Genomic DNA, 144,179 nt, shown 5'->3' on the forward strand with positions numbered 1-144,179 from the left:
ATTTTTCCAGAGATTTCTTAAAGTCAGTTCTGTTTTAATGGCCCTTGTCCACAGCCTATTTTTGCCATGGCAATGAGGAACTCCTGGGAGCTGGACCATGGAGATTCTGAAAACTCAGGCCTTGTTCACACACCCATGTGCAGGCACACAGTCAATCTACCACAACAGATTTAATTGAAAAGCAGCTTTATTGCCATCTTCCTCTGATTAATTTGGAAATGTGAAACTAAACACATGGATGTTGGGCCTGATTTCCATTTACACTAATAGTTTTGATACTGCTTTCTTCCGAAAAGGAAGTCTTAAAAAGTGTGTAAAGAGAATTTGTTGTCTTTTTATATTGACAAAGTGGAAGAAATTTGCCATAATGTGAATAGGAATTGAGATTATTGAGTACTTTGACTAGGTTCTTATTTTCACATTAATGCTTTTCCACTGCTTTGGTGCTATAAGGGACTTTAAGGTGAGTATTAATGAAGTGTAATTGCACTTTGCAACACTCTGCCCACACAAAGAGGTCTTAAAGGAATTTCAGTGTAAATGAGAATCTTGCCAATTATAGCTAACTGTGTTGGCTTAATTGTAATGTGGTTATTCAGAAACATTTTAATCTTTTAAAAAATACAGAAGAATTTATAGCTAAAATAGGATTTTAAACCATTCTTAGCAGTAGGGTAGAAACAGCGTTGAATGAAAAGTCCCTATGCTGGAAGCCTCCATTTCCTGGGATTTGAAGCCCACCGGTGAGCAGCTATTTCTGAATCTTTTCCCTCCTCCATGTTCAGCCTTTAGGAAAGAAAGATGATTTTAGCACTAGCTACTAAGCTTTGACTGAAATTGCTGCAACCTGTTCCTTGTGGTCTCCCGTTTGATCCCAGGGCACACTGGTAGTTCTCACACTTCTTGTGCTTCAAATCTGCCACTCAGAGGCCAAGTTGGAAAATTATTAATATGATTTTCATTTAAGGAAAAGACTCACCTGCTGTGCCCAGACTGGAGGGGAAGCAGCCTGCTTATCAAGGCTGTAGAGAAGCACTGAATCCTAAGGAATGAGAGAAATGCTGGTTTGTGTCATCATAGATAACCTGGAATCAGTTGTTCTCTCTGAATCTGCAAGCCAATGCACTACTACTCCCTTATTTTTATATCCCCATGCTTTCTTATCCAGGCTGTACTGAGCCCAAAATTTGAATTATACAGCACTAGTAGAATTTCTGGGAATTCACTTCCACAAGAGAAATAAATTTTGTCCTATTTTCCTTCAGAAGTGAATATCTCTGGATTCAAATGAGAGCACCATCTCCTCGTTTGGAAATTCTTACTTCTCTAGCTGCTTGGACTCTCTGTAACGTAACATTACTCTAAGAGATCTAGAGCTATGACAGGATGACATGGGACACAAAGTGGCTTTGGTATCTGCTGGAAATGGATGTGGGGAATGAAATGAACTTAAAAGAAAACAACTGAAATGCAAATAGGCTGAAGTCTGAGATCTGATATTAATTTCTTTATATAGGAGACTTCCATTAACACTTCTAGCATCATTACTTAGGGATGGACATTTGTTAGCATGGATATGCAACTGCAGTTATGAATGGATACTGCTCTTTATATCATGAAATGGTGAATTATATAAAAAGTACTGACTGATAATGGAAGAGGAGATAAATCATGTGCCAGCATCCAAACACAAGAACAGTTCTTTGCTTCAAATCTGAAAATCCTAATTAGGTTTGACTTTTTTCTTATGTGGGTACATACCCACCAACTCAACTGGACTTCTGGATTTGGTCTCAAAGAAAAAAAAACAGAGCAAAGCATTTATTGGCTAGCCTTAAAGAAAGTTCATCCTGGGAAGTCAAAAGAAACTCTAATTGTACATCTGATCTTGGTGATTCTTGAAAGTGCTTTACAATCTAAAAAGCATGGGGGACATGTTCAAAGGCATAAACACTAATCAGGCACCCAGCTCCCATTAAGAGTAATCAAGAGTCAGATATCTGGCTACCATTTGTGCCTTTGAAAATCTCTTCCTGCATCAATTACACTTACTCCCACTTCAGAGCTGCAGCACACAGCCAGAGTGGCATAAAATATCCTAAAGAAAATGAGTACCAGCCTGAGTAGGAAAAAGGAGACCAAGCAGTGATCTACAGAGCTCACAAAGCCAGAAAGTGCCTAGCTAACTAGGGTGCAGTCTGGGAACCAGCAGTAGATAAATGGTCAGGAGAAAGCAATGTGCAGAAATGGAATGAAGGTAATGAAGAGATAACTGAACCAGAAAGCCTTTTGAGCTGGAAATGAGTCTAAGTACCTAATGAGTGACAGAAAGGAAGAGAAAAGAGAAGCTGGCAGTGCGCAGAATGGATGGATCCTTCCAAATGGCTGTGAGCATGGCAGGGAGAATCACAAAGGCCTTGCTGGAAGAGAGGCACAGCAGGAAGGACTTGGTTGTAGATGCACATTGTGATAACTGGGCGTTGAACCCAAGCCCTGTGTAAACAAGACCAGAAGCAGTAACCCTGATCTCCATATCCTACTACTCCTCCCATTAAGGGAATGAGGAGACCTGGCTATCATTTCTGTGAGAAACATCTGCTAGAGACAGAGCATAGTGCTGGGTGGGGAAATTCTCCCCATATGAAGCAACCTTTCTTCCGAGCAAGGAAATGCTGATCCATGCAAAGCATTCTTTCCAAGTTCATTCCCCATACACTGTACTTCTACCTCAACACCTTAGCCACACCTTTCTTTTTCTTTCATTTATTATAATGTCTTTTTTTGTGTGTGTTGCAACAGTAACAGAAGACACAGTAATTGGGCATCTTTTGTTTCAGAGAGTTTGACAAGCCTTCCTATTGTGCCAGAGCCATTCTATTAAGTATGGTGCCTTATCCAACTGTTAGAATGTTTAACTTAAACATATATATATGTGTGTGTAAGAAAACAGCAGTGAAAAAAGTCTGAGTTTACAGGAAGAGAGAATGGAGGGTGAAAAAGAGGAAGACTGGCAAGAGAAGAACGGAGATCCCATCACTGTGAATTCCCAGAGTCAGTATTTTACCTGCAACTCCATGCACACAGCATCTTAATCTCCTGCTCTTATTTGGCAATTCCAAAGCCATTTTAGGTTTACTATATTCTCAGACAAAAAAGGCATTTTCCAGAGATGTCAGTCCCATGGATTCTGTAGAAAGTCAAAAAGGACAGTTCCTAAAAACGCTGAGGCTGCAAGAAGCAAACTAAACAACAAAGGTTTATTGCAAAGGAGGAGGAGCTCATAAGGTGGATCCTTTATATGCAGGGGATTTCTGTCATTCATGAAGCTTCTTTTCAAATGAAAAGCTTGATATATCAATGGTGTTTTTACCCAGGAATCCATATGCACAGCACAGCCCCCAAAGCAATCTATTTTCCATAAGGCTAATGTAAAACTGGAATGATTCAGACAATCAATCAAATTAAAACCACAAATCTCCTTGAACTAAAGGCTGGCAAAATAGTTGTGACATATTTCCCTTCTGGAGATACTTTCTCTTTCAACATAATGATGCCCTAATTGTGTAGTAATGCTTACTGTATCACAATAACGCATTCCTGTGGTAGCATTCCAGCTGGGATCAGAGACCAGTACAGAGAATGAGGCAGCCTCTGTATTTAGACTGGGTCTGAATACATCAAAGTAGATGAAAGATAATGTAGGATTCTGTGTAATTTTTCCCTATATGTTTTTGCCTACACACAGAGAACTTTTATGATTTTACCTTCTTTGTATTTCTCCTATGAGCGCTGCATCCTCAACCATGTTATAGGATAATCGTACATAACAGAGGAAATGTGTCTAAATCATGGCAGAATTGCAAAACATTTTCTGCTGAGATTTGGGGGGAAAAAATCTGAGGGTTAGCAGTCCACATATTTGTTACAAGATTCAGAAATGTGTTGTTGAAATAGCAAGTAAGGGATGCTGAGTAACAGGAAGTCTGTGTCAAAAAGGAGGCAGCACTCATACTGTCAGCACTCAGGCTGTGAGAAGAGAGGAGTGAGATAAGCAGTGACCAACTAACAACTTGTTATAGACTTAGTAGAACAACTGGTCCTGCCAGCAAGATATCAGACCAAAGCCACCACTCCAAAATATGTCTACATATTCTACATACAGTTATTTTGCAAGCAAGGCAAACAAATGTAGAAATTAAGGTCTAACCAGATGAGCAATTCGTATATTGCAGTGGAACAAAGTCTTCATTGAACCTTTTTTTCTGTGTACTTTTGGAGAAACAGTTGAATTCCACTCAAAGTAAGTTCTCCTGTCTTTCACAAGAGAAGGGATTTATCAGATAAAATATCTGGAATGAATTTCTGAACTACCAGTCACAATAAGGAATCTAAAAGGACTTCCCAAGTCTTTTGAGTGTTGTAGAGGTGATAATACAGCTGGTTACTGCAGCAGGACCCTGCATCCCTCTGTAAAATTAGAAGAAATAGAGGATGTAATTAAAAAAATCTTCAAATATTATAAATGAAGTGTTCAAACTGTAATGATGTCTGTAACAAGGGCTGTCTATCTAACTGACGTGCAGCAGTTTGCCTCAGCAATGCTTTGAGAAACACATTTGCTCATTTGTTAAGCCAGCTATTTGCTCAGATACCCTAAAATGCCCTTCTATTTTCTTCCAGCACTGACTAAACCTTAGCTCATGTCTCACCACTTACAACAAACCTAGAGGACACTACAGATTTTCTGGGGGCCTTATATCTGAAGTACTTGAAACCACTCATTTCACACCTTTCTTACGCAAAGCCATATATAATCTCCTTTTTAATTTAAAACCCTATCTCAAATCTAATCAAAGCTTGCAACAACAGACGGCAAAAGCAAGTGAACTACCCAAAATGTAGACACTGTACTAGACAGAATAAAAGGTCCTTTCATCTTTATAGGTACTGTTTAAATCTTTAAATAAATAACTAGTATGAATTCTCATCTCTCTTCCTCACTGTAGGTTGAAGATTTCAGGAAAGCGCATGCATTTTATTCTCATAGTTTCTAAACAGACATTTGCACATAGTTATTAAGGATTTGCAACAACTGTTAATGCAAGGCAGTGGTCCAGAAATATTTTAGAAGTAGCAGTCACAAATTAAACCCACTGCAATACAACAGTGTAAACTTCTGAGGTTATGGTTCCAAGCATAAAAGCGCTTTGGAAACTAGCATTACATTATAAATCAATTCTATGGGTACTTCTAATAATACAAAGACTGGAAACAAAGAAAGGGGGACATATTTCAGAAAGACCTTAATCTGGTTTTACATCACAAGTACAAGAATAGAAAATGAATAACCATCTATATCAACCCCAGAAACTGTAGCACATTGTTTACCATGCTAGAAGACATAAGCCTGACATGAACCTTGTTGTTAAAAGGGTCACATCATTTGTTTATTTGTTTGTTTATAGTGATAAAGTTAATAGATGTTGTTAAGTTACAGCTGAAAAAGTCTGGAAATCACTGTTAAAGACTGATGTCATACAACAGAGGCTCTTGATATATTTAACTAAGATCTCTTTTTCACTCCCCCACCTGTCCCAACAATTTTTTGGTACCAATTAAACAGTGTAATTTGCTGGAAATTAGCTGCATTCCCTCAGGTTCCTCAGGAGCTGCTCTTAGGCAGCATTTAAGAAATAAGAATGACACAGTGACCAGTGGGTTTTCAAATGTATGCAAACAGCTATTTCCCCAGAGTGGCTGTGCTGGCTGATATAGGTCCTCCATCACAGAAAGTGAACTGGTCAGGGCTGGAAGGGATCCCACTTCTTTCATTTCATCTGGCAGCCCTCACTGTTATCAGCTTTGACATAAGACCCTCATATCTCTTTGAAAGGGAGTGATACCAACTGAGGGTACACACAAAGATATTCCTTTATGTATGTAAACACAGGTCCCAGAATTCACCTACACCTGCCTGGATGGTGTAGACTCCTACTCCTTTTGCCTACGGCTAAGTTACTCCCTCCCTTCCCGGACTGGCTTCAAAGGTCTGAGTTGTTATGACAAAACTAATCACCCAATAAAACTTGATGTTTTAGAAAGGCACGCTCAGGGGGAATCCATCCTCTACGTAAATTCCATCTTGACTGCTTTCCCAGACAAGTTACTCTAATTATCTGGGGGTATGGAAACAATAGATTGTCTCCACAATTAAATCAGTCTGATCAGCAAAGGCTTCTCTTACCAGTAAGTGACTGTAGTTATCTCTGACTTGAGGAATCATCATATGAGAGATGTTTCATATGGCAAGATGATAGCAACCCTGTGGCTAAGCTGATGAGACCCATCAGAACCCGAGTACTCAGTGGAAGGTGGAATTTGGTGCACTTTTGCAGCAAACAGAGAAATAATCTTGAGGCCCTGGGTGAACACTGCCATCCCAAGGATAAAAGAACTCACTCAGAGTAGCTGTGTCATCTGAAACCTTTTATAAGTAAATCTCAAATATCCACTTTATTGACTCAGACACAGACCTTCTCTGTATCTCTTCTCATGTATCATGTAGGGATGAGAAAACAAGATCAAACCAGATTTAAGTGTGAGCTACATTTACAATATCTTAAACTGCCCTTTTCAGTTACTCACATGAAACATTTCAGAACCTGCCCAGAGCTCCTGGGATCCAGGTATGTGAGGGAGACTAATTATGCTTAACAGAGAATGGGGAGAAAGCCGAAGAGGGACAAAGGTATAGAATCACAGAATCACTTAAGTCAGAAGAGACCTTTAAGATCACTGAGTCCAACCACAGCCTAACCCTGCCTAGTCTACCTATAGATCACAACCTCAAGCACAACACCTACACGTCTTTTAAATATCTCCAGGGATGGTGACTCCACCACTTCCCTGGGCAGTCTGTTCCAGTACTTAACTACCCTTTCAGTAAAGAAATTCTGCCTGATATCTAACCCAAATCTCCCCTGGTACAGTCTGAAACCATTCCCTCTTGTCCTATCACTTGTTGCCTGAGAGAAGAGAAGGACCCCCACCTCTCTACACGCTCCTTGCAGGTACTTGTAGAGAGTGATAAGGTGTCCCCTCAGCCTCCTTTTCTTCAGACTAAAAAGCCCCAGTTCCCTCAGCCGGTCTTCACAAGACTTGTGCTCCAGGACCCTTCACCATCTTTGTTGCCCTTCTCTGAACATGCACCAGCACCTCAATGTCCTTCTTGTAGTGAGAGGCCCAAAACTGGACACAGTACTCAAGCTGTGGCCTTACCAGAACAGAGTATAATGGAACAATCATTTCCTTACTCCTACTAGTCGCACTATTCCTGATACAGGCTAGGATACTGTTGGCCTTCTTGGCCACCTGGGCACCATGCCAGCTCATGTTCAGCCTCCACATCCTTATCCTCCAGGGAGCTCTCCAGCCACTCTGCCTCAAGCCTGTAGTGTTGCCTGGGGTTATTGTGACCAAAGTGTAGGACCCAGCACTGGGCTTTGCTGAACCCCATAAAGTTGGCCTCTGCTCATTGATCCAGCCTGTCCAGGACCCTCTGCAGAGCCTTCCTGCCTTCCAGCAGATCAACACTCACACGCAATTTGGTGTCGTCTGCAAACTTACTAAGGGTGCACTCAATCACTTTGTCCAGATCATTAATAAGGATGTTAAAGAGGACTGGCCCCAGCACTGAGCCCTTGGGAACACCACTTGTGACCTGCCACCAGCTGGATTTAATTCCATTCACCACAACACTTTGGTACAGCCATCCAGCCAGTTTTTAACCCAGTGAAGAGTATACCCATGCAGTGGAAGGATAAGGGGTAATGGATTTAAGCTCAAGGAGGGTGGATTAGATATAAGGAAAAAATTCTTTACTGTGGCAGAGGTAGGGCAGTGGCACAGGTTGCCCAGAGAAGCTGTGGCTGCCCCCTCCCTGGCTGTGTTCAAGGCCAGGTTGGATGGGGCTTTGGGTGACCTGGGCTAGTGGAGGGTATCCCTGCCCATGGCAGGGGGGTTGGAACTTGATAGACTTTAAGGTCTCTTCCAATCCAGGCCAGTCTATGATTCTATGATTTTGCTAGGAACTTTACAGAAAACATGGCAAAGCCATTTCTGTGCTATTTAATTTTGTTTTTATGGAAAGCCTGACCACTGCTTTGTTCCATGGGGGTTTATAGGAGTTGATGAATATGAAGACTAGCTGTTCAAATATTTTTTGATATATTTGGCAGGATATTTATCAGATATCCCTACATTTCAGCATTTACCCATGTTACAGTAGGAAACAGAGACTCTGCACATGTAGATAATTTGATAAAAATTAACTGACTCTCATGCATTTTAGAGATTATTTAAAATTCTTTTTTCACCATTTTTCGTCATTTGATGTTTTTTCCTTTCCATACAGGTCCATCATCTGTCTAATTCTTTTTGATATTACAGATCTTACTCACCCAGCTGCCACCTCTCGTCCTTTGTAAGGTATACCAGCTGTGAAGTAGGGGAACCTCTAGCCACCACTACAGTAAATCTGAATGACCTCCTTTCTATTCAGGTTACTATGACCTATTTCCAAGTGGGTCGAACAGAATTTTAGCCCAGATTTCCTCTTCAAGATGAAGACAGCTTCTTCCCCCCCCTCCTTCTCCCAAGTTTCTTGCCTTAACTGCTAAACTATTGCTATAATGTTCCAAATAGTACCCTCATTATAATAAACAGGCTGCACAAAGAGGTAAGATCTGTATAGTCTGAAAAGCATCAGTAGACCTTTTGTGAATTTAGTATTTGTGACATTTTTTTATTTTCTAGGTAGCTTGTTACTGCAAGGACTCTGTCCTGATAATTCTTCTGAATATGTTTAACTTTAGAGTTCCCTAAAAGACTGGAAAAGGAGTATGTAAATAGGAAAAAAATTCTTGCTAATTCTTTTTCTGAAAACATAAAAAGCTGAAATTCCTATCCCTTCAAGGGCTTGTCAATGTAGGAAAGCTATAACAACACAGGTTTACACTGTAACTGTCTTTATAAAGACCTAGACAATATGCTAATTTTCTCCTTTCCTCCTTTCCACCTTTCCTTCTTCTTTGGAAGTGGTGTAATCCAAAGCAAGAAAAGGAAACTGAAACTAATCTTTAATTCTGGAGTGGAAATGTACCTGTAACCATTTTATATATAATTTTCTCTGCTATAGCTCACACCTGGATGATGACCTAAGGCAAAAAGTACATTCCCTTATCTACTTTTTCAGGATCTGTATTGGTTGTTGTGTGTATCCTTTTAGCTTCTTCCTACATCTGCTTATTCCATCTGTGCTTCGGATGTAGCCTTACCCAACCAGTAGGAAAATCTAGAGACACCGGATATAGCCCATTCTCTTAGGTAAAACTGTTTTGAGGGAAAACAGATTTTATTTATGAGGCTTTATTTATTTATAAAGTAGCTATGTGCAAAATAAAACCAGGCAGAGGTGGCTGGAGTAAGATGTGAGTGGCCCATCTTAACCCCTTACTCAGCATTGCAGTAGTGCCTTTTCCTTGAAGCAACAGCTCATGTACTTCAGCCAGGGTGGCTTGAGAGCTGCCTTAGAAACCAAAGCAGCACCATTTCAGCTAAATATGTGCTGGAATTTCCTCTTGTCTGAGGGTAATCAAGGTTTCACTGACTGCTTCCCCCAGGAGGTTCTGGCAACATCCAGCCTCCCTTTACTTGAGAGGAAAATGTGACCATTTAGATGCTGTGTTTGCCTGACAGGACTTACCTTCACCAAGAAGAAAACAAGTGAGCTGCTTGCTTGGCTGAATGAGTAAGCCCAGTTTGGACAGAAGTATATGCAAGGAAAACCTACAAAAATATCCATACCCATGACCAGTAACTAACCAAACTGAGGCATTTTCTCTGAAATAAATTTCCATGCCCCAGTTATCCCATCACCAGTGGTACAGGTTGCTATAGCACGTCTGTGCGCTATATTGAGTTTCTACTTCTTGCACTTCACACATTAGGAGAGATGCACTGAAATGCACTTCTGATTAAAGTACCTGTGGTGCTTGTGGGGCAGACCAAAATTTACTTCTCACTTTGGCAGTCTATGAGACTTCTCTGACAGCTCTCAAAAACATCTCATTCCTGGCGTATTAGCAGAGCCAAAAGTAGCAATCAGATATCATCACCTACAGCTGACTTCATAGCAAAGGAATTGTGTTCAATCTTTAAACATGATTCAACAATCTATATAAAAATGTATTTATTATTTCCAAAGGATGGTCCAGTGTTTATAGGGGAATTTCCTCTTCATCCCTTTCACTTTACATTATTTGCCCATTTATTTCAGACCTGTTGCTCGCATTTTTTTTCTTTCTGTGAAATTCCAGCCCTGTCCTCTGCTGCTGCTGCTTCTCAGCCATGTATCTGCGCATATCATTAGCATACAAGCTTATTACAAAACTACTAATGAATGAGTGGTCACAAGATCAGTTCCATGGGAATCCCAGCGCTGCCTGCCTCCAGCTGGATGCTTCCTCATCCAGCACAGCTTATTTTCACAGCAGAACATTGGCTTACATATGCATTTTAATGGTATAGTATATTCCAACAGTCAAATCTCCCATGTGGTCACAGTACTTTGGACCTCTCAGACACCAAGCACTTCTTTATAAGCTACAACACACCACCCAGCACTTTCAGAAGACAGTGAAAGATGTAGGCTGTAGAGCATCTCTTGGAAAAACACCATTATTCAGTCTGTACCTGTAAGCATAGTAATATTCATAATAATTTGTATTTGCACATAGCAGGGATACTTCTGATGCAGCTTCATCTCTCCGGGCCTGATCCTGACCCTCACCACAGGGTGACATCCAGCCTGTCCTTGACCAATGCCCATTCCCAAGGAGGTGTCTGATGCCCAGGACTTGTGCTGCCTCTATTTCCCCCAGCTGCCCTGCTCCCTGATTGGGATGGTGTGATGGGCCCTGGATGGTAAAGTCCTGCTCTATCATCCCAGGGGAGTCCCCACATCTCCTGGCCTCTCATCCTCAGGGAACTGCTGCTCCACACAGTGTCCTAGCAATTACTGGACTTAAGATGAAGCTCTTTTGTGCCAACTACTTTGCCCATGTCTGTCACAACATGTTGTACTCAGCCACATGTGTTTTCCATGGGTCTGATATCGCATAATGAGTTTTATTGCCCACATTTCTGTATACCACTTAAGACAAGGTTATGAATGGAACCATCTGCATTTCTACATGCTACATTTCATGCCAGCTGGGGTTTGGAAGTGAAAAATTGTATTTTGTTGGAACCATTTCTTTTACTCATTTTATCTGTTCTACATTCTTACGCATATGAATATGAATATGTGATCAGATTTTCCCATTAGTATCTGAGTATCTTGAGCTATTTTGTTTGAAGTTCTACAGTAAGGGAACTGTGAAATCTCGGCAGGGAAGAAATTGATGATAAAAAGCCCCCCAACAAATGGAATTGTTTCAATTGTTTTGGATGCAAATCTGGTAAATTATCACCATGGTTCAGGTGGTGCAGCTGAAGGCATCGGAATACTTTCAGTTTAAGGCCAGACAAGACACCTTGTACACGGAGAGTGATGTGGTTTCCAGGTTCCCACGCTGGTATATTATTCAGGTCTGTCCAGCAGATAGTTACTGCTAAGAAAGATGATCATTGTGTGCTCATCCTGCTTCTGAGAAAAAAAAAACAAATTGCTGGGTCTAGGATACGTGGCCAACACTGAGGGCAAATATAAAGGTAAAGGAGTGAGACAGTCTGGGTGTAGGATTTACATTCATTTGCATTGCAGGGAGCAGATACTGACACATTTTTAAAGAGCATGATTGAATTGTAACATCAGGTCCTGTCTCATTTGCATTGTGCAAGTAGAAAGAAAAAAATTAGATTATAGCTAGTCTTGGCTCCATCAGACATGGCTGCTGAGTATCCAGGTTCTCCATCCAAGTCTAGGACAGAGGAGTCACAAATGCCCATTTCTCATTTCTCAAAGGTGAAATCAGAGAATTCCAGGTCAGAGAATAGAGCAATACCACTTCACTAGGTTGTTCCAGCCATGAGGGGAGTGCCTTGGCACCCAGACCCACACCAGCAAATATTATGAGGGGGAGAAGTTGGAGGGGCAGGAGTCAGGGATGCTCAGCCCACCCACTGCATATGCTGGCAAGGCAAGAAAGAATAAAACACTCTGCATGTATGTATGTTCTTTCTCTGTTTCAGTTCTACAGGGCTGGCCAGCCAGCATACTTTGCAAGTACGGACCTCCTTCCAATTTGGTACTTGTTTTCTTCTTTTAAGGAGGGAGTTAAAAAAATGTAAGTATTTGCAAATACAAGCTAAAAGCCCACTGCTAGCATGTTCAACAGCACTTTAGACATCTACTTCAAGTGCCATCCATTCATTAACCAGCAGGAGGGGCACAAAAAAACCCAGAAAATGTTTTGTCATTATCTGACAGACTAAATGTATGGCAATCAGTGTAAAAGCCTTTTTTGCATATGATGCAGCAAATGCAAGAGGAGTTGGTGGATTTCATGTCAGAACACTCACCTGTGGCTCTAAAAATCTCTTTTTTTCTATACCACATATTACATATGGTAACCTTGGCAAATGTCTGGTCAGCAAGTGTACAAATGCACTTTTGTGGTAATGCAGGGGGACACTGTTAAATCTCATCTCTAACTTGTTAATTAGAATGGGCAATTCCCCTCCCCACAGGCTGCTTTGCAGGAACACAGGGAATCTATCCTGTCTTGTATGGCAGTTGACTTTATGTTCCAACGAAAAGCCCAGTATGCATCTCGCCCCTTCTCCGCCCTTCAGAGGCCAGATTCTTTAGGCTTTGCAATGCCCTGCCAAAGAGGGAAAATAAGTTTAAAGTGCCACTGATGGTGTCCTGACTGGCACAGAGATATGACTCCATCACAGTTCACATTACTAATTTCCCAGAGATCTAAAGGTTTAAGGGTGAAATCAAAGCTGCTGCAGTGCTGAATGCAGCAGCAGACAATTTCACAAAAATGAGAGTGCTCACACAATTGCTCAGATCTTTTGCTTCTCAGTCACATGAACAAAAACCTAGACTACTTCAACCCTTTTTCTTTCCCCTTGCTTTTTATTTACTTTCCCCCTGCCTCCTCCTCCAGTACAGATACAGAAGTTCTGGATATAGACTGTGGGCTGGTTACCTAATTATGAATGGGGAAGCTAGTGTTATGCTAATATAGTAAAAAACTATGACACTTAGTGTCACCATCAAACTACTGCAGTAAATAAGGTACTATCGTACCTTTCTATGGACCTCTTAATCTTAGGTGTTTTTTTTTTCCATCCTCATATTATCTATACTGTCATAGAGAGAATAGCTGCTTACTATGAAAGAATTCATAAGGCTGTAGCTTTTATCATCATTTAAATTCCCAGAAAGATTAGGACATCATTCGTGACAACTGTAACAACTAGCCAAAGCAGGAGGGAAGTAGTATTTTTCCATTATCTGTTTCTTTTCATTTAAATTTTCTATCTGTCTTGAAATGAGAAAAGAACAGCTCTATTCTATCTTGAAAACATTTCACAATATTCACTCTTTAGCCTTGCTCCAAGACTTATTTAAGGGTGAAATTATGAAAATACTCCTTAATCCTATATATTTGCTCATATAAGTAGACCTTCATTGAAATATGTGGAATAATATAATTGTACAAAATTAATCTACCTATCTGTATTCAGAATGGAATACTAAGTGAAAAATCTTATTACAGTTGAGTTAGTCAGTCCTAGGAAAAAACGTTTCTGATTTATTTTGCTATTTTTTCTTGCCTGAGCACTGGGCAGCCCATTCCTCAAGTTTATTGTTGCCTGATGCAGAATACAACCAGTGAACAAATCCTGAAAGCCAATTCTGTAGCTATTTAACTTTACACTTTTTGAGTGGGTTGCTGACAGCTTGCTAAGTGCAGCGTAAGAATAAGACTTTAGAGTCCTAGTCTGGATCTGCTGCTAGGTGAATCTTTAAGAATATTTAACAGGCAGAATTTAGACTGTTCTTCGCATTGGATTTTATAAATTATATGATTTTTTTTTCAGCAAAAGAACAGTATTCCTAACTTTAAAACTCATAATGGTGAATATAAACCTTTCTTTCTGAATACTTTACATTTTGAGCAAACCTGACACAATTCACCTGAAGATCTTTCTCTGGAAAGTGATTGTGGACTGGCCAGAAGCCAAAGATTTAGACAAAAATTTCATCAGATACAACCTGCTTGATATGGAAATCCTTGTCCAGCTCTAGAACAGTGTCTGTGGGAATAATATCAGAGGAATGGATGACCTTATGCTGTAATTGCCAAGAAGAATCATGGTGATTCAGTGTAAGTTTAATATCATCTCACTGAAAAGATAATATTTAATTTAGGACTGACATATTGTGACTCAGAAAAGTCTAAATCTCATTTTTTACTTTTCAGATTTGCACTGTTTCTAAGTATTAGTTTTTGAAATTATTTGCCTGAGCACTAGAATGGCAGAAGAAATTGAGATGTTGAAGAAATGCAGAGTAATACCCAAGGGGAACTTGCCATATAAGCAGGCATAAATGATGATGGTTTCTAAATTAGCTATCACCATTCAGAAAATATTTGAATGGTTCTCTGAAAACACTAGCACAATGTTCTGCAATGATCATGAAGGCAAATCTAATGTTCAACGTTATTAGGAATTGTACAGGGAACAAACCCGAAAATATCTCTGCACTGCTTCATAAATCCAGGACATGCTCACATCTTGAACACAAACCAATTCGATCAATTTAGAAACAAGTACAGTGTAGTTTTAAAGTCATGGTAAGAGTGACTAGAAATACAGAACAGATTCCATGTGAATACAGCCTGCAGGTCTTGATTTTGGAAAACTCAAGGCTAAAGGAAGTCAGCGAACAGGTCTATACAACCTTAACTAGCAGACAAGCAGTAATCACAAGCTATTTGGAGTGAATATGGGAACTAGAGGTGCTCCAATACTTTATTAGAAAGAGCAAACAAATAAATCTACTTTTTTTTTGCAACAAATAAATTCAAAAATCATTATTGCAAAGTGTAGGATAAATGAAAGTGTAAACTTATTCAAAACTGGCCTAGGCAGCTCCAGAAGATAGGTCTGTTGGTGTGGTGTTCAATGTGACAGAAGTGATGCAACATCTAGCATCTGTCACTTCTAAAGAATTCAGCATAGGGCAACAAGGAAGAAATGCCCTCTCTATCCCCTGTTTCTTACATTCATCCTAAGTCTTTGCAGCTGATTCCTATAGTAAAGAACATTTGGGTCTAGATAAACTTCTGATGTGACCCAGAATGACATTTCATAGAGCCTTAAGAAATATAGGTATATTCATTGGATTTTTAATTTTTTTTTAATTTTACTTTTTAGAGCCTCACTGAATGAATTTCTTTACTATTAATATACTCATTAATCTAATTCAGTTTTGTGATCTCTATTCTAACAACAGCAAAATAACAACTGGTCAAAGTATTTCCTATTGCCAAGCTTTAAAAGCATTGCAGTTGTAAAACCAATAATGTAAAACTGCAACATCCTTGTTGAACACTAGGTGCTTAAAACCGCTAGAACAGGCTAAATAGTTACCATGTGTGTTTTGCAAGAGTTGGGTCCCGGGGCCAAGCTCACTATAGATCATTGCACAGGACATTTTTAATAAATTCAATAGTCTTTGCAGAGTGGGCTTGCATTCTTCAAACATGTTTGGAGTCTGAAAATGGGCAGAATTCCCTGGTTTGTGTAACTGCAGATTTAAGCAATTTGCTTTCTGTTAACTCTTTTTGTAAGCCAAATTGCTGAAATCAACTATCTCTGAATACTCTAGTGTACTATGAGATGCGTTTTACCTCTTTTCCTTCACTCAGTGCCTGTGAATCAGATCTTTGGATGGAGCAAACAAAACTTCGATATCTGTGATGTTGTACCAGTTTACACCAGCAGAGAATCTGACCCTTCAGAACTGGGACTGGAGAGGGAGAGGATGGAGAGAGCCGTTGTCCTTTATGCATTCACAACGGGGATGTGAAACACTAACGTTACTATTAACAGAATTTACAGTAAGCTTGGTAAAGATGAGATGCAGTCACATCAGGTTTGCTGAGACAGCTTCCCTGTGCAAACTTCATTCAGGCAGGGGCCAGTGAAGTGCAAGCATAAACCGATTATGACACTTTTCTGCTTCAGGTTGCTTCTGTTGCTGTCATACTGAAAAGAAGCAAAGATTGGAAGAATCTCATACAAGATTTTTGGCAGGCTTTTGTTACGATCTTTGTTTGCTTGAGTTTCTTTGGATAAAAGGTTTCTTTGGAACAGGTTAGATGAGACAGAAAGTGTTGTGAAAGCTGGGATCTAAATCCTTCATTTAATGCACTGGTATGAGTATTTCACCCCATGTGCACCCTGCAATCCCTGGTTTCATAACAGATTCAAAATCCATTGTACTTTTACCACAGGAGTTTTATGGGCTTTTGCTGCTCTCCTATACATGAATCATCTGCAAGTCACCAAAACACACAAGAAAAACAGAAGCAAACTGCCCCCTCCTTTACCCCTGCCCTCTCCTCGCAACCCCCCCCCCCCCCCCCAAAACCAAACCTAAACCAAAATAAAAGCCCCACAAAACAACTCCAACCCAGAAACCATGTCCTTCCAAAATACACTGACCAGTAGGTCTGCAGGTTGGAAGTCTGTATGTTCAAACCTTCTCCCAGTGGGAATCATTTTTGCCAAATGTTGCAAGCCAAGTCAAATCAAATCCTACCCATATGATGTGCCCTCTTACTCCTGAAAAGCATGGCTAAACGGTTGGAGCAGTCTTCTGGAGAGATGGAAACTGCCAGACTCCAAGACTCCTCCTAGAAGAAGGACGTGTTACTCATTTGAGGATTTTTCCAGTGCTTTCACACTGAATTAAACATGGTGGGAGCTAAGGGCAGCCAAAAACCCTCTGAAGCAAACCGCAGTGGTTAGGAGCTGTGGGCTACATTTACAAAGGTCTCTGGTTGTCTTAAAATGCCAGTAGATGCCTGGCTAGAAGCGAGTAGGCACTCAGCTCCTCAGGACATGCAGGAAACTCCTCACGACATGCAAGAAACTCCTCACAGGGTGCCTGTGTGTAAATTAAACACTAAAGCTAGGAATCTATTCCCTGCCATAGCAACATCTTAATTTACATTTCCCTATGACACAGGGATATTTTTCCCAGACGGTGAGGGAATGATTGAAGGACTCCCCCTGTAAAGTGCTGGGTCTTCCCACCAGAAGTCTCGGATGCCAGGGAGAAGAAAACTCCAAAGACCAGGCATCTCATTAGAAAATGCCAAATTCTGAGAGCAACTGTAGTCAGTGGGAGTTTTCCTGGAAGAAAAGATTCTGCACTAGCTGATTTGTAGATTCAAAGCACTATTTAATACAAGCTCTATTCATGGTTGATAGTGAGCAAACATTAGTGGGTAGAAGAACAGTCTTCTGGCAGCAGTTTTTATCTTTCCCAGGTCTTTTTCACACAGATACTGCCAAAATAACCAGTCCTTTTCCTTGATTGTTATTGTTTGCAAAGTAATAGTCAGGTATTTCATTCCATTCACAAGTCTTTTTTTAATTATTATTTTTTTTATTTTTACACATTTTCATCTTCTAATAATTTTATGCTCTGCATTGTGAGAACTTGACCACATTGCTTTTTCTCAGATTTGTTCCTTTCTTTTTCCAGACATCAGCATGTTCTTGTCCTCATGGAAAAAGCTAAGACTCTCTCTCCTCCAACATTTTACGTGTCTTTTGAGCTGGTATAAGTAATGTCAGGAAGAGCAGAGGAAAGGGAAACTCTCTGATGCCTGCTGCACCTAGTGGTACCACAAATGATCTATAAATATCCTTACCAGTCCTTACTCAAGAAGTGTGTGTGTGAAGTGGTGAAGACTGCAAGTCCTTCCTGACTGCACTGCATCCCCCTGACTTTCAGCAACTGGAGGACATGTCCAGGATTTCACCATCCTTTCTGGGAGAGGGATCCCAGATGCACTGCAGCAAGGGCACCACAGGTTGCAAGCCCTATAGAGAGCTGTGCTTGGGTTGGGAAATGTTCCTTCAGTCTCTGCCCCTGCTCGAGATCATGCAGTCTGTCCCATCAGGGAGCAGAGCCAAGTGTGAACATGCACGGAGGAGATGGGCACAGTTAAACAGAACTTCTTTCTTTAAACTCTTCTGTCTTCTACAGTGCTGAGACTCACACAAAACCATTGTGTGCAAAATGCCCCTTGGAATGAATTTCTTCAAATTCATTGAAATGAATTTGAATGACAGAAAATAACTTGACACATGTCCAGCTGGAATGAAATAGAAACAAAACAGCAATAGTTACAGAGAAAAATACACGTCCAATATATTCGTTCAGCAGAATAATCATTGGCAGTGTGGAAAAAGAAAAGGAATTTATTGTAACTGCCATTGTCAGGGATTTCCAATGATGAAATTGTCAGGTAAGGACCCAACTCTTATTGTTAGACAATAGGCAACATGTATCTTTCACAATCCTCTCTTCCACTCATTGTTATTTTTATCCAGACAATGCTTGTTTCAAATGAAAACAGTATTTAATTTCATATTTACAGATCATAGTCATCCTCTTGTTTGCAAATGAGGTGCTAAGACCAAGGGAACAAGCCAAGAACGGTCCAGACTACTGCATGACCACTGTGTTGCAGGCAGCAGTGGAAAAGATCAGTTCTGGCTGGCTGGTTTCAGTCCCAACAAATCTTTTTTCTCTCCCTCCTGATCCCTCTAAACGATGCAAAGAAAGGGTATCTTAGATACAATCCCTGAAACCTGAGGCAGTCAAAGTAAAGCTAAGATATGTCAAATATGAAGGGAATTTAAAAGACATGCTAGGAAAAAGGTACAGGAACCACTGAAAAATCTGTTTGCTGCATTCTTGTTTTTGTAAAAGTAATATCTTAAAAACATGTGTTTTCTAGGCTTTTCACATGCACTTACTGCAATTCTGTATTCTATTCAAAGTCCTCTTTTCACATTATATAGGACCTGCACATCATATAACACACATATATTACATACACACACACACACAAAGATTTTGAGGTCAAAAAAACCCAAATACCAGAAAATACTGGTTGGTGTTGCCTGCACATTTTTAACATGGAGCACTTGAGTATATGGATTAGGACATAATTCCAATACATTTCCATACATTATCCACAGTTTTACTCATCCAGTTTCTATCTTATGTTCCTTGCTTTCCTTTACCACTTCTACTTTTCATTTTTCCATTTCTTCATAACATACATTTGATATTTACATCACCTGTAATTTGCTTTACAAGTCCCATTAGAACCTTTGTCACTCCTTTCTCATTCTGCCTTTATCTTCCAAAGAACATGCATGTTTTCTTGTTTCTCAGTTATCTGAACATGCCTGTAGCTAATCCATCCATGTACTTGATCATAAAAACACAAAACCTGAAGAAAAAAGAAAAAACCCAGAATAGGGATTTTCCTGCATTTTTCCTAAAACTGAGAATTATTTTATTCAATTGAGGAAAAAATGTAAAAAGATAAATAATGTTACTGGTAGTCTAAAATGAATTTCAGGGAAGCTTTGGTTTGAACAACAAGAGATATAAGGTTGGAAACTACTCAGAGACATTAGTTTCAGTATTTTTGACCATCATTTCCTTTATCAGACACTCAGCTCACATCTCAAGCTGATTTGGATATAAACTAGAGATCATCAATTGGATTAAGATGTTTTGGAAGTGAATTTAAAATAAGATATTTTGGGCATATCTATACTGCATTTAGACACATTAATAATACAGTGTCGCTGTCTTGGGAACATACCTTGCCATAGTGTTATATAAAGACTCCTAACCCTCATAATATTGTATTTTATTTCAAAGGTAAATCCTCCCACCCCTTTTGAAGTAGGCTGGTTTTGAGATGCAGGCTGTGGTAGTCCCTCTCCATGAAGTAGATACAGGTACCATAAAGGCTGTATAGGTGCTAATATTAAGAAATATGCTTCAGATGGGATAGTATCAACACAAGTTCAAAACAACACCCTGCCTTGGAAGGGTAAGTGTTTATGACAGGAATATGAAGGAAATAATAATATTCCTATCTCATGGGTGAGGAGCAGGGCCAAAACCATTCCAAATTCTAAGGGTTCTTTGACATCTAAAGCACAAAAATATTGTAAAAATTTGATGGGTCATCAAAATCACTTAGATCATCTGTGTGTCTAGGTGCCTGCATACCTTTACAATTTATGTGCACAAATTTGGATTAATCTCCACTAATTTTGCCCATCTAGAAATGAGATGTGCAGAACATGCTTTTGCTTAGATAGGCTGTAGGGGCACACAGGTATCTTCAGCAGTTCATTCAGCCAGTGGTGTGGTGTTCAGGTGAACGTGACTCATGCTTTCCATTAGCTAGTAAAGTCTGTCAAACACAAACCAACAGATCACACTTGTATCCCACAAATTCCAAAGTATTGACTCATTTCATAAAGAAAAATTAGTAGTAGCCTTCCTAGGGACACAGTAGCATGGTGACTCTGCTGTAAACCATACAGATGCGAAAAAAAAAAAAAAAAAGATAAATTGGTTATACAAACTCAGGCTCCAAACCTTATAAATCACTAGGCTCAAGGGATAAGAAATTTGTGGTGTCCAAGCTCATGTAGAGACAAAAACACGAATAAGGCAGAGGTCACATGAACCCTTTAGCCACATGTGAGTCGAAAACAATTGCTGGTACTGTAAAGCATTTGGCTTTAATCCCAGTAGTGATGCTGCCATGCACTTAGTTAATAATTACATCTCTCTGCAGTCACATACTCCTGGCATGAGGGTTGGAGGGCTCCTGAATCATCTTTTCTGAACTTCATCTGTGATCCCTTTGAAAAACATGTATTTTCTCCATGGGTCATAATCAAACTTTAATCCACATGTAGTTGCTCAATCACTTCTGCTTGAGTTTGGGTTCAGCTCCCAGTCCAGGTACTGGGTTCTTCAACGACATGGCTCCATCAGTAGCCACCCCCAGCAGAAACAGCAGCTGATTTTCATTGCCATTTCTTCTGTATATTTATTTCCTGTAAAGAAGGAGCCATTTGTTTTAACTCAGTTGGAAAACAGGCAGCACTTAATTGCAGTTGAAAGCACTTCATGCAAAGAGGCTGGAATTCTTTGTCTGTGTCACAGAAAGAGCACCTCTCCTTAAAGATAACTTAAGGCGTATCACCAATAACCAGGTTAAAACCCTCTTAAAAGGAAGTTCACCACTATCCTTATTGGACAGAGCAAATTACTAGAGTGCTTTTTTCTTTCAGCAACAATTTTGCACACTGACCTTTGGAAAGTATGGTCAAATAGCCTTTAGCAGCAGTTGTAAAGCATAAGATCATTGCATGGACACTGATTTCATTAGGCAGCCCTGTATAAATTAGCATTACTTACTAGGGGGTATGCAGCTAATGGCAGTGAAAAGAGGTGGGACTTGTTCGTTCTATATGCTATGCCTGTAAGCAGAGAGAAGCTTTCCTGCTTCTTTGCAGACAGCTGCCCTTCTGTGCTTTGCTGCAGATGTGAGATGCTACACAGAGTGAGTCCCTGGGCAAGATATTTTTTCTTTTCTAGTGGAGATTATGCAAGGGATTGAGTAACAGCCATGAACTCTTATGAAGCTACTACAATTTAGTCCAGATAAAGATCTCATTCATCGTCAGATTTTACACCTTCAAGTAAAAAATCCTCAGGTCAGTTTTGACCCTCCCTGGTGCCTGAGCACCTTCCAGGAAAATGGAACAAGCAATACTGAAGTACCATGTGAACTCCTAGGAGCCTCTTGGATCTCTCCATCAGAGGTAAAATCTGCCTGGCCTTTGGCCCTTCTGGATGGTTTTGCTTTTTTTCAGCTTGCTAGGTTTAGGCATGGGAAGGATTTCTATTCTGTCAAGTGCCATCCTCATGATGGCAACAATTTTTGAAGCAGAAGGCTTTTTAGGCACACCCTAAAGATTTTGAGATCTTATATTTACCTGATGTTTTCTAAGATTATTCCCCATCCACTAAGAGTGCAGGTGCTGTGCTGGCAAAAATGTCTTCTACATAACTGAGCTACCACAATTTAAATATCCCTAAATCTTTAAATGCCCTACAACTGCCTACTGTTTTCAGATTAGAAGAGATGGATTAGCATTCAAGGTCACTTTTCGTTTTTATGGACCAGTTTCTTAATCTCCTGTGAGAAAAGTTAGCTCTGTCTGAACCTCAGGGAAGGAGAAAGAGAATGAAGGATTAACAATAAGAATAAAATTAATGAGAGAAAAGCTTAGTTAATTAATTGCAAACAACTTGCTAGTTGAGGCATTTGTAGAATAGTTACTAAAATTACAGAAGAGAAAAAAATACAGTTCTGATACAAGCATTAAAAATTCCCATTTCAGTCACAATCCTGACAGTCAAACTTGTCTAACTCCTCCAAGCGATCCTCTAAATGTGTCCCTTTCTGTACTTCAAGAAAACAATAGGAACTAGCAGATGGGAGAGGCGTACTCTGCTACGCAGTCCCTTCCCTTGATCGCATTCAAGAAGCCGATGGCTGTCAGGCCCTACAAAGAAAGTTTGAAAGGCTCGGGAGCTTTGTTATCCATGCATGTAAAAATGATATCTCAAAAGGTAGCTTGACATATTTTCTGCTACTAAAGAAGAGGCAATTTTCACTCTCTGCTTTGCTTCCCCAATGTCAAACTTGATCCATGATTTAAAGTAGTGTCATGGCAGCAGAATTATCTTCCTTACATATTTATGCTTGCTTTTAGGAAGAATTTAAAAATGCTGGGTGCTGTACTTACTCTTGCTCTTTCAATTCAATTTTGCTGTGGTGATGACAGGTGGAGCAGGGTACTCTAACACAAAAACCTGGGCACGTACATACTTCAGACTGTGATTTCACTTAAGCTCCAAAACATGCCTGAGGAAGAAGTCGCTCTTCTTCCCCCCTTCTGTGGATGAGGAGGCAGGAACAGCTGGGGCTGAAATGAGGACAAATGATGAAGTTTGCTGGGTCCTGGTCTCTGCATTTAGACGAGAGGATGACTGAGCAGTTCCGGCTGCAACAAATGCTACCATCTCCTTACCTCTACATCCCGTAGTTTACCTTGGTCTGGGATGGACTTTTGCCAGTATCTCCTTGCATTTCCAGAGTCAAGCTAAAGAAATGCAGTCTCTACTGTACTATTATAAGAAGGGAATTAAATTAATGCAAGTTTCAGGACTTTAAATTTAATTCCCATTTTAGACCCACAAGCTGCCCAGAACAGTTAAAGTTCACTTCCTCTTCAGAAAAAAAGAAATCAACATTTTGAATCAGTTTTGTTCGAGGGTAATCAATGACTTTTTAACAATAGTTTTGGTTCAATTTGAGAAATGAATCGTATTTCAGAATTTCCTCAAGAGGTGGGTTTACCATGTATTCTGACTACTAAGCAATGCTCATGCATTATTACAGATTTGTCCTAGAAAATTCTGATTAATAGTCCTCTGCCATACTGGAGGATGTCTCAAGTGTGGTTTCAGAGAGTCTGGTACTGTCCTGCTGTCGGTACTTCCATTCACAGACCCGGTGATGGAATAGAGTGCACTTACTAAATTTGCAGACGACATAAGCTGAGGGGGGGCTGCAGCACTCCAGAAAACACTGACAGAATACAAAGTGATCTTTGCAAAAAGGAAGATCAGTCTGGAATTAAAAAGGTATCATTCAATAAGCTCAAATTCAAGTTCAGGCAGTAATACTCCACACAGGACAGAGCACAGCTGGACAAGTCTTCACTCTGCAAGAAACTTTCTTAAGACTGCAGTGGGTCACAATATGAATTTTAATAAATCGTGACATATTATAGAAATCCAATAAATTTCCAGACTCTAATGTCACCCTTAGGTATATGAACAAGGATATGATCTATGACACTGAAAGTAAGCCTTACATTCATAAGACCTAAGATGGGATACTGAGTCTGCTTTCAGATGTGGGATTTCATGAGAAGTATGGATCATTGGGTCTGAAAAGACTGATGAGAATCAGAAGACCATAGATCTAAAAATGTGACCAAACCAGAGGAAAAAAAAAAAAAAAAGGAAAAATAATGGATAAAAAGAATTACCCATCTCACAGAAAAGATATCAGGAAAACATACCATGGAATACAATAACGTCCTGCAAAGATTAAGGAATTAATCTGTCTGTGCATCAGGTGTATAAGACAGGAGGTAATGCATTAAAAAGTAGGGCAAATTTGCTAACAGTAAGGTTAGTGAAGAGATGGAGTTTTCCATAGGAAGCAGTTTATATCTTTTCACTGAAGTTCTTGAAGAACAGATAAAACAAATGCCTGTCAGGGATGCTTTGGGTATAGCTGATTCTGCTTTGGAGTAAAAAGATGGGCTAAGATGACCTCTTGAGATGGCTTCCAGCTCCCTTTTAGCTCCAGTCTCTGTTCTTTCCACCATTTCTATGTACCTACAGCAATATATCTGAAGGTAGTTAAAACATTATAAAGCACATTTCATTTTTTTTGCCTCCTAAAACTAGCAAATTAACGATACTAATAAAAATGGTTTGCTCACTGTGCTCCCTTAGTGTGCTCTAATTGCAACACTCTGAAATATTTGTGCTTCATATGGGAGCTCTGCTTACCATTGAGATCTGAATTTGTGTCATCTTTTTCATAGCTCAATCTGCAGGCAACTGTAGGCACAGAACCCAGCCCAATCTTGGTGAGACCGACAGCAAAGGAAATGTGAGCCCAGCCATTAGTTATCTTGGCATAAATAAGTATATACCTTTCCCAGACTAGCAAAGACAATTGTGGATACATGAAACGCCATCACAGCTATTAGTCTACCTACCCTTATCCTACATTGCCCTTTACCAAGTGTCACTGAGCACATTAGCCAAAACTCATTTTTCTTGACATTTCCCAGCTGTAGCAGGTAATGCCCATGTTAAATCAGGTTCTTTCACTGGAAATGTCTGCTGGGCACCTGAATTACAGTAGTCACAGAGTATCCCCAAGCCTGCTTGCAGGGACTCCAGCCCCCGCAAGGACTCAGCCAGCCCAAGCTGTTTGGCTGCTGAAAGCAGGTTTTTTTCATCTCAGCTATGCAACAACTGCTCCCACATTGGCAGGATCCAACCTTGGCACATATTCACAGGCTTTTCCTGGTTATACTTGCAAACAGGTCCCCCCATGGTGCCTAGGCAGAGTCAGGTAATTAATGCAGAGTACAAGTTGATGCAGAGTACAGTATCGATGTCAGGACAGACCTCAAGATACTCATGCCATGAGTAGCATCCCTGACCAGAGGCAAAGCCTTGTTCCCTCTTCCCTGACCTGTTCTGTGTGCAAGGGACCATTTCTAGCTCCTTGTCTTCCGCTCACACATCAGATTCATGCTGCTGAATATCCTTGTGCACAAGTCTACATTTGTCCTCTCTTAGATGATGACCTTCCCAGAAAAGCAGCTGTTACATCACCCTCAGCGTGTCATGGCGAGACAGGTATTAGTTGCTTCATTGTCAGAGTGGAAGAAGGAGATGAGGGTCTGTCCTGGCAGGCTTCCTCCCCCCTTCTTCTTCACTAACCTTAGTGTCTGCAGAATTTCTTACATCTTCTCTCTCCCTTCTCTGATTGCAAAAAGCAGCCACTTGTGGGTTTTTTCCTCTGAAATGCGATTCCCAGAGGGGCTGTGACCATCACTGATGTGCTCAGCCATGGTCAGCAGCATGTGCATCCTTAAGCCACCTGGTATATTTTCTGTTGGGCCTAGGGGAAGCTTCTAGCTGCTTCTTGCAGAAGCCACCCTTGCAGCCCACCACCCTCCCTCCGCCAGAACCTTGCGACGCAAAACCACTACAGGGTCTGACATGATCAGGTCAATGAATGGTTCTATTTCTGTGGCTACCTCTCAGGGTCCTGCTCCTGGCACCCAGACCACTGTCCTTCTGATGTAGACATTGTTTTGACCCATTTACTGAGGCTAGCAGCAAAAATTTTCCAGCCCAAATGAAGCCAATGCCTGTAGCGTACTCACAATGCTGAATACTCCCAGCATCTAGTGTGGGACCATATCACAGCAGTCTTCCTGAACCTCTTACAGTTAACTGCTCACACACTTTCAGGAAAGAAAATACCTTTCTGGACTATTACCCTACAGTTTTACTCTATATCCAGTACTCTGCCTGGCCAAGAATAACAAATAAAAAGAGAGAATGTACCAATCTTTTATATCTGGAGGGAGAAAGAGAAGAAATAAAAAGAAAAAAAAAGGAACTGTTAACTATTCCAACACTTCTGGCAGCCAAAATGCGGAGTAAATGTTGGGAGGGCATGCCTCAGAAGTTTTGTCTTTTATATGGAAATATATAACATGTTGTTAAGACTAGATTAACGGGCCTGAATTAATAAAATACAAAACCTGAACGTTTATTCAAAATTCAGGCCAGACTTCAAGCTGCTTTGAGCTTCAAAACAAAACCAAAGGATTTGTACCAGCTCCCTTTCGCAATATATTTTGGGTTCTCCCAGCACTAAAATACTTCAGTGCCTAGGCTCTGTCTAAACAACAGGCAGTCACAATGGAATGCCACCAGAAAACCCTCATGCATCCATATAAATTTTTCACTCTTGGGAGATTCGGGTAAATGGGATAAGCTTGCAGATTCTTTCACCTTTCAAAAGCTTTCTTGTCTTCAGTAATTTTTCATTTTCTGAATATTTCCCTACTTGGGCACAGAGAGCAAATGCTAAGGTTGTGCCATACATATTAACCACTAGTGAAACTAGGTTGAAAGAGAAAGCTTTTCTTGATGCAAGGGGCATTAAGTAAATACAGTTCCTTTTGATCAGGGGAAGGAAGGAAGATTGTTCTTCCTTTCTGAACATCAGTACTTTAGAACCAATAGTAAACCTCTCAAGATCACTGATAATTATTAGCCTATAGCACTCATCAGCCAAAAGTGCCTGTTTTGGTCTAAGAAAGCAAAACAGGTTCCCAGTATTATCTTTTTCCAGTGTCTTATGAGGAACTCATCAAGTTATCGACTACCTATTTATAAAGACTTCTCTTGCAACATCCTTTCTTTTTCTACATGCACTCTCCCATGTGAATAGAAAGTAAACTCATTTTTGACAGAGAGTCCCTGCCAGAATCATCATCAGAAGAAATGCACTGGAGGTGCTGGTTGTGGAATATTGTATCAGAAGGAAAAAATCACAGAGAATTTACTTCTATATTTAAATATGATACTACTATTATACTAATATGCATGTTTTCCAACATGAATCACAATTAAAACACTTGTTTTAGATAATAAATGATCCTATTTACTATTTTTACTCTTTTAAAAAAGTATAATACATGTGAGTTTTGAGATAAATTGAAAGCCAAAGACTGAGAACTTTAAATAATGTGTTTGGTTTTATAACTGAGACTGACAGTGGCTCACAAAAGTGAGATTTGTTACAAGAACTGACTGTGGAGGGAAGCTTCTGACTGCAGGATGGGAAAACTTAAGTATTATCCATTAAGTGACAATTTACACTCAATTTTAAAAGATATGAGGAGATGAAGTAAACTAAAACGTAAAACAACAGATACTGTATATTTTTTTGATGTGGCAAAGAAAACAAATGTTTCATTTTGAGAGTGTTGCTAAGGATTTCCAGCAATAAACAGTTTTATCTAAGGTTTTGTCACCTCCTTCACCCTTTCACCCTACAGAATATCCTAATACCTCTCTTAACAACACAGGTGCTATTGCATGTTGCTACCATAAGCATGTCCATGAAGACTGTATGAATCATCAGCCATTTACACTGGCTACAATTAAACTACAGGAGTGGCAGGAAGTCTCACAAGCACTTCCAGTGATAACTCTCCTGAATATCTGTCATACCCCATCCTCAAAAGTTTCAGAGCCTTTACGGGCTGTATAAGTTTAATATCATTACAGAGACAGGGACTAGTGACTTGCCTATGGTAAAGCAGAATATCTTTAGCAGCTGGACTAGAATTCCAGCATCTCACCAACATATTTATCTTTAATCCAAAAATCACCTCATTTTTATGAAACTAAGAATGACCATTTTATATGGGCCAAATTAACCATCACTGAAAATTTGAAAATTGATGGCTCTTGGTGCAGATCTATTGTTTTTTGTCCTCTAAAACGTCACCACAACTTTGATGATCAGGACAGGGAAGTCAGAGCTGAAAGTTATGGGAACTGTGTTGTACCAGCAACAAGGTTGAATCACTCCAGAGGGATACTCAGTGCTATAGATAACACATTAGCCCTACCATAACGCCCAGTTTTGAAGCATGCCAATGCAAAATGTGTCATCCCTATTTACAGAAAGTGGTGTAATGTCCATAATAAGATGTGCTAACGTATGGATGCAGATAGCTAATCCTGATTTCTAGTGCTGCTAAAAACCAACAAAATAAGGAGCTGCGGGATGCTATGGTTCACAAAAAGGGAGTGATGTCTGTGCAGATGGCCCACCCTCACCTGGGCCATGGTTAGCAAGGCAGCATGTCTAAAAACAGAGGACACTATATGCAACAGTTGGGAGGTGCAATTGTAATTGTCAGAATTTATATCCAAAATAAGAATTACTAAGGCAGCCCTATCATAAATACTAATTAAAGGTATATATAGTCAACAAAACCAGTCCCAGAGGGGAAATGGTAACCAGGATAATCCTTCTTTGGAGAAGGAATAAAGGAAAAGAATTGTTGGTGAGCAAATGGAGAAGAAAGGAATATAAAGTTGAACAACCCAAATGACTGTGGCTGACCTGCTGCTTTGTTCAGTGCATAGGATGTACTCACTCTGGTATGTGCCAGGGAATCTCCAGAAGTCATGGGCAAAACATCCTGCCTTGTCAGTTTGCTCCTTCATTTATTTTGCTGTTGTCAGTGCACTGGTATTTGAATGTATACAGAAAGCAACAGTAGATGCCATGTGTTAGAAAACCAAGGATGTTACACCAAAGAGACTGTGATAAATCAATGCATGGTTTGCCCACTCTAAGAACACTGTATAAAGTCACAAGCATCTTAGAGCCTGAAAGATGCTGGCAAATTGGAAAGGACTCAGAGAAATGCAACAACAAATGATTAAGAGACAGATGGACTCCTGAAAAAAAAATTCAAAGAACTGAATAGTTGGGATGAAAGGAGGTCATGCAAGGCAAAGACTGTAAACAAGGATAAAATAAATTATTTAAGACTGTAAAAGGAAATATAATCCACTGTCACTGAATAATACTGAGCAGAAGAAAATTCAGTCAGCAAATCTAGAAAAAAATGTTTCTTTTCTGGTCCAATGGGTTGAAGAATAGCCTCCCAAAGGACATGACCAATACTGTATGGCCTGGAGAAATTCAAACTTAGGATCAAAAAGAATAGATGGCACCTGGAGTGAAAAATCAGTCTGGAAAGTGTGAGTGAATTATCTGTGCTAACACACTTCCCTATTTCTCATTTCTTTTTCGCATCTTTATTGTGGCAACAGTGAAGAGGATCGTATATGTATATTTTATTGCTATTATTTGGTGCATATGTTGAGGAGAACTTCCTCAATCTACTGGCTAAACATTCATCATGAAATTATGTTTCCCTCAGAAATATTTATATTGTAATGGTACTGCTACAGATGTTTTCAAGTCAGGGATTGATCACAAATATTTTGAAGTTCAACACGAATATCTTAGAAAGTTTAATGATTCATTTTCCTTGATTGGATCATCACTTGCAATGAAAATATTAGTATGTGAGGGTTTAAATTTCTGAATTTTTGAAAAATGTATGCATGCAGCTCTGAAATTTGCCTTTTAAGTTTGTGCTAGTTGCACAACAATCAGGTGGTGACACCAAGTGAATACACAAGAGAGATGCACATAATCTTAATAGAAATAAACTGATTAACCATATTTATTCACAGAAACTTTCTTGCAGTGTTTGCCTTCCTCTAATTTAGTAATACAGCACTCTCGTTCCTGCAGAATGATAAAGATTGCAGCAATTTTTCAATAGACATACAATGAGGCAGGATGTTCAGCAGCGATTTGGTGGGGGCATTCTGGAGTAGGTCTTGTGACCACAGCTGAAGAAAAAAAAAAATAAATCCATGTCTTTTCAAGGCAGCAAATATCTAATATTTTCTCAGAGAGACACTTTTAATTGCCTCCTCAACAAAGGACTTAGGACTGCAGTTGTTAAGTGTGGGCAAATGGGCCCTATGAATGCCTGACCGCACCTTCATACCTCAATATAATAATTATATAATTCAAAATAATGGTATAATAGCAATGACATGCTGTTAAACCTTTCTTTGTGGCAAAGGCACTTGAGGAAAACGCCTCTACGGAGGAAGGAGAATAAGACGTTGTTGCTGTAGACTTTGTGCACAATGCTTTGGGGGATGGCAGCAGAAGGTAATACTACACAGAACTGCTTCTCGTCCTCATAACCAGAAAGATGGTCCCTGAAATCTCTCATCTGTAAACCACAATTCCAAATAACATGTCTGCTTACCTGAACCAGATGCGTGCCTGCACTGGGGAGCAGCACGCTCAACAGCAAGTTTTCTGTAAGAATTCCAAAGGTATATTTATGCTGTACCTTCTACATCAGCTAAAATGAGATGGAAAGCCTGATGCTGGTAATTTTAACCAAAAAGAATTTAAACGGTAATATTAAAATCTTATTTAAAAGAATTATTTTCTCAGCTTGGGCCTGGAGTCCATTGTTCAGTTGTCACCTCTAAGATTATTATATCCCACATGGCCAAGTGGTTCCACTGTTTTGGGATCATATGTTTCATTTTTAGTGTAAAGCATATTACTCGGTGTAATATAGAAATGAGCTGTCAGCGTTAGCCTCCCTTTTCCCTTAAATTAGCCTGTTTAAAGTATTCTTTAACTTTCCACTTAGGCAGCAAAAAGCCTCTTTCTCTTCTCATTTGCCTTGGGGTAGTCAGAATTGCTCCAGCAACTTTAACAATTACTCCTGATTTCCGTCAGTCAAACTGGAGGCAAGATTTGGTCCTTGAGATTCAGATACTGTTTGCATACAAAGGAGTCTACTACGTCTACAAAACTAAGGTAGAAGAGAAAGAATTTATTCTATAAATAATAGCAATAACTCAATAATGAAGCCTCTATAGCTGGATTTGGAGTAAAGATCTTTCAATAAGAGTACCTTAAACACTCACAGACTTAGGTAATGCCTCTTCATCATTGCTAGAACAGGTAAACAGAAAGAAGTAAATTTGAAACGAAATGGCCTGGGTTTTGTTTTCTCTTTTCAGGTGAATGACCACAGGTGAAGTCAATGAGACACAAGATTGCACATGATCTCTACAAATCAGCCCAGATATTTGAAACTGTAATTTATATTGTTTCAGAATTTGGGATACATTACTTGCCTAAGGAAGTAGAAAGGACAAAAACCCCAGTCAAGGAAGTTTCGTTTGGGGCATACACTGATTAGCTCTGCATAAACTATTGTGTCTACAGAGCCTTGAGCTTCACAGCCCATGTTAGTCCCGTCCTGGAAGCAGTACAGTCTTTTCAGCATCACCTTCCATGAACACTAGATCAGTCCAGCTTTTCTAATTGCTTCAAGCACGGCTGACAACACAGTCAAGGCAGCACTGTGCTCAAGGTCCACACTGGCTCATTTAGAGACAGATCAAAACCCCATGCACAGCATCATTTTGCTCAGCATAACCCATGTAGAGTGCCTTATCTTGGGAACTGAGAAGCTGGTAACTGAACTCAGCTGCCCTCAGTCATAGACCAATAGTTTGGGAGTGGACAGCTTAGTTATTTCCCTCTATTCTGTCAATTATTTTGAACAGCTAGCTGCTCTTTGCAAAGCTAGAAGTGGGGATGGGTAATTTTAGCACTGCGATGCTGAAATGCCTGTAGCCCGGTTTGCAGCGTGCTCTCTGTGTGTTTGTGTGACTGTATGCAAAGGCAGGGAAACGAGAGATGTATTCTGCAGGAGCTATTTAATGGCCAAAGCAACATCATGTTCAAACAACACAAAACCTCAGTTTTTTTTCTCTACTGTGCCATGATATTAGGGTAGGGTCTGACTGACAAGGAAGAGAGCATCTGACTGAGTAATGAGCAGTGCTCTCTGCATGAGTCTCACGAAAGCTGGGCTTCCAAAGACTGAGCAGCGCCTGTGTCATTCATCTCAATCATGACTGTGACAGCTCTTCCCTTCATTGATTATTGTTAACGATGGCTGAGCAAACCAGAGGAAGAGAATAACTGGTTCACAGCAGGCAGAAGATTGACCTTGTTTGGAAGGGTAATAGCAAAACTGGTGGCCGCAGAAAAAGGCACCTGAAAACCACTGTGTCTCCTTTAATAAGGCAAATTCTATGCACAGGAAGAGGGCTTTCCAAAGGAAAATGGCACATGCCTGTCTCAAGCCTCCCCCCCACCTCCATCAACCTGAATCATCCATCCTATGAACAAACTTGCATACACCTGCATTTGCTGCTAATATTTTATGGGTGGCAGAATGGATTCTCGAAATGTTCACCTTCCCAGAGCCTGATAGATGATGAACTGAGAGGGCACAGCCTTGATTATCCCACCCATATTTGGGACACCAGTATAGTCATGTTAAAACCTTCAGGAATGAGAAGCCAAGTGGATGAACAGATGAGATTAAATGAGATGAGATTGTTGTAAAAGATCTGTCCACTGCTTGCTATTTGCTGCTTCTGGGTAGGATAAAAGGTGTGAAACAAGAGGGTTAGCTTTTCTTCCCAGTAATGGACTATGTTGCCTATCTAAGAGTTACACCAGCATGCCATGTAAAGATGCCTTTGGGATTATTAGCTCGTTTTAATCACTGATAAAGGGCTCTTTTATTTATTTATTTTTTTCAATGAAGACTTCTGTGGTCCATTGCTATCCTTGTTTCTCTGCATGTCCAGACATATCTAGAGCCATCTGGAACAACGAGAGAGACGGCCATTTTCAGGAAAACATCCTGTGCCCTGTGATTCTAGATGCCAATTCGCAGCCCTGTTAGTGACCTGTCCAAAAGAACTAGCTCCACTTTGTACTGCAGACCAGAACAGTGTTGCAAGAAGAAGCCCTCACCTACACAGCAAAGGAGATGTTATGCTGGGATGGCAAGAAAAGTGACACAAAGCTATGAATGGCTGCATCTGGACTGCAGTCATTAGGGAAGCTCCTGTTGCCTCCAGCTTGGCTAGGCTTTCATCTGGTTGATAACAGAATAGCTCCACACTTTACTGCCTTACTTGTTCAGTCCCTCCTTGATGTATTTCCTAATGGGAAGATGAGATTGGTTTGGCACTGAGCCACAGAAGTTAGAGCCACCTCTGATGCACAGATGGTTTGATGAAGGTGTCAATCAAGCTGGAAAGCTCAGCCTCATATAGAAATCTAGCTTGAAAGTTCACATGAAGTTAAGTAATGCCTCTAAAATCTAAGGATAAAACTACAAACAAAACCTATGCTTTGGAGGGAGAAGGAGAAGCAGAGAGGAAAGAATCTAAAAATCTCTTCCCTGTTAACATTATTTTAGGAGAAACTTCAAAAATAGCACTCACTCACAAGGAAGGAGTAAAAGAAGACCTAGCTTTCTGTATCTTTGAGAACTAATGGACTAAGAGAAGTGACAGGCAGAGTATAGTTTAGAAAGCTGTGTTTTGCTTGATATTTTATTTAAAAATTTTTTTTGAGTGTGAAACGTCTATCTATAGAATGCCCTTTTGTATAAGGGCATGCCTGTCTGCCAGATAAAGAAGCATTCAGGACAGAGAAAAATGCTTTGAAGCCTCCTAGGAGAAAACAGCTCTACCTTAATGAAGTCCATTATGGAGCTCAGCTTTCAGGATGGGAAGGCACTTTCAAAAAATATCTAGCAATGAAAATGAGACTCTCTCATGAAGTGTAAAAGTTGTGACAACCCAGCTACGGATGGAAATGACAAGGTTTTGCCTGCCATGGACAGCTCAGAAAACATCCCAAAGTGTACTGGAGCCAAAAGAAGTTACTGGATTTCAATCAGGGCTCAGTGAAATCAAGTGCAACAGAAAATGCATTAGCTGCATCATGCATTTACAAGGTAAGAAATACATGAGGATGCTGTTTTCTTGGCATTATCCCTTCAAATGTAAGGGATGCAAGTATCTGACTGAGGCTGGAAGGTTATTTATACAGTTATGACACAGGTATAAGACTCAAAATCAGGTTTACTTTGCAACCTTATGCTGCCCAATTCCTGCTTGACCTTTTGTACTTCTTTTTCTTTGGGTGTGTTTCAGACCCCTTTCTAAAGTGAAGACAATACTGGCTTGTTTATTTATTTATGTGCTTATTCTTGTATAACAAGGGGTTTGTTCTTAACACAATGGAAAATTTGCTTTATCACAAGGTTTCCAGATTAATAAAATGGAAAGAATAAAAAAAATGTAATAATCTTCTAAGTTACTTCAAGATGGTGGCTCCTGCTGACTTTATTAGCTCTGCTGTTGCCTTAAACACAGTGAAATCACCTTCACTTGAAAGTTTTACTTTTGACGTTTTGAAGACACAATTGTTGAAACCTGTTATAAATAAAGGAAAGCCAAGTTGACCTAGTTTAATCAAGGCACCCATAAAATTGAATCTTTAGGCAATAATAGAGCTCACTAGGTTTCCAAAACTACCCATCACATCTTGTAATGCACATAACATTCCAAATTGTCAGTTGTCTTGGGTTTTGGTTAGGGTAGAATTAATTTGCACAAGAAGCTGAGAGGGGACATAACCAGGACAGGTGACCCAAACTAGCCAAAGGGTATGGTATCCATACCATATGGCTGCATGGCATGCTCAGCACATAAAGGGAATGGCTGAGGAGGAGCAGAGGCTCAGGAACAGGCTGGGTGTCTGGTCGTTGAGTGAGCAAATCACAATATCACCCCCTTTATATATTCTAAGTACTGTTGTTGTTATTTTCCTCTTCCTTTGTTAGTCCTAGTAAGCTGTCCTTATCCCAACCCATGTGTTTTAACTTCTGATTCTCCTCCCCATCACACCACAGGCTGGGGAGGAGTGAGCAAGTGGTGCTTAGCTGCTGGCTGGGTTTAAACCACAGCATCAATGGGACCACAAGACAAAGAACTGAAATGCCTCATGGAAAAACTTCCAGTCAGGTGCATGGAAGGCTGTCACTGTCTCACCTGAAAGGCCATACTGAGGAGGTTTCAAATGCATTGCTGTGTGCTTTATAGATTTTGGGAGGTTACAAATAACCAAACCCAAATTCCAGCTAAATTTTTCCATCATGATGGAACCTGAGTGTGAACCTGCCATGGAAGGGGACGATCCTCAGATTCTTGCACTTGTCCAGTATAGTGCTGCACATATGGTTTGCACTCATTTTCCCTTCTGTCAAAAAGGTGGTGAGAGCTTTCTATTGGGTTCCTGTGCATCTTAAATTACTGTTTTGAGATTTCTTCTACCATCACAAGCTACCAATGCATTGCCTCCAGAAAAATTAAGTATGGTCTGTAAATCTGCTCTGAAGTTCATATTGACCTCAGATACCAATGCACAAAATCACTGTAGCTTTTTTCTGTGGCAAAGATCCTAACACAAGGGTTCCCCTGAGAGCCACTTCTGTCTCTGAAAACCAAAGGAAAACAGAAAAAAAGTCATCTTTCTGGCTGCTGCAGACCGGTCTCCTCAGTTTAATCATAAACTCTAACCCTGACAGTGGTGAGACTGACTGATTTGGGACATTAGAATAGCAGTTCTATGCTTCAAGAAATCCTTTACATGGTAATTTATCTTAGTTCAAGCTGTCTTTGCAAGCAAAACTTAGCCTCATAATTTCTATGAATTCTCTCCTTCCCTCTCCTACACATTATCTCCATCTTCCAGACCTCTAAACCCAAGCCATTTTATTATTGATGAACAGCATCTGTATAATGTTTGTCAAGAGATTTGATCTGAAGGATCGTAAACTTCATGTCACAATTTTTTCAGCCAATACTGAAATGCAGTTCTCTCCAGTGTGAAACAGAGGGGTGGCCTGAAGATGCCTTGGAGATTAGGGGTGAAAGAGAACATTGCAACTGAAAGTGACCTTAAAAATCACACAAAAATGTTAATATTTATTCAGAGCTGAGTTTTCATAACGTCCCAAGGACTTTCATCCAATTATAAAAGTTGTTGAACACTTATTCTGCAGACCACATGGCAGAACATTCACACAGCACCAAAGTGGCACCCAGCACAGGGACACCAACCTGGACGAGGAAGGGGAACTCTCCTCATCAAGGCTCATGGCAAGCCTGCAAGGTTTCCCTCCACAGTGTCATTCCCACAGCTTCAGTGGGAGGTTTGAATTGAGACAAATGCCTGAAAATGTCTGAACTTCGTGTCACTGTTGCCAGTTGACACTGAAAAGATGATAGGGAATTTAACTGGGATAGGAAGAGGACACAGTTCCTAAAGAGTAATTTTTTTGAGCTCACATCATTCATTTCCTTCACCTAGATCTCCTTGCCTGTCAAACCAACCAGCTATTGCACTTATCAGTGAGCTCTGAGCAGATCATCCTATTGAGTAGAAGACCCCAGACTGTTTTGGAGGTAGCATGCATGCAAGAACTGACAAGACATACTCTTCCTGATCTTCCCTAAATCCCTACGGCTAAATACAGGGTGGCTAGGGAGAATGTGCAGCCATTAGACTGCCATGAAATCACCCTCTGGAAGTAGTAGCATGGTGCCCTGAGATGGGTTTGGCCCACTCGCACTCTCCAAAGTGATGAGTATGTGGGTCAGTGATTAAAACAAAGACCAGGAGAGAATTCAGGTGACAAAGTGTACCATGGACTAATGCTGTACTCAGTATAGACAGTTATGGCCCCCACCTACCTACGGATTCTTCTGGCACTATCACAGTTAGCTTTGTCCATTCAAAAACTTGCCTCCAGCTAGAGCCAAAGGCTATGAAGTTCAAATGATGCAGTTTGTACCATTGTCCTTCAGGCCAAAAAATAGTCTGTGCAGATTTTATTCAGCAGCAAAAATGTAGATTCTGAATTACAGCAAGTTCACAGTCCATCTGGCATAGTAGTAGAGGGACTGATAACACTTTTACATTAGACTTCTTTGAATCAAGCAAGTAGAGACAGAATTAATTTTTCTCCAACACTGTCATGTTTGACAGATGATCTCAACTGATGGTGGATTTTCAGCTGGATTTAGGAGATTTACTTTTCTTCTGATAAAGGGATAATCTCACTTAAAGATTCCCTCTCCTCATTTGCTGCTCATTCACTTTGCACAGCAAAGAGAAAAAATAGAGACTAAACTTAGGAGAATATGACAGTAGTAATAATAATAACAGCCCCCACCCCCTAAAAACCTGAGGAGAAGGAGGGAAGTAAAATGACTCATGTTTAGCTAAGATCTTCACATCAATAAGGAACAAAACAAACAAGAAACAGTGGAGTAATCTTAAACCACGCCTCCATGTGCAGCAGAAGGGAAAAGTCACTCTGAAATCTGGGTTAACCAGAAATATATTGTGTCAGAAAATATTGGATCTAAGACTTAGGGCTCATGTCAATCAATTTAATTTTTTTCACATACATTGGAAAATACATCTTTCTCAGTGTGCAATATTTAATTAGACCTTCATGAGATTTTAAAGCAGGCTCCAAGGATTTTCATAACTCCATCATCTTGCAAGTTCACATGCGAAATTTACATAAATGGAGACAAAGAGATTAAAAAAGCAGGGAATGTAATGAAAAATGCTGTCATCTAAGACCTTAGGAGGAACAAAAGGGATAAGAGGAAAAGATCCTTAAGAAAAAATTATGAAAAAAGACAATTCATAAAAGAAACGTGCATGAAAAAGATATTTAAAGAAGAACCTGTACCTTATGAATGGCTAGCAAAAATAATAGATCTTTTAATCTGTGGATCTTGTACTTCAAAGTGTAAAGGGAAGTTCATTATTGTAATTTTAATAAAAGGAGGAAGCTGTGGTATCAATTTTGGTTGGCCCAATGAGGTCTGTGATTTACTCAGTGACAAAACCCAGCATGTCTGCTATACATAAAGAATGGTCTCTCTGATCTCCCAAGTGTCACATCTATTTCCTGCTGCCTGCACATCCCTGTTGTCTACAGACTTCTGTCTCACTGAAATCCTTTTCTTAGTGATTGATTGCGAAAGACTCCAGAAAATATACCTTACATAAATATATATAAATACATGTGCTATCCAGAAATGGTTTACCTCATATTCTTTTAATCCTAAATTTAGTTTTGAGATTTCTCAGAGTTAAAATCCTTCTCAAGCCAACGCTGGGCTTACCAAGAGACATCTTCATATTTCCAAACTGGGCAGGTTGCTTGCAAGTGAATGATCCTGTTTAATCTTCAATGCAGAGCCTCACAGAAGCTGGAAATACCTTTCCTTCTACAGGGTCTGTTGCCCCACCTGTACATAAGCCCTGAATAGCTTTAGGTAGACAATAAAGCCAAAAATCAGTCACAAAAAAAGACTTGAAGAGTCAGCTAGTCAGGAGCAGTCAGGGACATAGTTTTGGACCAAAGATGACACTGTTGTAGATGCATGATCTTACTCCACTACACCCCACAGCCACCCCACAGCACAGTACTGTGGTGACTGCTCCTCTCCTTTCTCTCTACAGCTTTTAATCCCTTTTCATTCTGAGTCAGCATTCCCACACCTCATAAGGACATCAAAGCAGACTACATCTTCTTATGAGTTCAGTGAAAAGCAGCAGTAAAATTGGACAAAACCCCCGTGTGTTGATATTAACAGAGATGCTGTTCTAACCTGGTGCTGCAACAGCAGAAAACATATTTGCCTCACCGAATAATCCTTCCTCTTCCTGTCACCAGTTGGTTCTCTCACCCTCTTGCTTCTCTTCACAAAAAACAAGTTCTAATCACCAGCTTCTTTCAACATTGTCTCCAGAGAAGACATCATAGTTAAAAACTAATGTTCGGTTGATGGCATTCCCCACTGTCTCCAACAAGGAATTTGCTTCAGGTCTACAGCTCAGCTCACTTTTGGCATACAGCTCATACAAAAAGCACATTAGAGTCAAACCACCTCCACATTCTTCTCAGTCCCCAGAAAAGATTTTAGACCTTTTGCTCACTCCCCTCTAAACATAAAGGAGGCATACAAGGTGACTATAAAGCATGACATGACATCCTCATGTTTTCCCTGCCACATAGAGGTTTGTCCTCCGCTTGAACAAAGAGGTTTTCTATGGATTTCTAAGTTCAAGAACAGGAAAGAAACGTGCTTCATTTGGTTCTCTCCTCCCACTGGCTCATGCTGGGATCAAATACGTATAAAGCCAAAACCAGGTCTTTTCAGAACGCTCTCACCAGTCTGAGCTCTTGAAAGTCATTTTATGGATCTCGTCAGGCTGCTCTCAGCAACTGAGTCATCACCGAGGAAAAAGATGGGGGAAGAAGCAAAGAGAGAAACCTGCAAAGATATTGCAGAACATCTCACAAAAGATTTGGTTTTAAAAAAAATATATTTGAGAGGTAGTCATTGTCATTCTGTACCCTGGAGGACAGAGACTGAGTTCATGAAAGAAGGTATGAAGCACCAAGTAAATAGTAGAGTTCAAGCAACAAGAGGAGTGAATGAGAGCTGGCATTTGAGCAGGACCATAGTCTGGAGAGTCAGAAGGCAGAATCTGAGTGTGTCGCAACTCAAAATACTCTGCCACATTCCTGGTCCCCTTATCTCAATCGTTACCGAACTGTTACCGAACAACATACCACTGAACAACATGAAGAAGTTGTTCATGCAGCAGTATCAAGGAACAATGAAGATCATTTTCACAGCAGCATGTTGTATTGCCTGATATAGACCAAGAGAAAAGTGACAACAAATATAACATAGAATCATAGAACACTAGGAGTTGGAAGGGACCTTGAAAGATCATCTAGTCCAACCTCCCTGACAGAGCAGATTCACCTAGATTAAATAATACAGGAATGCATCCAGGTGGGTTTTGAATATCTCCAGAGAAGGAGGCTCCACAACCTCTCTGGGCAGTCTGTTCCAGTGCTCCGTCACACTCATAGTGAAAAAGTTTCTCCTTACATTCACATGGAACTTCCCATGCTCCAGCTTTCACCCATTGTCCCGTGTCCTATCGCTGACATCACTGAGAAGAGCCTGGCTCCGTCCTTCTGACGCTTACACTTTGCATATTTATAAACAATAATAAGGTTACCCCTCAGTCTCTTCTTCTCCAAGCTAAAGAGGCCCAGCTCCCTCAGCCTTTCCAGTCAAGGTGAGAAGCAGTAAGACCTGAGAAGCCTGTTAATAGGTTTCCATTCTGTAAGATATTGAAAAGCCATGGTCCTGAGCAGCCTGCTGTAGGGGGTCTGGACCAGATGACCTCCAGAGGTCCCTTCCAACCTCAGCCACTCTGTCATTCTGTGATTGTGTGAAAAAAGTTCATGAATGTACACAGATTTTTTATTTATGTGCCAACTTTTCTTATGTCTCATTCTGAGTTTCGGCAAGTCATTTCACCCCTTAATGCTTCCCTTTCCATGTCTGCAGATGGGGTTTAATTATACCTACTTCCCAGGGAAGGTACACTTCATTAGGAGTGCAATCCACCCACATGTAAAAAACCTATGCAACGTTTAAACCCCTAAATGGAATGTGAATCGTGTCCAGACCTTGTGGCTAGTCCAAGGAGCTGGGATAAATGTCATTCTCCATTCACAAAGCCCCTGAGATCCTGAAATTGGAAGAAATATTAACAGTGCAAAACATTCCCCTTGTTCTCTGTGTGGGCTGGGGAATGCCACAGCTACCAACACTTAATGATTCCGAGACATTAAAATTTGTCTGTTGTCATAATCCGTACGCTTGGGTTGTTATTTTGTGGTGTTAAAATCCGAACATGCTTCTCCGCTGCAGCTAATTAGTAATATGCACATGGGAGATGTTACAACTCGTAGGCTAGTCTTTGCTGTGACACAGTTGACAGTGATGACAATAAAGTCAGCTCCAAAGAGGGGGAGGGGAGCAGCATTATATGGAATTGATTTGTGTCTTCATTAGAGTCTATGCTTATTCACTGTTTTCTGTTAAGCATACCTACCTTTATGTGAAAATATAACATTAACTTTTCACCAGTTCAGTTTGTGTGTGTGTGTGTGTGTGTACATATGTATTTTACTATGCTCACTACTCAAATTGAAGCCTTTGTGAATGCTAATTCTTTTGCTGCTGACAGTTAAATCATATACAAGTAGTTTAATGCTTACTTCTGGATGCCAAAGGGTTACCTATTTTGAAAGATTTTTGGGTATCAGTATCCAGAATATTTGGGTGATAGCAGTTTATGAGGACAGTTAAATCAGAAAGTTGTAGAAGTAATAGGTTCAGTATTCAGTGGAAAGGGGGAGTAAAGGTGTGGTTAAGGTTTATTGTGATTATGAGGATGCCATTATGCTGTTAAAGAGTCTGGTCCAGCCTTCCAGTCCAGTCCCATCTCTTTTCTCCTTCTTTCTGAACTATCAAAACCATCGTCCCATTTACATTTTTCTTGAAGAATACAGTAGTGAAACTTCAAGTTCTGCTCTTGACACTGTAAGAGAACTACAGAAGAGTTACATGATTTCATGGAGAATACCTTTTTTATTCCTGGACTGTTCCTGGATTTTCCATTGTCTGGGAGGAAAAATCATGAATTAAAATTAAATTATGAAATGTTCAATGCACCAAACAATTAAGATCCTGGATGTATTTTTACTTTTGTAGGTCAAGGAAGTTGAGATTTGCATTGTATGAAGTTTGATATCCATTATAAAAATGTCATACACATTTAGCCAGAGAAGAATATCTTAATGGTCCATTCATAAGCATTTTATGCCCAGCCTATCAAGCCCATTTTATCACTTTGGTCTGGTAAGTCCATTAGTGATGACATTTAGAAACAAGATAATAAACCTGATATTCCTCTCAAGTGATTGATTAAGCAACCTTGAGTATTCTCATCCACAAAGCAAATTGCCTAATTTTTACCCATTCAAAACAACTATCCCTTATAACACGGAAGGTCTGTAAACACTGCCCTACCTGATGTTCTTCTCTGCGTGGTGGTACCTACAAAGAGAAGGCTTCCCTCTCCCGGTCCACCAGATCCATCAAGGTTCTGATACCTTGCAGTATGCCGTGTACTGCGCTCTGAGAATTAATGGACCCTTCTGTCCTCACTGCTTCCCCTTAGAAGTCAGGACAGTTTTGCTTTACTGCCAGCATAACCCACTTCCCACTTTCTAGAAGGATTAATCCCTGTATTTGCAGGCAAAAATAACATTTCCCTTAAAACCCCAGCTTGAGGTCTTAGGACATTTGACCACTGACATTCAGAGTCTTAACACTACATGTTACACAGCTGTAGTCATGGGTCAGCTCTAGTTCATAGTTTAGAAGATGTGTCAATGACTTCAAAGAGAGGCACCTTCCTCCTCATCTCTTTCCTCAGTTTTGTTGCCCAGTTTTATATGTACTCGAAGTATTCTGGCTAATTTTTATTCCATCTCCAACTATAAGTCCATTGACTCCTATTCAAAACTGACTCAGATACACTATCTACTTGTAAAAAAACATTTTCCATGCTCCATGAGGTCTTGGATAAATGATCAAAACCACAATCACTCATTCTTATTTTGCCAGTATAGCTATCAGTGGAAGATAGCAGAGAAAATGAGAAACTGCTGCCCTCTTAAGCTTCACAAAGTAGTAACTGAAGCAATACTCTGTCACACAGGAACACCACCAGTGATGACCAGCAATGATATAACTAACTGAAAAAAAAGGAAAAAAAAAATCCAAGGCATGTAACTACTAGCAGAAGAAATGATACATTTTTTGTGCATGTATTAATTGCAAATATTAGCCTCTGAGACTTCAGAACTAATTGCTAGAAGCAGTAAGACACATTGATAGAGGTGTAATAGCTGTGCAGACTCCTTTTCCTTCTCAACAGGATTAGCTGAGCTGAGCATAGCATTGTACAGGGTACCACAGTACAGCATCAGTGCTACCACTAGAAAACCACCTCTTACGTTGAAAAGTTTGACAAAACTCATGGTAAGATGTATGATGTAAGCACAAATTCGGGGGACTCAAGGACTGACAGTAACTTTTGGAACTCCATGGCTTGGTCTATGTAGACATAGGCAGCAGGGTTGATTAAAAACGGCACAGAACTAATACATTATTTGTCTTTCAATTCAAAGTTTCTGACCACAGATCCTACCTGTGGATGTTGAGAGATTGTACGTTTCTGTAACCATTCTTTAGAATGGTTTTGAGGAAAAAAAAAACAAAACCCTTTCCTTTTAGAGAGAAGAAAAAAAAAAAAAAGAAGCCATCCTGAAGAGCCCAGGACATGTATTTTGGGAAAGACCTAGTACTAGGAGAGAGCAAGAGAAAAAAGGAGAGGAAAGAAGAAGAAGTCAAAGAACACGAGCAGAAAACCATAAAACAAATATGCAGATTTATAAAGATGCATAGGGAGAGGAAATAGTTTTTTGTAAGGTTCATGCTCATCTTTTAATTTAAACAAAGATGTATCATCACAATCAGGCTTTTACTATTGTGCGTACTGTTTTTCAAGGGCCAAGGGTGGGGGGGACTCAAGTGATTTCCTGGCAGTGAGGATTCTTTTCTCCTTTTTTTGGGCAGGAATGGCATTAGACCTGTTCAAAACAGCAGCTCATGTGCAAAAGTGCAGACAATTGTGTTGGACAGACAGAATTTCAACCCACACCCAGATAAAATTGTAACTCCCAGAGTCATGAAATGAAGAAATAATATTTTTTGTTTGTGGGGGGAAGGAATAGGAAAATAAGGGCAGAACACAAAAACGGGAGCAAAGTTTTCTGGTTTTTGAAGTCAGGCAGAAAGTCTGAGCTGGTTTCAAACGAAGCAAAAATCCCTGTCCTGGAATTACGGGGAAAGAAGATGCTTCCCATCTCCCTTTACATTTCCTTTTGAAGCTGGTTCATACCAGTACAGTCAAAACCATTGCAAACACAGAGCCAGGGGACAGACACGAAGCAGATTTATAGAGAAACAAGGTAGAAAGCAGGTGAGGATGGCTTTTTCACTAGCTCTTCCCAGCTTTGTAATGAAAGGTTTTCAGAGCTCTAATTATAAATCAAAGCTCAAGTTCTTCGGTGAATCAGCCTTTGAAGGAGCTGCAATTTTGCCCTTTAAAGCATTTCCTCAGCCAGACGGTTGGATGGGGGAAGGGTGATTTTCCATGTTTTATGAGGTGGGCAGAGGAGGACAGCCAGCTGCAGAGAATAATGCAGCACAGATGCCCCGCATTAAAGAGGGGCACGAACAAGCTTTTGAATAGCTCAGGCAGGTGGATTTATTTTTCTCCTCATCCAACAGCTGTGACAGAACACCAAAAGCAAAAAATAAGTTTCACTGTAGGGGAAAGAGAAAAAAAATGGGGGCTGTTTGAGTGCAGTCCATGACACAAAAATGTTGTGCAGGGAAAGGACGGGTATATGTAGGGTGTCATTCACCTGGCTTAATGGAAGGAATATAAATCAGTCAGTCAGTTGCCAGGTGATGTGATGCACATTGCCCAGCCTTACTTTAGTTTTGCTTTTCTAGAGAGTCGGTAGTGGAGACAGTAACAAGACCTAACGCTGGGGTGCAGTGAAGAGAAGGTCCGTGAAGGGTTGAAAAGCATTCGGATATTGAAGAACTGCAAACAGAAACTTCTAACTCTATAGAAAAGGAAGAGGATCAGCTACTGTCATTTACCACAGGACGCAAAAATTTGCTTGAAAAACCTGCCGTGATGACTCCATCTCCTCTGTGAAACTTGATAACAACTGGGCAAAAGCTGTCACAGTTACATGGACTTTTTACAGCTGTGTCACTGTGTTTACAGAGCCCACTCACTGTGTTCCCATAATCCTGTCTTTTTCTCATTTTTGTAAGGACCCAAACTTTCAGGTCATTAATTACAAAACAATCACCACTTTAATGATATTGGGAGCAAAGCTTCCTTGTCATTCAGCTGTTTTTCTGTCGCCTGCTTACCAGGGGACACCGTCATCTCACCATCATCTCTCTGGAAAGAGAACAGAGCACCCCTGAGATCACATTTCCCTGTGCCCCAGACTGGATGTCAGTCATGAATAACTTTACAAAAATCAAGAAAGAAGAAAACCAGTGCATGCAAGACAAGAAATCAAATTATACTTCACAAAAACTCAACTACAGTTTATAGTAATTCACATGTGCAGCCCTATATCAGCTATGACGGCTTGGATCCATATATACTTCAAGGGATGCTTCTAAGTCAGCACATCTGAGAACCGTTATAAGAAATAGCAGCAGCGATCTATGTCTCTGCTTTATGTGGCAATTTCACATTTTTTCTCTAATTGTTTTCCTAGACTGTTCAAGCTCTCCTTATCCCTGGGGCCTTGGGAAGAACTGTCCCACAGAGGCAGGTTTCTGCCCTTGCGATTGTGTGACTGTCTGGTCTCTCAGCTCTGCCCAACGGTATGTAGTATTTCCTTATAACAAGAAAAAAAAAAGAAAAAAAGAAGCAGAAAAAAAAAAGCAAAAAGCAAAAAAAAAAAAAGCATCCTCATATACATCATCCATAAGGACCCCCAAGGAAAATTCTTAGAGGAAAAAAAAACACTACACATTGTCATTAGTACAATTTGAGGAGCAGAATGATTGCATGAAAATCACTCTCAGTCTTGCCATGGAGACAAGTTTTGGCAGACTTAACAGCCTCGATTCTCATGTCTCTCATCTGAAAATGATAATTTCATTCAAGAGGATAAGCCAATAAAAAAAATAAATTAAATTGATTAGAGGAAGGGCAATTCATGTCTCTGCTTTTGCAGGGCTTATTTTTCTCTCAAAAAATTAAATTAATAGCAGAGCCTTTTTTTTAGACTGAATTTTAAAGAGAGGGAAATTAAAGATGTGATGCAACAGTTCGAAAAGCTAAACAGGAAAATTACTTGATGTGCACTGCATATTGAATGTTCAAATTTCTACTGTGAGGAGTCACTCCCACAAGCAACAGAAAATGGTTCAGTTCAAATGGCTTCAGGTGTAAGTTTCCAGCTGGCAGAGCAGTTCCCTGTTTACCTGGAGGCATAAACTACGTTTTCCAACATATTAGGGTCAAATCAGTACCACTGGATCACAAGGAATGTCATCCCATTGTGCTGAAGAATACAAGCAAGTAGTCTTCATAACAACTAGAGATGGTAAAATCACTCTTAGTGGAATTTTCTTCTGATTCAAAAGTGTTGCTCAGACTATTTATTTGCGCTTATTTAATATGCGACTTATGTGCACTTACTCAACCTTATGGACAGCATGCCCTTTTGTTTGGTAGGAGGTCTCCTGACTCTTGCAGATGTGTGTCTGTGTGTATGTCTGTCCCATGCCACCTTAGAAAGGGTTTTAAAACAGAGGGGTTGAATGGACTTCCTCCTTACCATATAAGCTACACTGAAAGCAACAGGGCAGAAAGCTGCTAATTCTCCTACAGATAACAAACTATGCACAGTCTCTCTATGATAAGGTTTGGACCCTGACTTGCAGAGAAACGATAGTCAGAAGCCTTATTTTTTTTGAGGAGGAGGAGGACCAGGGATATCAGTAGCTATTAAACTTGAGAGCCCAATGTTTTTGCAAAAACTGCTTCAGTCCATCTGAAATCTGCAGTGCCCAAAATCTGCAATGACAGCATTTTCCACAAACACTTAATGAAATCATGCTTATATTCATTTTAGCATAAAAGCAGTCCTTCTGCACAGGGCATTCAGTGTTTCAAAGTACAGACAACAAGTGTGTAAGTAGGAACAGCCAGAGGGGAAGATTTGGTCCTGAAAAACTCATGTCATGCTGAGAGGTCCCGTTCATCCCTTCTGTTACACACACATGTTCCTCAGACCAAAGTGCTCATAAAGAAATCCCAAACTCTTCCTAATTGCACTAGTTCCTTCATGAGGGCCTCACTTGCCCCTTGCTAAAGCACGGCAAATGGCCCTGTCATATTTCCAAAGTGGGGGATGGGAACTACCACAGAGGCAAAGTCTGGGCATCACCAGCACTTATGTCTCTTCCCTCTTCCTTTTTTTAACATATACCCACTGCTGTACAGCCCCCCCCCCCCCCAACAAATCTAGTGCTCATCACACAGAAATGGAAGCAGACGGTCCTTTGCCCTCACTTTATGCCAGACCAGGCTGGTAAATCCCTTTCCTGTTCTTTGCTACACAAGTGTACTGCATCCCCAAATGTGAAACTGGAGCTGGTTTCCTCCCACTCCCACTTAAATGAATGATCCTTTTTTTTCACTTGCATAAAGCCATTTTTAAAATGCATTGTCCCAGAAAGTAGTTAATTCCCCCTTCTGTAATGATCTTGTTATGTGACAATAGTTTAAAAATATTACTTGCAGTTGTTAAGGGATTTTTAATTTCCACTTTAGAAAAAGGCCAGATTATTTATTAAAATTAAGTGTCTGTAACTTTTAACTAGACAAACATTGGGCTTAAAGTCATTTATTGTCCCTCTACAATATAACAGAGTAGTTGTGGAAATTGTAATTCATTTTTCACTCTTGAAAGTAATTCTTTCACCTGGAACAAAATGGGAGAAGAAATTTCTCCCCTAGCCCCTCCAGTTCTGCAGACTTCAAGGTATATCTTTGAAATGAAAACATCTTCTATTTCACGTTGTTTACTTTGAAGAGGAATAGTAATATCCTAGATTTACATGACAACTTTTATCAAAACCAGTATAAAAGCCTTTTATAATGACACAGTGCAGATGATGACATTGCTAAGAGCGCGACATGTAGATCTGTGTGAATACTTATATTCAGGCACACGTTTATAAATGCATCCACATATATACATCACATGATGTGATGCTAATAGGCATTTTCTTTCATTATAGTGGAAAAATGCCACTAAAATAAATCTGTATGGAGACGTAAACCAACCAAGTAATTTCTCTTCCTGTTGTAACACATGTAGTTGGTGCACAGATGTGCATGTCCCCCATATGGGTGAACTTCAGAGCAGTCTGAAAGAATTAATAAAAGCCTGCAGGAAAGAATGATGAGAATGAATCTGTGGTACACACCTGCACGCTGTGAGCCTTTCTTCTCTCTGCCTTGCACCCTCTCCCCTTAGCCTTTTCCCTTGCTCTGCTCCCCAGAGGCTTCTACAGCCCTCTTTCTGTCTTTCAGCACATGGTCCTTCTTGCGATCTATCTGTGGTGGGTTGATCCCGGCTGGAGGTCAGGTGCCCACCAAAGCTGTTCTGTCACTGCACTTCTCAGCTGCACAGGGGAGAGAAAATATAGTGAAAGGCTTGTGGGTCAAGGCAAGGACAAGGAGAGATCACGCACCAAGTACCGTCAGGAGTAAAACAGACTCTACTTGGGGAAATTAGTTTATTAGCAATCAAATCAGAGTCAACTAATGAGAAATAAAAACTAAATCTTAAAGCCCCTTCCCCCACCTCTCTTTTCTCAGGCTCAACTGCACTCCTTAATTGTCTTCCTCCTCCCTCTAAGTAGCACAGGGGCATGGGGAATGGGAGTTGTGGTCAGTTCATCACACATTGCCTCTCCTTTCTCATAAAAGGGAGGACTCTTCACACTCTTCCTCTGCTCCAGTGTTGGGTCCCCTTCACAGGAGATAATCCAACTTCTCCAACGTGAACCCGTCCCATGGGCAACAGTTCTTCACAAACTGTTCCAGCATGGGGCCCTTCCATGGGGTGCAGACCTTCAGGACCAGACTGCTCCAGCGTGGGTCCCCCACAGGGTGATAAATCCTGCCAGCATTCCTGCTCAAGAGTGGACTTCTCTCTCCATGGGCCCAGAGGTCCTACCAGGAGCTTGATCCAGCATGGGCTTCCCATGGGGTCAGAGCCTCCTTCAGGTGTCTTCACCTGCTCCAGTGTGGGATCCTCCACAGGCTATAGGTGAAATCTTTGCTCCACCATTAATCTGCATGGGCTGTAGGGGAACAGCCTGCCTCACCATGGTCTTCTCCACGGCTTCAGGGCAATCTCTGCTCCAGCACCTGGAGCATCTCCCACCCCTCCTTCTTCACTGATTTTGGTGTCTGCAGAGTTTTCTCTCAAATCTTCTCACTACTCTCTCCAGCTGCACTTGCTGTTGGTGTGGTCTTACTCTATCTTCAATATGTTAGCACAGAGGTGCTACCACCACTGCTGATGGGTTCAGTCTTGGCCAGTCCTGGAGCCAGCTGGTATTGGCTCTATTGGACTTGTGGGAAGCTTCTAGCAGCTTCTCACAGAAACCACCCCCTGTAGCTCCCCTACTATCAAAACCTTATAAAACAAGCCCAATATACTGCCCTTGCAGTATGCAACAATATAGGGCTATTTTCTTCAAGTGAGCACCTAGTGAGCTCTCCCCATTTCTGTAATCACTTTCATACCACATTTGGAGCTGGCATTTCTCTATGGTGTTGGCTTCATATAGAACAGGCATGCCCACACTTGAAGAGATCACTTATGGCTCTCCAAAAAGGCACAGAAAGGGGAAGTGCTTTTAAACAGTCCCACCAGAAGAGGTGGTGTTGATCTCACCCATTCTTTATCTCCCAGTGCCCTTTCAGGATCCTGATGTATTACCCCTTTCAGATTCTGCATGTTCTTCCCCAGGTCTCCAGCACACCAGAAGACTGCTTTTGTCTTCCCATGTTACTTACTCCTCCTCAAGGAAGGCTTCAATCATCCAAGTCTTTTAGACCATGCCTAGCAGAAATTTGAAGACTTGCTGAAAATCAGGGATAATGAACAGAAGCAGGAAGACCGACTGTGGAGAAAGAGAGTAGGCCTGGAGGCAACTTCATTTATGCAAATTCATTGCAAATGTTCTCTCACAGCTGGGCTGAAGTTGCTTGCATTAGATGTCCCAGCCCTAGACAAAGCTAGATTTAGGGGCCAGGGTCAAAAAAAATAAGCAATAATTGAAAATTTAGCACAAATGGGAAAGAATAGTGATTTGATGCCCATGCTGATGTATTTGTGCTTCTCAATTGCCAGTTTGTGTTTCTGAGATAAAAGGAAGCTCCTTACAATGCCAGCACTATGTGGTTTTAGTAAATGAAAACTTTATTTATGAGATACAGTGAAACTCATCACATATGTCAGACCTGTGCATCACATGTCAAAGCAGCTAGGAGCAAGAATAAATGTAAGATTTTCTAACAGTAAGCAAAAAATGTACATACCGTGCTTCAAAGTTGTGATAGGTCTTCACTGCGTCTTTTCTTCAAATTGGAAGTTTTGGGGTCTTGGTACTGAGGTTGTTTTTTTTGCAGTAAGTGCAAACCTGCTTATGATTTTCAGATTTTTTTTCTTGAAAATACATTATTCTCTAGGAACTGTAAAATGTATGAGATAGATACAAAATAAAACCAAGCCAGACCCACAAAGACAAACTGGACTCAAACTTAATCAAGGTGCAAAAAACCCGCTGGGTTTAGCAACAGATCCAAATCTGCTATGAAAAACCCAAGTAACTCCTGATGTCCTTGCTCTCTTAAAGAGAAGCATGTGTATCACTAAAGAAAATCTCTGAAGTCCACCTATTCTCAAGTGAGTCTGTGGTCCTGACCTTCCTGTCAGACCAAACCCTTAGGCCCCTGATAGCTCCTCAATGTTAGAAACCAGCCTCATAAGCAAACCAGGGAACAGTGTTCTCGAATGAATACAAAACAGCAGTTAGAGCTCATAGGCAAACTGAAGAGGTTTTTTAAGCATTATATCACAGGTATTTCACCTGGCTTTGTTTTTATTAATAATTTTAATTGACCGGAACAAGGATGTTTACAAGAAGGTGTAAAAGCAATGTGGACAAGATTGCAAGCTCCTTGGAAAACAGGATTGAAAATGAAATACTTTAAAAATTTGGAAAACCACTCTGAAATCTGTAAGATGAAATTCAATAGGCACAAGCCCAAAGTAAACCAAGTGAACAAGTGACCAAACTGACCGTACAGAGGAGAACCAGTGAGCACAGGAGTTAATAGGGCGCTATTGCAGAAAAGAAAGGTCTCATACCAGACCATATTATGCAGAAGCAGAAGAAATGAGTCGTGATTCCAGTTCAGCTCATGCTGGTACCAAGGCACAAACCACCAGGTTTTGATGACTCTTTTTTTGAAAGATAAAAGGATTCTGGTATAAAGAGAAAAACAATAAGGAAGGTAAGAAGATGAACAGACATAACCTATGAGTAAAGGCTAAAGGAAAATAAACTGTTTAGTATAAGAGAAAACTAAGGAAGACATGGTAACATTCTTCCGTTTTACAACTAGATGCTATAAAAAGAAAAATCAATAGCTCTCTGGAGCCAGTAAGGATAGAAAACAAATGAAGGAGGGGTTAGTAGGAATTTTATTTGGTTTTAAACCCCCTGAATCTTCCGGTTAGACATTAAGGAAAACCTAAGCCAGAGTGAAGCATGGGAATAGACTCTGTAAGGATCACTGCAAGAGATATTTCCCTGGAGCTTTATAAGAACAGGTTGTACAAATATCCAGTAGGTATGTTCAGAGTATATTTAATGTGAGGTAGACAGACATTTTCGTCTCTTGTGGTTGCCTCCTATTATGTGTTTCTGTGATTCAATATTCACAGGTATTTGGAAGATTATTTCTAATAAACAAATTTCAGCTTGTGGATTTGTTTAAAATTATTCATTTTTTTAAACAATACATATTGTTCATCTCCTTTAGTACATAAATCCCCAAGTATTATTTCTGTTCCCTAATAATAGAACGTTCTCAAGTATTGCACAGTAAGCTTCTGTTAGAAATGTATTTCTGTTGTGTGTTTGAGATTAATTGTTTATGGAGAGCTGATCAAAGTGGTGATAATTTTATGTAAATATTTCTATTAAGATTTTAAAATTCTGACAAATCATAATTGTTTGAAAATTATTGCAGATGCTTATCAAATGCTTATGTTTTTTGTAAATATCTGGCAAGTTTTTAATGAAAAAATATCAACATCATCATAGTTTTCTTTTTAAATGGAAAAACTGCCAGCTCTACTTCATGCAAACATAACACTTCTCATGCAATTGTTCATCAAGAGCAAGTACAAATTGCTACAGGCATGGCAAAAGCAGAATGTTACTCGCTCCAGATGTTTCTAATCCATTTCTCCCCATATTAATCCAGTTTCCTTCACAGCAGAAACAAAATCAGAAAAAAGTAGAAAGAGAAACAAATACAAAAATGCCGTTGCCTGGAGGAATCCAGGGTCCCCCTACTTACAGCTTTGTAATGGCATTTTAGTAAGCTCTATTGCTATTTCAAAGCCAACCCCTAGAGTGCATTACTTTTAGCACGCAGAAAAGTGTTCCCGCAAAGTGTATATATCTTTGTAACAGCACAATTGCCTATTACACTAGGAAAAAGAAAGAAAGAAAAAAAGGCAGCACAGGTTTGCTAGGACAGCTAGATCGACATCAGATGAATGTTAGTATAGCTAAATCTGCCTGGGATTTCTCTTCTTCCCACCCCAGATCTACATAGCTCTGCACACATAAGCCTGAGGGGTTGGTTTGGATTTGGACATTCTGCAGTAGGCACCTGACTCATGGCCTGGAAGTTTCTATTTGTCTCAATAACCTCTAAAGGAAGCTCAATATGACTGGATTGGCGTTGGATAGCAATCTCCTAGATGTACAAATGAAATAGCGCTCCTTTTCCCCAGTCTAAAATGAAACACGAACTGCTGTCACTTTCTCAATATCAAACTTCACAAAATTACTGTAAAATCAGAACAAAGCCTTGAGGTCTCTTAGAAATGCTACCAGTGGAAGTGTGTTACTTGGTGAGGAGTGCAATTATTTACATGATATGGAGGGAAATAGGAAAAGACTGCAGAAGTACCTGAATGCTCATTTGCATAGTTGACACCAATCTCCTAAAATAACAATAAAAAATGGTTTTCAATGAAGATTCTGACTCCCTTTCTTAATAAAAAGAGCAAAAAATATCTCCCAAGGCCACCAAAAGTACCTGCAATGGTGTGGCCAGTGGCCATTAAATCTGTGACTGCTGATCAGTCCTCTGTAGTGCTGCAAGTAGTGACAGGGTTGTGTCACTGATTCAAAGGCAACCAAGGCACATCTCTTCATCACAAAGCAAAACTAGAATATTGGACTTGCAAAAAAGGCCCTTTTCCATTAAATTTTACTTCTCAGTGTCTTAAACTAAGCCTAGATGAAAACACCTTAGGATTCTGATGGGTGATGAAGACAGCTTTGGGAAACCTACCTGTCTTAATGAGGGTCCCTGATACGATCATTGCATGTGGTGGTCAGGTGCAACAAGTTATTTAACATGAAACGCTTGAGTGCTCTGGGAACTGATTTGTTTTAAAAGCCATATGAAAGAGCAAGTCAAGTACAGCCCTGGAGATCTGGGGAAGGCTGCCACTCCACACCTTCACACTCTTTTTTCCTCCACACTGTAAATGTCTGCTCTATCAAAGGCCTGACGTGCCCGGTGCGCCTGCTGACTCGTGTGCTTTGAGATCTCTGTCAGAAATGTTTGATCCTGGGGACTTAAATCAGAAAGCCTGACACATTTTGTGACAGGGAAAATTGACTTATTTTGAAGCCCGGTCGATTTATCAAGTTGTTGGAATGGCAAGATTGTCACTTGCTATTATCGATGACATACAGTTCAGAGCAAAGCTGGCCATCAACTTAACTGAAGGCAAATTCACTGGGACGCCAGCTGCAATGCAAACAAAACCCACCACCCCATTAATTGAGGTATTGAAATGTAAGTGACTTCTGGCTGAAAGCATGAAAAAATTCATAAAGCTCAGGCAGTTGAGGGAGAGACAGTGAAGGAAATTGTGACAAGCTGGTTTCAGGCAGTGTTTACTGTCTCTCTCTATTGTATCTTGCTCAAAAAACATGAGTTATGACAGAGGACATCAGTGCTAGATAAGGTTATGTGTTCCCCTTGCATTATTCCACCTGTATGTCTCCGTAATACCACAGATGTCAATGAAGTTCCACCAGTACAAAGCAGTGAAGAATCAGGCCAAGTGATTTCATCCGAGTCTGGTTTCGGTGCATTTGAAAGGCTCACACTTTTGAACCTTTCGTAATAAAAGCAGCATCATTTTCATCAGTTTTCTGCATTTAAAAAAATAAAAAATGACCTGTACACCAGGTATCTGTGTACAATGAGCTTGGGGGTGCACTCATTGCCAAGTATGTTTTATCTAAGGGAAACACATATATGTGAATACTTCATCAGTAAAGGATACGAGTCAATGGAAAATTAGCTCTAAATAGCCCTGATATTTTGAAATGTAAGTTAACCTGATATTTCAGTTGTCAAAGAGCACAATTGCCTTACTCTCAGCTAATTCCAGTCCTAGGCGTTAGTGACTGGTTGTGAAGCGTAGGATGTCTATTGCTCCCTGGGGAAAAAAAATGTGCTTTCAAAAATGGCACGACTCAGCTTCACTTTTCTCTGACAGAGATAATAAATTACTCCCTTATAAAAGGCTAATGAAGTTTACCCATGTACCTTTTAAGGTGCTTCCAATTCATTGGGTAGAAAGACAAAGCTTTGTTATTGCTGAAATGAATGTGGATATGTGAAAGCAGAGAACCAGATAGTTAAGCAGAGAATGTTTCCCAAGTGAAGAGACAAAAACCCCCAACCCTCCCCTAGGAAGGTCTCAAAATACTCTGTTCAACTGAGACCTCATTATAGAAAGCTTAATGATAATGCATTGACAGCACTGGATAACTTACCCTTCCTTTTATTCTAGAGATATTATTGAAAAGGATGAGAATACTCCAGAATTATACACAAAATTTTCCAGGAAGATAGGGGAGCAGAGCTCCACCTGAGACAAGTGCTAGATACATTACTTACTGCAGCTTTACCACAATGTCAGAACTTGATGAGCAGGGAAATAGAACATAACACATGAAAAGGAGATATTTAAAATTCTTTTGTGTTGAAGTGATCCCTCAGAAAATGTAACCATGACAAATAAGGAGATATAGATGGCCACAATTTTTCAAATATAAATAAAAAGAGCACAACATTTCTGTGTTGGATTCAAAATTACGTTGGAATTGCTCATTATTCTTTGTTTTGTCCCCTGCTTCCCTTTCTTTCCAAATGCAACCTCATAGGAAATAAAACAGTAAGTTGCTGCTATGTATTTATCTGGGTTACACTGTGTGAATTATATTGGAGAAAATCAGAAGGATTTTCAATCTCTACTTTTTTTAAGCCATCATTTTAAAGGCAAACTAATTCCCAGAGGCCAGTTTGTTAAGCATGTTTTTTTCCCTCCCTCAATCCTGTTGTTACCTGTCATCCGCCCTCCTCCTGACATTCTAAACTTTCTTTTTGTTTGACATCTGCGTCAGCTTGTAAAGGCCATTACCATGCTGCTGGCCTCTAATCAGAAGAGACATTGTCAAGGTGAGAAGAAAAAGCATCAGTTTCATCAAATGTGAGAAATCACAGCCTGGTTTACTGCAAAAACCCACCAGGTTTCCTGCACTAATAATTCCCGCTTTTCCTTGTCCAGCTAACATAAGTGCAAGAAAACATCTTGGCAAAGAGGAATTGCTCTGAACTCAAGAAAAATAAATATATAAAAAAAATTACTCCTCAGCCCTCCTTTGCTACAGCTGAAATATCTGGTTGACATTTTCATTAGCTTCTTGTTTACTTTCACAGGTTGCTGCATGCCATTAATTACAAATGCCACCCAGATTCATTGCAATGTGTGTCATTCCCAAGCCCTAGGTGGCTCTATAGGTGCTGTGCTCATCTTCAGAAGAAACTTGTGAAGCATGAGAGGGAAGCAAGAAGTTGGAATTGATCCTAGTATGCCATCACTTGGTTGTGCCTTGAAGGCCTGAGATCTGTCTCACTCCCCTTAGTTGTTTAACCTACACGTGTTTGTGGTTAGTCCATCATGGAACTATTTCTGATAATCCTTAGCTTATTGAGAAATTGATCTCCCTCTCTTCCTTCCTATTCCCACAAGGGATTATTTTTTTTTTTCTTTTAATGGGAAAGACTTATTCTGAACTTTGGCAAAGACCTTACAGCATCATTGTCCCAGACTGCCAGGGCTTCTACCTTTGGGACTAGAGAGCAAAATCCTTCTCCTCTGCCTGGATGCGGCTCACCTCTAACAGAAGGCAAAGATTAGCTATCCATTTCAGAGGCTTTCTTCCTGTCACCAGCCTTCGGATTGCATTGAGAACTCATCTGTTTCAGGCTGCTGAAGATGCAAACACTCTTCTGTGACTACGTACAGGCAAGGCAAGGAATTGGTTTTCTTCCCTGCCTGATTGTGCAGAATTACTGTAGACTGTGTATTTTGCTCATACTTGTCAGTGCAGCTGTCTCATGCTTTTTAGCTAAAGGAAAAAACTTATAGATGCTTACAGCACTTGGGCTTTTCTTCTCAGAAGGTGGCAAAAATCACTGACTCTTTCATACCCAAGAGTCCAGAAAGAATGAATCAGTGAAGCTAAATGCAAATTTTTCAAAGGAAAATATTTCTGTATTAAATAAGCATAGTAGCTAAAACAGAGACTGGCATAAAGATCAAGAAAACCCATTTTTTCATTATAAAAACCCAGTAATATCCACAGTTGGTTTGAGCATGGATGATGGGTTGTGAAGCTCATTCTGGTACAAAGAGCAGTTTTGATAGAACTGCTCAAACGCAACAGCAACCACACTTGCTAATGCACTTGATCTTTCCATAAGCAAAAAAGAACTGCAAATTTTGGAGGAATACTTGTTTCTTCCAAGCAGCTCCATCTTGAATTATAGAGTACACGCAGGACAACGTTAAGGCAGTTGATTCTGTAGCACAAGGGAGTACTGATTTGCCAAGACATTTCCTGGGAAGTACAGCTGCAAACACCTTCTGTCCATAGAGGCCAGAGGAATGGACAGATTCCTTCAAGTACTCAATTTGGCTTCAAGTTGCTGTTCTGGAGAAGGTAGGGCTGAGTGCTGATCTAGATGTAAGTCAAGAAGGACACCCAGTGGACAGACCATGTGGCACTCCCAGAGGATTTCTATGGGTGTCTACCCAATTAACTTTTTCTGATTTAACACACTGTCAGGTAATGAGCCATATATAGGGTATTAAACATCATCCTAGTCTATATTCCCACTAACATGACATGATGAGATATCTCCTGAAAACATTTTCTTTCTAGCCCTGTTATACATGAATAAGTTGTGATGCAGAGACAAAAAAATCTCCTTGAAGACTCAAGCATCTTTCCCCCCTCTCCTCCCCCACCCAAAATTTGAATCTCCAGTTAGGTATTTCAGAGGACTTTTTTCTTTCTTTTTTATATATACAATATGGACAACTTCCCATAAAATCCCAAATCTAAGTAGAGCTGCAATAATTTAGTCTTATGAAGAAACTGACCTATTCAAAGCGGCTTTCTAGACGCAATGAAATATGTTCGTAGTAAATGTTTTTGTTGTTTTGGTAGAATGCTCAAAGGGTTTTCCTTTGTCATGACACCATTAAAATAAAATCAGCAACAAGGAAACCAGTCATGCATTGAATCTGGTCTGATTCAAATCCATTTTTCTGACCCAACAAGGGTTCATTTGTACCTCATAAAACAGAGATATCATGCTTATACTGGCAACCTGCTCCACCCTCCAAAGAACAGAAAGCTGGAGAATAGTCCTGCTCTGCACTGTGGAAGGATCAAGGGACAGGGATTAGACACAAAGGCACAGCAAGTGGGAAGAGGATGAAGAGAGAAATGTGAGGACAGGAGAAATAATTTCTGATTATGAGGCCAGGTAACTGGGAGGAAGGAAGGGTCATCTCCTGAGCCAGGCAGAGATGTTACAGGAGGGGAAGCAGGGGTTTCTGGAGGCAGCTTTGTACAGCCAGACATGCTGAAGTGCCTAAACCACTTTTAGCAGAAGCCCCTGGCCTCCACCCTCACACCACCAACCAACCTTGTCACTCCTCTTTTAGGCAGGCTTTCTTTTTACTTGCACGTTCACTGCACGGAGAGTGCAAACCAGAATCCTTAGCCTTTCTTTTGTAAAATGCCACAGAATGTTAAAAAAGATCCCCTCAGAGAGCAGCACATGGTCACCTCTAGCCCTCAGGGTTTGGTACTATGCCCCTTTTACTGACACTGCACTGCTAATCTGAACAATCATGCCATGCTCCTCGTTATGTTATGGCAAGACATGTGAACTGCTTAGTGCCAAGAAAGTCCTAAAGGCATCAAAATTTGTGCTTTCATATGCACACAGATTAGGATTTCCAACAGCAGTGGTGGAAGCAATTTCTTCCTGTCTCACCCTCACTCCTCCCTCAGGGTGGTACAGTAGCAGGCAGGATGAAACTCAGAGCAAAGGCATACTACCCTCCCCCTTTGTTTGTCCTTACTGCTCAGATAGTCTTTTCTCAGAAAAAAAGAATGTTTTATATACTAATGCCTACATCTGTTTGAGTATGTCTCCGTATCCTTAATATTTTCAACCTGTGAGGGAAATTAACTGCCGAATTTGCCTCTGAATTCAATGCTAGTCTGCAACGAGCTCACACCTCCTGACCTTGTTAACCTCATCTTTGAGCATCTAAAATAAAATCCTGCCTAGCAGGCCATTTCGGCTGGGTGCTTAATCCAGGAGATCTCTCAGGTCAAAGGCTTAGATTTATCTGAGGCCTTACTGTAGCACATCTGAAACACTCTGCCCAGGTAAAGAGCTTTGGAAACCCAAAAAAAAAAAAAAAAAAAGGTGAGAGGCAGAGTTTATAGCACAATATTTTATCAGATGCTTCTCCAGGTGTCTCTAAGCAAAGATCTATTGCACACAGCAATACTCTGCTCTGTCCAGCCAGACCCAGCAGGACACTCACTCATGACAGACACCTGTCACTAAACCCTCAGCTCACCTCACATGCTGTCCCTTCCCCAGGCTGAGGGCAGTGCTTGTCTCGGCCCTTCCGGACCTACCCGCTTTCTCCTCCTTCAAGAAACTCTTCTGGTGTCTGGGTTTGATGTTTGGTTGGGGTTTGTTTTGTTTGTTTGTGGGTTTGGGGTTGGTACTGTCGACTTGTGTTTCCATTTTTAAACACACTGACATTCCTACTTAATCACTTTCCACAGCAAATTGCTGTATCACCCATATTTCCCACATAGCTACAGCTCTACTAAAGCTTTCCTCCATTAAAGATGAAAGACTCGGGAACATCTCTCACACACCGTACCTCACTGTGACAGTATAAACAAAAAGCTAGCAAACTTTGAACTTTCTTATTTCAAGATTTATATTTTTTTAGGAGCCTGTTATAAAAGCAACTAACTCCACTCATTATTCTTTACCTCAAACTCCTATGTTGTTTTTTTCCACTGTTGCTAGTAGGAACAAGGCAACCATTTCACTACACGTGCTTCTAAACAATGAATCTTTTTGCACTATTACCCACCTAAGGGATGCTTATTGATCCTCCACACCTGATAGAAATCAAATTTCTATCAACCACAGTGGGATTATGGCTGGGATTGGTGTTTCATGATCTATCCTCTATTTATTATTTTTTTCCTTTCTTTAAATTGATAAAACTCACACATTGATGGAATCTCAAATTTAAATATTTGGGAGTTTGTCAGCATTAAAGATAAAGTCTCTTGGTTTCCCCCATGTGTTTTAAGGGATAATCTGAAGTCAGAGAGAATGTTGCATCAATGGGAAGAGAGAGTGTAAGGGGAAAATGCATATAGTCCTAGGGAAAATTTTTTCTTTTGGAAGGTTGGTCAAGCAGCAGCAGACAGCTTAGAAAGGCAGATACTCACTCAACCAACAAAACCACTGCAGAAGTTCCCATTTGCAGCATCTTCTGTCTTACAATATTTTACCTATGTTTGTTAGTAGTGAGCGGTCAAAGGCATCCTGGTCATGAGATAAAGCTGAGAAGATAACCTCGTGGTATATAAACATGTTTCACATTGGGAAGACCAGCTTATTCATGCAAAGCAAGAGGAGTCTTCAATGACATTTGAAGGCAGAAGATTTACAATGGCTATAAATGGCTATATTTTCCAACACAGCAATCAGTAAAATTAATCTGCTTATTATGCAGGTCTCAGTTCCACAGTGTTATTTCTCTCAATAAGGCAAAAAGCTTTGTTAATTTGAAGAAAGGATTTGGCAGGTATATGCACAAGATTAGCATCTGCTGACTGTTATCCAGGAAAATATCACAAGAGAAAACACCACCATTCTCATGCTTCAGGACACAAGACTGTCTGTCCTTGGAGGTCAAGGACAATTCCCTTTATGCTATTACAGAGTTACACAGTATTACTATTATGTTTTGGGGTTTTTTTAGGAGGATAAGTTATATGTTTTCAAAATGTGCAATCTTCATAAAATATCCAAGCAAATTAGTAACTTCAAAAAAAATAGCATTGTTGTGAAGACTATTTTCCATTCTTTGAATATTTGCCAATTTTTTGAGAACAACAATATTTCCCATCCTTAGAGGGATTTTTAATGTTTCTGAACATTGACATATAAACTGAAGGTGTCTTTCTTATTTTCCATATTTTGCTTTGACTAGTGAATGCTCACACAGAGCTTTGGAGACAAAGTGACTACACAGTGACTCTTTCAAATAGGTTTCCCTACTCTGTTTTTCAGGAGTTTATGTTCCTCAGTATCTACTTGTGCATCTGCATACTCTGCAGTAAACAAAGCAGTGCAAAAAATAATCAAGGGCTTGTCTTTGCATGCACGATTAAAGGCACCAGACTTAGCCTTAGTGTCCAGTTATCACTGTTATTTATAGACCATTGTTTTATAATAATAAAGTGTATTTTGTGCAGAACCTCAAAGAAAACAGAAAAAGAGAATGGGGGGGGGGGAAAGCCCAAACCCACAGCCTTTCCCATTTTTCCCATCTTCTTCCCCTGTGATTATTTCTGTGTTTGTCTATATCAGTATTGGTTACTATTTCAGCTCTGTATGTAGTTTGCACTGATTTTTTTATACAGCTGGAAGCAAAACATATCAGAAAGTACAGGCTGTCCAACCCACTAAAAGAAATCTTATGCTCCCTTGTAACAAAAGTTTTTCTTAGCTGACATTTGCCTGAATAGAGGACAGTAGAGGTCATATCCTCGTAGCTAATGACCTGATGTGCATGCAGCAGCATGTATCCAGACACCCCTAATTTCTGCATTTAGTCTCTCCTGCATCACATATTCCAGTAATCCACCTGGATACTGGTGGGAGCATATCTCAAAAGATGAACAGCTTCTGGGCTGGGTATTTCCAGAGGCAGGAGGCACTGAAATGTTGCTGTGAAGGAAAATTCAGCTTTCAAAAATTATTTTCTCTTGACTTCAAACAAAACTGCCTTATATCCACATTTCTGACAGCTACACACATTTCTAAGGCTTCTGGAAATATCAAAATGTTTCATTAGGGTAGTGTCATATTGTTTTGTTTTGCTGATGTTGAAATGTTTCATTTAATTATGTCAAAATACTTTATACTGTTAATGTGAAAACATTGTAACATAATCTTCAATCTTCAATACAACATTTAAAGCCTCGTATAAATGGAATATAAAAAATTAATATGTATATAACAAAAATCAATTAATCAAAACGGTGCAGTCAAAATGATTATGTTTTTACCTTATCCAAACAAAATGTTTTGACATTACCAAAATAAAACAAGACAGCTGAAGTGATTTGTTTCAGCCCCTTTCCAATGAAAATTTCATCAAAATTGACATATTCTCCAGGAACATTTTGACACTGATGAAACAACATGTCACAATGAAACACAGTTCTATTTACAATGTTTTTTCTAGCTTTAATTTTAGGGAAAAGGAAAAAATACGTCCAAAATGCTGGCCACAGTGACACAGCAGATTTTGCAGCCATGGATTTATAGGTGCCTGGAGGTACTAGAAATTAAAGTATTTCTGACCACTTACGTCTTTAATTCTCCTTCCAAAAATAATCCTATTTAGTTTCCTAAATTGTTCCTTAGGTGAAGATGACTCTAAAAAGGTTTGTCATTCCCCATTCTTTGCTACAGCGAGAGCACAGGAATAGCTGTAAGCATTTCATGACATCTCTCTTCTTGTCTTCTTTATTTTATGATTGGGGGTGATTTTCCCTCCCGCACACTTACCCTTCATGCCCCTTCTTCTCCTCATTTCCATGGCACAAAAGCTTGGGCAAGCTCCCTTTTACCTTCTCCATGAGTATTCATAGGTCTAATTAAGTTAAATTCAGCTTGTCTGATTTGAGGAGTCTTATCAAGAATACTTAACCTGTGCAAATAATATGCATAGACTTGAAGTATTCCTTCTGAATGCTAATTAACTATCATACAAGACTTCATACATAATCAAATATCCAAATGCATCAGAACATTTACAGGGAAAGAGAAAAAAATTGCTTTAGAAAAAGTAGAAAAATTAGCAAACAAAAACCCTATGCTGGTAATTCAGAGCAGCCCAATAACCCCAAGCACATTTTCTGATTGTAACAGTTCCTTCTAATTTTAACTGGGAAAGGAAGGACATCAGCCACTCCTCTACCTGGGCTACAGAGACTAAGTGACAGTGAACAAAAAAAAGCTAGGAGGGTCATTCAGCCTTCTTTGTTTTCCAGGACCATATTTTTAAAACGAATCTTACAGAAAACTCTGCTCCCTTTGTGTCCCTGTGCCTGAGGTATCCTTTGAAACCAGGATGAGAGAGATGTGCCTGTGCAAGGGCTGGTGCCCACTGGACCATGCCCAGACATGAAGACAGGAAGCTGGTGGTATAAAGTGCCTGTTTTTTTGGAAACACCCCCCCCCCTAGACTTCCATATCCAGATGCATGAAAACATGGAGCACAAAGAGCTACAAAGCTTTCTTATCAGTGCATCTGAACCACCCAAACCCTTTTTCCTACATGCGTTTCTCATTATTGTCCAATTTCTTTTACTATTACGTAGGTCAATTCTTCCTTTCTCTTAACACTCCATCTAATTTCAGTGTCTCTGTACCACGAGAATTCAATTTAGGAATCTTTTGCTGCTATCAACCTTAATTTTTCCCTTCCACAGTTTCCAACTATTTCTTCTTAACCTTTCATCTTCTAATACAGTGATTTTTTTTTTCCTTTCCATTATTTAAATTGCTATTATGACTGCATCAGGCTATGATCAAATCCTTCCAAAGTTATCATAATTTATTTTGCATAAATTTGTATTTTCTCAATTTTTTTCAACCATTTCTTCTTTGTCAAGCTCCATTTGGGAAAAAAAAAAAAGGTCTGTTTTGCAAGTCTACACAGAAAGTCGCTCTTATCTGCTCAGCTTTGCATGAGATCCTATAAAATATATAATCCTAATTATGTAGTCCAGTGTGAACGTCCCATGTTCTGTTGTGTCCTCCCCATTCTCAAGTACACAGTATCCATCTGTCTTTTTGTGTCTTCTTCCATCAACAGTAATTTATGTCATTGTAATCCTCTATTGTATAGGCCTGGGCATCTACTACATCATAGGACAAATGGACATGATAAGTTTTTTACTCGTGTTAATTCTGCTTTTGTTTTCCTCTTCTGAAAAGCAGTTTATTCAGAGATACATCCTAAAAATCATGGCGGGAACATGCTATGGGAAGATTTGCTGTTGCATCTTGAGCAGAGAACAGATTCCCTTCTCTTCAGTTCTCATTGCTACAAGCAATAGAAAATAGAAAAATCCTTCTTCTCTGCTCTTAGATCAGGGAGTTATTCTATTAACCAGTACTGTTAATGTTGGAGAAATGCACATAACTATAAGTAGTGTGTAAAGATAAAATAGTTTACTATGCATGAACACCAACATATTAAGAGGGAGTATATTAACTGGATAAAGCATACAGAAAAAACTGACAGAAACAAAGACAGAAAGAATTTGACTGATGCCTGTATGTGAATGACTAATACATGGATGTATTCGGTGGATTAACTGGAAGGACGGATGGATGAGATAAATCAACATACAGATAGATTGATGAATGGAGTGTTGCTGTATTGAAGGGAAAGGTAGCTGAAAGGGAAAGAGTGAGTGTAAGTATCCCTACGGAATTTCTTCTGCCAGAATGAGTCCTGATGAATCTCTTTGGGAATCAGCTAGTTAAACACAGATCGCCTTCAGCAGCAAAGCAGGGTTCACTCTGAAGAGGTGCAAGGAAGTGCAATGAGTACAGCCTTTGAACAGAGGGAATCAGAATTTAGAACTGAAAGCACGGAAAGGTATTAACGAGAGAAACACTAGGACAAGATTAAATCTTAGCAGAAAACCTAGTCAGGGATAGAGCAAGAAAAAAACTTTTAATAAAGTTTCTGATAAAATGACATCCCTTATATATATTTTTTCCAGTGAGATCTGTAACTTGGATGTAGCTCTCACTTCACCTATGTTTTCTGAAAGCCCAGTCACGCTTTTTAAAGGTCAGGATTTCACATTTTGGGTCTTAATGACATTGAAGCTTAGCAAGAACTGGGCCTTACATGTACAAATGCAACTCAGTGCTCTGTAGTAAAACCAAGGTTGCAATGCAGTGATATGCAGTTACTCCCCCTGATGCTGGCACTTGCTGCAAATGGTTTCCATTAACAGAACTAGGTGGCTCAAGAACCACAAATTTAAACAGCTTCTCCTCTAAACCTCTACTTTAAATCTCTCCAGGGTCGCAGTACTTGCAACAGTACATTTAGTAATTCATCCCATTTCGTTTTTCAATACACTTGTATAATGCTCTGTACATGCACATTGTACAAATATTGGTGGGACTTTTAGCCTCATAGGTAATAAATCTTAAGCATCTCCTACTCAAGTTAGCCACGTGAAACAACCAGAAACTAGCACTCCTTTGTACCATAAGCCTTCCCCACCAGCAGGTCTTTAGCAATCCACCATCTTATTTATGCTAGACATTAAGCACAGCTTCAGAATTTAGAAGCCTACTACTGAATTCAATTTACATATAAATTTTCAGAAGAGATCAAAATAACCGATACAAACTCATGACAGATTTTCACAGACTTGAATTAAAAATTATTTCTACTGAAGCACATGTATTCTTTGGCCAGTATTCACCAGAAAACGGAGGTGTTTTGAGTTGGCTAGGTAGATCATCGCAACAGAAGTTGGAGGATAAGGTTCTTTCTACTTTGAAGGAATAAATATTGTAGAAAAAGCATTTTTTGTTTTACTTTGCTGACTTCATTCTCTGTTACAGGCAGACATGATTTTTGCGGCTATAAATTTCTACATCATTTTAAAATCTGGTTGGATGTGAGAAGCATAATTGCAGAAATGAACCACAGTGCTTCCTATTATATGCTCTCAGTACGTCTTCTGAGTCATTTCTGATTAGCTTGCTGGAGACGTTATATTGTCAACAATGCAGAGAAAGCCAGCTGTGTTATCTTTTTGTCTTCTGAGCAATGCAACATCAATAATGACCAGCTGACTTCTGATTCCTCTCTATTTTCTACTGCAATAGTGAGGTGGTGTGCTTTTCATGCACTTGGCAGGGTTGCCTTTCTAGAAGGCTGAATAAATTAATTTTGAGCTGAAAGCCAAAATATTGAGTTCACTGAGAAAAGGATCCAGACAAAATGCCACCTTTATCACAACCATAATCATAGTCCAACCATTCATCATCCTAGCATTCTCAGCAACAGAACTAACAATATTTTACATTTCATTCGAAGCAACTTGAATCCCAACCCTAATCCTAATCACACGATGGGGAAACCAACCTAATACTTTGCACCCTAATCAGCTCCCTCACACTATTAATCACAATCCTCTACCTCCACGCACAAATCGGCACCCTCCACCTAACAATACTAACATTAACTCACCCTCACATTACAAACCACTGAATCAACTTACTCTCAAGCTTAGTTTTACTAGCAGCATTTATAGTAAAAGCCCCACTATATGGCCTTCACCTATGACTACCAAAATCCCATGTAGAAGCCCCAGTCGCAAGATTAATACTACTAGCTGCTCTCCTACTAAAACTAGGAGGATATGGAATCATACGAACCACCATCCTAACAGGCCACTTTCAGTCTTCATCCACTACCCATTCCTCGTCCTAGCCCCATGGGGAGCACTAATGACTAGCTCCATCTGCTTACGCCAAGCCAACTTAAAAGCATTCATTGCATACTACTTTGTAAGCCACGTAGGCCTAGTCATAGCCACAACCACAATCCAAACCCATTGATCATTCTCAGGGGTAATAATCCTAATAATCTCCCACGGACTAACTTCTTCAATACTATTCTGCCTAGCAAACACAAACTACGAACGCACACACAGCTGAATACTCCTACTAGCATGAGGCCTACAGCCCATCCTACCCCTCATAGGAATTTAATGACTGATAGCTAACCTAACCAACAGAGCCCTACCACCACCAACAAACCTAATAGCATGATTTTTTTTTTCCATTTCATAGCCTCAATTTTTGGCTTTAACCACACAGAAGGTAAAATAAAAGAAAAAATTGTTTTCTAAATGTACTTAGGTTGTTTATTAAATGTAATTTTCCTGATAATAAGGGATGTTGCAGTGATTGCTCTGACAGCAGATGTCATTTTCTTCTTCTTCATAAAGCAATGACAACAAAGCTCTCAGCTTTGGTATCAGTTCCTTCATTGCAAATGCCCTGTTCTTCTCTGCCTTAAAAAGAAGCCTACATCTTGCAAATCTCCAACATAATTTCTCTTCTTTGTCTCTGTCCTGACATGAATGGACTTCTTCCCATCCTGGAATAACAGATGTATCTTCATATTCCTATATATTTCTCTCACTTAGCGCTTTTTTTTTCCAGTCATACTTGGTAATTCACATGAATACATCTGGTAACCAGGAAATAGCCCAGAAATACCAAGTTAATTCCCCAGTGACAAATGAAGAGCTATTGGATATTAGCGGTTTCCTCCACATGGCTGATTTTAAAAAATGGTAACTAGATTATTATTGAATATGATAAAAAAATGCTTCTTTTGTGTAGAAACTTCAAAACTTCTACTGTAAAAGTCAAACCCAAAATACTTCCATCTCACATTGGTGTCAGTTTCACATAGAAACTGGTTGAGTCATCCTGAGTCACCCTGTGCCACCCAGCTAAAATCATTCTCCTTACTGTTGTGGCCTTCCTTTTTGGCAGAGGAGGCTCCATCATTTACTACATAATTTATTACACATTTATTACACATCAATCTTAAATCTAAAGAAAGATTTATAATAATTTTTGTCTTTCCTCACAATCTTTACTTTTTGATTTTCATTTTAAAAATGGCATTTTTTTTCATGGAGCAAACATCACATACACACAAACAAGGCAAATAAAATTACCTAGTTAAAAATCTAATTTTTCTAGTTGTTTCAAAGACTACTTCTGAAGGGAAAAAAGCTAATAATTTCCAAATTTTCAGTCTTCCTAAAAATGTCATTGCCTGCCCAGTCTGGATTAGTCTGAATATTGCTGTGATTGAAATGCCATCAAACTGATTGCTGAGGTTGGCAGAAGCAATGGTGGCACCTGGTCAACGTCAGGTTTTAAAAAATGAATGAGTACCAGAATAATTATGTTTTATTGTACCTGCTAATTTATTCTGGAAAATACCTTAATAAATTGATTGCATGTTTCAAGCAAACCTGTAATGAGAGGATTATTTACAAAGGCCACACAGAAGCTGTTATTAAAAAGCAATCAGAAAGAGAGAAGAACAATGGCAGGAGGTCTCAGCGTGCAAACCTTAATGGTGGGGGGTTTAGGATTTGGTCTGAATTATCTTGCTGACATTTTAATTAAAATGTATTTCTCCCATTTCATTAGTGCCTCACACTTTATCTGAATTAGGTTTCACACTTGGTTAAGGAGAAAGTCACTTTTGTTACATGGCAGGATGAGGCACTAGCAATTTCTTTGCTTTTGTTTCTCAGACCCAAACCTGCAAAATCCTTATGTTCAGATCTGGATTCTGCTGATGTTGGACATGCTGCATGAGAGGTTTTTCTGGGAAGTCTGAAAGCAGCAGGGTCCAAGAGAGAAGCAGCGCTGGGGCTTGCCAAGTGAATCCTGCAATCCTGCAGGAAATGGAGGCTTTAGCCAGACCTTTGTAAACAAAGGGTTGAGCCTGTTGGCTAGTTTAAGATGCTGGCAGCATGAAGCAACCAAATTACTCAGTCCAGTCTTGTTTTAAACACTGAAAATTTTAAATTGTCGCAAAAATAAACTTCATATTCAACAAAAATAACATATTATGCCAGATTACCTTCTCTTCCCCCTCCTCCAATTAATAGATATGTTTTAAAAACAAACAAGAAATTAGGAAGCTGGAGAATTTGAGGTGTGAAAAAAAGGATTTAAAAGTCCTAAAGATGTATAATTTGTTGTTATTGATGTATGTTGCTATTAATTTGTTGTTATTACTTAATCCCACCTGAAGTACTGTGTTCAGCTCTGGAGCCCTCAACATAAGTAGGACATGAAGCTCTTCAGGCAAGTCCAGAAGCGGACTTGAAGATGATCAGAGGGCTGGAGCACCTCTCCAAGGAAGAAAGGCTGGAAGAGTTGGACTTGTTCGGCCTGGAGAAGAGAAAGCCTCCAGTACCTACAGGTGCCTACAAAAAGATGGACAGGAACTGTTTACAAGGGCATCTAGTGATAGGGTAATGACTGAAGGAACATAGATTTAGATTAGATGAGGCACTGGCACAAGCTGCCCAGAGAAGCTGCGGATGCCCCTTCCCTGGCAGTGTTCAAGGAGAAGTTGGATGGAGCTTTGGGCAACCAGTGGGTCTAGTGGAGGGTGTTCCTGCCCATGGCAAGGGTTGGAACTAGATGGTCTTTGAAGTCCCTTCCAGTCCAGACTTGGTTCTGATTCTATAAGCATTTGCGTGCACAAGCCCCAGTAAACCCAGGCCCTGCGCAATCGCTCTAATTATGGGGAAGGAGATCTGAACAATTAGGAAGGCCAGGTTTAGGATAGTGGTATTAGAGTCTGAAGGACATAAAAACAGAGGGAGAAGTGTGCAGGATATGAGTAATGTTCCCAGGAGAAAATAGCAGAAGGGCTGGAGTCTGAAGTCCGCCAGGCAGGCTCAAAGCTGCTTTCACGGGCAACACTCTCCCTTGTTTCCTCTACAGAAATGCAACCAGATGGGCAATGGCTGGTAGTCTGCCCTGGGCCTAACTGTAGAGATAACATAAAGGATTTTCTGAATTCTTCTAAATTGATTTTTGTGGGACTCACTGAGGTAACTTATAAAAGTCTTTTTTTTTCTTTTCTTTCAGAGTAGTTTGGGAGGAGGGGGGGAAGTGCCTTACATGGAAATTCTCAAAAAAAACACAAGTCCAAACCTGGAATATTTTAACAAGAAAGTGATTTTACAGTATCTCATGGGAGTTGCAGACCAGTTGTGTCTTGTTTGTGCCTGTGCACATGGCTTACAGGTCAGAGGCCTGCTCTGGTAAGTAAGGTACCAGGGTGAGCAATCACCAGCTCCTTTCTCTAAGGAGTAAGATGGCAGAGCATCATAGAAAAAACGTACAAACACCTGCCCCCGTTCACAAGGCTGGAAGGGACCATTAGGCCCACAGGTGAACTCTGGGCATCAGAACTTTCCTGTACAGAGCTGGTCAGTTTGCGTTAGCCTCTCTCCCAAGACAAATGGTAAAGTGGTATTATCAGCATCATTTAAAAAGAGGCTAGGTATAACATTTAACCTGTCACCACCAAGACCATTCTCTGTCCAACATTGTATTTCTTATCCACTTCAAGTTGATGTCATGTGATTTGACGTGCACAAAAATAGACACTGAAACCTACTAAGCAAAGGGGAACAAGTTGCTCTGGCTGTGTATAGTAAGATTCTACATTAAAACTCATTCTGTCTAGCATCCTTCAAACTAACTGTTGTCTAAAATGATTCAGGATTAAAAAATGAGAGATGGCAGTGAATATGACATATACGATACATTAAACCAGGCTATAAAGTGAAAAATTAACACAGCTTTCACTTATGATCCTAATAAGGGACTTTTAAAAAAATGAGAGACAAGGATGATGAGGCACACTCCTAGCAGAGATGCAAAACAAGATAAAGTCAGTGATGTGAAGTGAGACAGGACCTTCAAGAATTACAGAAAAGGAGCTCTCATCAAGAGCAGCGAACCACAAATAGACAGTGACAGATGCCACAGCAAAAATAAGGACAGAGGTGACCAGGATGATGGCTGAAGCAGATCTTTGGGAGACAGTTTTGTACCAGGCTTATCAGCAGACAGTGGTACTGTTTCCCAAGCCCAGGTTCCTTCTGGCCTATAGCAGCAAACCTGACAGGTACACAGATCAAAAGTAGGATCAAATCATCTGCAGTCTTTTAGCAGCTGCTTGACAGAGTCCTGGCAGACAAAGTCAGGAGATGTTAGTGTCTTGGCAACTAAATCAGACCAGAGGTTGAACTAAATTAAGATGACCAGCCTTCACTCCTTTGATGCAGCTTTGTCCTCCAGTACATCTGGAAAATATATCTTTGCTACTTTCCTACATTTTTGTTATTGTCTTTCTTTCAGGTGAAAACAAATTTTACTCCAAGGTAATTGTCACTCCCACTTGTATGAGTTCCCCTCTCACCAGCAGCCCTTTTCCCACCAACCTATAAATCCTCAGAAAAGCTAAATGTAACAAAACGTTACATCTGGCAGTTTTTTAGTAAAATGCACAAGCTTCTGGCAACTAATATAGTAGAAAATGATCATCATCGTTACACTGCTTAGTTTTATGGTATGTTAAACTACTGATGTACTGATTCAAGAAAATTGCCCTCAACACATGGCTCCATGCCGAGGCACTCTTTGATTTACAGAAAAGCTGACTCTACCAAGGACTTGCAGCACAATACAATAAGCTCTAATCTTGACTCAGAGTTTATATACTTCTTTCCTGTGGATTCAGGGATCTTTTATGATACCAAATGTGTGGCAATTTTTCAAATAAGCCTGGCCTCTAACCCTCTGCACACAATGTTATATGCAAGCCTACCCACCATCATGCAACATCCCTTTCCTCTAAAGCTGTGAGGAATGTACTGTGGGATATTAAGCCAATTCATTGTAAGTCCAAACCACTGCCTGACACTTCCACTGAAAATTCATTTAGAAGTCAGTGCAGTTTGCTGAACACTGATATAATCTGTTGGTCATAGAAAATGGTATTTGGATTTCTGCAGAGTTTTATTCCAGGCTAGAAGTTGCCAGGTAGTTTCAGGGGCACAGGAAAAGTTAATGAATTAGTCTAAATTTGAGATATCAAAAGTTTGGCTATCTGGGACCAGATTTCCTTCTGGAAAAAGGATGTCCAAGCTGGTATCTGAGCACTGAACAAAAACATAATTCCAGCAGAACACTGATTCCAACTTAATACACAGCGAATGAACTGACAGGGTCATGAAATGGATTACAAAATGCAAGCATACCTCTCTAGACACATTTCCTCTATTAGAAGTGACAGAAGTGCAAGTTTGCAGGTTTTTGAGTTCTCAGGTAATCCTGATATTCTGAAATTTCACCTGTAATGGTTCCCTTCAAAATGATCACATGCAACAACTCCCCACCATTGTCCTAAAACAAAGTTAGGTGCAGCTAGAGACCTAGAATCATAGAATCATAGAATCATAGGGGTTGGAAGGGACCTCGAGAGATCATCGGGTCCAACCGCCCTGCCAAAGCAGGCACAGAGCCAAGTTGCTACCTTTTTTCTTTTTTTTTTTTTTTTCTGTTAAAGCCTTTCATATTCTAGGAAATTGCCTTTTTAGATGCAGACTGATTTTGTTTGCTAAATTGTTTCAATACTTTCCTCTGGCTGTCTCTGCCAGCTCCTGTTGAAGTAGACTGCGAGCACCAGTGCTAATGTCTTGATTCAGACATGCCTGAGGAAGACCGCAGTTGGTGCATGTGGTTCACTGAATCCTATATTCACATAGAGCAAGTGGTCTCTTATATGAGCACAAAGCCCTGGTAATGCTGGACCACACTATGATTGCTCATCATCTTCTCCTTACAGCATGCATGTCAGCGGTGACAGGATTTACACTGAGTGCTCCTTTTTAAAAGCTTACCTGATAAAAAGGGGCTCTTGAGTAGTGTGGACACACAGTTTAGGGCACTTCTTCAAGTGAGACAGTACAGAGCAGTGTGCTGAACCCAGATTTCCTAAACTAGACTAATCTCTTCAAAGATACCTTTACCTCCTTTTAGCTGTACAAACACCAAAGTAAGTCCCAAGGAGCAGCTCCCCTCTCCCCAGGCCTCACCAGCCATGGGATTAGCTATTCAGGTATGTTAGAAGGATTTAAAATAATGCTAACAGAGAAACAGAGGATATATAACACAGAAATAGGGTCGTGATCAATGGCATGAAGTCTAGTTGGAGGCCAGTAACTAGTGGTATAGTTGGAGGCCAGTGACTAGTGGTATACCCTGGGGTCAATACCGGGTCTGATCTTATTTAACGTCTTCATTAATGATCTGGATGATGAGGCAAGTTTGCTGATAACACAAAAATCACATGGCAAGACTCTCCAAGCAGATAAGCAGTTGCCTAGTATACTCTCTGGTAAAGGTCGCCATTAGCCAGAGGATTAATCAGACTTCTAAGTCCCTCTTTTCAGCTGTTGGATAAGGTAAAACTTCCATGTGTCAGGTATTGCATAGGGATTGTGACAAGTTTGTATTAATCCAACCCACCCAATCAACTTAGAAAGAGAGAAAAGGAGAATAAGGTCACCATTTCACAATCTTCCTTCGGACAGATTTTTTTTTGTTTGAGAAGTCACAGATAGTACAAGGAACTATATTTTGTGTACGCTTCTATGAATAGAAGTGACTCATCAGAAGTAGAAATATGCCATCCTCCAACTTCCAAAATTAGATATTATGGTGGGTTTTTTTTTAAATTAATCCTGCCATTCCCCAAGCAAACATCATTTACTAGATCATATGTTCAGTGATAACTCACTCTCTCATCTTTTAGTATAAATCAGTGCAGCTCTGCAATTCATTTCAATTTATTTCTTGGGCCCAGACAGAATTATTCTACTGTGCCTTTGCTACAGTCAAGGAAGCTTTAAATATTTCCCTCTACATTCATAACTAGCAAATATACAACTCAAATAAACACCTTCTCTGTCTTCGGTATTTAAAAACCTTATCAACCAATCTTAAATTCTTCTGGGTATGTATATATTACAATTTGTGATATGTATTCAATCCCAACTGCAACAGCACATGTGTGAGCACACTGCATAGTTCATTGTTACATAAAGATGAGTGCACACAAGCCAATACAGGTACAGATACAGATACAGATGTGCTCATATGCTTTTTATAGCTTGCATCCTAATGGGACTGAGTTTGTCCACAAAGGCTAGATTGTGCTAAAGTGACAGAGATTGCCAAAGTAACAAAGAGCTTGGTGGTTACCTTTGGCTTTAACCTTGTTTAAAGTGCCTGGAATTTCTTGTCCATTCATGTCCTTTGAATATCTGCCCCTTTTCTGATTTTTCAAGGTTGATGTTCAAAGAGATGTAACTAGGAGCAATAGGTGATGAATATTTATTCAATGGCACACATACAGAGCACAATGATGTTTATGTGCATGTGTCCACATGTCTGCATGTACATACATAAAGAAATACCATTGTCTGTGTATAATAACACTTGTGTAACAACTCAGGCTTTTAAGTGGACTCTCAAAAGCTCTGGTGGAAGATTAATGCATTTTATTTCAACATAATTTATTTTCCCGGTTATGACTTAAAGGGCAGAGAAAGGCCTTGAAATACTGCTCAAACCTCCGATATAAAAGGTGTATGTAACTCTACAGCGCAGCTAGGTGCAATTATAAGTAAGATGATCAATAATTACAGTTGCAGTTTTACATCAGAATAGAGAAAACACACAGAAAGCCCTGGAATTGAAATGCTTGGACAACCAACTTTAACTTGGTAACTTGCTGCAGCATCACCACATCCCAGCAGCCATGGCTACCCGTATGAAGATGCCATTGCACCATTCAGGAGCTGTTTTGTTCCGGCTTTTTATTCTCTTTCCATTTACCCATACTGAAAGATGTTCCTGTATGGACACCTGCAACTTCTCTTTTTTGTGATAATGCATGGGCATGTGTGGCTTTGAGAGCTATTTGTGTAGTATTTCCATTAATAAGTTGTAATTAAACCATCTAATTAAAAAAAGTAGTAATCTATTTAACAGGGGTTTTATTTTTTTAAAAGAAAGCCTAGCAGAACTGTGATTAAGTTCCTCTCTTAGATGAGCATTATGGCTTTTCATAAGGCTTTTAATTACTCAGCCCAAAATGTTAAATAAATTAAATTAAAGGCATAATTTTACTTTTCTGAAAAGAAAAAAATAAAATAACACATGATAGAGTAAAAAGCTGTTCCAAAGTATCCATTAATATAGCAGAGATTATTTTTAATGTGTTGTGCATTTCAGCCTAGACAAAAGCTGATTAGTGATGTAAAATATAGTGAACAAAATCTTGCATTTATTAGACAAATAGATGGGTAATTGTACTTTTCATTCTCAAGATATGCCTACTATAAGAGCACAGGAACAGCCCTTTTTGGGTCTCCCCAGCCCAGCACTCTGCTCCCAGCTGGGGTAAGGTGAGAGACTTTCCAGGGAGAGCATGTGGCCCTGGACACTTTCCTTTGCTCCCTTGTGTTTCCTCCGCATTCGCTTTGTTGGATCAGGATGCCAGGGAATAAACCTCTGCTTGTTCCCTTCAGCATCCATTGATGGATCGTCTGCATGTTTGTCCCATTGTGAGCCCAACAATGTTGCCTGCCCCTGCAGCCTGCTGGGCCAGCAACTTCCAGAAGTTCTCTATCCACTCTGTGAGGAGCTGTTTTCTTTATCTGTTCTAAACTGTTGTCCTATTATGTTCCATCAAGTGCTCTTTAGTTCTATTCTTGGAGGATTTAGTGAATTATGGTTCAGCATTCACTTCATCTGTGATATGAATCTTATCATAACCTTATCGGAAATATTAACTTTATTTTCAGTTCCCAGTCACTTCCCTTAAACATCACCATTCTCATCAACAATGCCCAGGTTGACTGTCTGCCCTCACTCACTTTCACTAAGAGAAATGTTTCTGAGGGCAAAAGCCAATCAGCAAGAACAGGGTGCAGCTTCCAAAGATGCAATCATGTCTTCTTCTCAGATTAAAAACATGAACTTCTACTCTGCTGAGACACTTCGATACCTCTGTTTTTTTGTAAAGTTTGACAGGAATTAGCTGCCTTGTGGGAAAGGTACTTGGTACTTTCCCAAATCTCTCAGACCAGTCACACACAGTCCTGATGAGGGCTTTAAGCACTTAAGCTCAGTACTGAGATTTGAACAGACTCTTGAACTCCCCGCGTGTTCAAAGGGCTTAGTGGGCAGCACCCTCCCAAAAGGACCGGGCACATGCTGTCCTGGGGCTGTGGGTGTTGTGATTAGGATGGGGTATTTTGGATGCTGCAAGGCAGCAGTATCGCAACGGTATCATTGCAACAGAGACAAGGGATGAGAGCAACTTATTTCTCTCCCGTGTTTCTCAGCCTGCCCCTGCTGCTTACGTGCAGGCAGCGTGATGGAGAAGGAGGGATCAGTCTAATCTGAATGCATATGGGAGGGGAAAGAGAGAAAATTAAGAAAGAGGAGCTAAAAAGAGGGGATTTGTGGAAAGAAAACACAACCCCGCAATTCAAGCACATTTGTGGACCTGCTTTGTTTGGACCCATGTCTTTTCCCCTCTTAGGGTCTGCTTCCCTGCCAAGCTCAGCAAGAACAAGCATATTATTTCAAAGGAGGGTGGCGGTGTTTAGTTTGAACACAGAGCAGCGATATGTGAAATGAATTTCTGTATACTTAATCTTAGCCAAATGAGGCTGTCAGATGTTTGTTTCCCCAACCTGCCTCAGCACTTTCTACCAAGAGGAAAATGTTCCCCGAGTGTAAAGCACGAGCAAGTGAAATGTAAAGCCATGAACACAAATATTTATCATTTTCTTTCTCATTAGCATTCCTTTCTCAAAAGCCAGAATGGGCTGCTTGTGCCGCCTCCATCTCAGTAAGTTGCCTGGCTCCCCTGTTGCTCTTTCCACTGGCAGCAACTAATACCAGCTTGCCATTTGAGGTTCTCATTGGGGAGTGCTCCAGCAAGTAGGAGAGTAGGAGGTGGTGCGAAGGTTGCCCCATGACACACACCCAAACCTCCATGCCTCACCCTGGAAGCAGGAAGGTAGGTTGTGGGTGAAACCACCAGCTCTTCAGTGGTCTCAGTGATCTTCTACTGATCTGCAAGGGTCTGGAAGTACCTCTAGCTCTCCAGCAGGCCCTAACTACCAATCAAGGCAAACAGGACAAATGATGTTTAGCTACAGCTCAAGCAGATGAAGTCAGGGATCAGGTTTTGATGCTGTGCTTTGAACTGCAGGAATTTGAGATCAAAGATCCAAAAGCAATTCTTGACAGATCCCAATTCTCAGTTAACACATCACAGCACCCTTTAACCAGGATCGATCCATTCACTTGAACATAAAACTCTAGGCACAAAGTCACATTTGACCAATATGAGCTTACTGGCACCAAGTGAATAGCAGGTTAATTTGTGGTTCAGCCTGGGTTTTGATCCATGCTGTTTCCCTCAGAAGGTGCCCTTCTGCAAGATCCCACTCACAGGGATCACAGATCTCCCATAAGAATTGAACCAGGGAAGACACATCCAAAACTTCAGACCTATTTTCTCTGAGCATTTACTTGCTCCTCTAGGCAGTCAGGTTTGGGGTGAAACGCAGAAGGCATTTCTGACCCAGCACCATCCTGTGCTCTGGTCCCAGACAACCGGGAAACAGTCAGAGCAGGGAGTGACAGATCTATGCTGCCAGCTTGGGCCTGCTCTTTGCTACCCAGAAACTCTGATGGAGTCCATTCAGAAGTGAGTGACATACCAGGGATAAGGACATTTCTGCAAACAGAAGTGTCTTACTTGAAGGAGGAAGAACTTTTGCTTGGCAGAGAAGGACCTGGGGGTGTTGGTTGACTGCAGTCTGAATACAAGCCAGCAGTGTGCCCAGGCATCCAAGAAGGCCAATGGCATCTTGGCTTGCATCAAAAACAGTGTGGCCAGTAGGTCTAGGGAAGTAACTGTGCCCCTGTATTTGGCATTGGTGAGGCCACACCTCAAGTACTGTGTCCAGTTCTGGGCTCCTCACCATAAGAAGGACGTTGAGGTACTTGAGTGAGTCCAGAGAAGGGCAACCAGGCTGGTGAAGGGGCTGGAGGGCAAATCCATGAGGAGCGGCTGAGGGAGCTGGGGATGTTTAGCTTAGAGAAGAGGAGGCTGAGGGGAGACCTTATCACCACCTACAACTACCTGCAGGGAGGTTGTAGAGAGGTGGGCGATGGTCTCTTCAGCCAGGTGACAGACAATAGGACAAGGGGAAATGGCACAAAGCTGTGCCAGGGCAGGGTCACATTGGACATCAGGAAAAAAAAAAATAATGAAAGTTTTTTACTGGAAAGATTTTTTTACTGGAACAGGATGCCCAGGAATGTGGTTGAGTCACCTTCCCTGGATGTGTTTTATAAAAGGGTAAATCAGGTACTTAGGGATATGTTTTGGCTTAGGATGGGAATGGTTGGACTTGATGATCTTCAAAGGTCTTTTCCAACCTTGTAATTCTGTGGTTCTGTGATTCTGTGATTGTAAGGTCATGGTTTCCAAATTCTTTTTTCCCCCCTACCAGAACAAAAGGAGAAATATGTTTTGATGTTGGAAGAAAAAAGAAAAATAGTTGGATATGTGGTCCACACATTTCTTCTTCCCTCCCCCCACCCCCTCACCCTGCCCCTAGTTTTCAGGGACATCACAGGCGCCAAAAGCCCAATCTAGGCTGGAAAAGCATAATACAGGAACATCAGCTAGACTGAATGCTGCTGGATATCTCAAAACCAAGAGTACATGGTACCTGCTCAAGTCAGAGATGGGCTCATGCAGCTCGTGTACTTAAAAACCTGTTCTCAGAAATTGCTTGCAGAAGCTGCTCCCTGTTGTGTTACTGGCCTTGTCCAAGTCCCAGTACGAGATGCTCATGTTCAGTGAGGTATTACCTCTTTTAGCACTACTGGGAGGATCTTAAAAGATAATGGCCTACTTCTCACCTTGTGATGGTCTCCCACTGTTGACTTCAATTAAGTTATTGTAGTTTGAACTGATGTGATGTGATATGAAGTCAGAACTACTTTCCCACAAGGATATTTAGACACAGTACAATGAAAGAAATGGAGGCTAAACACCAGGAAACAACTTTATAACAATAAAAACACTGTACAGGAACAGGCTGCCTCATGAAGATGTGGAATATCCAACAGTGGAGACTTTTAAGCATGGATTAGATAAGAATTCACTGTGGATAGGACAGATGTGTGAGATCCGGCATTGGGGCAGGAGGAGGAACTGTATGCCTTCCTGTGGTCCTTTCCAGTCCCATTTTCTGTGATTGCCTAGTTCATCTTAACCATATTTATCTAAGTTGGACAACAATTTTGGCAGTTAGTCAAATGTCATATTTGACATTTGAAATTTGATTTATTACACTTGTAGGCTACTCGCTCTCCCTAGTTCTTCCTGCACCGCTTACTGGGCCTGAATCTCACAGACCTGTTTACAATCTGATTAATTAAATTCTTCCTAGGATCCCAAGGAGCTATCATTTTAAGACCCAGCAGTGCAGCATTTGATTTACTCCATAGAACTTGCTTTTTTTTTTGTAGCAGGGAATGAAAATATGTCAACAGAGCCTCACATCAAAGAGAATATCAAGGGGGAAAGTGCCCATGCAGCCAGCTGGTTCTTTCCAAAGCTCATTTATATACTCCATATGTGTGTGTTTGGGTGAAAGAGAAAGGGTAAGGAAGAAAGTGTTAGATGGGAGACAAAAAGTACATAAATATGGAGGAAAGATGAGAAATAATAAAGCTCTTTATCCTGCTGGACAAAGTCAGGAACCCTCACAGAAGGTGGAACTGAATTTGGAAGTGGTAATTATTACACTATATTGCTCAATGCAAATTCTTACTTTTCAAATAGACTGATATTAAATGTACAGGAAACAGGAAATTAAACGTGTTGTGTATAGAAGTTGAAACAGATTCATTAAGTTTCATTGTGCAAAAACTTGAAATACAAAATGAGAAAAGGGAGAGGAGAAGAGAGGAGAGGAGAAAGTAGAAGAACCTAAACCAGCAAAAAATATCAAAACTTGTGGAGAAAAACAGCTCTGTGAATTGAATGGTATTTTTTTCTTTCTTTTTCTTGAATGATTCTCTATTCTTCTGTGGTATTAGGAAACTACAGTTTCTTATATTAACTTAAAATGTATAGTGACCCTATTACACACAGTTTCTGACTATTGCTTTACAGCACAGTTTTATTTTTAAAGACAGGTTTTAAGCTAGCTTATTAAATACATGTGTTGTGGTTGGCATTATCTCTTCAAAGAAAATTAAACTTTCTGTCTGAATTTCAGCGACTTCTTTACAAAAAGATAAAAATCAATCCATTTCTGCTTCTAGAAGCCCTGGTCAAATCCAAGTGCATGTTGCCATTGCAGATTTAAGCTGAAAGCTCTTGATATATAAGGGTGAGAACCAGCATTTTGTTTTCACCAGATATTGTGGAACAAGACATTTGTGCATTATTAGGTACTTTTAATCCTACCTAAAACCTTGACAGAAGTGTGCTCTGAACAGTGAGGTTCTGCTTGCCTGGTGTAAGGAATGGGGGGAAGAAAAACAAGAGGGAAAGGACAAGGACTCTTTTGGGGAAGAAGGGAAGATAAACTGTCAATCCTGCATACTGATTAATTTTTAGAAAAGCACTGCTTTTACAAAGCACTAGATGTGCAACACCCAGGACAGCATACAAAGATGCAGGAATCAGAGCAGCATCTATCTCCCTTTTATTTTCTCTGAGCTGCCACAATGGAGTTTTATATCTGGACTCTACTAAATGAAAAATCCATTTCCCCTCGGATTAATGACACAGAAAACACTTTGGGCTGGAACCTAAAACCTAAATAGGACTTCATTCCAGCTGAACTCAGGAAGTAAGAATAATCATAACAGCAGCAGCAAAGCTAATAACAGCCTGACCATACTGATGCCTTTGTCTGTGTGAGATCTGCATTAGCGATTCTGCTCCCATTGCTTTTCTGGGATGTGGGGTGCTGCAGCGAATGACAAAAGTGTCTTTATTTGGTTATGTTGGAGGTGCTACATGTTTCATAAGCAGATGATGTCTGGAGCAAGGAAGATTTCAGGGCAGGAATGATTCCTCTGCAATGTCGGCAGAGGGTCTGGTGCAGTGGGTCCAAAGCCCAATTAGATTGCTTGGAGCTATAGGAATACTGCACAGAGTGATACGTAGGATGTGTGAGTGACACCCACGGTATTCTTCAGATGCAGATTGATCACTAAGCTTCATTACTGCTAATGATCGCTACCTACAGAGAACAATTTATATCTCCAAACCAAATGTCTTTTATTTAGATCCTTGAATAATAGTAACGAAGGAAAAAGCTCAAGTAAAACACAACAGCAAGTATGTGACCCACATACTTCTGTGTGTTTTCTATCACCAACTGCCTGAGCTTTTCCTCATAACATGACAGTTGTCTCTGCAAATGAAAAATTCTTAAAAATGAAAAAGTCTGATATGCAGAAAGTGGAAAATCAAAATACTTGCCTAGCTTCATATCCAAAAATCACATCGTGCCACATTCCAGTATTTCTGCTAGGTCCACAGACAAACACTTTTTTTCTATATTCAGCTATCACAGCTGTTTCTGAAAGAAGCCTGTGTCTGTACCTGGATGTTGTCATAGGTGAGAAATATGTAGCATATAATCCATTTACTTAAAATATATAGAGAGTTGGTGACAGAAGGGTCAGTATATTATTTTCTGTTACCTGGTCAAGGGATCCTCACACATATTGCCATGAAACTCATTTTACTCAGCTGTGTATAGAGAAGTGGTAAAAACTGTCCATTGAAAATGTTCCTTGTAATCTTAATGAATAAGGGGAGATAACAAAGCCTGCACCCTTATCAGAATACCATAATTAAGCAAATTTGGCTTGCAGCACTATGTTATTTTGAATTTTGAATGAATTTCAACAAGTTCCTCTCCTGCCTAAGGTGAGTTTGCATCAATGAGTAAATGGTCATTTCACAAGTATAGCATGAGAATAACAACACAAGTACTGGGAAGTTTTAGGCCCTTCACTGCATGCCGGAAAATTGCTGCATATCTTTCACATCCTAATGGCCTAGGAAAGTTGTATTTTGGACAGCTGGCCAGAACTTCTCCAGTAAACTGCCCATTATTTAGAAGGTCCTGTTGCCTTCAGTAAACATGTAATATACTTCTGAAAGAACTTTATCTGATCTTTCACTGCACTGGAGCTGAAGAGTCTCCTTTCTCATAAACTGTCGAGCAGTTAGACTCACTTTTTAATGAGAGACATAAATGCATCTCTCATGATTTTCTTTCATAAGAATTATGTAGGGAGACTCCCTGAAAGTTAGTTGAATGAGATGAGCATAAATATGGAACATCAGCATCTCCTTGCATAAATTTACAAGCACCAATTCCAAAAGGTTAACAATATGGCAGATGGATATCACGACGTGTGAACTCAGAAAAGCTGAGAATTCAAGGTTTTGTTCCAAAAGCAGTTAAAAGCCTGAGCATTTCCCAGTCCTCTTGAGCAGGCTTCCTTGACTGACGTAAACCACCTGCTGCTTCAGTTCAGGCCAAAAATAGTCCAAGTACAGCACTTATGTGTCTTTTGCATTGCTTCTGCTCTTCATTTCATTGAGAACCATGGAAGTAGGGGCGTAAATGCAAACATTTGAGCTACTCCATTTAAACAAATAAATGCCAGGCTCTGGAAGAAGTTAGTCTAGTGTCCAATTCTGGGTTGAGGTCAAATGTTTTCAGTGCTCATTTTATGCTGAGGTTCTTCTGCTTGGAGAAACATTTTTGCAATACCTGGAAAAATGTATTTTCTACCCTCTCTGTGCAAAAGCTGTCTCTGTATCCTTATGCATCTGATTTCACACTGTGAAACTTTTCTTTCTGTGGATGCCTTCCTTTCATATGGGCAGCCTGAAGCAAATGCAGAGAAATGGAAAAACATTAAACTAAAGACAAGTATATACATTTTTTTCATCTTTCTGTCCTTTTTGTGTATTATATTTCTTTGGTCTTATTTACTCATCAGGAAGAGCAAGGATGATCTCCCATGACCTTGGGAAAGCAGCTACAGAAAATATGTATACACAGCATAAAGTAGAGCTATGCAGATGCCAAGCTAGGTCTGAACAAATGGAAATGAATAGTGTAACTGTACCCTGAGCCTCCATTTATTTCTGGTGATGCATGAAGCTGAACAAGATGAGCACCTCAGGCCCTATGCAGAAGGGAAGTTCTCCTGGGAAAAAGACCTAACCTTTCTCAGGCAGATTCAAAATATGTATGTTCACCGATACACATAAGTTTTTTCTTCTTTAAGCAAGCCAAGTATCTTACTCCTCCTCAGCATGGTGCTGTGTCTCCCTCTGATGGCATCTGGCCCACACTTCCAGGCTGATGAACATGCTAAAGTCTTGCATAACAGAGGATGTCCTTGGCTCAGATAATGGATATATTTAGATTAGATGTCCTAGGTTTAAAACTTACTATTCTATCAAAATGTGATTTGCTTTCTAGCTCTCTAGTGAGTCAACTCATAGGACAAGTTTTCAGAAAGGACTAGTTTTCAGACACAACTGAACTGAATTCATATTTGCAACCTCACAAGGACAGAGGCACAAGAGAAGAATCAGAATTTGCAAGAAAAGCTGTAAGGACTTTAGACATTTCAAAATGAACTCCATCAGGCTACTCTGAACATCCAGTTTGTCTTTAGGCTGTAAAATAGCTACAAGAATCTGTAGCTGCCATAAATGCCCTAGGACTTGCCAGCAGACTTGGGGTTTGAAAGACCTCCCAGTTACCTGCAGCTCATGATTGGCAGCCTTAGGACCTCGAGGAAGCTTTGCAGCCACAGCATGCTACTTTACTGTCCTTTACAAACTACATCCTACCGAATGACTTGGCTTTGAACCACCATCTCGTCACAAATGGCTGCAAAAGATCTGTTGTACACTAGAGGAACTCTTTAACACTAATCTCAAGACCATTACTTTATTTATATCTTTGCTCAGCCCATCATGGTGAAGGACTGCTGCACTAGATAAGCTTATTACGTAAAATGAACTGTGTGTTTGCTGCTGTCTGGAAGACTTCACCATAACATGTCAGACCTTAGAGTAAGTGTCAGCTTAAGGTCCACTTGAATATTCTTCCATTATTAATACTTCAAAGCATGACATAATGGGAAATTCCCACTAGCAACTCAATACTCGCTGATAACTCAGTTGGTTTCGCCATGTTGAAAACCAAAGGTCTGCTGAGGACCAGATTCCTTTCTTCCACTTACATAAGCAACAACTAACTGCCTATACAGGATTAAAAACACTGTCATCTTGTTGTATTGCAGTAAAGCACTTAACAAAATGTCTCAAGGCATTAAAAACAATAAAGTCATAATAATCCTCCTGTAATGAAAACACTCAGTGATCCAGAATCTGAGGATAAGGATGAAGCAAACATTTCTTGTTACATGTCTCATCACAGAATCATAGAATCATAGAATGAATGGTATGGGTTGGAAGGGACCCCAAGGATCATAGAGCTCCAACCCCAACATCATCTGTATGTCCCAGAAAAATAATAGTGATAAAAAAATAAAATAGCAAAACCATATGATTAAAATCACATTGGCATTGCCATTGATGTCAGTAAAATCACTGTTTTTAAAAAAATATTTTAGAGTGTGCCATTGAGCTTCAGAAAGAACAGCAACATCTTAGACCTGCTGCCTCTAGGTTTGGAACCTTTCTATCATATCTGAGTCCATTTCACTTCTCAGAAAGAAAGCAACCAAAAAACTAATGTTATAAACCACAAAAGATTGATATTAGCAAGAGGCAATTGGAATGCTAGCGATGTCTTTGCAGGAGCCAAGACTGGTGACCTTTGATTCTGCTGGGGGCATTGATACATAAAACCATGGGAAACTGTCTAATCAGAAGTAAATGCTCTTTCTGCAGAGCATTCTTTTTGTTTCTGCAAGCCATGTGCTCATGGCCTGCAGATTGCCTGGTGCTAACAATTAAACCTAAGGAGAGTTCAACCTCTTCATTTCTGTGCCCATACAAATTTCCCAGAGAAGGCAAACAGGTTCAGTAATGTCTAATGCACCAGGCGGCTCATAGGGGGTTGTAAAACAGACACGACCTTGGATTGCCTTGAGGCCCCATCTCTAAAGAGACAACTCATGGGGAGCTGTGTAGATAGCTCAAACTTTGAGTAGTCCTGTAAACTGAGACTAAATAGGGCAGTGCTGCATAATTCCAACCGAAACCTGTGTTGAGCCTTGAATCCCTTCAACAAATGTTGTGCTCTGAGTCCCAATCAAGCCACTATTCACTTGCTTGGAGGTAAGGTAAAGGAAAGAAGAGGGTCCCCATTTGGCTTCAATGGGCTCAGACAATACCAAGGCATGCATGAGATAGAGCATAACAGAAGGGGGAACACTGCTAAGGAGGTATTGTCCACTCCTGCACAGTCCTGCTCTGCGAGGAGATCTTTCTCCCTTGGCCAGGATGCTGGCTAAGCTAAGGTATTGAGAAAACTTACCAGGATAGGTGGGTAAGTGAATATTGGATATGCTTTAAGTTTGTAGCCTCGGGTGATTGACTAACGCACATGTAGTATTTAGTGCACTTGTGAGTTGTGATAGTGCATTCCATGAACGTGCTGTTGTTGTGATACTGAATCTTGTGGATTGCCTGCGGGCGGTAATAGTGCGTAACGTGACTCTGTTGCAGGCTGCAATACTGCATTTCATGGCTCTCTGGTGCTGGCAGTAGTGCATTTTGTGAATCTCTTGTGGTTGTGATAATCTAAACTGCATTTCTCCACTGTAGCCATAAAGCCTGCAATAGTGACCTATTGCATTGGCATGTGAGTTTTTAAAAAAATACAATTTTTAATATATTTTTAAACCCTGCAGTCAATTACCTTTCTGTCGCACAAACAGTGATGTCTGGGAATGTAGGAAAGAAACATGGTGACAGACAGATGTAATTAACTTGTCCTGGCAGGATAATAATAAAATTAATATAAGTCTTCCAGTCACTTGCTCTGAAAAGGAACAAAATACAGGAGTGTTGTGTAGGATATGGCTGATGTGTTGGTTTTTTTGGGGTGGTTTTGCTTAGTTTCTTATATTAGAATTAGCCAGGCTACCAATCCCTATCTGACAAACATACTCCTCTAAAGGGAGAGAAGGCTAAAGTACACATCAGTGAGAAGAAACCCTATAAGAAGCTGAGCACCTTAGCGATCAGGACGAGCCAGTTTGCTGCAGGAGAGGAAAGGTTCTGAGTCTGTTGCAGCAGGTAGCTTCTGGGTCATAACACAGCCAAGGAATGGACTGGTCAGGACCAAATTATAGGACCATATCAAAAACAGGACACTTTGGGTCAAATTCCAGCAAGCATTTGCAGTCAGGGAGGCATAGGAAATTAGGCTGACAAATTAGAACTCAGCTTCTGTGCTTACAGCATGCCAATATTGTCTGGATATTAGTGGGAATGCCTTACATCAACACCTGAGAAGAATACGATTCCCTGTTGGAAACTGCAGGAGTTCACCATTTCCTCAGTGCACCAACAAATGTAAATTCATCCCGTTGCCTTCTCTGCTCTCTTTTTTAAACACGTGCAGAAAAACACATTTTAAGTTATGCACATAGTTACCGCAGCTTTTGGAAGGAAACTGTATGATAACACAGGGTAGAAACGGCTCCTGATGATGGCTGTCTTTAACCACACAGCTGGTAAGAGCAAAGAATTGCTCTGTGCATGGGGGCCATTAAGCCACAGGAAAGTGTCCATATGAGTGGGACTACGCAGACTTACACATTTGGAAAGAGAAATATGCACAGACTGGCTTCAAGGGAAAAGAAAAGAAAGCATGCCCTGGAAATTTAATGTGAAAACTTACTATTGGTCCTTCAAGCTGCATAGCCCAGGAGACCACGGTTGCTATAGTGTAAGATAGCATTGCCGCTTTCACAGGTAACGATTTAGATGAGCTCCAATCTAGATATGAACCTCTGAGTTACTGTGTATTGTCACAGCGTCAGTGCCTTAACCAGTCCTCCCACTCATGCTTTATAGATTCTACAAGAACAGGATTGCATCGGTCTGTTTCAAACCCCTGAACAGTTAATCTAACTGAGGTTTTTAAGGTTTGAGCAGGTCCTTCTAATAGCTGCCGTGGTAGTGTGCAGTTAACCTTTATTGCCGTTAGGGCCCTATTAAGTATGAGTTATGTTCATCCCCTTTAAGAAAGGAAGGATTATGCTTCCAGATGTGTTGATACACTTGACATATGCCCTGTGATTGCAGGGACTCTCAGGCACCAAAAAGAGTGCTGTTTTCACAAAGCTGTAATTTTTGTTTATACAATATATACACAGGTTTGTAATGGCAGTTTGTGCATAGCACTAAGAGACTGAGTGATGAAACCACACAGAGAGAGAGATTGCGTGAGGCAGTAAGGCTGCACTGTACGGAGCACTGCATACTGAAAACCCACCCTCACAAGCACAGCCTATGTAAAACTGGTCTCCGTTTGCTGGTTCCAATTAGAGTATCCATAAACATTTTCAGTTGTTGCTATCATCTCATCAGTTTGAACATATAGAATAGCTTGATTTGTAAGTATATGCAATTATATTTGTGAATGAAAGCATCGAATTTGGTTCATTTAGACTAGTAGATGCATATTGTGCCTTGCTGTTCACCATTCAGAAAGCAGCAAGGCAATTGCATGACAGTTGGTGTTGCAGTTCTTACCACTAATAATTACTCATCCAGAAATCCATACCCAAGCCAAAGGATTTTTTACTCTGCTCTCTTCTAAAAACTTTCCCATCTTCTGCTCTGTAAGCAAAAGGAATAAAATGGTTATATCTACACTGTTGACTGAGTCTGAGAGTGACCTTAACCCCAGATTCCTGACAGCTTATTTCCGTGTTTCTTCTGCAGGATACATAAAATAAACGTAAGTTCACATGTCTGATATCTCCCACCCTGACGTGCCTAGTGGAAGGTTCCTTGGGCATCTTGTGTGCCTGATAGCAACCGCTTAACAGGACGAAAGGACAACAGAGGTATAGAAAAGCTGCTGAATCAAGCAAGGGGTGCTAGGTACCATTCACCCAGAAAGAATGTTTACAAAGGTTTAGGAAAGGGGAAACAGAGGGGAAAGTTTAATATGGGCTGTCGCTAAATTAGTCATGAGATCCATCATGTGGATGGACAGCAAAGCTGGCCACTAGACTGGCCTTGCCCAGCTGTTCCTCCATAACACAGAAGATGCAAACACTGGGACCTCAGTGACCAAGTATGATTTGATTGATCAAGAGTGCATTTTGCAGTCAATCTGTTCTTGAGCTTGCTGTGTAATTTGTTCTGGTGCAAAAAATATTTTTGGATAAATAGCAAATATAATTTCAGAAATATGGAACAGCCCAGAAGAAAATTGCTAAACAAAGCATAAGAAGGGGCAGGAGATAAATATATTATGAATCCCTTATTGACAGCACCTCATCAGTGGAAATAAGTATTAGAGTAAGAACTTAAAGATAGAAAACGAGGATAATGATCTGTTGTTTCTGTACCATACTTCTGTTTCTTTTTCCACCTCTTCACTTACCTGTATCTCTTTTTGTTTGTTCATTCTGGTTTGGTTTTATTTTAGTCTACATGGAAGAATACCCGTGCTCTTCCAAGATAAGAAAAACACGTGTGAATGCAAAAGAGCTCTGACTCAGAGACTTTGCCAAAAGGTTATCCCAGCAGATTTTGGCAGCTGAAAAGCCCCACTGTCTCACAAAGCACACCTAACAAAGCAAGACTGTTTCCATCTCTCTACCCAGACTTATCCCCAGACTCTCTGTGAGGAGAAAAAACTGGCCGTGGGGTAAAAAGCAATGACCTGAAGCTCAGGACACTGTGCTGCACAGTTACTGTAAACAAGCCACTTAAGGCTCTGAAGTCACTTATCACCAGGAACCAACATTTCCTCTGTGAAATTATGGCTATAAGTAACTTTATTTCATCAGATCACATAATACTTTAGAGCAGAAGAGACCACTGGACATGCTCATACAGAGTCTGATTTGTCATACATAACTATTTAGACCCACTTCTTTTTTAGGTACAAGCTCACCAGAGACAAAATTATTTTGTACTATCCTGGCACAGTAAAGCCCTAATCTCAGTTAAATATTACTGGAAGTAGTAAACAAATAAAACCAGGAAACCTGAACAAAAGAGGCTAAGGAGATATACCTGAAAGACTGTTTGTACTTTTGCAGTTCACTTCCCATCTCTCAACCCAACTACTCTTGTCTCACCGCATCACTTGGAAGGATATTCACATGTCGATGAAAAATCGGTGGTTGTAGCATAGGGCAAAAATCCACAACCTGACTATGCCTAGGATGACAATCCCTGACAGGCAAACTGGAAAAGGCTGAATAACGTAATTCACAAACAGCAACTCCTGACTATTGTAAGAAAAGAGAATATGGTTCAAAATTGATACAAGTCTCAAAGCCTATGACTTGAGTGAAGAAGAACTATGTGTGCAATATGTGAACGAGCTTCAGAGCAACAGTACCATCTAGCTTAGGTTCTTAGTCAAGAAGAGGAATCCAAAGCTATTTAATAATTGAAAGAACATTCTGAAATCAGTGCAAAAGGTCCTTCTGGATCATCTTGTGATTTTATTTCGAGGTATTTTAAACCTGAGGGATTACATCAGTTTTATCATCTTCCAGTCATACCCAGACACATCTCATGGATGTGTACCTCTTCTTGCCAGCAGACACTCAAAGGCATGTAGCACTCGATCTTGTTCCAGGAGGGGGCTAGAGTGCTTTGAAGAGTCCAAGAAAACGTTCAGACAAAAAGTCAATCAGGGTTTAATGATTCTGCAATAAATCAGTGGAAAGGTCATATGTGTATGACCATTTTATGACTGATTGATCAATGGATTACATATACTGGTCCCAAATGCTCTAAGGAATCTCTCTGCTGATTACAAGCCAGCTGCCAAAGATGTAGAAATGTATTAGAGTATGAACTCACAAATGCTATTTTTAGCTTCTCCTCTACACCAGATCCAACTGGGATGACAGCTCTGAGTCATATCCTATGCTTTATTTTAAACCTTTTGACACCTGTGTCTTTCCTTGTAGCCTGATGTATAGAGGACAAGATATGCATAAATAAAAACCTAAGCAGATAATTTTAACAGGTTGTTAAACACAAAGATGTTCTGTTTGCTCAAGAAGTCATTGAGACAGTGAAGCTGTAGCCCTACTGTACATCTGCCCTTAATTCCTGAAAGTGCCTATTAATGTAGATAATTAGCTAAAGAGACTTTTGGTCTGATCATACTCTAGATGTTGGTGGCACTGTATGTTTCCTCAGTTTCTCTGAGATCCTAGAAGCATATTTAAGTCTTGCTGAATGCATTTTGGGTCCTGATTTTAGATTCTGACTTTTAAGAATCTGCCTATTCTGATCTGTAGCACCACCACTGTCCCACCCTGAACTCTGTCCACACGTAGCTTCCCCTAAGAATGAATTGTGGTGCATGTTGATTAAAGACTTGTTGCTCTAAACCAGATACACGTATACATACGTATTCTCCACATTTGGCTCTAGCTATTTCTTTTTTACCACCTACTCATTGTTTTAAATCCTACGATAAAGATCAACTATCCTACATACTTGTGATGTAGGATTAGTGACCTAATCCTGAATGAGCAACCTGGAAAAAATAGTAACATAACTATCAAATAAATATGAACATTAATAATTTGGTTAAATTCCAGACCAATCATCTCCATCTCATCAGCAAGCACTGAAGTGTCTAATGTTAGAATGAACATCTTTTCGTAAACAGAAATGGCTTTCAAGCATATATCTTAATATATTGCCAAGTAATGACCATCACAGATATTCCAGATTTCCCACCCCCTACCTGTTTGGCTGCTGAACAGAAGGAAAAGAAAACCAAATGAGGAAATTCCTTAGAGGCCTTGTTTAATTTAAAGTACAACCTTTAGAGTTTTAACTTGAATATATTGCAACCAGCTTTTTTACTTCAGTACAAAATATTTCATTTTGGTTCTGGGCAATCTCTCTTTCTAGTAATTTTCATGTAATTTAGTTTAAAATGAAAGATGATGCTCAATGTAAAAAGGAAAAAATCACTTAGAAAATGACAAAATTAAGTGTCTTAACATTTCTGTACTTTCTTCTTAATCACTAAATTTGACCCAAATTAGCAAAGCATTTCGGTCTCCTTGATATCTGCCTACGATTATTTTGGCAAAACTTACTGTACAACAAAGCTTTTTAAGAATACTTCTGCTCCTAAGAAAGCTAGAGTGTCATATTAATGTCTTGTTTATGTGGGAGCTGCCATCATGTACGTTACTTAGGACTGAAACGACTAGCATGCAGTAAAAATGCACTGTGACTGCGGTGATCATTCACCAAACACGGACTAGCTGGTGAGCAATATGCTGCTGAAACATCTGCACACTGACCATCGATTTGATGATTTCAAACAATGAGGAAAGCCTGCCTGTAAACACACATTAATCCATCAAATAAATTGTTACTGCAGACAGTCCCCCCACCTCTACCTATAGGTGAGCAAATAAAAACAGATGAACATATAAGCAGGACATGGAGACCTATTGGGTTATCTTGTCTACCAGCTTATCTCCAGTCAGGGAGCCCCAGAATCCACAACCTAGCCAAAAGTTATTGTAGACATCTGATTGTTTCTGGAGAGGTTTAACTTTTATCTTTCTGCAAGAGTTTTTCTTATCCTGAGGGGTCTAGTATTTACTTGCAGCCTCAGGATCTGCAGCATGAAATGGTAAAGATTCAGGAAAAGTAAACAGAACATTTTTTAGCACTGTGATCTCAAAGAAACAAAACCAAAAAAAAAGCTGGCTCTGGAAATGTCAGTATATCACTTGCTGCCATCAAGCCATCAAGCAATACCATCCACTGCTAATCTTAAGAGACAGAGAGCAAAAGCATCAGAGCCAAAGAACCTGTGCAGGAAGCCATTACATGTTGTGCTTCAGGTTACCTGGGAGCACAAACCCCATGGAGGTGTGAACAGAATACACACCTAGCAATAAATTTAACAAGGCCTTTTGTGTTAATCCACTTACAATTTTGTGCACCTCCTCATGGTGAAGTCAAACAGAAGGTGGACAAAGGTGGCAAAAGTAAAAGGAATAACAAATATGGTGGAAAGTTTTAAAGGCTGGCTGGTTTGGGGCTGTTACCACCTGTGCATTATCAAGGCTGGTACTATAGTCAGTATCTCAAGGCCCCACTGTGCTAGCTGTGCTGTAACACCAAGGAACCACAAAGCTACAGGCATAAAAAATTGTAGACCCAGGTTCACTATGCATAAGCAGTAAAGCCCAAGGCCCTCTACTGTAGTCAATGAAGAGCAATAGGCATGGACACAGGGTGGTCCAGCCTACCTAAGGTCTGAAGAACATGTCAGAGGTTCCCTTATTTCTCTGTATAAGGTCTACCAGAACAAATAGCTTCCCAATGGGAGCATGCCATGAGGAAAAAAGCTGCACACTAGTTCATCTGGGGGATCAGCCTTGCTCACTCAAAAGAACATGGCATTCATTGCCTCCCTGGTGTGGGCACAGTGCCTCCAGACAGGTTGTCCATGATGGACTGGATGAGAAAGACCTGTGAGGAACCCGGTGTTTCAACACATCTGCCAGTGTAACAAGTGTACAGGTTGAGGACACTGTCCAAGCCAGGGCTTGGTCCTCAGTGCCAAACAGCCACTGTGAATGAGAGCTCCTACTCCCAGTATAATGCAGGTACATTTCCCTGCCTGCTACGGCCACGCCACAATTATCCAGGTCAGAGGATTAGATGACTTTCTCCATGAAGCTACACCTCCAAAATATTCAGCCTGAAACCAGCACAGCATGCTGCAGCCTGACAGGCTGCACTCTGGGAGCAATTTAGACCTTGCTCCATGCATTTCTCTGACCTCTGCTAAGCTCCCAGGTGGAATTCAAGGTGATGGTTTTAACCTACAAAGCCATTACTGCTCTGAGACCATTTTAGCTTAGAAATCCCCCCTCTCTCCCTATCAGATGCTGATGCTGTCTCTCAGGGAACCTGTACCCACGTGGTGTGCCAGGCCCCTGTTTTTGTTATCATTCTGTGCCAGCCATCAATTTGCTTCTTTCACTAAAGCCACACTGAGCAGCAGTGGATCTATTCCCAGGTACACCCCTTATTTAGCCTGTGACTTGTAACTGATTGTTAAGGCGCCTGAGGCACAGAATGAGTACCTACAAGTACATTCTAAAAAGAGCAAAAAATGAATAAAAGAACAGTTGCCTGCTGCATTTGCAGTTAATTATCCACAAGCTTACTTTCCTCTCCCCCTCCCCAGCACCCACCAGAGGACTGAGCTCACATGTCAGACACCAGGCATTTGTGCACAGTGTGGCACTGAGGAGGTTCAGCAAAATGTGTTCACTACTTGTCTGTACTCCCTTCATCCACCACTCATCATGCTCAAAAAATTTAACATTAAGCATCTAATGAGGCAGAGAGACATTGACTCCTTCGACCATCTTCTTAAATATCCCCCAGCCTGCTCTTCCTGTTCATCTGCTCTCCATATGATTTTCCATCACTTATCAAGCTAGATCCCTCCTTGGCACTTGCTCAGAGGTCTTCTATGGGCCATACTACTTCCTTATTGTTGCCAGATTGTTTTCCAGTGCCTCTGGCCCCATCTTGCCTCCAGTCTCTCAGTGTGAGCAAAATGACAGCCATGGAGTTGAAGCTTACAGAGAGAAACCCACAAAGTGAAATTATTTGCAGTCACCTTGATTTATGGTACTGTGCTAGGAATGGAATGCTTCAGTGTTGTATGAATGGATGGATGCCTTTGGAAAGAACAAGGAATGGATTTAGGCCAGCAATTTAAATACTAAACTGATAGGTGCTTTAGAAATGAGACAGTAAGTAAATGTTCTCTTTTCTAGCTGTTGTAAAGACCAGCCCTCTGGATATTTTGGGTTCATAAGAACAAGTCGATAGCTCCCTTTCCATGCATTCAGAAGTGCAGGCAGAGCTGGCAGATGCCTCATCTGTACATTAGGATACAATGCACTGACTTTCCTGCAGATCTTACCAGAGCGATCAGTAGCCTGGAGACCTCCAACCAGCTGGTTATGCAGCTGTCTAATAACTGTCATATGGCTTCCTGCTAAAGGAGAAAGGGAGCTGAGGAAGATGGAGTGAGACTAATTAAAAAGGAAAACTTTGAATATGTTGCTTTTAACTTCCCTCAGCCTGGCAATTTGACTTGCTAAATTAGCACAAGATAATGGAAAAAGGCAGAAAGTGACTGGGAACAATCAGTGAAATGGCATCAGAAATCTATCCACTGTCCATCTCTTCCATATCATTCATTACGGTCATCAACATTATTACGGTAGTTTCAATCCTTCATGAAGTCAGTTCTACAAAAATAGGTGAGTGGCAGTGGAAAAAAAAAAAAAAGAAATAGAAATAGCTGCTGTCCTCTCAAATGCCCCAAAATGCTACACACAGTAGGAAAGAAGATTACATTAGAGTGGAGAGTGCACTGGAGTGCAGAGAGGAGCACTTTATTACCACTTCAGGTTTGGAAGGGGAGGGATTACATTTCAGGACGTGTGGAGGTGCCAATTTTTGATCTGTGGCTGAAACACAAAATATTTAATGGCAACTGCATTCTTTTTATGGAGGTTAAATTATGAGCACATCTGGGGTCCAGTAGTAATTTTATCCAAAATTAAAACAAACCATTTTGAGATGCGTTTGATTAAAGAGGAGTAGATTCCGAAATTGAATGAAAAGGAGGAAGTGCAGTGTGGAGCGGCTGCTGTGCCACTGTAATTGAATGGGATCGAGGACTCCTCTAACAATGTGCAAACCAAGGATTTTAACCGGGGACTTCTACTTGCAGGAGCTTGTTTTAACCACTGAACTGAACAATAGTTGAAGACACGCCTATCTCGCTCTTGTCTTTTGAAGCTGGTGTAGCAGTTCTTTAAATATTCACTGGCACAGAGACCAGAAGCCATATAAATAACTCTAACCTCCTGGCTAAAGTCAGCTTTTCACTTTGTATCTGTAAGTATTTAAGGCAGGTACAAAGTGGTTCTACTTTGAGATTCAAAGGGACAGCTCAATTCAGAATACACAATAGCCAGCAGTTGGGCCACTCTCCTGAGGGACAGGAGGCTTACTTAAAGTCTGTGTGCTCTCAGAGAAGGAGAGAGCAGTGTGAAAGACAGCCTACCCAGATACCTTGTAAAAGGACAAAAGACCAGTTTCTCCTACATTACTTTTGTGAATCACGTTTAAATCCACAAAGTATTTATTTACCAAAAATTATATGCTGAGAATTGCCTGGATTTGTTAATAATTTTCAATAAATTTAAATGCCCCTTTTTTTTTCTAATTGGAGCCTCTTAGTGTGTATGTTTGTATGTATGTGTATGTTTGTATGCACCCACACATGGTTGTCCACCTACAATTACATTGAAACCTGAAGATACAAATTAGATCTGATACCGATTGCATTCAAAAGTGGAAAAGCCAGTTCAGGCATAATTAAATGCGAGGCTAATGTCTGCTCCCAGGAGATTTCAGACTATGAGGTAAGAAACAGATACTTATAAACTCTAGCAATAAGTACAGAAAGAAGAGAAAGAAAAAAAAAACTGTAGAGGATATAGAAAGTGCAATTGGCTTCTTTCAAAATCAGTTGGTCTCGGGAAACTTCTTGTTAAAATTCAGAGGACTAAAACCCAGCCTAAACCTTTGGTCTGCTGTGGCCTCAGACCCCATCTCAAGCAGAAACGTCAGTCATCGCTGAACTCTGCAAATTCTTTTCCACACAAGAGGCATGGGCATGCAGGCAGCTTGCTAGGTCTTCACATTAAGACAGCTCATTTGCCAGTTATTTGACAAGTGGAATCAAGGGCCAGAGAGAAAGTACGGAGTGTAGATAGATGACAAATAGCAATGTTTCCTTTTGAAAAGTTAAAATTACTTTTTGCAGTGTATTAGTGCATCTTGTGACAAAATGAGAGGCACTGAATTAACTTATCTATGGGCAAGCCTACCCATAGACATATCACGAGCCTGGCATTTTTTTCACTCTCCCATCCTTAGATGTAACTTCCTTTGCTAGCCATCAGACCCTCTACTTCAACGTAAACAGCGCTGATCAAACCCAGTGCAAAGCTGTTCAGAACCAAGTAGGCTTTACAAAGGTCTGTCCCCAAAACCAGAGCAGAACACAGAGGGAGATGAAAAGGGCACTTATTGCCTGTGCCAGGAAGGTACAGGGAAGACACCTCCCCTTTGGTGATTCTGGGGTCTTCAGAAATTCCAGGGAGAAGAAGGGTGTCTGGAGAAAGGGTGTAGGAGCAAGAGAATGCAACTGGCTGGGCTGAAGCAATTTTTTCTTACACTCTTCTCAAGACTCTACAGATAAACACTTTCAGGACTTGAGGTATAGGAGTTAATGCTACTTAGAGCCTCAGAAAGCAGGTTTTAAGTACTTGCCAATATTTCAGCCCCGCACAATCAGGCATCATGAGCCAGGACACACAAATGTAGTAAGATTTAAAAGATTTTGGAAAATAACTTTTTTTTCTGATTTACACACATACCTCATTGGGACATACAAACTTGGATTCCATTTTCCAGTTTTCCTCCACATATGTGAACTCTAAGGAGTCATTTATTGAATTATGTATTCCTAACTGAGGACAGATATTCAGAACTGTTGTGGTTTAACCCAGAAGGCAGCTAAAGCCACCACACAGCCACTCGCTCACTCCTCTGCCAGAAATGGGATGGGGAAGAGAATAAAAAACAAAACAAAACAAAACAAAACAAAAAAACCAAAAACAAAAAAAAAAACCAAATGGTGGGCTCAGAATAAAAGAGTTTAATAGAACAGAAAATGAAGAAGAAAAGGAAGATAATAATAACAATAATAGAATATACAGAACAAGTAATGTACAGGACAATTGTTTGCCACCCACTGACTGATGTCCAGCTAGTTCCTGATTCACAGCACCCCCTGGGCAACACCCCTCAGTTTACATACTGAGCATGATGTCCTATGGCATGGAATATCCCTTTGGCCAGTTTGGGTCGGCTGTTCTGAATGCCCAGTGTCGAGGCTGAGAAGTCCTTGACTGCTTAGCAACAACCAAAATATCAGTGAGTTATCAACATTAGTCTCATGCTAAATCCAAAACCCAGCACTGTGCCAGCTGCTAAGAAGAAAATTAACTCTATCCCAGCCAAAACCCGGACAGCATGACAGCCCCACCACCACTCCCTGCCCCACTCCCCATTACTATAGTAACAATTATCATGGCTTTAAGATTTGCTTTTAATTTTCCAGGAGACCCTTCCTACTTCCCCAGCATCAACCCAGTGGTGTTTGTTCTCCTCTGTGACTTTGCCCCAAACTGTCTTTCCCATACACAATCTACTTCCTATTGTCTCTGTTACTTCAAAGACTAAATCATGACACTAGGGTTATAAGTGTGACTCTTAATAAAAAGAATCCCAGAAAACAACAGAACTTCTTGGACTATTATGTTCTTGCTGAGCAAGAGATTTGTGGGTTGATTGGGGTGTTTTTTTTCCTGCTGGTTTAAATACAAAACACAACCACTGAGAAGGAATAATAATGAAAGGCTGCTCCCTGGGTACCTGCAAACCTTGCTTAAATTAGGTTACCAAGGTCCAAATTCTCCTTCGCAGTAGATTAACATAGATCCTTTGAATCTGCTGGTACTACATGCATTTACGCTAGCTTTGAATCCAGCTGTATAACAATGCAGACAGGATGGACAAGGAAAGTACCGCATATGGTGCGTCTGAGAACAAACCTGATGATGGGTTGTATAAATTCTTCAAACACTCTGTTCTGCAAATTTTCTACACTGCTACCAGTAGCTGGGACACCTGATTTTAGGCTTGGAGATGAAAGGGAAGCTCCTTTGTGACTCCTTCTTCCTTGCTGTTGTTTTATTTATTCCTCAGCTACTCCTGTTGCAGGAATTTGCTTGCTCCTTTCAGGACACATGGCATGGAAAGAAATCCATGAAATGTGAAGCAAGAGGACTTGAGGAGAAATGGAGAAAAACAGCCAATGTAGAATGATCACTATATGCCTGGGTATTGAATATTTGATGAGACTGCCTATTCAAAAAAATAACCAGTTTTGCCTAGTTCAGCCCATTAAAGTACTTTAATGGGCAGAGAATAATTTGTGCTGAGATCCTTGCTCTGTGATAATGTACTACTGGGAAGAGATCTGCAGTTTCTCTCTCTTCTTGTCCACCCCCTCACACACACATACCTGTATAATGGTTACCATTCCTACCAGAGTACTTTTGGATTATTTCATTGTATGGATTTTTAGACCAGAGATGATAATATAAAAGATATTTTAAAAAATACATGGGGTGACTGCAGTGTTTCTCTCTATAGCAGAAGTAAACACCTACTACATACTTTCTTTATGAAAGCCAGACAGAGACCATCATTAATCCTATTGCTGTTGGCTTCTCCATAATCTCTGGTTTTCCTAGAGCTGCCAGGATGTAAAAATAGCACTTTGTGTGTTTGTTAACAAGACCTAGTGGGGAATGCATGGTGCCTGTTTGCATCTAACTGAGAGGTGTTACAATACAGGGGTACAGCAGATAAGGATATAACAAACCAGGTTTTCATCTCCGTGTTAAACACACATTCCTGGTTTTGTTGCCAGTATTATGGAAGATACTTCAGGACTGCTGGGGAATTTCCAGGTACAATATTCTGATGTGCCTGTGGCTTTCCTACAAGTGTTGTGCCTAATGAAACTTTCCTTTTGTTTTTCGGTTGGAAATATTTGTGTGTGTTCATTATCTCAGTGAATCTCAGTATTGTAAAAGGAAACTCCAGTTGCTTTACTATCTTGTCTGGTGGTGTTCTTGGAAATTTCTGCCTGAAGAAAAAGCTAATAGACTTCTCCTTAGGTATTCTGTGACATGATCCAAAGATGAAGAAAGAGCATGTTCTGAAAAAGATGGAAAGCTGAGTTCCTGGTGGTTTACAGTCATATCCTAAATCTTGTCAGTGACAAATTTCACTTACTTTTTCCTCCCCGTAGCTCATAGCCAATCCATATGTGAGAGAAAGAACTGAAAACTACCTGATTCCTGTATCATCAGCAGAATTATTATCTGAGACACAGCTGCAGTGCCAAATTTCACCCTAAGTCAGACCTGAGAAAGTGAGCATTGATAGACCACAGGGGCAGAACTTCATGCCGGGGACGTAACACTAAACAGAATTTGTCTTGTACAATTCATATTACTAGTAAGGAAAGTGAGCAGGGAAGATGCATCTTCAACAGTTAAGCTTCAGCTTTGGGGTGGGTATCTCTCCAAGAGGCTGGGCATGGAACCTCTGAACATTTCAGCTCAGTTGAAACATAACTCAAGCATCTGCTTTTCCTTTCTCTGTGGTGAATCGATGCAACAACACTGTGATCTAACCGGTCTCTGTTGCCAGCAACATCAGCTAGGGCATCGGGTGATCCTTTCATCAGTTCAGATATCTCAGCTTTCCAGGAAACAAATGACAAAAAAACCACAACAGAACATATGTCCTACTTCATAATTCTCCTACTCGGAATAATTCTATCTGTCTACTTATCAACTGGAATAGTGATAGTTGTACAGTAGTTATTGCTGATGAAATAGTAGCTTCTCAGTAATGGACTTATGCTTTCTTTGAAGAAGCGATTGCTGAAAAGAGGACAAATTTCACAACACAAATCTGAAGAAAGGCACAGTCAGCAAAATTGCTACTGGAATTAGGAAAGAATTATTGGGACTTTAATACATTCCTATACATATTTCCTCCATAAACTGTTTGTCACAGTCAGTAAAAAAATGAGACCTTTTAAGCTGATTTCTCAGTTGCAGATTTTTAAAATTTATTAAAAAAAAAAAGAAGAAAATAAATTTAGATTGATCTGAAAGACCCTGGCTACTCCCCACAGTAGTGACAGTTAAGGAACACCAAAGGGAACAGCTTTGAGAGTGCTGTCAAACACATCAGTTTGTTATAAAAAACATTCTTGCTCAGAAAGACACATTTTGGGTCATTAAGCCTTTAGGAAACAAGACACCAGTGTCTTGACTGACACAAAGACTGGTTTAGGTATGGCCTAAGGAGTCTCAGAGAAGCTGTTGTGGGGGTAGCAGCTGAAATCAGAAGGTTGGTAAGCACAGCTCAAACATACTAAAAAAGAGGGACATGATGCTGAGGATCAAGGTCAATCACAGGGAAGCACCAGCACCTCGAGTAGATGCAGGCAGGCAGGGAATGAGGTACGTTTGCCAGGGCTGTGCAAGGGTAAATTGTGCAGTGTTTGTCAGTCCAGCAGTAAGATAATATGCGACTACTTTATGAACAGAGGAAACTATTAAAAATTATACCTTCCCATGAGACTTGTCCTGATTCTTGTATCCACCGTCTGGTACCGTCTGTTTTGCAGCTTGTATCCTCGGCTTAACGAGGAAATCGCCCTAGCGTGAGATGCTACTTAACCAGTCAATATAGGCAGTATAGTAATGAGAGCAATTAAAACACCTTATGGTACGTATCTTTCTCAAACAAAAGCCACGGCTGAGATATGGAGGCTGCTTGCAGAACAGAGGAACAAACCTGCCTCTTTGAGAAATAGATCTGATGAAGAATGGTGTGTAGAGATAAAAAGACATCCAATAAACTGATCTGCTGATGATATGTACTGAGGAAGCATAGGACTGCCAAAAACTGTTAAGAGGGTTTGCATGTTGCTACTACAGCCCATACTAACACTTGGTGAGACTGGCTGCTTGGACTTGGTGGCCTGCCAGTCTAACCAGTGACATTCTCATTTTGTGTATCATGATTTCACATTTAAGCACATTGTTATTTGTCTCTTTACACGTATTTGGCTGAGGCTATTATTTATGTGCCTCATCTTTGTTGACAGGAACTTTCTACTCCCCCTTTTTTTTTTTTCCAGATGGATTTACAGTATCACTATGGCAGGTTGCCCAGCCTGGCCAGGAAGTTTAGCAGGCAAGATAGCACTTGCAAAAAACAACACCACCACCCTCCAAACCACCAGGAAAAAAAAAAAAAAAAAAAAAGAAAATCTACTACTGACAGGCCCTCTAGATCTAGACTCAGTCCAATTAAATTAAAATCAGCTAGGAACTGGTGGCATATGGACTGGGTAATGGCTTACAGAATCCTCTTCTGTAGAGGGTTGGGTTAAAGGAGTAAGAGCATGATTCACCCTAGTTTCTACTTAAAGTCACATGCAGAAGTTGCAAATAGAGCTCAGGATGGAAAATAGCTATGGCATGTGCATCTGTTTTTCTCCATAGCAGCACAGCAGGGAATAAAAAGACACCATCCAACCCTGAAGCTTGAAAATCCATGATCATTCCCTAGACTTTTAACTCCAGCCTTGCCAGCCAGTAGGAGTTAGTGCACTAAAGAAAACAAAAAGCAAGAACATGTGGGTTGCACTACAGGTTTACAAAGTGATGTAGATACAAATCTTCCCTCTGGGACATAGAAAAGGCTACTGATAAACCTTGATGTTGGTGTCCAATATATGGGGATTGAAAAACAGAGATATCTCAGACCTCCTGTCATCCCTAAGAGACGGCAGTTCAGGGTGCCCAAATGGGATCTAGTGGAAAGGGTGACAGATCCTCCTTGCTGGAATATGCCTGCAGGCATGACACGAACCAGGACTGCCTGTTTGTTTCTTGGATAGTGGTTTTCCTTGCCTTTTATATTCATAATGCATGAAGATATTCCTTGGGCAATGACAGGAAGGCAGGCTTTCTGCACTCACAAAAAAGTGATGGGCTGCTCACTGAATGCCAGGCACAGTGCAGATTCAGCACTTGACAAAAACCACACCAGTTCTGAGGCAGCTAGTGGGAAACTGGGAGGAAAATACATTTCTCACTGAGGTGACCTATAAAAGCAAGTTACTAAGGAGTCTCCTTGAACAAAATAATGAACGTTTCCTGAAGACCACACGCTCCTCAGGACCACAGGCACAATCACAGGAGAGCAGAAGGCACTAATGTGGAGATCCTGAGGGGCAGTGATCTTCTTCCTCTGCATTGTTAAGCTCAGAAAACATTAAGAAAACATGTTAACCTCAAATTTCAAACACACTACAGCCAAGCCCTGCATAGCAGCTTGATGTGCTACATGTATGCAATTCATAGGAGCACACATTTAAGTATTTTAACTTTTTTTAAAAAAGGTATGAAATAACAAGCATTTTTGGTATAATACCACTGAGTAAAAATCACTGTGAAGTTGCAACATATATACTTCCACTCCTTAAAGTAAATGTGTTTTAATGATGGGCTATAGATCAGAGTGCTGAGCGCCATGCAAAATCAGTCCAGTAATTATCCTTCATCTATTGAATGCATTTTGCCTTTCAGTTCAGTAAATAAGGAGAAAGGACAGTATTTGGGGAGCACTCTAATTGGTAAGCAAATGTTTGAGCCACTGAAAAAAATTGACTCACTATGGCAATGATCATTCATGTGAGTGTTCTGAACAAGGAATAATTATCTATACACAGTACAAATAACTTCACTGTTCCACACACTGCAAAATGGAAGGCAGTGATAAAAGCAGAGGGAAAGTGCTAAAAGCCCCTAACTATGTAGCAGCTTTCAGAAGCATACTGCTGTGTAGCACAGTCAGCAGATGAAGTTTTGCCTTCCCTGTCACAGAGCTTTACCCCACTTGGGTAGTGGGAAGGAATGAGCTCTTTGATGTCAAAGCTAAAAAAAAAAAAAAAAAAGAAGAAAAAAAAAGGTTTTGGCAAGTTTAAGCCTTTGTTGTTGTTGTTGTTGTTGTGAACTGTCTTGGGGCTCTGATACAAGCATTATTTGGAATGATTCTACCAGCATTTTCTGCAGAAATAATTCATCATGTGGACTGTGTGAGCATTACCCACTGTAACCCCTGCTTACAGAAAAACACTATCAGTAAACTATTACTCAGATAGGGTAACAGCTGTCCACAATGTGTGCAATTGTTTCTGACCTCAAGCTGGACAACATGTGTCACTGAAGGGGTGGAAAGCTTTAATAAATCGTATCTGAGATGCATGTTAACCAAGTACAAAAATACCTACTGTATCCAACTCAAATATTCATAGATTCAGAGAGATTAAGGCCAGAAAGGAGCAATATCTCATCTTGCCTGACCTCCTGCATATCACAGACCATTCAATTTCACCCAGTTACCCCCGTGTTAAGCCCAGTAACTCATGCTTGACTGAAGCGTATCTTTCAGGAAGGCATCAAGTCTTGATCTGAATATATTGGTAGAATGGAAACGCATCTCCCCTTTAGTAATTTTTCCCACTGATAGTTCCCCATACTGACACATTTTCCCCTAATTTCTCATTTGAATCTGTGTTGTTTCTGTTTCCAGCTATTGATTCTCACAATACTTTTCTCTGCTAAGCAAAGTGCCCTCTCAGATCCAGACTTCTCTCCGAAATATCACTGTCTTAAATAACTTCTCCTCCCTTTTTGTTTAACAAGCTACACACTGACCTAGCTCTTCCCCCACAGCAGCATTTCCTCCATCCCTCAAGTAGCATTTGCAGCTCATTTATACGCTCTCCAAAATAGGTTAGCTGTGCCCCTGACTCTATCACCCATCTCATCAGGCCACGTTTGGGAGTTAACCGTCCCCCTTCTCTCTCATTCATGCACCCAAGGTTGCATTACCCACCTCCTCCACCGCATTGTGCGAGGGGCTGCGAGGTCCTTCCCGAAGCGCTGTCCGAGGTGCTGCTCTCCCTTCCGCCCGGAGAGCCTGGCGCCTCGGCCCAAACCCGCCTGGCTTTGGCTTGCCCTGGGAACGGTCCCACTCGATCCAGTGGAAGTTGATCTCCCTGTGTGGCTACCATGTCATTATCGTTACTTCTCTGCTCAACAGTGCATCTCTTGTGATTAGTTTTTAAATTATTATTTACTGTCACGCGATTGATAAAAATGTTAAGAGGACTGGGTTTAATATTGATCCTTTTTGCACCCCACTTAGAAACATCCTCACTCAGTGATGGTTCCTTGCTGACAGCTAGCATTTGAAATTGTCAGAGAGGCAGCTTTTATCTATTCAATGTTAACTTTATGATACTGCACAGCGTTTTTCGTTAAAATAATTGTGTGATACTGAGTCAAATGCCATACGAAAGTCTATTATGTCTGAACAGTTTCTCTTATTGACTAAATTTATAATCTCATCAAAGAATGAAATTAGGTTTCCTTGACAAGATCTATTTTTCATGAAAAAAAAATTTGACTAGTATTAATTCTATTACCACACTTAATCTTGCAGCAACTGATTCCGGCATCAATTTCTTCCTTTACTTTTTTTTTTTCTCCAAGTAACCTTATGAGGCTAATTGTACAATGTTTATCTCAGTTATCTCACCTGCCCTTTCAGAACACTGGGATGGTGTTAACAAATGTCTGCACTTTGGGAATTATAGTGACATATACTCAGGGTAAAAAAAAAAAAAAACAACCAAAAAACCCCAAAAAACCCAAAAAAACCCAGAAAGATTTTTGGCCAGTTCTTCTAGGATTCTTTGGTAGAAGACATCACTATTGCTAATTCTTAAGTTACTTATACTTACTGTTTTCACCCCTCCTTAGATATCCAAACAAGTAGACGCGAATAATTACATCACAGGATAGCCTGACTCACTCTCAGTATCACCCCCCATTGCAAGTTCAGCCCACAAAATCAGCTTGGCTATTTAATAAAGCACAGTTAAGAAGAATGTACATTTTTTTCTGTGATGTGCATAGTGGCACACTCAAAATCACCAGGAGCTGGGGGGCTTCTCACAAAGTGAGATACATTATGCTGGTAGCCGAGGTGGCAGAATGAGGCCTGTTCTTGGAGGAAACTGCGGATTGTCATCATTTTCCCTGTAAAGACTTTGTCTATGTTTGACATCAAGTAAACAGACAGGCCTGCAAACAACACCTAGAGTAATGTGGGGTGACTGCTTGACCAAAACTCCAGTCAATCAGTGTGTGTCAGTATTCATATCTCTCTTGCCTTCCCCCCTCTTTCAGTAACTTTCTGAGAAGTGGTACAAATCCTCCTGGCACTGCAGAACGAGAATAGATTAACAGAAGATATTTCCTAACAAATAAGGGGTTTTTTTATGGGCAGTCAAAAGATGGAGCCAAGCTGATTCCGAGCAGTCTTCCCTCAGGGCAGAATTTGAACTTGTCTTCACTGAGGTACTAGTCCAAGCCTGGCACCTCCTGGCAAAGTCACTGGAGAAGCATACAATACCAGCTTTCTTCCCCCAATGTTTTTTCCAGTAGCTCCAGTTGATGGACCAAAATAATTTCAGATACAAGCTGGTGTGATAATCCCCCTCTATTGTCTGAAGAAGCAGGGTCCTACATCCCCTGCTTCTCCACTTCTGATCCAGCAACCACGAGCAGTCTGTGATATTCCTAGAGAGTGTCCTGCCAGTGCAGAGGCCACACTCACAGTTTCAAGGCTTCCCGTCTCTCTGTAAAGTCTGCTCATCTTTGGATTCATACATTCTATGACACATGAATTCATTGAGATATCAAGTTTTTGCATTTCTGGACAAATTAAATTGTGTTATCAGTTATCTCTGTTCCCAAACTTGTGCAGGACAGATGGAGGTCCAATTGAAATCCAGGTCATTGAACATAAACACTGAAATCCATGGAAATCACATACATAACACCTTCTTTATCAAATAACAAACAGTTTTTCTACACAAGTAATTTCCATCATTAAAGTTCTCATTAAGATGAGGAAGAGCTAGAAATTTGATTTTACAGATAAAGAAATAAAGAACAGAAAGTACTAGTGATTTTTATAAGCTTCTAATGAAGAGAGGAACTGCTGGTCAAATTCAGATCTGGATGCAACCTGGAATTTCAGTTCTCAAGTATGTATGTATCTGCCTGAGAGTTTAGAGCACAAATAACTCTCACCACACAATGAGACAACTGTGCCTTCACCTTAACAAAACACAACCAGAACTAAAAAGAGAGGTTGCAACTGTAAAGAAGGCTGAATTATTTCTGTTCATAAATCTTGCAGTGGACCAAATTTCTTCTCCTCAAGCATGACAGCACAACTGAATATCTAGCTCATCAGAAAAAGATTATTTTTTTTTTCCTTCCCCTATTCTCTCTGGCCTCTTGAAAACAACAGGCTCAGGATGGAAGTAAGTTGGGCTTTATCGACAATCTTTATTGCAGCCTTCCAATACCTGAAGGGGACCTACAGGAAAGCTGGAGAGGGACTGTTTACAAAGGCATGAAATGATGAGGAAAGGGGTACTGGTTTTAAACTAAAAGAGGGTAGATTTATTTTAGCTATAAGGACAAAAATCTTTACTGTTGAGGATGGTGAGGCACTGGCACAGGCCGCCCAGAAAAGCTGTGGCTGTCCCATCCCTGGCAGTGTTCAAGGCCAGGTTGGATTGGCTTTGGGCAGCCTGGGCTAGTGCAGGGCATCCCTGCCCATGGCATGGGTTTGGATGTCGATGATCTTTAAGGTCCCTCCCAACCCAAATAATCCTGTGAGTATACACTTGGTCATATTACTTGCTAAACAAACTTGAAAGGATTTATTTGTCAGGCATTTGGTTTCAACTCTTTGTTATGACCAGCACCCACACGTTTTTCAGTTCACAGTGGTTTCCTTTTCTGCCTTTGTGATGCAAGCAAGACATCACTGTATTATAAAATACTGTTGGTTTGAGTTGTTGGTTTTGTTTTGGTTTTTTAAGTAAGCTAAAATGATATAATGTCCCTTTCTGCTGTAAGACACTCTGTGGGCAGCTAGGGAGAAAAGGTTCAATGCAGCTTTATCAAAATACATTAAATAAATTGAAGACGTGCTATCCAGGCAGCTGATTGAGGCAGACTCCCTGTAGATAATTTTGTTGTGCATTAAGAAAGTTGTCACAAGTAATTTGGACGGGAGAATGGAGTTATAGACTGCCAAATGTTGATTAATTAAGCCCATGTTTGGATTAGTTCTGCTAGATTGTTTCATTAGGGAAAATGACTGAAAATATGGAATAAAGCAACCAGGGGAATCCAAGAAGAATTTACTTTTAGGGGAGACCTCCAGCAAAGAGCAGGGGCGGGATCTGAACTGTATGTGTTCTATGATCTTGCGTGGTGCTCCTCACTTCTCCCTGACTGGGACAGAAATTGGCACCAGGAGAGCTGACTTGTGCTGTGGTAGCAACTGACTTCATTGAAGTCATTCTCAACAGCTGAGGAACGGAGCCCTTTCCTTATTGTGTGATGTTTCAACTGTAAGGCAAACTGCAGTTTTACTTTACATGCATAATGTCAGCCTAAAGGTGAGAAGAAATATGGGATCATAAAAATAATGATTGCAAAATTATTGCTTATTTAAATTTGAGATTTGCCTCCATACGGTTTTTTCCCCCATAGTGTTGTAGAAGAAAATGCCTTGATAAGGAGACCTCCTGCATTGGGAAAGCCTTTTATTGTTTTCCTGGGATCCTGTAATTGTCTTGTAAATGTACTGCCATGAGACTTCACTGAACGTACCTGCATTCCAAAAATAGTGAGATAGTAGATTTAAAAAAAAAAAATGTCTTGCATGCCAAATTAAATTAAAAGAAAAAAAACACACCAACTCTCCGGGTTTCAAAGCTGAACCAAACTATTACCTATCTGAAGTAAATAAAGTCTCACTCTTTGAACAGCCCATTAGGAGAAAAGCATTGTCCTCCAGTCCGTTTAGCTCTAAGTATAGGGAGGTGGGGGCCTAGATTGTCTCAGGCAGAAATCTGTGCCAACCTGACAACCCTGGGGCACGCAAAGAGCACCTGCCACACAATGCACACCAACCCCAACTTTCAGGGAAGAAGAAAAGCAAGTGAGGCAGTAGTTGAGTATAAGTGTTTCAGCTGGAGAAGGTGACACTGCAGGTGCCCAGCACACTGCCCACAGAGCTGTAAGATCTTGAAATACAGCATTGCATTGCTGAGCCACTGGCACCATAGTAGGAAGCCAGTGCATGTACTGCGTAAGTGATGTTATAATACAGAAAGTGAACTCATCATGCCTGTCATGATTCATAACATAAATCATTCTGCCTGATTCTAAATATATTTCACAGCCATTGTGTTCCTGCTCAGCCATGAGAGACAGACACATCTGAAAGTAGGGTGCTGGGTAAACTCCACCAAGCAACCAGAAGACAAACCACCCACATTCTGTCTGTCCCCACAGCATTGTCTAGAGGCTTCATTGATGGGTGAGATATGTTAGAGGTTCTCAAAAGTTTTAACCCTGTGAGTAATTAAGATAGGATAAATAAATAGCTGGGATATTTGGCTATTTTTCAGTAAAATGAAAAAAAAATGTAGTAAGACTTGTAAGCTATTTGATTTCTGGGTAAAAAACAAACAAACACAAAACCTAAACAAATAACCACCGAAATACTAATCCACAACCAAACCCAAGTCTTTTCAGATAGTCAGTTCAGACAGCCAAAGTCTTTGGTCACTCTGGAGAATACAGGTCCCATTTATTTTCCTTTCAAGCTTATTTTTGATGCAGCTTAGAAGATCTGGACACTAAAACTAAAATTAAAAGATGTTTTTGACCCTAGTCGTACCTAATGTCATATCTATATATCATACTGCCCACTTTGGCTATACTAGGCTAATAGGAATTTTGCCTCATTAAGTCCATTGTCAGGTGCTTTGTCATGCATCAGTCTTTCATGTAGAAGAATCACGCAGAGCTCAGGAGTGTTCAGAGAGGTTGGGAAAAAAAAAAGGAAAATGAAAAAAGACCAAACACCTGTATCCTCACCTCCAAAAAGAGAAACATGAGACTAAAACCAGAAAAACAAACCAACAGACCGTTACTCTTTTTCTTGGCTAACACAAATTCCTTCCATTTAGCAGATGTGGAAAATCGAAGTGAATGGACAGAGAAAATTTTCGATACGCTCATTTGCTCTGCTCACATATGTCACAATCTTCCTATGCTGGGCATAACCCTCTGATGTTATTCTTGTACAAATTCATCACAAAGGTCCATATTTATCTCTGAGGTTACTTCAGGAGAACTACCGTTAGTCAGTAAAATTGTAACAGCAATTAACTAGGCTAATTTAACTCAGTCCCTAGGTGGAAAACACGTTAACATTTCAGAAGTAACAAGAATTCTTGCATGTCTCCCTATTAATTGCCCATACCCATTGCCACCTCCATCTCTGTCATTTCCCACTTCTCTGAAGATCCCTGCTACCATCTCTCCTTCGCACAGCCTTTGACCTTAGACCACCTCACCTCCTCCACCTCCCCCCAGGCTGGGCTCTTCTCAGTTACTTAGCATTGTGGCAGGTCAGGAGAAGTGGGCTAAGGGCTGTTGCAGGAGATGGTCTTACATGTCAGGTGGCACAACTGCTTGACATTTCCGATTTCATTTAACACCAGGAAGCAACGTGGAGGCTACGATTTCATTATTGTATTGCCCATCATGCTTCACTTTAGACCTCATCTATTTCCATAAGTTACAGCCTTTTTACCTGTGTGTGTTAAGACTTTTGGTACCTGGTATTGTAAATCTCTTGTCTCTGTTTTTCCACTCTCTCCAAAAAGCCCTTCTGTACCATGTGTGTGAAGGATTCTATTTATAGAGCTAAAGTACATCACATTTATCCATTTTCTAAATAATAATAGTAATAAAAAAGCTATTGAAAATTGCCAAACTTCTGTACTTGTAGAATATCACTGAATTTTTTTGCTTAATAGGTTCTGTCAGGCAAAAATCATCTGCACAGTTACATACTTATGAACTGGCAGTTTCCTATAAATACTGAAATTGTGTAATTATCACTCATGCTACTCATCAAAATTTGAAAATAGACAAAACAATGAAAAAGAGCAAAAACCTAATACAGAATCCTACACGCCTCAAAATACCCACCAACCACTGCTCTTACAATGTATTCAACCACTCTGTAAGGTGACTTGATGCCACAAAGCTTCTATATTTGTGCCCAACAACAAAAGTGTAGTAGGAAGCAGGTTATTTTTAGTCAAAAAAACATCCTGACAGCAGGCAACTGACTGTGAATGCAAACCATTAGCTATATATCAGAAAAAATTGAATTATTCTGGACCATTTTTTAAGATCTGCCTAAAGAGTTAACTTGTAAACTTGTGTAACATATCATATTGCCAAACATATCATAAATCTGGTCTACTTGTCTCCTTACTGGTCAAATTGGATCTACATCAGTGTAGATAATCTCCAAGAAAAGAGCCAGAAAGCATGAAGGGCAGAGCAAGGACAAACTGCCAATGACTGGAAAAGTGAGAACTGCACTTTCTGAATGACTTGGCCTCTCCTGTCACAAAGAATGGCATACCCACACCCTGAGCACATGCTTTTGGGTATGGAAAATTGGAATCTGCTTTTGAAATTACAGGTCACTTATCAGGGGTGGATTCACTGAAGTGGTTAAACACGGTCAGTACAGTTACTTTTTCAGCTGATATTAGCAGAAGGTCTTCCATTGACCAACCTTTTGAGGCACTTACATAATCCATTCATCCTGAGGAATTCTGATGTCCCAAGTAATCTTGTATCTAGATGCAGTCAGTTTTGAGGAGCACAGTTATCAGCTAATCTTGTTTCTAGGTTGCTCCTACTAAAGACAACAATACAGACCTCTAGTCCCATTGGTAAAACCCAAAAGAGTCACATAGAAGAAAAAGAAATATCTTGATAAATGACCTCTTTATCTCGTGTACAGGTGAGAAAAACATTGTAAATAATTGCCTAAAATTCTGGGAAATGCCAGAGCACCGTACTAGAACTTTATCATTGCTTCTTGGTGTTGCCTGAAAAGAAATGTGAAGTCACAATGTTATGCTGGACCTCAGTCACAATTAGCATTATTATCCCAGACTGATCCAAAAGCTTGACACTGTGAAATGTCCATGACTCAGCTGATACAGGGCTTGGCTGACCTATGTGGGACTGGAAAAAGACGGTCAGTAATTTCCTTACAGCTGCTCATCCATGAACCTCAAAAAGCCTGGTTTCTTTGTTCCTACAGAGAACTGTTCAGTTCTCTTTTTTTCAAGGCACTTACAAGAACTCAAAAGAAATGTGGATCCTAAAAGAGAGCAAGCATTACAGGTCTGCAGCCTCTTTATCTCTTTTGCCCATGCTCGTGTTTTATTAACTGCAGAGATAAAAACTGCTTAAAAGGATAAAGAATGGTAATAAATGTCTCTCTCTCCCAGTGTTGCCTCAGGGACCGGCTCCAGTGGGGCTTTAGCATGCAGCGTTGCCATGTAACGATGGAGCGGTGTGGAGGAAGGCTAAAAGGAAGCACCAAAGGAGACAGGAATTCCTTCAAGTGATTGTAATATTATAGGAATAATCACAGGGAAACTGAAGCTGGACATCCATGTCTGTTTCCTAACAGTGAGCATGCCCTGTGCTACTGAGGAGAAATATCTGCAGGACTCACAGTCTCCTGCAGCACAAGCAGCCCGTTAAAATGTCCGGGTTGGAATTGGCTCTTAGAGAGAGTGATGGAAGACCCATTACTGGGATCCTTAAAACCAGAATGAACCAACAGTGAAAACAACACTGTGGGGTCCCTGTTCTGCTCCAGCCCAGGGCAAACCAGAATCGATAACATCTCAGGGGATCCTTTTTATTCTCTCTCTAGATTCTAAACGGGAGCAGCAGTGAGACAAACATAAATTTACATTCCTTCCACACTGAAGAGCTGTGCAACCATGAATTGCATGTTGCAGCTGTATTTCTATGGATTTGTAAGCATCCTGCCCCTGAAACAAGTACTGGCAGCAGTCAAAGACAATGTTAGAGAATGCTAGCATTAGCAGGAGACAAAGCCAAAATATGGCATGTAACTGCAGCAAAACAAATTATTGGGGGTGAAGCCTGAAGTGATGAAATGATGAATAATTTATGCTTTTAGCCAGAATAAACTTTCTTCCTCTCATATTTCAGCATGTTGTATTTCTGGGAGTAGCAAGAAGGGAATTAGCAGCTTTTTATCAGCCACAAGATTATCCTTCCCAAACAGGTATAGTTGAGAGGTGCTTTATATGAGAAGTGAGTCAGGAGCAGGGAGGGACATGACAGATTTTCTTCCACTCAGATTATTTTTTGTAACAGATAGTTTAAAGCTTCACAGTTTGGATGTTCACTCCCTCAGTATCATGGACTCACAGTACTTCCAAAGTTTGTGAAAGAGATATCATGCAGAAAACCGCATATTCCACCCAGTCATGGTTTTGATTTCTGATACAGAGAATGGGAAAAAACAAGAATCTGCACAAGAGTAAGTCCCAAAATATCAGGGAAATTGATTTGCTAAGTCCGCAACACACGTTAATTTTTCTATGGAAGTGAAAAGTTGATCTAAGGAACTCATTAAAAACTGAACCATATCAACATTTTAATTTGTTTTGGAGATTGTTTTAAATGTTTAAGGTAAAATGCAGAAGAGATTAGCAGTCATTCTAAATGCAAATATCGGAAAGTTTCATTTTTAAAGTGTCAAAACAAACATCAAACATTTTGATTTTATTTCCCTAGAAAGGAGAAGCCAGTGTTTCTACTGATACAGCAAAAATTAAGTAAAGAAATGTGCAAAATCATGTTTTAAAATAAATATATTTGGGAAAAAGAAGACCACAATACACTCCCAGCAAAAAACATCTCCTAGCATCCATTTGATTCTCCAGCAACTATCAAGACTCAAAAATTACAGAAATCTTGTTCATTCAGATTGTATCTCCCCCCATCCTCCCAGAGCTGCAAATTCTATTGCCAAAGATAGACTAAATGTCAGCCTGGTACCGTCTGCCTCTGAAACCAGAGGACAAGGTACTTCCAGCTTACAAGGACAAACCTAGCTCCAGCACTCCATGCTCGGTATTTATGAAAGTAGTAACAAACTCTGTCTGGTGAAGTTTGAGCAGGAGGAACAGGAAAACCAGGCAGTTACAGTCATTTTTCCCCAAATTATATAATTGTTATTATCACCATTACAAAGTACACCTCGTGTCAAGGATACAGATATGTGTAATTTGGGCTGCATTGGGTGTCATTTCCAGGGTTCAGAAACTCATAAATGGCATTCCTGCCCGGTCTCGCCCTCACACGCTTAAGGTCACCACTTGCATTATCGAACTCATTTTAAGGGGCTGAATTTAGCACAGCAGATGGCAAAGCACTCTGCTGCGTAATGTGCTGTGCTCCCAAGCCGGCAGGCGTGGGGCTATCCCGGAGGCCATGCCCTCTGTCTTCCTGCTTGCGTGGGGAGGGTGGCGACAGCCACACCAGCCACACAGGGCTGCAGAGACGTCCCTGGCTGCAGGCTGTTGCCTCATTCCACAGCAAACCCACCCGGCTGTGCCTGGGAAAGGTTTGGCTCTCTCCTTCCTTACTAATGATGGACATTTTGGCTGAGTGCTGCACACTCACGTCAACAAACCCCAGAGGTGCCATAAGCTTTGGCCTGGAGGATTGCAGAGGCAAAATCTCCTACCAGATGGGGTTGCAGCAGTACATTTGCTACTGCTGTTCTCCTGCCTCAGCAAAAATCACAGCAAACTCTGTCCAGGACTCAGGCTTCTTATTCTCAAAGAACTAACTACTCTTCGCAGCTCTGCCTGCAACCATCTTCATTTTGGCATAATTACCTTCTAGCCCCCTGAATTCCCATGTGGCTTCAATAGAAGTTATTCTTTTCTCCCTGTAACAGTTTTGTTGCTTCATTATGCCCCAGAGGTAAGGATATGTCACCAGTGGCTGAGTGATTCCATTACACACAATCTGCAAAGAGTTTAGGGTTCCTTCAAGATGAAAGATGCCTTCTAAGTATAAGTTATATATTTTAGTAATATGCACTAAAGTGTAAATTCTGCTTTGCAAGGAGCACTTAAGGTCTCCAGCAAGCTACATGGAGTTAATAAATTGACAGTCAGCAGTGGCAGTCTCATACCATGCTTATTTCGGAGCCTCCAACTTCTCCCAGGAAACTGCACTTTATCAGACAAAAAGCCTTGTTTGCTGCAGTGCCTCACTGTTATTGTAATGCTATTGACATCTTGCCTCTCCTGTTGCACTCAAACCTTATTATCAGCAGTGTAGTTTTAACATCCCCCAACTGCAGTAGAGAAAATTAGCCCTTGTTTGTGAATCGATCATTCCTTCAGAGGTGGACACCGCCATGGCCACCACGCTGGCCTGTGGGAAAGAGGTCGGCAAGCAGAAGCCTCTGTAATATATTTAACTTTCAGTAATCTGAAAAGTAACCTTTTGTTTTCTTTGCTTTGTAGGCACTCTCTCGAGATTTGGAAGCAAAAGACCTCCTGACCTGATGAAGTACCCAAGGGGTTTGTGCTAATAATCCCATGGTGTGGCAGCAGCTCTGGAGGATCCCTGGGTTGGCTCATTCCCCTTCTCCCCTGACCTCTCTTTTGTCAGCGTCTTACCCTTGGCCCTTAGTTCAGAAACCGGGACTCCTTCCAAAGCTGATTTAGAAGCATAGCCTGCAGCAGCGGGCTACAAGTGGGGCTCTGCCAGTCCTTGGTTAGAAAACTCAAAGCCACAGGAAAACAAAATTAAACCCACTTTGTCTTCCTAAGCTAGATGGCTGCTTGGTCAGCATACATGGAGGTGGGTTTTTTGGCAGAGTAGCAAGCTTCACATGTCAGTTGCCAAGCATCACAGAGCAGAATAAATCCCAGTGGCAGTGGCAGAAAGGGGAATTATTCTAATCCCCTGGTGTGATCTGGAAACAGCCATTAGTGCCTGATTTAGGGGCCAGGCAAAAGCACCAAGCAGATGGGGAATTCATTTAAGGCAGAAAGTAGGTAGCTGGAAATCTAACTGCATAAACTCAATGCTCTGGGCTCTATGTATGCACAGACCTCATAACTGCACATGAGTTATTGTGTAAGTTTGGGCTGAAACATACCCATGTGAGGTGCAGAAGACTTTGTCTTGCCAACCAGCAGTAAGAGGGCTGTAACATGTAGAGCTGAGCAGCTTCACTTCCTCAAGCGCCAGCGATGAATCCTTGCAACCACAGCACTAACAAACACCATACATTGTGCTGGACATCTTTTGGTGCAAAACAACACAGGTTGCAAGCCAAATGAAAAGTTTCTGGTAAGAAAAGCTAATGGTCAGCTTTCAGAGCTAAATATAACTTCAGTCAAAGCGTACATCTTACTTGAAACTCCTCCAGTAGCACAGTGACTGCTTAACGCGCTTCACTTGGCTGCTGAGAAGCAGATCAAAAGCCCATTGAATGCAGCATCAGTGACTTCACCAGTTTCAATGCCTGTGGACTAAGCCCTTGCTTGATACTGACTCACGTATGGGGCTGCTCAGTGAGCTTCACAGTGTACCAATACTGTCAAAGCCCTCAGTGTCTGACTAGCCTAATTGCTTTATGAGAATTGCCCCTGGAAAGATACACAATTAGGCTGAGAAGGGAAGCAGGGTACATGCCCTAGGGTAGCCTTCCCCAGCTGAGAGAGCCTTGAAACTGTGACTGTTTGCCATCTTGTGGCGAACGATTTCTCAGCTGTCATTTAGTTCTCCCTTCAATGCTGCACTGCTATTAAAATATCAAGCAAGTTTTCCTCATATCTTCTTCCTTCTTTTATAAATCCCCATCTGTTCTCAGGCCTTTGTTCTGGGGTCCTTTTTTGGCCTCAACGATTTAATAATGTCCTTTAACTCTTCCCCAAGTCCAAACTTAATGAGACAGTCCTTCTGTTCGTTCACTGGTATTAACTAACAGGACTTTCACCCACGTGCATGGTCAGCAGTACGAAGTGGATCGGTGCATCTGTTGCTGCCTTAGCATAGCCTTATTTATACAGCTTCCAAAATAATTTGCCTCCCCAAATCTTATTTTCTTCTCGCACAACTAAGGGTAATGGGCAAGAATCTACTATATAGACCTGTTATGATTCAGATGGCTGAAAATGAAAAGGAAGAAAATCAAGGCCTCTCTCTCCACAGGGAAAGAATTCCTATGACTTTTTGCTGGATTGCTCTAATTGAATCTTTGCCTTCTGCACCACCAGACCACCCCTGATCTTTTAGCAGTAGCAGAAAGGAGATGCTTGGAATATCAAACTGACACTTTCATTATCATAGGATTTTTGCAAGCTTCTGTATAACTGTCACGCCCAGACCTAGAAGCACTTTGGAATGGTATTGCCTACAGATGGAGAGTATATGGATGCATGTATATAAGCACGTGTACAGGGGTTTCCTTCCTCTCTGAGCTGATGGGGTCATAAAAACACTGTGATATTTCTGAAATAACTTAGAGACTAATTTTTCTTCTGCATGGGCAGGAGCAATCAGCAGGTAAAAATATCAGCACAACCCAGCCCTTGTATGTAACAATCAGAAGAGGAGGAAGTTAATCTTCCTCTTGTACTTCCAAAGTTTGGACCACTATTTGTGGCAGTGATTATGTCCATTCTGCTAATAAAGCAGTCCTGAGTCCAGATAACATAGACCAGCTGTATGCATATGTCCACACTTCATGGCATTTTGTCTTGGGTCTCCTAGGGCCATAGCACCATATGGGGTCCATGTGATAGTTCTCATTTAATTCCTTTTTTCTCCAGTTCAAAGGCTTTGAAATATGGGAAGTCTGCATTGAATACCATCAGAAGAATCAGGTATAAAGATATTTCTTACAGTAGAAAAATCAGGAGTGTGCCTGTATTGTCAGGTGGTGCCACAAGGGCATGTACAGGGGTCCGAAAGTACAGAATCTTCTGGGACTGCAGGTCTGCAGAGAGTGGAAGGATCCACAGCTGGCAGTATCATGGCCACACTGTTGAAATTGTACTTGGCATAGCCTGCCCATCAAACCGTGCCCGGGCATTACCACAGAGACGGCAGGTCAGCACAAGCCAAAACTGCCAGGGCATGTATTAGTGAAACTACCTGGAAAATGCACATGCCCACCACTCAGGCACTCCTGGATAATAAAATTGCTGAAGAATACTGCAAAATAAGCATATTAAGAATCCACAGCATACTTCCTTCACCCGTATACACAAATAGCTTAAGAATATAGTCACCATCTTACCCTACTTGGGCCACTGTTCACTACTCAGTGGCTACTAAAAGACAGAAAATTGGCTTCTCCTGCTTGAAAATATTCACCCAGCACTGCAGGCAAACAGACCATCAGGGACCACAACTGGCTGGAGTTACTCAGAGATGTCACCACTCCATGCTTCCAGAGTCTTTTTCACTTAGAAGAAAAAGTAGTTAGAGAATGAATTCCCATCCTACCACAGTTCACTTGTGCTTGGTGTTCATGCTGCCCTTCTTAGACCTTTTTCTGCCTGCTCATTACAGTATTTATATTATACCTCCCCTTCTCCCTTTCCTAATTTTTCACTCTTTGGCAAATGCTATCTCAGACCAGTTATTTCAGCTAATCCTTCACCTGCAGACTGTTCAACAGGGTTTGCAGTTTAGTAGGGAAAAACCTCACCCAGCATTAATTCATGATTGAATACAGGGGGAAAAAAATAATCAGTGGAAGTGGAGTTCATTTACACGCTTGAAGTAAAGTTCCACAAGTAGCAAAAGAACAAAGTTAAGTGTAAAAAAAAAAAAAAGCAATAAAGCTGGCAGGCTTATATGAAGAGAGATAAAAATCTATAATCAGAGAAGTAATTCAAAACACCATTTTAGAGACTACAACACTAAACAATTAATTCTATTTCATAGGGTGAAACATGAAGCAAGATATCATTGGTGGAGCCTGCAGCTCTTATGCTTTTCAAAAAGATCAGTGTTCCATTCGCAGATGACGCAGTGTATAAAGATGTACACCTACAAAACTGAGAAATCTGTCTATACACTAGTCCTTTATTATAAAGTAACAGATTCTCCTAAAACCCATGAAAAACTTCGGGTCATCCATGGGCACCCAGACAGCTTCTCCTGCAAATTTACCCTAATTTTAAAAAAAGTACTCCGAGAAGCATTTAATCCTGTCTTTGGGGAGGTAACATGTTTTGAAAAGAGGAGGGAGGTGAAATCTTGAGCTAACTGAAACTTGTGTCACTTCATTGCAATCTGTGGTGTTGTGCTGATCTATACCATCTGAAAATTTGGCATAAGTTATTCTCCTTAAATCACTAGTTGTTTTTTCTTAAATAAATTCATTGTACATATTAAAAACAAATGAATAAAACACCCAACAACAACAAAACCAGCTGTCAGCATCCTGATACTGCTACTGACAACAGTGATTTATTTTCTTCACCAAGATCGATTACTGTCCCTGATATATAAGCATCCAAGGGCAGAGACCATCTCTTTTTGCATAGTGGAAAGCCATCCACTGCAACAAAGCCCCAGTCTGCTCTGATTGTACTGATATACCACGCAGGTTTGCATACAGAAAAGCAACCAGAAAGGACAGGGAGAAAACAGCACAGGTTTCTCTAGGCAACAAGTCAGCTAACAGAGGCCCAAAAAGATCAAGTGTCAGAAACTAATAAAAATTTTAAAAAAGAAAAAAGAAAAGGCAAAAAACAGCAAAGCCACCCACAGAAGAAAACCCAAACACATTCTGCTTTTATTCCTTTAGCTCGCAGATTAGTTTAACAGCATAATAGTTAATTTGTTTATTTTGGGGTTGTGGTTTGGGTTTTGTTTGGTTTTTTCCTAAGGGGCACAATGAACTCTCCAATATTTTAGGTTTAAAAAATTAATTTTGAAATGTTTCTTGAGAAAAGCAATTGTTTACCTACAGATTATAGTTTTCTCTTCATTAAAACTATATAACTTATATTAAACATGTCAGGCAGAACATTAGACAAACCTCTTTCTGGCCCTCAAATGCATGAGTAAGTTCAGCAAGATGGCCTGGAAAAGCGTTCTCAGTATCCATTTGGCTACCTGATGTGCACTATTAGACAGCCCTAAGTCTACCTAATGAAAGGGAAAAAAATCTCTGCCTAGCACCACTGTGATGAAAGTCTGACGATTCTGAAGGTGTCAACGCACTATTCATACCTTCTTGTGCCCCGATAACATTAAACAGTTAATCACAGTTCAGGGTTTGTGCGACGGGACACAGGTCTGCTTTTGCCATAGCAACCATGTTGCAGAAATCCTTTCTGATATTATTAAGCATAGATGAAAAGCAAGCAAAATAGAAACATTAAAATACTTGGAACTCAAAAAGTGATCCCTCTCCCCCCGCCCCGAGTTTGAAAAAGCTCCTTTTACTTTCATTTGCATCCAGTAAAGTCCTTCAGAGAGAATATTGCTTAAAAAGTCTCTGCATGGTACCAGAAGTTTTTTCTTGTTAAAAATGAAATAATGTATTCTCATTTACAAGGAAATCTTTTTATGCAGCTTCAAAAGTAGAGGTGGCCTTCATAAGGCACAAAATGCCTGAAGTCCAATTAAATTACTTCAGTTTCTTAAAAGTCTTATAATGTACTTATATCTCAGGTGCAAGTTATTAATTACTGGGTTTTGGCTCAGGAATAGTGTTCAGTAAGGTAAATTCTTGTTATTGAAACAAATACAAGAGAAAACGATCCAAGTTAAGGCATGATTGATCCTGTCTCACTGGGATGATCAGCACGTGCAGATGGCATACACAGACACAAACCAGTGACAGATGAGGTTTCCTCTTTATGTCTCCCTCATGTTTTACCAAGCTGAGATTATATTTTCTGTGCACAACCTCTTTAGGCCATCCTTCCCCCAGGTCTCAGACCTCACTGGGGTCCCACAGTATGCTCATTGAGCTCAGTTGACTCCAAACTTGCTTCTTCTTACAAGCCAGAACACAAAAAAAACCCCAAAACAAACTAAAAGGTGGTTATCAATCTACTTATCTAGGGGGGAGGATGGGACACAAATTGCTGCACCCATTTGGAGGTTCAGCCTTCAGCAGAAAATCCATCCACATGATGAAGTGGAGGCACACAAATGAAGGCTGAGGGCTGGAAGACCCTGACAGCTATGATTCTTTTCCTAAAATGTTGTAGAAGGTTTATAACCCCTGTTATCCTCCTATTAACCCAGTTCCTAAAAAAAAAAAAAAAAATCTTCCTGTTTCGTTCAAAACTGAGATTCTTCTTATGACAGTCTCTGACCTGAGAAAGTTCTGGGAACGACTTTTTGGACTAGATTAAGACAGTTCATTCAGCCCTTATGACTGCAGTTTCATAGCCCAAACTTAGAGGCTGAAAGCCACATTTATCAAACTGTAGCCTGACTTATGCAAGCCACCAAATTCCATCAAGTGTGCCTTCCATTGAGCTTATAAATTTTATTTAATTACATGTATTTTAGAAAGCTTTTCATGTAAAGACTTCAAGAGTTACTGATTCCATCATAGAACTGTATAAACTCTTCCTGTAATTAATTAACCTCTCTGCAAAATAAAACCACAAAAACCAGTTTGTGTTTAGAATTTGATAAATTTTATCTTTTAGGTGGCAAATATTCATATGCCTCTCTATCTTATATTAAAAAAATCCTCTTCTGTTATATGCAGGTCATCCTCAAAACTTGTCTTAACCTCTTAATGCCAAAAAAGGGAGAAAAACCAAGGCTTCACTTCTGTTTATGATTCTACTACCTGTAGATATCTTACATTTGCTTTGTAACTCACTGGCTAATCACCAAGATAGCTGTTTGCTACAATCCACTTTTCTAAATCAACATGTAATCAAAGCTGTGCTTGATTTATTTATTTTTTTTTTAAATGGACAAAGCAAGATCTAGTTATCGTTTATAAGATACCTATTTAACTCAAACCACAAGCCAACAGGCCAAGGCATACAAGGTAAAGAGCATCTTTTTTTTCCAGTTCGTATTTCTGGAAGAAAATACTAACAGCAATGGTAGCACACATCCCTTTCTAAACTACTGGGATATGCTAAGATTTAAAGCATAATTTTTTCCCAATTCTTTCCTACCCAGAAGAAAACAGACTGGGGAGAGGGTAATACAGATTGCTAACAGCACTCTTCACCAAATACAGTCTGTTCTTAGCTCTCGATGAATTGCAAAACTTGTCAGTCATTAGCATAAACTAAGCCCAGGAGCTTATGGGCCAGCAGATGAGAATATCAATCAATTTAAAAATAAATACATACAAGTGGCCATGTAAAGCTGAGAAATACCACGCCAAAAGACCTTTGTCTTCTTTAACTGTCCAATTGCAGCTCAACAGATGCAAAGCTTAAAGTAAGAGACCTGCTTCTGATAAAACCCGATAGGGAAAATACAGGGCTATAGGATCTGTTGTTACTAAATGAAGCTCAGTACACCTACACTGCTAAGGAACTGTGTGCATCTCAGAAAAACAGGTAGCGATGGTGCTTCTTGGAAGTCTTGAGCTGTAGTTACTTAAATGGCTCAAGCCAGTCACCGATGCTGAAAGAGATAGTCCTGTGGCTCCTGTCCCTGCCTTTGCCCTGACATGAGCACCTATTTGGCCATGCAGCCAGCCACATCGTGGAACTGATGAAGCTGAAAACAGGCTTAGGTGAAACTCTTCCTGTGAGACCTGTGAGCTGATTTGGCTGCTCCCTCCACTGCACAAGCCCAGGGTATTGGCACAAGGGTTGTAAGGGCAACATAAGCAGGCCATGAAGCCATAATCTTATTGTGAACAGAGGAAGGAGGATGCTGGAGCCATATATCCAAGAAAAAACATCTTCCATACCAGGAATAAAACTTGCAAGGAAGAAGTGTCTTGCACAGGCCCTTCAATTCCCTCTACTCTTTCAGATTGTTTACAAGGAAGAAAAGAGTAACATGTAAGGACAAGTAAACTGAATGTTCAGAGAGGGAGAAAATGCCACCTTAGCCAGTAGTCCAAGAGGTACAAAGAAAGTAAACAAATTAGCTTTAAGGCAAATGCTATTTTCCCTGCTCTAAGTAGAACACTTGCTGGATGTGAGTGACTGTGATGTACACAGGGCCTTTTTCAATTTCCGAAAGATTGGATGGGAAGCTTTTTTTTGTAAGGAGTAGAGAGAAGGTGTATTCTGAGAGAAGATACTGAATATATATGAGCAACTGCTGTAGAAACTCCTGATAAATTGACTGGGGACTCTTTCACCACTTACGCTTTCTGTGGCCATCACCCTAAACAGATGCATTGTTTATTCCTGAATCAATTGTATTTCAGCTCCATTTCATTCTAATCAGATAGTCAATAACCCCTGGATAGTATTTAGCATTTGGCAGCTGGGAAACCACTAGCTCTCAATTTTTTTCTTCTTAATTGCTGTTTGGAAACTTGTGTATTCAGATTTCCTTAGTACAGCTATGCTGACTTTTTTTTTCCCCTTATTCCTCTCTTCTTCTAATACAGCACGCTATTGCCACATCAATTGCAGCAGAGAGGGTTCATGCAACAGACTTATTTTTTAATCTTCCTAGAATTTGTGTAAATTGCAAAATCTGCTAGTCTGACATCCTTTAATGTTTACTGTAACAAGAACAGATCAGGATAAATTACCACAGGGATCTAGGTCCTGCAAGCTATCTTACACAATGACAGACAGCCAGTTAAGAAGGATGGCTATAAATTTATTTTGAGTGCTGCTGCTAGGCACTGACAAATGGCAAAACCTGAAACTAGGGATGTTGAAGGAATGATTCAGTAAAACACAGAGTCTATGGGAAAAGCCAAAATTATTTATCTCCAGATTTCAGCTCTTACAAGTCCACTTCTGTTTTAATTCAGAGAGGTACTACTTTAATTCAGAGGGGGACAACTTCTATTACCTTTGCTCACATAAGCAATGCTTACTCAAATGAGTGACCACAATGACACTTAAGAACCAGCTTCTCTTATGCTGCCCCAGCAGCACTGAAGCCTTAGGGAACTGGCATCACCAAGCAGATGGAGGCTGCACTCATGCAGGGACATTCCTGCAAAGCATGGAGCCAAGTCCCTCCTTTTGAGACAGGGTAAGGCAGAACTGCCACAGACAGCTGCCTACATTCCAAGCTTGCAAGGCCAACAGCTACACATCCATATAATGCCACATGGCTAACCAACATTTTCAGGCCCTTGTTAACCCTTCCCATGCAATGAAAAATGTTCCAATTTCCATTAGAGGACCAGGCTGATCATCTCAGTGCAAGCAAATGGATTTCCACAGTTATACCTCACTAACACAAGGGAAAGAAGAACAAGCCCCTAAGAACTATGTTTTCCACACAAAAGTTTTATGACATTCAGCAGCCTGCCCCTTAGAGCAGGGCTGGAACTGGGCAGGCAAAGGTAAGTTGGAGCAACAAAGAAATAAGTGCTGAGAGGAAGTTTCTGTTGTCGACCAGAGACAGGGGTCTGTCTTTGTGTCAGTGAGCCCCAAATTAGGGTTAAGGTTGAGCAGAAGACAGAACCTAGTAAAGCAATAACTGCCCCAGGGGGAGGGACAGCTGCACACCTTAGCTGCCCAAGGTCTGCTCTCTCCACCCCACTCAATAACCTCTGCCCCTTTTACACCCAAGCATAAGACAGATGGTTTCATTACCCTCAGTGTATTGTTAGAGTCACAGGTGCTGCACAGCCTTTGAGGGGTGCCCATCTTTCTCCTCAGACCACACAGGAAGCTTAAATGCCTAAATTTTGTTGTAATTGGGGAGAGGAGACTTGAAGCTGCTGAAAACCTTAGAGCACGAATCAGTCCAGGCCCTGGGCTTTCACCATCATTTGAGACACAGGGAGATTTTTCTTTTGCCTAGTTACAGCCTGGAACTCTGAACAGATGAAGAAACTGTCACAGATCCCAATCCAACAGTGCAACTGTTCAGATATGTGATGTTAATGCATCCAGACCCAGGATTCAGGGGTGCTTGCTCGCAGAATCTGCATCACTATCATGAGGACAAGGGTGCTGCCTGTCGCTTCACAGTCAAGGCTGAGCAGTTTCGCATGTTAACACAGGTTCAGCATCTGTGCACTACAGCCTGCCCCAAAGTGCAGCACTTACACTTGGAATTTAAAATCAATAGAGGCATTGCCCAGCTGTCAAATTAATATCTTGCCTCAGCTGGTGTTGGAAATAAAACTTGGTTAATTTCCTGTGACTGCTCACTTAATAAGTTTTAAGAGATACTTGTAAAAATATAATAATGGAGCCATCTGATCAGATTGTACCCAAAACTAGAGCTGTATTGGAAGATATCACCAAGGGGGGGGGGAAAGACCAAAGGCTCTGCAAGCAGCCATGGGTTCATCTCCCTGCCATCCTCACCATAGCTGTCTCCACAGGATGTCACTTTCCCACCTTAGCCATCTCTACCAGCTGCTGGGAACATCTGGCTGGAATGTATAGATTCCCTGTGGAGCAATGACACAAGAGTTACACACCAGCCATTGCATACATTGGCATCGCTTATTACTCAACAGCAGGTGAAAGCCCTCTGTCCCACCACTTCCATCTGCATTTGGCATCACAGCCTCAAAGCCCATGGGAAGAACAGCTTCGATGCTATCTCCTTACATCTCCTTAAAGCGCCAGTAGTCCTGTGATCACAGAATCATAGAGTGTGTAAGGTTGGAAGGGACCATTAGAAGACATCTAGTCCAACCCCCTGCAGTGAGCAGGGACATCTTCACTAGATCAGGTCACTCAGAGCCCCATCAAGCCTGACTCTGAATGTCTCCAGGAATGGGGCCTCCACTACATCTCTGGACAACCTGTTCCAGTGATCTACCACCCTCATATTGAAGAATTTTTTCCTAATACCCAACCTAAATCTACCCTTTCCTGGTTTAAAACCATTACCCCTCCTTCTATTGCTACACGCCCTTGCGAACAGCTCTTCCCCAGCTTTCTTACAGGCACTGGAGGGCTGCCATATGATGAAGTGATTATAATGACAGGCTCATTTTGCAGCCTTACAAACATCAGCTATAAAGTTTATCAACTTAGTTCTGATCATAAAATGTCTGTCTTCATACAAGATGGCCAGTAAAATTTGGCATCTGATATTACAAGAGTGCCTGTGAAAAATGAATCAGCAGACAGACAGAGCTATTTAGCTATCCTGACCCTTTCGCAGTGGTACCAATATCTTACTCACATGCCAAAAACTTAATTTTTATTTCAGGAATTTGCCTGTTCCAGCACTTTTTTTTTGTTTTCCATTCTCTGTGCAATATCTATCTATAATGTGTACATCAATTGAGATATTTACATGCTCTTTTATTTAGCTAGCCTAAACAGCATGGAATAATCTATATTAGAAGAGTAGATGTATACTGGTGCCTATTCCCCAGACACACTTAACTTCATCCATTTTAATTTTAAATCAAGCTACGTTTTCTTTGAAAGCAAAATTCTGGAGCTGGTTCAAAACATTTCTTTGGATATAATAAAAAAAAGCATCATCACATTAGGTGTTGGGGTTTAATCTTCATGCCATCTAAAGCCCACCTGTCTACAGAGACTACATGGGAGTCTCCAAGTTGTTGTTTTATTTTCTGGCAGATCTCACTAAATGAAAAAGCTCCTCCAGGGCACACGCTTAGAAATTGACTAAACACTTCCAATTTGAATTCTCATTTTTCAGCTGGGTGAATAATAGTCTAAGTATGAACTTGCAGCTTGCAAAGAGGAATGCAGCTGCCTGCAAAATGTCACACAGAAGGAAAGAAAAGATCTTGTCCTTTCTGGACAGAAGAGAATGGCGTCCAGATTCAGCTGTGGTAAGTCAGCTGACCAATGGAGTGGTAAAGAGAGACTGAATTTTCTAATAGTCCAGATTGACTGTAAGGCTTCTGAAGGATCTTAATATCCAACATCCATTCACATGAAGCAGTTAGGTGGTTTGTTTGGTCTTTCCTAAGAGAAGGGCTGTTTATTCCCCTACATAGCATCTCAGGGTGGGATCAAGGTTTGTCTGAGACATGCTGCTCATCCCATTATCCCTCAAGCTGAGCTTGCTCTGTCAGCAATGTTGGCATCTTATCTCCAGGGCTGTGTTGCTGTGTGTCCCTGAAATCACATGTCCCCATCCACTACCATTTTTCTCTAAAAAGAACAAAATGGAAATGACAACTTCTGTCACCTCCCTGGCTGATATCTAGCCAGCAATGTTACATGGTGGTTTTAAACTGATATCATCTGTATGTATTATGTCCAGGCTTAAACAACAAATGGATAAGCATCTCAGTGATATAACTGTACTCCAGTAAAGTATCCCAAAGCTGTGGTGCTGATTCACGTTTCTTGAGATGGAAGACTGGCCAGATATGTTAAGGCAACATGTTCTTTCAATGAATTCTGGGTACTTCTTGAACTTTCATGTGTCAGAAATGCCTAGTCTTGCATTTTCTTCTTGATAAAGCTAGTAAGAAATTTGTCTCAAAACCAAAGCAACTTAAATTGAGTTTTAGGACATTAGAAGGATTTCAGATTTGCCTAAAGAAAGGGCTAAATTGCCGTTTATTGTGTCTCAAGCTGTCTACATCTCCCTGTAGCAATTAATCTTAACAGACATGAATATTTCAAGTTAGCAGGAGACTTTGATGAATATGCAAAAGGCCTGGCCAGCCTTGTCTTCTGTCTGGCTCTAAACAGAGCTACAGACATGAGGGACTTCCAGTCTCATGCCTCCCTGCAGGGCACAGGTACAAACACCACGCATCTGTCTGCAGTCTCATCCAGCCCCAGAGCTCTGCCATCTAACTGGCCAACAGAGATGAACACCCAGGAGATAGCTAGATTACCCCAGTCTGCAGCAAGGCCACCACCAGGCAAAACAATAAGATGTCCTTTCGCATCTGTTCCCTTTTGCCTTCTACTCTGCCACTCCACTTTCACTTGTGCAGAGCAAGCTAAAGCCACTGCCAAGGGACTTTGCTACATGCCATGTACAATTAGTGGCTTTCACCATCAGCAACCCAATCATGATTATGATTTTAGTGCAATCCACATGTACTGCAAAGTACAGATCAGAGCTTCATGTGGACTAAGGGTCCCCCATTCAGCACAAATCCTAGAGCTGATTCGTATGAGCATCTCTCCCTACACCACATGCTTGCTCCCACAGAGGAACGAGAGAGGGCTTATGGGCCAAATTAAGGTCCCAGCAAATTGTGCTGAATGAGCCCCAGAGTGGGTAACTGTTTTATGGTGCACAGAATGCCATTACTGCGCAAGAGGTCTGTTTTGGGATACCTGTTGACTGAGAAACGGCATACGGCACTATTTTGGATGCACCGCCTCTTTCTGAGCCAGGTGACCTCCAGTTCCTTTTTCTTTCTAGCCATGTGGTTATGAAAAAGACCATTTGTCTGTTCCCGTGGCTCCCACCAGGTAACACTAGGCAAGTCAAGCAGCAGCCAAAGGCTGTAAATTTCATCATCTCACAAGATGGTAAAAATAACTGAGAAGTTGTTACAGCATGAGTCGATCTAGCATAATACATCACAGACAGCAGGTGTCTGAAATGTGGCACAGTATCTAAAATGCATGATAATATTATAAAATATAAAAGGATATTACAAAATTGTACAGTTTAGATGACAGATAAAATATATGATTTGACACACCATATATTTTCATCCTTCCTCCAGGAAAATCGCAATCTGAATGCATTACTTGTAAGAAGTAGTTGAAATACTCTGCTGTAAAGTCATGTGGTCTTGGGACAGCAAAGGGAAGGGATAGGAAAACCAAAATACAACAAACCAAAAACAGATGAAGGCAGGATTTTGAGTTCACAAGAGAGAAAGTTCCCTTTTAACAAAATGAATTACTTCTTTTCTTCCCCGGTCTGATTCATGGGAGCTGTATCTGGCCTATATATCTTTCTAACTGCTTATCAGATCTTTTGCTGGCACAACATAGGAGTGCAGCTATTAAGTGCACAGGTAGAGTGCAGACTACTGTTTTTACATGGTGACACAAAACCCAGAGAAGCCCAGGCTCTGGGGTACAAAGGGCTAGAAGCTCAGCAAGCTGGATAGAATACAAACCTTGTTTCATTCTTGCTCTCTCAACTGATGAGCTAATAAAGTAGACAAATAAACCATTGGGGTTGTTTATTATTTAGACTCTAAGCTTGAAAGTACTCAGGAAGCCACATCAGGAATATATGTTGGAGAATGTGAAAAGGACTTGAAATCCAAAATCTTGTGTTTACCAAAAGAAGAGCCACATCAGTGCATTCTCCAATAAAGAAACCTTGTCATACTTCAGAGGTCCTCTAAGAGAATGAGTCTTCAGTGACATGGCACTAAGAGGGATCTTGTTCTATGCAGGTAAGCAGGCTTGAAGAGGAGTTTGCATGCAGTTAAAGGATTAGAAACGCAAACAGTAAGAGACTTCAGTGTATAATTTTTCGTAAACGTTTTTAGGTTCTGCTTCCACTTCTACCCCACAACAAAGTGACAAGCCTCTGAAAAGAGTGGCAGGGTCCTGTGACACATTTAAGTCACCTAAAGTCTCAGAGGAGCATTGGACATGACAGCATAGCACCTCTGGGAAACCAGAGCCATCACTTCAAGTACTTTTCTGTTCCTTCAAACTTGATTGCAAAAATAAAATGAATATAGTTACATTTCCAAAAGCCTTTCTAAGAAAAATTCATGAGGCACATCTGTAAATTATATAGGGTCACAGAAGTCCTTAAGACCCAGCCCATCAGAAGGACATCTTCCCTCATCCCAGAAACAGTGACAGAATAAAACAGCTCAATGGAGCTACTTACTTTCTCTGTTTATTAGTGCTTACCTTGGTACCTTCTCATTCATTAGACTGCCTTAGTTCTTCTGATAGATGTCATTAGGAGCCACATATACTCTTTATCAAGCACCCATTCTGGGTAGAACACAGAATTCACCTTTCTTAAACACCAACAAAACAAACAAACAAACAAAGGCACTATTATGACCTTCCATTGGATGTAAGAACCCTATATTCATGATAGCTCCAACAGGATGCTGTGTTAAAAAAGTATGGGTGATGAATGCCAAGTGAAGACAGAACCTACTCAGCTGGGACCCATCCCAGCTAATGTGCAGTACCTGGTTAAGAAGGATAGTCCAATAGGATCACTTTCTATCTGCAGACACTGGAGAGAGTGTGATGGCTTTTAGTGTGACCTACACCTTATTTGTCTTGAATCTTCTCTGGAGATACTTCTGTTTTGTCTTGACTCTTTGTCGTGGTTTAGCCCTGGCTGGAGGCCAGATGCTCACCTAGGTCAGTGTATTACTCCCCTTCTTAGTTGGACAGGGGAGAAATTATATATTAAGAGGCTCAGGAGTCAAAATAAGGACAGGGAGAGATCACTCTGTCATCAAAGATGTGGGCAAAACAGACTCAACACAAACTGAAGAAGAGAAAAACTACTCTACTTTATTACACTACAACTACAAAGAACAGTGAAGAAACTGGAGTTGGGAGCACGACCAGATCTTAAAACAAACGTGACCAGATCTTAAAACAAACGTAACCAGATCTTAAAACATTTTCCCCCCACCATTCCCTTCTTAGCAGACTTTAGTCAGGATTATGCTCCCTTCTTCCCCCCACCCCCGCTCGCAGTACAGGGGGGCAGGGACTGGGGAAGATGGGGTTCTCGGTAGCACCTTCCCCCCACCTCTCCATTCTAAGCAGACTTCCCTTTAGCGATGATCTTGCTCCCTTCTTCCCCCTGCTCGCAGTACAGGGGGACAGAGACTGGGAGAAAATGGGGTTCTCAGTTACTTCTCCATGAGCTGTTTTCCTTTTCCAGATCTTAAGACACCTCTAACCTCCTTCCCCCCTTCCTTCTTAGCAGACTTCACTCTAGTCATGATTTCACTCCCTTCTTCCCCCTGCTTGCAGCACAGGGGGGCAGGGACTGGGAGATGGGGGCTTCAGTCAGTCCCTTGCAAGTTGGTTTCCCTCTCGGCTGGGGGGTGGGAGGGGCATTCATTCCACACCCTGCCCCTGCTGCACCGTGGGGTCTCACCCACAGGAGACAGTCCTCCAAAAACTTCTCCAACTTGAATCCTTTCCCCAGGGCTTTATCTATTCACCAGCTGCCCTGGCGTGGGTCACTGCTATGGCAGGCAGTCATAAATCACAATGTCTCTCAGTCCCAGTCCTCTGTGGGGTCACCAGCCTCCCCCAGCAAACCTGTTCCAGTGCAAATCTCTCTCTCACTTGTCTCTGTGTCTCTGTTTCTCTCCATGGGCTGCAAGTGCTGGCAGAGGCTTGTTCCAGTGTAGGGTCACAGCATCTCCTCTGTGTCTCCACCTGCTCCATCCAGCGTGGAGCCCCTCCACGGGCTGCAGGTGGGGTCTCGACCTTTTCCATGGGTTTCTCCACAGGCTGCAGGGGCATCTTTCTCTCCGGCACCTGGGGCACCTCCTCCCCCGCCCTTCTCCAGCCTTGGTGTCTGTACAGCTCGTTACATCTTCTCGCTCCCTTCTCCGGTGGCAAAATGCAGCTGCTTCCAGGTTGTTTCCTCCTCTATGTGATTCTCAGAGGCGCTTCACCATCTCTCGGGCCGCGACTTTGGCCTTGAATTGCTCGTTGTTTATATTTTAGGCTGGCAGAAAACTCTAACTGCTGCTTAAAGAAACCGTCTCAGCAGCACAGCCTCACAAAACTGCAACACTCTTGAGGGAGTTTTATGCAAGAAAATTCTTAAATGACATGCCTCAGATAAGGCCTTACAATTTGGTGAAATGCATCTTCACTGCACTCTTCTGCTTCAGAGGGGGCATCTGTCTTTGCCTAATGTCTTAAATGTTACCATGGAAATAAAGTGTTATTTATTAACAGTCATTAAGCACCTGCCTTCTTTTTTTCTACCATGGGTGAATGGGTATAATGGAGTTTCTTCACACAATTTTCAAAGGCTCAGGAGCAGAGAAGATTGATTTGATTCAAAACTAGAGCTCTCTCTGAGAAGCACCAGCACAGCGGGAGCAGGAAGTTGCAGGGGAAGCTCATCCATTTCCCTTGTGCAGCCAGCCTCCACCTGAAGGTTCCCACCAAAGTGACCGTAACCTCACACAAGTCTCACCACTTTAGCCATCAAAACTGACTCCTGGCACTGTTTCAGTTGCTGTAAACCTTCTTCACTATTTCCTTTGCGTGCGGCAATAGCACAAGTGTGAGTACCCTGAGGTACTAAAGCACAACTCTAATTGTCATTTTCTTTTCCATTTATACCAAGGAGACATCTATATCTTAGTAATCTGGGTGTTGTGATAAAATTCATTGTTTAGATGTTTTCAGCTCCTTGTGAGGGATCTGGAACTGTTTGCATACTAAACAAGGAATTGTTGGCAAGGCTGTAAGAGAAAATGACAACCAGCGCCTAAAAATGCAGTTTTGGCAGGGCAATAGATGTTGTAAACTAAAGGGTGCTTAGAAAAGGGAGAACAAATAATGTCTCTTTGTGCTGGTTTTGGCTGGGATAGAATTAGTTTTCTTCCCAGTAGCTAGTATGGGGCTGTGTTTCAGATTTGTGTTGATAATATTGAGATGCTTTTATTATTGCTGAACAGTGCTTACACAGAGTCAAGGCCTGTTCTCTATGTAATATTGCTAAGTAGCGAATGAATTCCTTGTTTTGTTCTGCTTTTGCTTTGCCTACTAAACTCTCTGTATCTCAACCCATAAGTTTTCTCCCTTTAACTCTTCTGACTCTCCCCCATCCCATCGTGGGGGAGGAGCAAGCAAGTGACTCACCGTGTGGGTCCCAGTTGCAGGATGGGGTTAAACCACAATGCTCTTCTAGGTACTTCCCAGTCCTGCCAGGGAAGAAGATTAGCTCCTCATGAAAGTATCAGGGAGTCACACCTTTGAGTGTGGTTATTTAAAGGCTATTTATCCATTTGTATGTTTGATTGCCCTTATAGTTACAGGGTGAATTGTTATGTATTCTTGCTTCCCAAGAACCTAAGGATCATCCCTATACTCATGCCACATAAACTGGACAGTGCCAAAGAGATTCTAAATACCAAATTAGTTCTCTGGTTGACCATTATATATGAAAATGTAGATGACAAATACAGGCAGTCATACCAAAATGCAGGGTTCCCATGTAACAGTTATACTGTCTTTCTTTTCTTTAAAAAAGACCTTTTAAAAGATTTTTTTTTTTCAATAACAGTCCCCAAGTAAGCAGAAGGCTGAGGGAGGCCAAAGCAGCATATCCTCTTGTGGGATGAGCGGGAAAGGAGGTCTCAAACATAAAGGCTTTGAGCTCTCAACACAAAACATCCCATTTCCCTGCCTTCTGCCAGTACAAGCTCATAAGACTGCGGAAACGAAGCATGGAGCTCACTCTGACATCCCCCTGTGTCCTCTCACTGCCTGTGCAGCACTGAGAGCCTGCCAGTCCCCAGGCCAAGTTCTGCTTTGGGAGCAGGACTGCAGAATCAGGTATTACTGCCCTTATCACCAACCTCTGCCTGAACCCACAGCTCGCAGCTGAGCTTCAGCTCTTTCAGCTCAGCATACACCACCATCTGCAGCAGATTTCAGCCTGGGCTGATTAATGACGTTATACAGCCAAAGTTTTCTTTCAGGCTCTGTCAAACCCACAAGTGTGACCTACTTCCATGTTCTTTTTTATATCTAAGGTTTTTTAAATTATTTTTATTTCCCCAGACCTTTTTATTCTCATAGAAGGTAGAGATGATTCCACAGAACTTTGAGCCACATCCTGTTATTACAGGTAGGACATACACACACACACACGGGCATCTCTTCCCTATTAATTCTCTGCTTACCACGGCTTCTCTCATCCCAGATCCAGCCCACCCCAACTCCACAGGAAACTCCAACACTCACCCTTTGTATGCACACCCCACCTCCTACCTACCTTCCTTTCGATCTCTGTTCCTCCTTGCAGCCCTTTCCTTCATCTGTGAGTGTTCTTCATGCACACAGAGCTTGCTTCCTCCCTACAGAACACTTCACTCACAAGTATCCTCCACACAGTCTTCTTTCCTTAAAAAACCCTGTGGTAATCCACCCTTACTTTCTTCTGCCAGTGTGCCTTTATTGTCTCATCCACCCCGCACTGGATTCTCCAGTGACCTTTTTGCATTAAGTTTCTTCAGCAAAATAATTGTGCTTCTCTTTCACTTTTCCTCTTTGTTCTTGAGATACTTGGGGCATGAGGGAAAAGAAGCTCAAATGCTCAGGAAAAAACTGTGGGGAAAACAAGCCTTACCAAGAACACATGTTTTGCTGTTCCCTATTGGCATGCAGGTCTCTATGGGGAGTACTGCAAGGTGGAGGATGTCCAGCCACCTGCAAAGCAAGGAGATGTGGGGAGAGCCAACCTTGCTATGCTGCCATGCTCTGACTGGCAGTTCTGCTGCCTATGGACAGATGCTGAAGCACACCACTCCCCTGCGCATTCCCAGCCAGCCTGGGCTGTGCTGTCTGAGGACGATCCACAAAGAACATGGCACAGGCAAGCCTTTGCATTTTTTCTTCCTCCTGCACTTACATAGATACCAATAGTGACCTAGAAATACCAAAAACAAGCAGTGAAACCACAGGTTTCCAAGAAAGAATGGAATGTCTTTCTCTCCATGTCTTTCACTATAGGTATTCAGCTCAGCCACTGTGCCCCAGCCAGGCACTAAGCCCCACACCATGCCTTGCTCATCCCTACCCCTGGTGGGATGGGGAGGAGAAAAAAAGCAGCCAAGCAACTTGTGGGTTGACATATAGACAGTTTAATAGGATATAAAAAGAAATTACTACTAATAATGACAACAACTAACAAGTGATGCACAAATGCAATTGTTCAGCACCCACAGGAAAAATAAAATCAACAGTGCCCAGTTTCTTTCTGAGCAGCAATCCCACCTCCCAGATAGCTGCTCCAGTTATACTGGAAGATTGATGTTATATGGCAGGGAATATGCCCCTGGCCAGCCTGGGCCAGCTGTCCTGGCTGTTCTCTCCTAGCTTCCTATGTATCTAGCAGGGTGTGAGACACTGAAAAGGATAGCTACCTGGCAACAACTAAAACCATCAGTGTTTTATCAATATTATTCTCGTACTAAACCCAAAACACAAAACTGTACCAGCTACTAGAAAGAAAATTAACTCAATCCCAGCCAAAACCAGGACTCATTGTTTGTATGGGCCAGGACAAACATGTTTGCTGTGAAGAGCAGGAGGAAAACAGCAATACCCATAAAGCATACACAGCAGGCAGTTGGCTGGCAAGAGGGATATGAAGGAGATGGGTATTTGCAGACAATGCAAAAGTTATTGTGACAGCTGCAGATTGCAAGCCTTCTGTGGTAAACTCAGAGCCCAGCCGAGAGCTTATGAAAAGGAGAAGAAAAGAAAGCCTGAACAGAACTCTGCCAGGCCCAGAATTATCCTCTGTTGAAAGGTGCTGTAGGATATTCATGGTGTAGCTACAATGTGCTTAACAACACAAGGACTTCATGGATATTAGCATGCAGATACAGATAGTTTCTACTTGTGCCCTGTGTCAAAGAACAACACTGTCAAAACAGCAGCTTCTCCTTTCCCTGTCTTGTCTGTCTTTTCTAAAGGCAGGGATGAACTTCCCCGGGGCACAGACTTTCCTGTACCATGTGTAAGCACAGGATGGAGCAGAGTTTCTAGTGGAAGCATCCCCAGCTGGGTGTCGGCAGGCCTCAGCAGACACAAGGACCTATGACTTAGTCGTGCAGTTCTCTCTTAGCTCAGAAAGAAATGAGTCATTTTTGGTGGGACAAATTCAAGCTAGATATACTGGATTAGCAGTTGTGATTGTTTGGCTTTAACAGTAAAAACATATTTGGAGCAGATGCACTGAGTTCTAACACATCTCTGAAAACAGTCCCACTTCACCACAGCAGTTTTAAGTCCTTGTAAGTGCATGAAAAACTCACCAGTGACAATCTTTTTTTTCCACCTGACAGCTTTATTTAGGCACCATCACAATTGCACTCATATCAACATCTTCAGCTTAGAGTAGACAACCCATGGATTGGTACAAATGCTCAGCTTGGAAGCAGCCAGGCTGCTCAGTCACATACAGCCTGCCACAATCTGGAAATGAAGCAGAAATGTGTTGCCCGCAGGAGTGCCAATCAGCAGCCATGCATTAAATCAGCTGCACCTCCAAAGTGCCTACAGGAGAGCATTTAGCTAGGCAGCAGCATATTTCTTATAATAATTCCTACAATATCAACTTAGTCTTGGGAACTAACAGGCTGCGAACACACATCCAGATGACAAAGATGCTCAATCACCAGAAGCAGACAAACACTCCTGTCCATTTCTTGCTTTGGTATGTAGCATTTATGGTCCTTGCTGCTCAAGCAAGGAGCCTCCAAAGTGCTCTCGGGCTCCAAAATGAAATGTGAACAAGAACACAGATGCAGTACAGTGGAAAACTGGCACTTGCTGCAGATCATCAGGCTGGATCTAATGAACAGGGAAGCACATGTGGAGCAGCATCTTCTCAGCCCCAACACACTCATGCTCAGTGCCCCAGGCAACCTGTGGCCCAGGGAAGGGAGGAAGGAAACATCACAGCATCCTGGAAACCTTCAGAGCAGCGATTGTCTGCTGGGAGCATCCTGCCTCATTGTGCTCATTAAGGGGCAGATGAAATACTGTGCAGATAACAAAACCAAAATCCAATCCTAGGGCCCAAAGCTTTGTTTTCAGAGATTCCTTCCCTCGGGTTTTGACTGGCTGTTCCCCTGGCCACTGTGTTTGCATGTCTCTGAGAATTCAGTGAGACAACAGCCTTGCCATTTTTCTAAGCTTTCTTGATTACCTCCTCACACAGCAAATCACAGCTGACAACTTTCCTTGTTCTTTACTACAACCTCTTCATTGTTGTCTCCCATTCCTGTACCATGTTTTCCTATAATTCTGCCAGTACTTCAAGGGAGGAGGAATGTTTTATAAGATGAAGAAGCTTAGGTCATACTCTTTTAGAAAATAGTTGTCTGCACGCAGAATGTCATGATCCATATGTTAGTTGGAGAAGAAGAGTGGGAGAAGATCTGTGAGTGGGTTTTTTTCTCTCTTCTGATTTTATTTTCAGTTTCTAAGGAGGATACATGGTTCTGTAACTCAGGCATCAGTGTCAGCTGCAGGGGATTTGAATGCCATTCCTTGCTTTCTTAGGATTCTTCTGCAGATGTTTCAGCTGGTTTTGAGCCTTGGACTGGAAATAGCAAAGCAAATACAACAATCTTCCTATTTTTGTGGTGTAAATTAGCCTATTAGCCCCTTCTAATCCTAGATATCAGAGCTAGGACTGTCATCCAAAATAAGTACATTCCTCACCTGCTGCAGACATAGACTACTTTGGGGACTGTAAGGCCTGTATAGGCACTACTAGTACTTGCTTCAAAGTAAAGATTTTTAACCAAATCCTGCGGTTAAAGATGTGAGAGGTGAGAAAAAGGTGCAAGAAATGTCAGTACAAGGTAAGAAATTAAATTGTAAAATGAAGGTTCTTGTTATGTTGAGCTCTAGTTTCTGAGAAGGTAATTTGTGAGTAAATCTGGCTGAAGAATTGCTAGTAAATATTTTACCTGATGGTCTTCTCTCTGTGCTTTGTAGAGACAGCCACTAGCAGATCATGACTGCTTCAGAGCAGCTTTTTATTTAAAATTATTTGATGACATTCTTGCAAGACTGCTTTTATCGGCAGCTCGCTATTCACAGGAGAGCTGTGCAGTTACACCATGATTAGTGGTAGTATTTTTATTCCCCAGTTGCAGAAATGCAAGCTTTAGTTATCCAATACAAATACTTCCAGAAGGTGAATTTAAAATTCACTTTTCCCAGGTGCAATAGCACAGAGGCTTCAAACCTCTTTCCTGTGAGTGAATATACAATTAAAACTCTGCCTGATTGCTGTTTGCTGACAATAATCCTGAAAGGGCTGGGCATGCAGCCTGTATCAATTAATTTAGGAAGTAGAAAAAACACCAACACCAAAACAAACAGAGAAGAATTGCTGTTGGTGGCATTTAAATGGCTCTTGTATTTACTATTCACACCCTTCTCTCTACAGAGGGGTCTCAGCACAGTGTCAGGACAGTTAAAACAGTAGAAAAACATTCCTCTGTTCAGACTCCAGCACTGCTGTAAATTATCTTCATTATTACTATGGACAATCCTATTTTGTAGGAGTAAGAGGAGGTACAAAGAGGTTTGGTGGCCAAGAGTGCATAAAGTCTACGAGAGAACAAATAATGCAGCTGAGTTATCTGAATGGGGAGCCAACTTGACTGAGAGCAGCACTCTGCTCTTCATCGCTCTCCCTTTTGGGGATGTTCAGCTTTGTAGAGCTTTTCCTGCCTCTTACCATGTCTCTGCTGACATCTTCAGTAATAATCCTGTGTTCAGAAGGAAGGAACACAAACTGAGAGAAATTCCAGGCTCTCTGATCTGATGAACGAGTCATGGTGGGGATGAAGGAAAAGAGGATCGGCTGTGCGCACTACATGGCTGAGAATAATCCCAGCAGGCAAGTGTTGTGTTCTTGCACTTCAAAAGGGCTATTATAGATAGTCAGAGGTAAGAAAAAGGAATTAAAATATATATAAAGCACTTGACAGCAGCTCTTTTAACATCACTGTCAATGCCTTCCAACCTTGCTAGAATTCTCTAATCTTGGAGGGTTTTGGCCACCCAGTTTGGAATAAAAAAATGTTCTCCCTTATACATACTTTGGATATATAATTTGGCTTTAGCTTTCTTTTTCAAGACATCTCTATTCTCACATATTCAAATTATGCCACTCTGAAGTCATTAATAAATTCAGTTCCAAGAACTCTTTTCTATGAACACCATAATAATACATTATGTTATCAATCACTACTCTTTTTTTCATTCTGACTATTCTTCTTCCTCTCTGTATTCTTGCTTTCATTTTCAGTTTCCAACTTTCATGCTGTACCATGTTCATCTGTCAGGATACAGAAAAAGGAGAGGCTGTCAGGCACAAAGTACTCTGTTCTTTGTGTGAAGATTTGTGTTGTTCTTCAGGTGATTTTCTCTTGAGCTTTTAGTGTTTTCGTTGTCAGCCTGAAGGGTAAAAAAATGTGTGTACTGTGAGTATATGTGTATGAAAGGAAGCTGAGGGTGAAGAGTAAAAAGGAGTCCTTCCTTCCTTGCTACTGAAAGCTGAATGCAGACAGATATGCATACGACTGTACACATAAATTTTTTCTAGTTGTACAGAACGATAACGCAGTCTGATGGAGTTAAGGTTGAACTAATGTAGCTACAGCACCAGTGTGAATAGATTTTCACCTTTCTCTTTCCCCCTCATCAATACAGTTAATGACATTTAGCCATCCAATAAAAAGTGGTTTGGGACCTATCCTACACTGATGTGTAACAGAAAGTTTCAGGTTCCAGCAAGGCTGATTCATTCCTCCCCTCTGAATAAAGGCTGGATGTTATACAAGTGAAGGTTGAATGTGATGAAACTGTTAGATGAAGCATGTCCTAGTCCTTTGAATGGAAAACATACTACTGAAGCAGGCTCCATCAGGCCCTTAGGAGAGATTTCTCTCCCCATATTTGAGCTACCTGAACATTATACATCTTACCTAATCTCAAAGTTTTCCTTATAGTCAATGGATAAAATGGGTGCCTCCAAACGGGCATCCATCTTCATAAAATGTCTGAAAGAGAGAGGGTAACTGATGGTTGGTTAACTTTTCCCTCTCTGGGAGCCTACAGATTGCCTTAATTGAGTTACCTCAGATTCAGAGGGTGGAAGATAAGTAAGATGAATCCCACATGAACTAGGAATTTGCTCCCAGCAGTGTCTGCTCTGAAATGCCCCATTCCCCTCTCCTGCTTAGTCTTCCATTTACCAAGTAATGAGATTTGGGAACTTTTGACCCCTTTAGGCTTGCCGAGCCCAAACATCCATAGGAGAGGAAACCAGGTTTCAATATGCCAAATGAATTGTCAACAGCAGCTTAGTGAAGCTCCACTCCCAGAGCTTATTATCAACAATGATATCAGAGCCAGAAAGAGTCCAGCTTGTCAGTCAGGGTGAGATTTCAGTGTGTTTCTTGATTACTTCAGTGCTGCTTATAAACAGAGTGCATTTGGTAGAAAAGTCATCAAAGGACAATAAACATGGACTCCAACAAACATCAACTCCAACAACATTTTGTTTATGGAACCATTTTTTAAATAATTCTGGGTTATTTAAGTGTGTTTAACCAAAATTATTCCTCTCATCCATTTATTCATTAGGCTAGAGATTTTCTGATTCTGTTATTACTTACTTCCACTGCCTCCCTTCTAAAGTTTTAGGAATCTGGCAGTGCTGTTATTATACAAACTGTGTTTTGGAATCCATTTCACTTCCAAATGGACCAAACACAGAATTTTACATCTGGGGCATGCACACTGACCATCAGAGTTAAATTTTGCACACTAACATAGTGTCTCACTTTACCAGGGTACATCTTTTTGAACCTCTGAAATACAAGAATGGTGAGAAAACTTGAAGGAATGGTCCATTCTTTCTTCAGATTTGATCAATATATGGTCCCTCCAAGGCTAACGTTACCCATTGAGCTACATGGGGAAGGGAAGGTAGTGACTAACAGCTCAGCAAGAAAACACTGACTGCCCTGCCCACTGACTAAAAGACGGTCTTGGAAACAAAACAAGATGTGACTGTATAATTGAAGACTTTATAATGTATTTTCACAAGCAGGTCAAATTAAGATTGCATGAGCATTTCTGATGCTGACATTTTTCTGATTTCTCAGTGCTTGACTTTGTAACTTTACTATTGTTCTTGAGTAGTAAATTTCTATTTACTTCTACCTATCTACATATATGGCTGTTTCATGATCATAGTCTCTCATTTCTCTATTCCCGGCTCAAGAGTACAGATGGAGATAAGGGCAGAAGACCCAATTCTTGTTCTGCAGATGGATGGTGGTACCTGCAGGCTGGGAGTCTGCTCATACCTGTGAAGGCAAGTGGGACAAAACTTAACTGCTGCACCATGGATAACAAACCAGTGCATTAAATGAGCAGACGTTAAAGGGTAAAATAACAACGCTGAAGTGCAATGATGGTGAAGTCCAAACAGGATGTCAGCTGTCAAGAGCCCTTAATCTTGTCTCAGTGACAGTTGCCTCCAGCATGGAGTGCAGAGACTGTCAAGGAAAGTAGCGTGTGGATGTGCATCTTCATTTCTTTTTCCCTTTGTCACTGATAGTGCTCACAGATGGCTTCCTTTCCGTGGGACGTTTCCAGCAGAGACTAGTGACTGTAGTGAGAAAAGCCTTCTCAGAAACCAGACACAGTTTTCTCATAGAACCTATTCCTGTCAGGGTGAAGGACACACTCCAAATGCTCCTAAGAGAGATGTAGGCTACTGGCTCTAACCATGGACCCCACTTCTTTCCCTTTGCTCTGCATGAAAATAACTTTTCCTCAATGTATACATAGGGACTTTCCTAATATTCACAGGGTTGCATGAAGACTCCATTGTCTAAACATTGTCTGTAGGTCCATTGCCTGGGTTGCCCAGGGAGGTGGTGGAATCATCATCCCTCAGGGTGTTTAAGGAATGTTACTTAGGTAGGTGGTACTTAGGTGAGGTACTGAGGGACATGGTTTAGTAAGGTATAAAGGTGGTAGGGGGACAGTTGGACTAGATCATCTTGGAGGTCTTTTCCAACCTTGATGACTCTATGATTCTAACTGTAGTACTACCCCCAACTCTTGCATTTAAAGAGCGTGCCACTGAAGGTAGGGTCAGAATGGAGGGAAATAGATTGGCACAAAATGGCAGCGTGGTAATGGGATCACAGAAGTCCGCCCTTCGCCATGGTCCCCAGTTCAAAAGTCAGTTTGGATAGGTACAAGTTGTCTTTCAGCCACTCTTGCCTGAGCTGTTCTGGGCAAAATGGACAGTACAACTAAGGGCCCAGGTAGACAAGCACACAGTGAATTACTAATTTCTTGTCTACTGTTGATCATAGATAATTCTAGGTCATGTCTTAAAGTTTAGGGACATTAAAATGAACATGATAAAGTAACAGAAACAAGCAGCCTTGTTTCCCAGATAGCTTGTCTTTTGGGGAGTTATGCTCTGCTTCCTGTGTTCCCTCTAATACAGAAAACTAAAACTCCATGAGGATCTCTGATGGGCTCAGGGGATGACTTCTTAGCTTTGCACTTCACTAAGCATGACCAATACAGGCAGCGTTGAGTCTGCCTAACTATGCTATATATTTATTTTAATAAAATCACAGGAGTATGTGAAAGTCCAGCCTCTTCTTGAGCTTGAAATTACACCTTCAACAGCAGCTACTGGTTAACTACTGATCTATCCATCCACTCATCTGCAGGCAGAACTCCCATCTCGCTAGATCTTTGAAGTCCCTCTCATGCATATAACAACCCAGCAAATGTGAAAAGAAAATGCCTCTAAAAACTGGTTACTTTTTCAATTTGGACTGTTTGTTAGTGTGGTGTCAAGTTCCATCTTGGCTTCACATGTCAGGACTCCGCCACAATACAAGGAGTTTATACAGGTCAATTTTAAAATCATCAGACCTTCAAGCTGTCTGACAAACCAGGGATCACACCACCACCACTCTGCATGACAGAGTGGATCTCTGTTATGATGCATTTTGTTGACCCATGTTGAAGAACTTTGTACACCATAGTGTGAGGTATGAAGCTTTTAGCATTAGTGCCAGGTTTGTACCCCACCTGACCCTAAGAAGGATCACTCTTTGACCTCACAAAATTACATTTAAGGCAAACTAGATCAGGCCCTGAGTTTTTATTCCTTCTTCAGTTTGTTCCACAAATACCAGCCACTGGAGTAGCATGACAGCAGCTGTATGGATAAGAAATTAATAGCACCACAACAAATGGAGGGCAAAAAGGCTATGATCTCTATTTGTTGGGATAGAAGTAAAAGCTTACTTATCCCCTGCAAACAAAGAAAGCACAGCTGAGTTTTTCCTGGCCAGGATATGAAGACAGACTGACACTACAGGAAAGGAAAAAAAAAACTGAAAAAGAAAAAAGAATATGAGAGAAAGCAAAACAGAGTTTAGAAAGAAACACTGGTCAACAAAAGTACTCTCATGCTCTTTCCTTGGTAAAAATGTTCATCAGAGAACATTTCCAAAATCTTCTGTGTAGTCTAAATCCATATTTGAGAAGAGACCAAGCCCTGAGAAGCCTATGTTTTCTTGATTCTTTATGCTAACCGTTTTTCCTAACTGATTTAGACATCACCTACAGTGAATACAGTCCCTCTAGTAGTTACAGATCCTATAGACTGGCTAAAGCCAGACAGGCTCAGGAGTCGGCTCACCATCACTGAAGCTGACCTGAGTTCATTGTGAGCTGCAATATTCAGAGTGAATAGACAACTAGCAATAAGTTCAGGCAAACCTCTGTGTCACTCTGCTTATGCTGGGGAAAATTACCAACTGCTAGCTCAGGTATGTGCTTCCAACACCCCTTTTGAGCAGGACTTCAGCTTGCAAACTTCTCAGGACAGAGAGAGGGGGATTCCTGAAACACAGCCATCTGAGGTGCTGTCTGCACAATGCAGCATATGACAGGTCAGGTCCTGAAGGCAGCCTGGTCACACTGGTGAACTGCTGACAGATGGCTCATACACCTGGTTTCCCAACACTTTAGCAGGTCAGCAGAGTTGCTTGCTGCTCTAACTCCCCTACCATGAAACCAGGAATTTCTATTGCCCCGTCTCACATTGCAGAGATGTGACCTGTACCTTCAGGAGGGCTTGTCCATTGGCATTACACCACCACTGTGGTCACCAAATGCACTGCCTCACTGTACAGGAGCAAGCATATTTAGTTCCTACAAAAGGTCACATCTCCACTGACTTTGTCTAAGCTATGACTTTTCAGCAGGTCTCAAAGCAGCAAGCCTTCCTCTGCTACTGCAAACTCTGGAGCAGAGAAGACCTGCAATGTTGCCCCACAGAGAAGTAATTTCAGTTGCATTTGCTGAGCTTTTTAAGTAAGTTGTATGCATTCCCTGGCAGCTGGTTTAGGCGAAAGTTACTGCTCTCAAAAAGCTCTTATTGCCTATGTTGTTTAATGTAGAGATTTTCTGACTTCAATCCTACTGTAAGGTCTCCTGTTTCTAAGGAGGTAATATGCTTTGTTATCCATTAGATAACTACATTGACAAATTTCTTGGTGGCATTGGCTTAGCACATTCAGGAAACTCCTTTCCTTTTATAAAATCAATGTCTTTTTTAGTTTACTTCCATGAAATGCCTTCACTAATTAAATTCATCGGTCTTGCTTCCATCTGCAGACACGAAATACCTGTAGAATGTGATCGCATTCTGTCCTTCACTCCAGATTTACTGGCAATTAGTGGAGTGATTCATGTTTATCTGGCTTTTAGCTTGCTTCAGAAAATACGAAGACTAACGTATACCAGCCTATGGACCAGTTCATGATCTTCTCCCACCAGTCAGGTCCTCTAAGAATCACCTCTCTATTTCCTGCTTTCCCTCTCTTCTTTCTTCCAGACCCTAGTGTTCCCTCCTGAGGAGGCATGTCTGCCTCTCAAGTTAAGTTTTCTACAACTTTGAGTTCTCTACTGATACTGTTGCTAGACAAACAAGGAAAATGAGAGGAAAAGAAGATAAAGGGGGAGGGTGTTTTGGCAGAAAACTCCACATATCAGAGTTATGTGGATTAAGAAGAAACTGATGCCTCACATTCAACATCTGCAAAGGGTGAAACGAGGTGAATATGAGATATGTAATCCTTGTAATTCCTTTTGAAGGGTTTACTGTGTGGATCTGCTGTTCAATTACCTGTAGGCCAGTAAGAAGATTATAAAGGGAAAGAGTTTCCTCTGTGACATACAAAGGGACTTAAAGCTGAAGTGCAAGTGAGAAGATTTTGCAGGCTGAGTAGTATGTCTTTTCTGAAAGGAGGAAAGACAGACCTTTCCCCTATAGATCCACAGGTTTTGTTTTAATTCATGCCCCTGTATTTTCAAGGTTTTACATGAAGTGGGAAGTGGCCATCTCACTCCTATCCTCTCTCCTTTTTCCATGAATCATGCAGCATAAACTTTT

The sequence above is a fragment of the Gallinula chloropus genome (genome assembly GCF_964237585.1).
Source record: "Gallinula chloropus genome assembly, chromosome: 3".
NCBI lineage: Eukaryota > Metazoa > Chordata > Aves > Gruiformes > Rallidae > Gallinula > Gallinula chloropus.